General features: G+C 36.7%; 2 protein-coding genes and 1 non-coding gene across 3 annotated transcripts; all 3 read right to left on the bottom strand.

The window, feature by feature from the left end:
* Positions 1 to 2,872: 2,872 nt before the first annotated feature.
* DSG4 (desmoglein 4) lies at positions 2,873 to 31,643 on the bottom strand. The gene is given in 15 exon segments (XM_039254451.1): positions 2,873 to 3,640; positions 6,388 to 6,596; positions 7,892 to 7,955; positions 8,109 to 8,248; positions 10,859 to 11,164; positions 13,890 to 14,108; positions 15,947 to 16,086; positions 17,327 to 17,598; positions 23,393 to 23,578; positions 24,612 to 24,746; positions 25,012 to 25,178; positions 27,552 to 27,696; positions 28,013 to 28,168; positions 29,829 to 29,960; positions 31,587 to 31,643. Coding segments are annotated over 15 exon segments (3,096 nt in total).
* A 22,320-nt stretch (positions 31,644 to 53,963) lies between these two features.
* On the bottom strand, positions 53,964 to 54,070 carry LOC120246842. The gene has a single exon (XR_005532163.1). It is a non-coding gene; the product is annotated as a U6 spliceosomal RNA (small nuclear RNA).
* An 11,060-nt stretch (positions 54,071 to 65,130) lies between these two features.
* On the bottom strand, positions 65,131 to 100,683 carry DSG1 (desmoglein 1). The gene is made up of 16 exons (XM_039254450.1): positions 100,636 to 100,683; positions 91,987 to 92,022; positions 91,602 to 91,733; positions 89,809 to 89,964; positions 87,401 to 87,545; positions 85,385 to 85,551; positions 83,296 to 83,430; positions 82,799 to 82,984; positions 79,683 to 79,942; positions 78,033 to 78,172; positions 74,958 to 75,077; positions 74,724 to 74,924; positions 72,460 to 72,593; positions 71,517 to 71,589; positions 68,213 to 68,421; positions 65,131 to 66,174 (listed from the first exon to the last, which is right to left on the bottom strand). The coding sequence occupies exons 1-16, from the start codon at positions 100,681 to 100,683 to the stop codon at positions 65,131 to 65,133; spliced, it is 3,186 nt and encodes a 1,061-aa protein (XP_039110381.1).
* Positions 100,684 to 137,469: the final 36,786 nt, after the last annotated feature.

Here is a 137,469-nt window from a genome sequence, read left to right as displayed (position 1 = left end):
AATTTAACATTTATTTTTGAGAGACAGAGAGAGACAGAGCACTAGCATGGGAGGGGCAGAGAGAGGGGAGACCCAGAATCTGAAGCAGGCTCCAGGCTCTGAGCTGTCAGCACAGAGCTAACATGGGGCTCGAATTCATAGAATGCAAAATCATGACCTGAGATGAAGTCTGAGGCTTAACTGACTGAGCCACCCAGGCACCTGAAAAGGAAATTAAAAAAAAAATTTTTTTTTGGAAATAAGTTTTTAAATACTCTGTCTTCTTAATGTCTTCCTTTCCCTTCACCTAATAAAACTTTTCTAAGTGAACCATTTATGCATTTGATAATGCTTTCCCTACAGGTAATTATGTAGGGTAAGAGATATGACTGAAACCATATATTATTATATTTATTAATTAAATCTCATTTCTTGGGCTTTTGGGTTCATTTTCAAACCTTAAAATAAGTGCTATATCATCCTTATATCCTAGATAAATCAGTATCCTAACTCTTCAGCAGTGAAGAGGAAATCTTGCTTTCCTTGTTTGTTTGGAATGATATTTTAAAAATACGCAATTTCAGAGGCTTAAGTCATATGTGAGTGATACTGACTGTCTTGGAATGATGGAGGAGTTCCTCTTCACTAATAATGTTAAAAGAGAAAATGAAATGGCTCTGGTCTTGTTTCCATGAATAGTATAAGGGAAAACATCCACCAGATGCAGATTTTCTCTTTTAGAAGCACCCTTAAATCTTTGTGTATTGATAGAAGAAAAGCATGGAGAAATTTTCTCATCCTTCTCACAAGTGATTCCAGTGAAACGCTTATGCATAGTGCTGTTTTCTTAATTTCTCAATATTAAAGTATTTTCAGTTTTAATACCATTAGCACCTTACATTTAATTATTCACTAGTTTTTTCATAATTTTAAACATTATTGGCCCAATACAATGCAAACTTCAAAAGAGAAATATGCACATCAGGATATGCCATATAGGACTGAATGCATGTGACATTTTACAGGGCTGGTTGCTGACTGTTAAAGTGGCCATGATGCTCCTTGACTATGCTATGGATTCGTCAAATTATAGAGTTATGAAATATAGAAGAATCTTGGTTGTGAATAACTACAGTATGGAATGACTATAACAACCAGTAATACATATGATTTGGAAAAGATGAGAAAACATATAAATAACCTTCTGGCATTATACTGTTTTAGCCATTCGGCATTTAGACTTCACAAAACCTCGTTTTTTTGATAGACAGTTTTTCTCTCAATTAGGAAATAGCAAAGACCCTGCAACAGACCAAACTAGATCCTCTCCTTGACTGATGAAGTTATAATATTAAAACAATGGCCAGATTGCCCAAGCAACGCCCTCAAGGTTTTGTACCACAACTATCAGGTTGTGGTCATTTTACTTCTCTAGTTCTAGATTCCTTTTCTGTAAAATAAGAGAATTGGGCAAGAGGTGATGTGGGGTGCTCTAAATTCTACAGTAGTTTTATTTATAAAGGAACAAATAGAGGAAGAAGCACTGTGGTTACTTGCTTCCAAAAGGAATAAGCCCTGACAATAAGTTTATTTCATTTGCATTGTCTTACTAGTCACATTTTAGCTACCACTATATAGTTTACATATTTTACAGAATTAAATAAAACTGTCTTGCTAGAACTTCTTTTTCACAAGCCCACTTTATACCTACAAGGAGTGCTTCTCTGTGCAAGTGTTTCCATTGTATTCATTCAGCAGAAGCAGCAATATTAAAGAGAGACACAACTTGGTAGTGGATTTAAATATTTTGTTAATTATTCTTGATAGGAACCCAAAGCTGTCTCCGCAGGGTTTTAAGTCTAGAAATGAGTTAGAAGTTCTATGAAGAGAGAAATCACGTTTGTCTTCTTCCCCTATATATTCACACACACAAGACCAACACTCCACACAGAGTAGATTCTAAGTAAATATTGTTGAATATGTGCATAACTACAGGGGTGCTTTGGAGACTATCTGATTGCAAAATGAAAGCTCAACGACCCAGGTCAATGAGACCAAATAACCGTATTTCATACAGTTTTCTGACATAATTAGCAAGAATAGAGAAGACAGTCCCATAAGAAGGAAATACTCTATTACTTTCCCTAAGAATTGTACTCCACTGTTGTCATAATTCTTTTTACTATCCTAAATTGTTTTACAGTTACTGCTATAAATCAATAAAGTGCGATACAAATTCATCCATATTGATTTATGTATCTATGCGTATATAATTCTTCCCAGTGAACCATTTTCAGTGGTACATTCAGCTGGCAAACGCTTTCCCTGTATTATATTAATCATGCCCTAGATATTGCATATCTTGAGAAACTGTTTGAAGAGACAAATGACTTCAGATCTCTAAAGATAGTTGCTCTATTTTCCTTTCAAATCTTTCAGAAATGTGTACTTCATTCACTTTTTCAATTAACAGATTTTAATAGAAATATTTCTCTAAAGATAAATACGACTGGTAAATGCAAGGAAGATTTCTTTTGCAACCTCCAAGAACAAGGACTTCTTGGTTTATGTGACCAGTCCTATGGGCCTAAGACCTCTAAGATTCACCTTATGAGTTATGTGCTATTTATTAGACAGTATCGAAGGATATAAAACATTTTCTTTACATTTCATGGCACGTTACTTAAAACCAGAAAGAATTACAAAAGGCTTATCTAAAGTGCTTAGCCATATTCACCCCCTGAAAGATATATTCAAAGAGTGGCATTGATCTTAGAATGTTTGAATATTTGTTGTGCTAAAATGTTAAACATAGTACATTATACATCTTTGATGGGTATGTTGGTGATCACTAGGTGCAAGCTGTCCATATAGGATACTGACCAAAAAGCACTTACTGTTGGGAGTAATGTATGTTACTATATCGCGTTACTCTGTGTCGAGATGTCATTGGGGATGTAGAGCCAGATGTTTGGCTTATGTGAATGTTGGGACTCATCATTTGTGTTACTTGAATTTCTGGCCCTACCAAAATACTGCCACTCATTACAGGCCCCATACAGCCTTCAGTCATGCTACCATTGCTCGTGTCAGGCATAGCAGGACTAGACAGCACTCTCTCTGCATAGATTACATTGTGCGTGTTGGCTAACTCAGCAGGTATGCAGATATTCCCTTGAACATCATACACAGGTGCCATCACTGTTTCGGTCACTACAACATTGGGTGTAAGCTGAGGATCGAAAACAATTGTTGTGGGTTGCACACATGGGTCAGCAGTTGTGTAAGTCTCCGTCACTACGATATCCCCGTGGATCATGGGTTCTGGCATCGCCATTTCTGCCTGGAATTCAGCCTCAGAGTGGGTCATTCCTGAAGATTCATTAACAAAATAATTAGGCCCCAGCAAAGGCAGGTCAGTACTGATAGGTATACAGGCCTGCTGTGAAGGAAATGGTTCAATTTCTGTGTCTAAGCAGATTTCAGCCAGAGTCCTAAATTTTGGGTCTAAAGTTTCCATGCAGCTTTCATCTAAATCATCCACAATCCAACTGCAGCAACCAATGGAGCCAACAGGGGACCCTACTCCCTCGTGGTCATAAATGAGCAAGCAGTCGTTGGCTGGTCGACCTTCATCTTCATCTGCATAAGCATATGCTTTCTAAAATTAGAGGCAAAACAGGAAGTTAGAAATGACTTTAAAAAAAATAACCAAAGAATAACAACAATGCTTTAGAGACATCTGATCTGAGAAGATTTTAATGGAATGAACTAAAAAAAACTCTGATGATTTTTTGCTGTATTTCTAAATAATTGGAAATTTTAAAGGAGATCAGTGGGTATTAGTGGTGCATAGACTTCGAATAAATGTGAACTGCTCTTATTTGAAAGCTAACAAATAATAATTTATTCAGATTTTGACAATCTGAATTTGTCAGAGACAGTGTTTTAACTTTTTGGATTTATAGTCTCTTGTTTCTGAGGGGGTCTAGAAATAACAAAATATATTTAGTGATGTTCAATATATTATTTATTTAAGAAGAGATATTTGATCAAGTTGGAAGAAAAACATGTATAAAATAAAGATGTAAGTATCTTTAAGCTTCAGAGACTTATGTCCAAATGTTCAGTGCTTTTATGTGACGGAAGCAAAAAGAGCCAAGATGTCTTTGGAGTTAGGTTAACAGGAAGAAGGCACTAAGAGGTTATCTACTGTGATTTTCAAATTACTTTTGATGACAAACCCTTTGAATGGAATCCTAGGTAGGAGCCCTGTATGTAGAACAAATGAAAGGGAACTTGTCTGTGGGAAGAGGGTGGGGGGAGGGGACTGCTTTCCCCCAGCCGCTATGGCTCTTTTGAGTCCATGAAATCCTATGGGGCCTGATATAATCTTCCCCCTCTCTGTTTCATAAATAAGGTAACCAGAAGCCCAGAGAGAGTGAATGGCATGCCCCAGACTCAAATAATCATAGAATGCTACCTCAAATCCAACTATCCTTTTTTACCCTGCATCATGCTGCTTACCCACTGGTCTGTACGAGACCCTAAATTCTACCAATAAAAATATATGGTTTTAAGTCTTGAAAGTAATTATTCATGAGTTTGGTATTACCATAAACTTTGCTGTTTAATATTTTCAAATGACACCTCAGTGAGAGGATAATCCCCTCTTGCCTGGGGCACAAGTTGCTTGTGGGGGTGGAGGCTAGTGGTGTAAAACGTGGCAGAAAAGAAACACTGTACTGTTCTGCAGAGGTTTTACCTGGTAGAGGGAGAGGCTGCATCTCACCACCTCTGAAATCTAGTGCCATTTTTTTTAAGGTCTTTTTTTTTTTTTTTGAGAGAGAGAGAGTGGGGGAGGGTCAGAGAGAGGGAAAGAATCCTAAGCAGGCTTCTGCATTGTTAGTACAGAGCCCAATGTGGGGCTTGAACTCACAAACCCTGAGATCATGACCTGAGCCGAAACCAAGAGTCAGATGCTTAACCAACTGAGCCACCCAGGCACCCCTGAAATAAAGTGCCATTTTTTTAAGTGTAGAGCTACAATGTTATTTTTAATTTTTTAAAATGTTTTTTATTTATTTCTGAGAGAGAGAGAGACAGTGCGAGCAGGGAGGGTCAGAGAGAAAGGGAGGCACAGAATCCGAAACAGTCTCCAGGCTCTGAGCTAGCTGTCAGCACAGAGCCCAATGTGGGGCTCGAATCCATGAACCGTGAGATCATGGCCTGAGCTGAAGTCAGACGCTTACCCGACTGAGCCACCCAGGTGACCCTAAAATGTTTTGGGAAGGATGACCTCAAGTGCTCATAGGGAAAGGAGAACAGATTTTGATTTTATTTAACATATCAGGCACCAGTTGTAACCAACGGATAAAGTGTCCAGTGGAATTTTGACATTAATGGTAAAGCTCTTTTAATGTTGGTGTGAATTTTATGAATGATTCATTAAATATAATTTCTATGACATTTCTATGACATATAATTTGCGCCTACTTATTGAATGTACTTAGTGATATCTATCACTCATGTAAATAATTGATATTATTCATGTGATGGTATTTGTAATCACCAATTTTAAGGTATAGCTGACAGTTACAACAACATCCTTAGCATTTCTGTTGTTGTTGTTAGTAGCAGGTATTACCTGCTATACCTCATGTATTACCACACAGGGAATAAAACAGACTAGTTGAAATATGGGATGAAATGGATTGCTCTTAAATGAAATAAACATACTATATAGAGATTCACAGGGGATTTATTTACCCTTTGTGCTACCCTGGTAGGCCAACCCAATGCCTACGGAGCTTTCTTCTTTGGGATGCTCAGACCTATGATCCCTTCTCTTAGTGAGGGACACATATCCCTTGGGGACGGGGCACTGGAGAGAGAATAGGAGACTGGGATTCTAGGCCCTGATCTATCACCAAGTCATGCTGATGCTCTGTTTCTGAGTTACCATTCTCTTCCTTTCCCAGTCCTGGTTTTTAATTTATTTTTTTTCCTCCTTTCATTGGAGGTACCTGCAGGGTAGGAAGGACACCATAAATAGAGGACATGGATACACATTTTTTTTCTTGATCAGGGTCTTCCTGTTTTGCTGCTGTTATGGGAAACCAAGTGGTAAAACCAGGAGACAGAAGACAGAAAAATGGGAAAAAATGAAGTAAGGAATAATGAGAGATGCTAGCCTTTTCCACAATAGTAAGATGGTTGTATGTCAATTGAATACTTAATGCTTTGTGGCAAATTGGCTTTCTGTATTCTAAGGAGAAATGATGTACTTTTTATTCAGGATTGAGGTAGAGTTGAGAATAATTGAATGTATTTCAGAAGAACCTATTGCCGTCATTGTTATCATTCCGTCTCAAGACTATTTTGTGTAGCCGTGTGCAGGGGGATTACCTCAGAGAAATAGCTGTCCAGGAAAGCCATGTTCAGGCCCGTGTCTGCGTATTCCCACTGGGTTCCTGTTGTGGAACTCCTCCTCCGTCGAGCTCCTGCGGATCCTCCAGCCGCCAGGCCGGCGGCTGTCCCGAGGCCTGTGTTCAGTTCCACTCCTGACACACCGCCTTCCAACGTTCCTCCGCCCGCGTAGGTGTTAGTGTAGATTTCTGAAAGAAGAGAGTGTTCATGGAACCGTGCTTGAGTGGCCTGCACTGTCCATCCATGTCAAACACTGCCAGCCACTGTCTGCCATGTTACACCACCACACGACGTGAGTGGGTCCTGGAAAGCAAGGCCAGGAGCCGTTCGAACTCTACTCACTCTTAGCTCATAAAATGAAAGTCAGTAAATGGTACAGAGGGAGCCAGCTTTTGGACGTGGCCTCACATTTGCCCTAGAGTGCCAGGTATGGAACCAGCCAAGGGGAGCAGGGCCTCTGCCTCTCTGCACCAGTCCTTCTGTCACCGCCTCTGGCAAGCTCCCTGGCCGGTCTGAGGGGGCTTGCACCCCCCTCAGGAGCACCTCACAGCAAGGCCAGTAGAAACTGAAACAGACCTCATTCACTCCAGTGCTGGAGGGAGAGCTGGCTTTCATAGGAGGGTTCAGTCGCTCTTTACATCAGAGTCTGGTTTGGAATACTGAGGAACCACCGTGGAGGAATCTCATGTCTGTCCTAGAATTGGGCAACCTCTCTACTTCGTTCAGTCATTGCCCACTAGCTGAGTATTTTACAGTATTCCTAGGCATACCATGGAACTGGTAACGTAGGAGAATATGTCTGGTGAGGCAAATACATGTGTGGATTTAAGACAAGTTCTTCAGTGTGTTATTAGAAGAAGATATTGGCTGCTTTTTTCTTTTCTCTTATTATTTTTATTTTTGAACAGCTTGTATTACAGATAATGGCTCCAGTAGCTCTCTGTGCAAGGTACTGTTCTAAAGTTTTTTTTGTAATATATATATACATATTCTGTATGTACATGTATATGTGTATATTTTGTGATGTATATTATGTAAGTTATTTATAGATAACTTATTTATAATTTACAGATAACATATAATATACAATACATACATTATATATCTATCATACATAACATGTATATATGTGTGTGTATCACTCTTCACAGTGACACCTTGAAGCAGGTGCTATCATAAACTCAGTTTCAGAGATAAGGAAAATGAGGCCCAGAGAGGTTAAATCCTGGCCCAAGCGCATAGTTAGGGATCAAATTCAAACATTCTGGTTCTAGAGTTTGCCTTTTAAATTGCTACCCCATACTCCACTGCCTGTAGTTTAAGAAAAGTAAAGCAATGACTTCAAACATGTCACTTGCCCTCTCATTATGCTATCATCCAAAAAGATTGGCAAATATACTGTTTTTTTTTTATATATGAGATTTATCAGGTTAAATAATTTTGCAAATTTTAACAAGAAACGCAGATTTTGGTGTCTACTGACCGGAAGAATCTATACGATCCTGGGTATTAGAGGCTGTCATTGGTACACATATATTTGACACATCCTGAAAAGAAAGAAAAACATTTTTTAAAATAAATGCTTTATGTGAAACACACAAAAAATGACATATTTTTCTTTTCATGTGTCGTACAATTGTCAAGATGTGCTCGCTTGCACTGAAACCCCAACCCACTCTGGAACATGGCCATCAACTCACCCTGTCCTCGGGGCGGGCCCCTTCTATCCCCCAGGTCTGCATCACTCCATCTCCCCCCTCGGGCACCGGAGCGAATCTCGTCCCCAGGCCTTCGGGCTGTCTTCGTTTGCAGCAACACATGAGGAGCAGGAGTGGCGCCACTGCCCAAGAAAGCAGATAGACCCTTCACATGCTGTTGCTCAATTTAGCAACTCACTGAATGTATCATTTTTTAAACACGTGGAATTATATTTAGAAGCAAAGGGATGAATATAAATATAAGAAAGCATCAGTTTTCCCTGAAGAGTTGAATATACATGTCTATGTTTATAAATACAAAACCACCAAATCTCATAGACTTTTAGAGCTGGACCGAAGATCAGGGCTTCAGGTAATTGGGGTTCTTTACTGATAGATTAGGAAAGTCAGGCCCTTTCTTCCCTCTATTCCAAGACTCCCAACTGGCTGCTGGCAGATCCAGGGCTCAAATCTAGCTTTCTGATTCCTAGTCCCCCATGTGCATGCATGTGCATTTATATGTGTGTATGTCCGCACATGTAATCATTTGCATATGTATATGTATTTGCAACCCTATGTACACACATGAATAAATATGTATTTATCTCCAAGAGCATGTGTATAAGTGCAGGTGCCTGAATATATATATATACATATCCAGAGAGTATATGGATATTGCATATCCATATAAAAACTGATATATAAAAATCCATGTAACCAAACATCATATATACACTATAAATACATAATCAATATATGTAATCAAAAAGATTGAATGCAGGTTTCAGTTATAGGACCTAAAAATAGGACTCTTCTTCAACCCTTATATTTATACTTAAAACCAATCAAATTATCACTCACTAAATTTAATTGAGCTTTACATTCATTTTAAGATCTTGTCTACAAAATATAATGAAAACTTTACCTCAGTTCTACACTTTAATCCAGAAATATAGACCTTTCTTAAGTTTTCTAAGATCCTAGAATGTACTCAATTTAGTTCTTTGGGTTAGTTGTTTTTTTATACTTTTCAAATTCCCTAATATAACATACATTCCACTGAGTTCATTAAAGGTATGGAAGAAAATATCAAAGCTGCAGAGTCAGGGCTTTTACTGATTTTTCTGAAACAGTTGATCTCACTCAGAGCAAATATCCAAAGTGTGGAATGATGGCCCTTTGAGAATATAAGTTTGGGGCAAGGACCTCTCCTCTCACTATCAACACTGCACCTCCCCCTCCAAAACACAGCCCGGGCTTCCCCTCTGAGAGCAAATGACTGTCCAGAAGGGTCTTCCACTTCTATTCTACAATCAACGTAACAACTCTTGTGCTTTCTTGACCTGATTAAGGAACAGTTATGAAAGTTTGAATGCTAGTCCTCTGGGAATGCATCTAATTCTGGATTTTTAATCCCCGAACTACACATTAGCTTCACTAGAGGGCTTACCCATGCCATAACTTGGGTCTCATTTTGAGTACTCCTGCTTGAATATGATTAATTTTAAAGACCTCCAATGATTCTAATGTACAGCAAGGATTGAGAACCACTGGCTTAAATTTTTTTTTAATGTTTATTTTTGAAAGAGAGAGAGAGAGAGAGAGCATGAACGGGGAGAGGCAGAGAGACATAGAATCCGAAGCAGGGTCCACGGTCGGAGCTGCACCACAGAGCCCAATGTGGGGCTCAAACTCACAAACTGCAACATCATGATCTGAGCCAAAGCCAGATGCTTAAGTGACCCAGCAACCCAGGTGCCCCAAGAACCACTGGTCTAAAGGCAAGGTGACACCTTGACTCATCTGCTTTTGTCATGTTTTGGGAAAATATCTCCAATATCATTATGATAATCACTCATAATCCTGGTAGAATCTTGCAAATTCATATTATTTTAAGAGAAGAAAGTCTGCCCAAAAGTCATTTGTCATTTTTTCATTCCTCAAAATGATAATATTTTAGTTTATACTTACCCGTTGGAACGTGCTAATGCTATAGTTTGAAGGATTTAGTCATTAATTTTAGAATCCAATTTGTGATTTCCACAAAATCTAAAGTATTGGGGGGAGGACCTAAAATGAACTCCTATCAAGAGTCCAGAGGCTAATTCTTTCTTCTAAGCTCTTCTGTCTGCTTCTTGTTATACCAGAGTGAACACAGGTCACCTGATCTCACACAGTCTCACTGATTTCTCATTGCCTGTGGACTGAAGCCCAGAATATTTCGCTTATCATGAACATTCCTGCAGATGGATCCCAGCCTATCTTTTAGACCTGTCAACTTTCCGAGTGTTCTATGTCCTTCCATCCCTCTCCCTGTTTATGATTGTGTTATTCCTTTCAGATGTCTCCAGATATCATCCTCCTTCTAAGAAAATCTTTAGCTTTTAGGGCCTGGCTTGAAGCCATAAAGACTTCTCCGTAAAGACTCCCAGCCTTCCCACTTGGACTTAATTGCTTCTATCTCTCTTAAAGCACTTTGCTGAATTTTTCATTATAGGATTTACTCTCTGTTTTGCTATATTATACTTACAAATTTGTTGTGTTTTTCATCTTTATGACCCTCACTAACTCTAATCATCATTATTGAACAGGTACATGCCCTTATTAGTCTCATTGTTTATTTTGAAATTTCCCACAAGAATTGCTATAGATACCAAAAAGAAATGGCCAAATGAACCTAGCCATCCCAGTGGGCCTGGTTACATTCTTATTTTGAAGAACTGCTGAAAACGGAGATTCAATCCAGTACTTACAAAGCAGTAGTAAGAGTCCCAGAGCGATCATGCCAATCCCTGTTGGTCCAAGACCAACATTTGAACCCTCAATGTGGTCATCAGTGATGGTCCCATATATATCACTGGTCACTGAGCTGCCGTCTCCTGTGTTGATGCCCGTGGTACTAGAGTAGAAACATATGTGGTTGTCGTCACAATCGCAGGCCTCTAATTCCACGATCTGTGGCAATTCACATGCTCTGTTAAAGCTGTCCTTCACTATGATTGGGATTTGGTAAACTGTGGGGTATAAAAGCTGCTCAGCCATCAGGATTGCAGAGGTAGCTGAAAAGAAAGAGAGGACAGAGAAAATAAATGGAAATTCCTTAGAATAACGCTTCATAATACCCAAGACTAACCTAAGGCCTGATGTTTTCATACTCTCTTTGTCATATGGCATCCTTTACTTAATTTATAAACATTTATAATGAATTGTTCAATACTTTTTGCTGCTTAATTGTTATTTTTTTTTTATTAAAGTTTATTTATTTTGAGAGAGAGTGAGAGAGAGAATCCCAAGCAGGTTCCATGCTGTTGGCACAGAACCAGGCATGGAGGCTCAGTCCTATGACCATGAGATCATGACCAGAGCCAAAGTCAAGAGTTGAACACTTAACCGACTGAGCCACCCAGGCACCTCTGAATTGTTATTTCTATGAAGCAGTCTGGGGTCCTGTTGTTTATTTCCAAAGCAATATTATTTGGCATATTATGTGCATTCAGTAAATATTTGTCCAATGAATGAAGAATATTGAGCTGAAAGGAAATACTGGAAGTTTTCTCTTTAGGATTACAGTTTGCAAATACCCTCCTGAAGACTATTATTTATCTCTTATTCAAAATTGCAATCCTATCTTTTAAATTTAAATTATTTCAATAACTATTATTTTCCAAATTTTTTTTGTGTTACCGTTGCCTATCAATTTGTATAGAAACTATTGCTTAAAACATAGGTTGAGATTTACTTATCAACCCAAAGAGGGCTTAGAGATGATTAAATGTACACCTAAGCCATGAATATTAATTGATAAATCCATAATATGCAATAATTATAAGTATTATGGTTTGTTAATTTTACTTAGTTATATGATAAGCCATATATGTCTACCAAAATATAGCTTATGCACAAAGTAAGAGTTGAATGAAGCAATGTTATAGCAGACTAAGTGAAAGTTTATTCTGTTCTTTAACACCAACATTGAAACAGGACTTTTGGAATATTCTCTCCAATGTGATTATACTTTTTAATGGAAAATCTATGATATAATTTGAATACCTTTCCAAACCTCCACATAGAGCCTTTTTTCTTTTATTTTTACTCATAATATCTAGGATCTTAATGAGGAAAAAGTGGCTAGAAATTGTTATTTATCAGTGAGATATTGGACTTTATAGGAGAGGTGAATTCAAAGTTGTTTTGATTTAAAAAAAATTTTTAAATGTTTTTTACTTATTCCTGAGATAGAGAGAGAGACACAGTGTGAGCAGGGGAGGGTCAGAGAGAGAGGAGACACAGAATCCAAAACAGTCTCCAAGCTCTGAGCTGGCTGTCAGCACAGAGCCCGGTGCAGGGCTCAAAACCACAAACTATCAGATCATGACCTGAGCCAAAGTCAGATGCTTAACCGACTGAGCCACCAGGAGCCCCAAAGTTGTTTTGATTTTTAATGGGGCTACTTCCATGTGCTTAGCTTTTTAAAATATTGAAATGATTTTGTGGAAAAGAACCAGATTTTCTTATGAAAACAAGTTGCCTAATTTTCTTTTTATTTAATATTTTTAAAAATTTATTTCTAAGAGGGTGTGGGGGGCAACATGAGCAGGGGAGAGCCAGAGAGAGAGACACACAGAATCCAAAGCAGGCTCCAGGCTGTGAGCTAGCTCTCAGCACAGAGCCCAATGTGGGGCTCAAACCCACAAACCATGAAATTGTGACCTGAGCTGAAGTCAGTGGCTTAACTGACTGAGCCACCCAGGCACTCGCTAATTTTCTCTTTTGCCTAAGTCCTTAATGGTGGCATTTTTTTCTGGCGTCATCTTAGGGTTTCTCCATTCTATGAATGGAAAAGCTTAGTGGCCTCGGGAGGTGGGAAGTGTTTCCTCTCACCTTGGGCTCTGGCGTCTGACCCCTCTAAAAATCTTTACTGTTGCCTCAAATGAATATGAGATTAGAGAGCTATTGCAGCTCAAATGAGTTCTCCTTGATAGCTTTTCATTTCTATGTACATTTAACATCTCAGGGAAATAGAACATAAGGTATATAAAATGTTATGTTGTCTAAAATTTACTCTTATTTTTTAAATCAATTTTAGGCATTTATTTTTATATAGTAATAGCACAAACATACATATTATTTGGGTATCTTTACTCTTTAAGTACTTTGGATTATGTATTTCCTGGTATCTAAATTCTCACATAATTCTGATTTTAATACTGTATGTACTATACCTTAATAATATATATGTACTACTGTTTGCCTAACCATTCTTCTCATATTGAGCAATTTGGATTTAAACTTTTACCTTTACAAAGAGTCTGAGCTCATCACTATTTCTAAAAAGAATTTTATTGATCTTACGTGCCTTGATCTTATGATCATATTAGAAAATATGTAATTGTATCTGTGGAATACTTGAGTTGCAGAAACTTTTAAGTGATTTGCCTGAAATAACTCAGAGTAGGGAATTGTGACATATGGTGAATTAGTCAAGCACTCTGTTTATTTCAAACTGATCAAATATTGGTTTAGCACACCATATAAAATGACAGATAAACTGATATTTACATACTAATATTTGTAGTTGCAGTATTGATAAAACATGTTTACTTTTATTTCAGTTTAAAATTTTTTCAAATATCCTAAGTGTGAATATGAAAGATTTTCTCATTTAATATGAATATGACAAGAATCATAGAAACAGAGATAGAAAGTGTTATGACATGACTTGCCTAATTATTTGGTAATTATTTTTGCTTTTGGTCTTTATGAGCAACTTTGGATTCCACTTACCATTTATTGATCTGATATCCCACAAGTCAGCTGTCCCCGGTGGCTGATCAGCCACACAGAAGGTAAAGGGAGCCCCGTAAGAATGATCATAAACAGAGATAAGGATCGATGGAGAGGCAATGCAGATGTATTTACTTTCAGCAAAAATGACTGGACAGTAATCATGAATATCAGGAACTTCGATACATATGGTTCCTGTTGCCGTTTTCCCAGAGCCATCTGAAACCGCAAAGCATCATGAGTGTTGGGGTAAATGGTGTCAGGGAGAAAGAAGATTCTTTCTTATATTCTATGATGATGCCACAGCTCAGAGGAATAGCATGAATGACTTCTGAGGTGGTGCATGATGAGTTCCTGCTTACTTCAATGACCTGAGGCCACTCTTGTCCTTGCTCACTACCTTCTAACCACAATGGTTTCTTTTTAATTCTTGGAACAAATTTCTTCCTAGCCCAGGACTCTTGTGGACTCATCCTTCCCCAAATATTTTTCATCTCCATTCAGCCAACTCCTACACATCCCAAGATGCAAAATTAACTGTCTTTCAAAACAGGTTTAACACCTTTCTAGTCTTATGCTGTCCCCATAAATGAGACTCCCAGTCTAGCCTAGAGCCTTCCATTCAAGATGCTTATTGATTTCTGTGTTTGTAGGAAAATATTAAAATTAAATAATTGTATATATTTTCTTTCTGTTTTACTGTTTAATTCCATTCATTAGATGCTATTTCTCTCTGAAATGGCACTTCTGAAAACAAATATAAATCTATTACATTTTTTTCCTAACCCATTCGAAACAAATTTTGGGTTAATATAGTTTATTAGAAAGGACGAAAGAGCAAGAAATGGGAATTTGGATTTTTAGCTCACTTTTCCATCTGGCTGACTTGTGCCTGTGCAGAAACTCTGCTTAGGCAAGTAAACAATAGCCCTTGTTTTTAGTTTTCTGTTGATACATTTTGATAGTTTTTTTTCCTCCCTCTTAATTTACTTTTTGACGATATGCACATATGACCAATATGCAAACATAGGCTGTGATCAACATGGTTAGAGTCCAGTTAAGGAAGTGCCTTTCTAGTATTCTGATAACAAATAAGACTATATTTCCACAACTGACCCAAGTGTTAGAAGTGACACAGAATGAATACCACAATGTAAAGACTATAATTACTTGGGGATCATCACGGTTTCTCTTTTAAATCTTTTACTGTCCATTTATCTTTTTCTTTGGCTACTGTAAAGCTAAGACATAAACAATGCAAACCTACAGTATCTATCTTCTATTAGGTATATATCTGGAACATCTATTTTCTCTCTGCTTTCCTGGTTACTGACCTTTTTCTGTTTTGCTCTGTAGCAGCTGGTTTCCTAGGCACTGTTCAGAGAATGATTAACTATTGGAAATGAATAAACTCCTGTTGCTATCACCAAAAAGGAATGCTTAATAGATTTTCCCGTGAGAAGCAGCTCAGTTACAAGTTAGTTCAGTGCATCTGCTCTTACAACTTTTAATTTGGCTGTTATATTTTGAATAATCTTGTGCTTTAACTTCTTACTTTGGACAACATGTTTACTCAAGCAGCAGTTACACAGGCCTCTCATTATAGCTCAGTTTTAGTGGTTCTAAAATAACTATACTCTTTGGGACACTGATTTTCTCATAAGTCATTCCAAATGAACTTTGTGTACACCTTGTAGCTCTTCCTTTACGTAAACATTCCTAACATATTCTGAAAGTTGGATGAAGCATCTCAAGAAATGAGGCCATAAGCAGAAACTGAATTTTACTTATAGACTTAAACTTTTATGCCTTCTGCTGTAAACCACATACAGTTCTTTTTTGGAAGTAGGTAAAATAAATTATGACTTAAATGTAAATTATGGTATGGGTGGACTGAGTTCAGTTCTTGATCTAAGGTATTTAGAACTCTCAGTAAGTCTTGTAGACATACTAAATATTTTATTTGAGTCAATCTAATATCGATATTATAATTACGTTTATACTTAATGGAATAATAATAATAATTTTATTGAAATATTGAAAATGAATTTTCTTACCATCTACAGCCAGGATCTCTGCTGTGTATATCCCATTGGTAATATATTTTGACTTCTTATCAAATTCTCTAGACAATTGTATCTCACCAGTTCTTGAATCTACTTTTAACCAGCTGCCTGCATCATGTCCTATGATATACCTGTTTTTGAATAAATAAGTTCATCATTGGCTTTTATGAAAGTTAATGATTTTAAGTCACATACAATGTGTTAAACTTAAATATAGTGTTTGTATGCTTTACAGTGATAATTGCTTTGGTTTATAAAATGTATATATATCAATAAAATGTTAGTGTTTGACATATTAATACACAAGTTCACAACAGAATTTTAAATTTTCATAATTATTACTCTTCTAGCTCTTAATAAAATTGTTATTAAAATGTATGAGTCTCTTTCAGGTTTGTTTAGTATAGCAATATCTACTGAGGGAATATATTTTATTCATTTTCATGTGGTACCCTTCATTTTTCCTAAGTTTTAAGGTGTATTAGTTTTAGGGTACCTCACTTTTGGCCTGTTAGGGGTTTTCATATTATATACATAGTGTAATGTAATATAATATAAAATAATATAATAATATAATGGATTCAAAATGCTTGACCTTATTGAAAGAAGATCTGGCCTCTGTACCAGGTACAATTTCAAGTGTCCAAGGCACTTATTTGACACATCCTTTTTCTCTATCCCATACTGATAGACTTCATAGTTTTTGTGTCTATCTACTTGTTAGCCTATTAAGTAATCAAAGTGCTAATATCAAAGTAATTTACAAGTCAATAGACTGTTCACTCCAAAAATATTAGAAGGAGGAAAAGCAGAGAGATAAGGAAAGGATATAGAAAATATACTTATTTCACTAGTCATTTTCCAAAATATCTTGTATAGATGTAATTCATGTATACTCTGTGAACCTAGTGCCTCTAATGCCTACCTTTGTACTTCTCCAATTCTGACTCTCTATACTCATCAAATTTCTGAAACACCTGTGTTTTAGCTTCTATTATCTTTTTTCTTCCTCTTAAGCCAGGGGTTGAAATTAGCCCCAGAGTCATTAGATAACACAGGTTTTAAGGAAACAAGCAGTGACTCATCTTTTATGAGGTCTTATAGTTTACAATATGGCTTACTCAGCCTGGGGCCAGGGTGGTAACCACTGGCCACAAAAAGATCAGAGAAACTCATGGAGTCAGAGTCTCCTAGGTAACTCTTTGACCTTATAGTTGTTCCCTGGACATGATTACCTTTCTAACCTGTTGGAGGCCAGATTGCAAAACTCAAAATGTATTTCAACCCACATATACTAGAACATTCTATATGAGCTAACACTGGACAAAACCCCATTTTATCACTTTGACATGAGTACAGTATTTGTGGTACCTGACATTTGTTGCAGGATTTCCTGTGTCCATATCTATAGCTGTGTATGTGCCAAGCACATAATTCAATAAGGAATTTCCTTTTGTTCCTTCTCGAATACTGAAGGTCATAGAATTTGGATGAAATGTGGGTCCTTCTCTCACATTAACAACCTGAATTCTCACAGGGGTTGAGTGCATTCGGAATTGAGAGGCAACTGAGTGGTGAAATTCAGCTTGGTTTTTAACTCCAATACTAAGATGAATATTAGGCATTTGTTCATAATCCAGCATCTGAAATGATAGAACGTAAAAAAAAAACAAAAACAAACAAACAAAAAAAAACCTCTGAAAAAGCAAACGAACTCTCTTTTGATAGAATAAATAAGCAGAAATGATAAGAAAGCAACACGCTAGAGTGAAGTCCAGGAGCTATGTTATTCAGATTCTGAATTGATAAAACTTTATTATTTACTGCCTCAGACATTTCAGACATGTTATTCCCTTTATCTATTGGCCTAATCAGGTATATAAGTCATTTGGGCCTGTGACTTAGGTTGGACTCAAACTTCTTATGTAAAAACCCTGAAGTCAAAAATGACTTCTTTCCATATGAGAAAAATAAAAAACAGACTTAAAATGAAATAAAAAAGCCTTCACAACTGGTGAATGAATAAATAGGACCCAAGTTTTCTTTGTAGAATTCACATCTAAGAATGTCTTGAATAAGGGAGCTTTATTGATATAATTGAATATGTAATTTAAAAAATGAGGCAAATAGCTTGTAAAGGAGAATTCATGATTATTATATGCAGCCCTAAACTATAATTTAAATGTGTTGGGTCTGGTGGACAAGAAGATTTCTTCACAGGGCACATTCAAATAAGCAAATTCCTTTCCCAGAGAAAAGTCACCTTTGAAATGGGTTGTTTGGATAAAAGGTGAATGGAATCTTTGGATCCCGAATGATTGATGTGGTGACATGAAAAGTCACCGTCAACAATTCAGCACTAAGCTGACTGTGAATTGTGTACTAAAAAATGGATTTTCAGTTGGAAAAGTTCCCTCTTATACAACAATGAGAAAGCAGTTGTGAAAAAGGGAGGCCTGGACAAAGTCTGTTTAGAAGTATTCTGGATGCTAATGTAAGCATCCCTTATATCACATTTGCCAACAACAGTAGTCAACATAGCAGTGCCATCAGCAAGACCCTGAGGTTAAATCTCTGCTGCTCATAAATATATCCTCAGTAAATTTTGGTTAATTTCTTCACAAGAGCTAATAAGATAGAAATAGTCACAGGAATTCAGTTAGGTCCTATTTGGGACCAGCTCAATATGATTTACCTACATTTCAGCTCAAACCCTTCAGGTTTGGGATTTTGAGTCTTCTGTACATCTGTCCCCTCCCTGGTCCACGCAGTGCCACACAGAGCTGACTATGAATGGGGCACTCAAAAATAGATTTTCAACCAGAAGAGACCTGTCTTCTACAACTCAGTTTTTATTTTCTAGAATTCCACACTGCCCTTAAACAAATGAAAAATCTGAGATCCTCTTTTCAGGTAGAGAAATATCTCTTGGAGCTTTTCAGTGCACACACACATATGTGTTCTTTGTCAGAATAGTTCTCTCCCTTTTGAATAGAGGGTGGGGAAAATATTAATACGTGTATAGCATTGTATCAGTTATAGACATTCATAGAATATGGTTCCAGGAAATTGGTTGGAGAGCTAATCTTCCCTCCAATAAGGAAGATAAAAAGCAGAGGAATGATGGAAACCCTCTCTAATATTCTTTGCAAGTGGGATCTTTTATCATAAATTTTGCGATTGTACACAGAGGTCAGTGTTGTGCAAAAAGCAATAAAAACAACTATGAGTCTGTTTGGAGTTAGAATAGAGAGGCTGGAACAAATCAAGTTTCTGCGGTTTAAGACCTGACCGGATATGCAGGTATGCGTTAGAAAGGGTGGAGCTGATCTTAGAGAGTCTACAGGAGGCTCAGGAAGGGCTCGGAATGAAGGTGACCCATCCAGAGATAGATTTGGCTTCTGGCAGAGTTTTTTTGTTTTTTGCTTTTTTTTTTTCTCTTTTAAATTTTAACATAGAAGCTAAGCTTTTAGAGTCTCACATGCAATTTTGTTTGTTTGGTTTTGGTTTTGGTCTATGTCAACATGACCCTGGCTGGGGGCATCTTGGTTCATTTTAGAATTAAGTATGGAGAAAGGTAGGAGATTAGCAGTGTGTGTACAAAATAGTTTTTCTATGGCAGGGGACCGTGGGAATGGTTAAATATCTGCCAGGGTGTGTATGTTCTGTTTTCCAGGAATTCACAGTTTCTGGTGGAAACGTGTCTGGATGACACCAACAGGGCACACACAGTTGGGAAGGGGCACAGAGGTGACAGAGGGAGATGTCTCAAGGCACTAGTTCTTGCTTCAAGCTCGTTTGATTGGCCCTAGATTACAGGGTGAGGCACGGAGGGGGCACTTAAGTATGACTTTGGAATCAGGGAGCTCTGGTTGGATCTTGTCTTTGTCATTTGCCACCTGGGTGAACTTAAGACAAGTTAGTTTTCCTCTTTGATTTTGTTTCACTTTCTATAAAAAAGGAATCAAAGTATTTTCCTCCCAGAGTTGTAATGATTATAAAACCTTTAAATGCACAGTACAACTGACTAGCTGGTGTTTAGTGACTGCTGAATAAACATTAATTAAAATTATCATAACAACAGAGAAGCACTATTTCTTTGTTAGAATTCCAACTGGGTAACATTTTGGTTGTTTTCTCAATGTTGAAGTGAATGTGTATACACACACACAGACACACACATCTCTATTGTTTGTTAGTATTTCCATACACATGTATCGATAAATAGTGAAAGGAAGTTATTATTAACAGAGAGGTTTTGTTTTTTTTTTACCTTCTTAAAGATTTTCTCTTGTTAAACTACAACTTCCTTGAGAATAAGGGCCATGTCTCATTCACCGTCATATCTCTAGCACGTAGCAGTTCTCAATCAATTTGAGTTGAATTGAATCATTTATGATAGACTAAGAAAGGGTTATAGAAAGCTTAGTTAAAAGCCCATGACTAAGAGGCCAGTTTCCACGAGGTTAAATAGCAGCTCGAGTGAAAATGGAGAGGGTGAGGACATTAGTGACCTTGTTCCAAATGCCAAATTCTGGGAAGTGACACATATGTTCTCTAAATACATAGTTCTGGCTAAGCCCTGACATATACACTGAGGTTTTAAATTTCATTTTAATGAACCTTTCCATATTATTTTGATGTTTTTAAACATATTTTTCTGCTTTTTCAAAAAAATTATTTTTTTTAACATTTAGTTATTTTTGAGAGAGAGAGAGAGACAGAGTGGGAGCGCGGAGGGGCAGAGAGAGAGAGACTCAGAATCCGAAGCAGGCTCCAGGCTCTGAGTTGTCAGGATAGAGCCCTACGTGGGGCTTAAATTCACGAACTGTGATATCATGACCTGAGCTGAAGTCAGACACTTAACAGACTGAGCAACCCAGGCGCCTTTCTGTTTTCTTAAATGGACTTGAGAAGTTACCATCCAGGAAAGAAAGATAGACACTGCATAACATCTAACAATATCTTGACCAATTTTTCATGAAATTGAATTTCCCATAGTTTGTGTGTGTGTGTGTGTGTTGTGTGTGTGTGTGTGTGATGAACTACGTATATTAAAAAAACCCCAAAACCTTTTAGCTCTCACAAAAGACACGTTATATAAGTAATAGTGCATTGCCTGCATTCTGAACATGTTTTGTTTTTCATTTTTATATTTTTTTATAAAGTATGAATTATATAATCAAGCTCTGTGTGAGAGCCTCACCATCCTCAATTTTTTTTGACTTTCTATTATCTTCTGAACATTGGGCCGAGAGTTAGGACTGTAAAGATATTTAGATCAAGCTGTTTATCTGCAAAGCACTTACTATGTCTTCCAGTAGTTTCAGAGGTAGACCAAAAGCAAAGAACAGTTACACGCTATTAGATAAGAAGCTGTCAGTGATTAAGGTGGTAAGAAGATGGGTAAGAATTATCTGACATGTCTAGATCTTGATTTTTTAACTGAGATGTATGGTTGAACAAATTTGATCCTTGAAAACAAACTTAACTAAATATTCTGCATTTGATAAGATGGGAGGCGACCTTTTGTCTCTCTCTCTTCCTTATCTATGTTAATTTGACAATGAGTATTTGTCTTGTTCCCTCATTTCCATTTTTACTGCTATTGCCTTAAATCAGGCTCTTAGCACCTTAAGACTTGATTAATATAATAGTTATTTTCTTAATTTTAATCTTTCCAGAGTTGAATTCATAATGTGACTGCTATTTTTAGAGAACAAACAAAACAAAGCATTTCTTGGTCTATAAGTAGGGATTAGTAAAGTCTTGTTTTTTGTTTTTGTTGTTGTGTGTTTGTGTGTGTGTGTGTGTTTTGGTTAAGAGCAGATAGTAAATAGATTAAGCTTTGGAGGTCATATGCAGTTTTCATCTTAAACATTTAACTCAGCCATTGGAGTATGGAAACAGCCATAGAAAGCAGTGAATGAATGAGTGTGGCTGTGTTTTAATAACATTTTATGTACAAAAGGTGTCAGGTCATATTTAGCCTGTGGGCTATCGTCTGCTGATCTATGGCCTCAAGCAATGTTTCTCAAACAAGAAAGCTCTGGTATACTCTTCAAGTCCTTGTGTTCTCTTAAGGAATTTTGAAATTTTGTGGGTTCATTTGAATGACAGTCTTACAAAGTATACATAGATATTTTCCATAATTTTGGTAACCACCTCATAAATGAATACACTCTATGATTTCAGGGCTAGTGGTGTGTTTTGTGACAAAGTAGTAATACTTTGATTGCTCTTGAAAATTGCAAAAAAAAAAAAAAACAGACTCTAGAGAGAAATGATATGTTTGCATTAGAGGAAGGCTAAGTGGCTTCCTGATAAACTGTAATTGGAATAAAGAAAAGCGGTAACAGAATGAAATAATTACAATTCACACTGCATACCAAATTAAATGTGTGCATGTGTCTATCAGTGTATATTTTCATAACTATGAGTTCTGTTAATGTTGTTTTTGTTTGAGGAAAAAATTAATTTCTATGATCACCTTAATGTTAATTTAAATCTTATTGGTTTGTAGTTTTAGTTGTTTCTCATGTAGTTTTAGATTTTATTGTTGTCCATAAGGTAAAAAGTAGTTTAAGAAAAGTTGATTTATAGGAAAACGTTAAGCCCTGTATTCCAGTATTCAAGGTTCTCAGCAGACCCGACTCTAACTCATCATCTTCGTTCTTGCAGCTCATTGTTTCCCTGGATGAACACTCTGATACAGCCCTCCCCACCCCCTAAATTGCTGGTGGTGTCCTGAGCATGCTTTCCATTTCCTCACCTTAATGTGTTTGCTCATTTCAACTCTCACATTAGCAATCTCAGTTGTAAGGTCTTGCTTACACCATGTTCTCTGCATGAAACCTTTTCAGACAAATCCAATTCAGAAAGACCTCATCTCTTAGAAATTATTTCACGTTTCACCCTTTTGCCATTAATTATGTTTAACATTATAACATCTGTACACACACTTCTCCATTTTTAACTCATATTATCTAATCCAGGAGTACATGCCTTGTCTTCTCAACTAGATACTGGGTACTGTGAGAATAAAACAGCATCCTTATTTCTCTTGATAATAAAGACTGTTGCTGAGTGTAAAGGCTCAAAATGACACAGTGAGCTAACTTAGGGCACTCGTTCACATAAGTAGTATTCAAGGTTATGGAGTGGTTTTGGTAGCAAGATTCTGTCTGTAAGAATATTTTAAAACTTTAGAACAAAATATTGCAGAGGCGCCTCTGTGGTTCGTTTGGTTAACATCTGACTCTTGATTTTGGCTCAGGTCATGATCTCATGATTGGTGGGATCCAACCCCTTGTGGAGTTCATGCTGGCAGTGCAAAGCCTGCTTGGGGTTCTCTGTCTCCTCTGTCTCTCTTCTCCACCCCACCTCAAAACAACTAAACTTGAAAATGAAGAAAGTATTGCAGGTTCCAAACTGTACCTTGACGACTTTCAAAATGCCCTCGTTGGTTCGTGGGTCTGTTTGAATATCGAACCAATTCCCATCATTTCCAGAGAGAATTACATATTTTGCCAGCCAATTATCGGTGCCTTCTTCATCAAGATCAATTGCTTGTAATCGTATCAGTTCTGAATTTAGACAATTCTCTTCAATCCTTGCGGAGTACTGAAATGACATGGATCAATTTTGTAATCAATAAAGTTTCAAAAGAGGAAAGACATTTACTAATACACAATTATCACTTAAGATACTAACAACAAACAGGTCAATAATTTTTACACCATTATTAAATACCACGCATTCCAGTTAGAAATATAAGGATAAGAATGTAAGATAATAAAACTGATTTTCTTGTGCTGTGTGTGAAATCAAGGTCAAACTGGCACTTTGTTTCATTTTTTTCTTGATTATTTTTAATTTTCCTTAAGTTATTCCCTCCTTTCCCTATGAGGGGTCAGATGACAATATCTTAGATTTGTGGGCCACAAAGTTCAGTTACAACTAGGCATCTGATCTGCTGCTGTAGGACCAAAGCAGCCACAGACAGCATATAAAGGAAAGAGTCAAGTTGTGGTTCAATAAAACATTTTTTTTTTTTTTTACCAAAATAGGTTGTGAGCCAGATTTGGCTTTGCTATTTTCAATTTTATGCTTCTTTGTGCCTACAGTGAAGATGAAAGTGGAAAATGTTTGGGACTCCTGTAGAATTAACTCAGCAAAACATCAGGCCTGTAAAGATACATCAATATTGTTACATGATTCCCAGAGTTAGATTAACAAAATCCCACACTTCTTTAAGTACAGAGTGTGGAGGAGTTGGTCTGATGCTTTCATATATGCTAGTTGCACAGAATAGTGACTCAAAATCAAACATGCACTATTAAAGTGTACTAATATTTTTTAATGAAATACAATTGAGATACAATATCATTTTAGTTTCCTATATGACCTAGTAATTCGATGTTTATATATAATGTGAAATGATCACCAGAATAAGTCTAGTTATCATTGGTTACCATACAAAGTTAGCACAATATTATTGACTATATGAGTTATTATTATGCTTAAGAAGTTCTAAGGTTTACAGAGCAAAGCTGAGTCTATCCACACATATAACAGAACCAGGCTCACAAACTAGCAGGGAAGCAAATCAATTAGTGACTCTTAGGGGAAAAAGATTAGGAAAGTAACAACTTACGGAAGTTTTCTCTAAGGTGGGGAAGTTATCGTTGACATCTAAAACCTTGATTCTACAGTCGCACTCAGAAGACAGTCCGTCTGCAGCTCCGTCTCGATCTGAGCCCCTTACCACGAGGTTATACATACTGTGTTGCTTAAGATGAAAAAGAATTGTAAGACTTAAACCTTGTTTTGAGTGAAATACAACCCATTCTAATATTGTTCTTCCAATTTCTTTTTATAATTTTATGCAATATTTTAATATAATTTTTTCTACTGATAATTTTCACTTAGTCATGGTTGGATTATTTTCCCTTCCTTCTTTTACATGGGAGGAAAGGCATACATGGATCATTTCATCTTTGTCTTTTGAAAATTGTGTTCTTTATCTCTTATTATTCATTCATAGAAGGCTTTACCTCTCTGTCAAGGAAACTGGACATCGTGCGGACTTCTCCAGTGTACCTGCTCAGGATGAACATTGGTGCACCCGCTGGTTCTTGAGAAATGATCTTATAGGCTATTTTAGAATTCAGATGATTGTCTTCATCTGCATCCGTGGCACTTAACTTTACAACCAGTGAGTCTAGAAATGAAGATGGAGGTGGAGAATGCGTGGGACTGTGTTAGAATCAGTTTAGCAAATCATCAGGCATAGGAAGAAAGAGTGGTTGATCTTCCCTGAATTTTCTGTTTTATAGTTTTCCACAAGAATGTGTTATCATAACTTTGAGCTACACAACTGATTGCAAAAATAATGGTGTTTTGCTCTATAAAATCCTTTAGTTTATAAAGTGCTTACACTCTGGGGCACCTGGGTGACGCAGTTGGTTAAGCATCTGACTTCAGTTTAGGTCATGATCTCACAGTTCATGAGTTTGAGCCTTGTGTCAGGCTTTGTGCTGAGAGCTCAGAACCTGGAGCCTACTTCAGATTCTGTGTCTCCCTTTCTCTCTCTGCCCCTCCCCTGCTCACATTCTGTCTCTCTCTTCTCTCAAAAATAAATAAAGTACTTACACTCCTTAAGTGATCAAATGATAAATTAGGAGCACTGTAGTCATTAATGTATGAAAAAGAAGTTCCATAGCTTTTATCATAAATCTGAAAAACTGATTTTATCAATTTGTGTTTGTTATGGTCTTGTGACATTAATTTAAAATGCTTAAATAAAAAAGATTATAGCTTGGGGTGCTTGAGTAGCTCAGTCAATTAGGCGTTTGACTCTTGGTTTTGGCTCAGGTTATGATATTATGGTTCATGAGTTTGAGCCCCTCATCGGTTTCTGTGCTGACAATGTGGATCCTCTTTGGGATTTTTCCTCTCCCTTTCTCTCTGCCTCTCTCCTTGCTGACTCTCTGTCTCTCAAAATAAATAAATAAACTTAAAAATATAAAAAGATTATAGACTAATTAAATTCATTGTTAAGATTATTAATTGAGCACCTATGTTCTTTATTTTCATCCATCCATAAAATGGAGAATTATTATTGGTTGCCTTGGATGATAATAGCACTTTGCTGAATAGTCAAAAACATATAAGTATTGAAAAGAAGATTTGTCCTCAGGAATAGAAAAAGTTCTTAATTATTCATAGGAACAAAGAAGCAGCATCCTAGGTAATCCCCAACAGCATTAGCCCCCAGAACAGATTTTCCAGAGTTGGCTGGTCCCTGATGTTTTTCTGCTTCCCAGCCAGTTTTCAAAGTGAAAAACCATAGTACAGAGAATCGGGAACCCCTTGAATAAAAAAGCTAGGTTTCATGGAGTTCATGGTTAACAAAAATATGCCCTTGCCCTGTGGTTCACTCTCCTCACTTGAGGGAACATTAATAAAACTGGTAATAAGCAACCAAGTGAATGTGAATGTAGACATGGACTTGGGTGTGGATTTGGAGTGGGCTTCACCTATTCTCCCTTCACCCAGTTATACTGAAGTGTGTTAGTGGCAAAATAATGACGGGCTTTGGAGACCCTCTTAGGCAAAATCTTCACTTTACTTCTGTGTGTCCTCCCCTCTTATGTTATAAAACATTTTGTGTTTCTTATTTTCAACATCATTCTTTTTAGGGACTCTGAACAAGAGTTCTCCAGGCACTTCCTCTTGCATCCTGCCTTTTTACCTCCTCTTTCTCTTCTTCAGTACTTCTTGCTTCTTTCCTCTTTTCCTCCAAACTTCTCCATCCTTCTTTCTTTGACTCTCTATTAGTTCCTCTAGTTTGCTATCTGCCTTTTTTTTCTGAAATTCCTTTTTTTCTATTCCCTTTTTCAGATTTACTTTAGAGGTACACATGCAGACATAGATATGAAAGGAAAAAGAATATTAGAGACTGGGGACAGAAAAAGTTAGAAGGCAAGGGAGGGTAGAACAGAAGAAAATACCAACATAGGAAAAGCATAGAAAGGAAAGACGTTCAGGAGAAGGGATAGAGAGAAGGAGAAGAGAGTATTGGAGCTGGAGATGGAATTAAACAGGATGGAAAAAGTGAAAAAAAAGAGAGAATGTACTGTAGGTTGCCATGTAGACTGTGAAGAACCAGAGATTACCCTCTGTGACCGACCCGATAGGTACCATTTGAGATGCACTGTCCATCACTCTCTGGTGTGCTCCAGCCCACAGTTTGAGGACTAGGTCAGCACAGAATCCTTTTCGACAGTCATGGTTTCTTCCTCAGTTTACTCATTTGGAGTATGTTAATCATGAAGCAGAAACAATCTTTGAGGAAGGCGCCAAGCTCCTGCTAAATCACATGTATAAGGATCCTCCGCAAACAAGAGGATATTTAACATTATTAATATGATTTTTTCTAGGTCAGTTTTAAGTTAGGACTTGTGGGATTTATTCAAAATACAAGTTGGACTTTTCCTGATCTTTAAATTACCTCTGTATGTCAATCTCCTACAGCTTCTGAACAAGAGAAATCGATGTGATATAATGCAGAGAAGTAGTGTCATGTACTTACTTGCATCACTGTTTTCTTCAATGCTGGCTGTGTACACATTTTGGGTAAAAACTGGAGGGTTATCATTTATGTCCATAACTTTGACTCTAAGCTCAAGAGGTCTTTCTAAGTCTTCACCTCGTGAATTCAGAGCCCGGCAATAGATCTGTGGAGAGTTGGGGGAAAAAACTGTCTCTTTCCATCAAAGGAAATTAAGTAACATGATCAAAAGTATTTCAGGAAATATGCAAAGAAACAGTTTGCTTAGTGAATTCAGACATATTACAGTTTATTAATTTAAACATTATCAAGACATTTGATGGCATACCTATGCAACACCCCAGATACTCTTGAACTATAAATTTACATTTCATATTTTTTTCATCTCTTGGATCCCTTTATTTTTTGGTTTCAACTTTACTGTGTTTTAAATAGGGAAGAAAAATAATATGTATTAATTAAAACACAGTGCTGTGACTTACCAAGAAAAGTGGGGTTATCTCTCTGTCCACCACTGAAGTTATGTTAATTTCTCCAGTCCGAGGATTAATGGTGAACACTCCATAAGGTGGTCGATCAATTCCTACCCCAGAGATGCGGTATGTAATCTTCTGGTTTGCTTCGCAGTCTGATCGAATCTATGAGGAAAATGGTTAGGATTGTGATCTTGTTTAAAGCAGATAATGAACTGCAGAGTGTAATAGAATGAGAAGGAAATAGCTTTGTAGCCAGGTGGCCTTTGGATTGAAACAAGGCACCATCATTTAGGCCTGTGGAAAAGTCACTTAATTTTGCCAAACACCAGCTTATAATGGGATAATAACACTTACATCCTAAGTTTGTTGTAGAGGATTGTATGAGGTAACATATATTCACCACACCCCAATGCCTGGCATAAGGTGTAAACATGCTTGATGGGAGATTTGCTATTATTAATAGCACATTGTTCAATTCTCTGATTTTCTTTGCATATGAAGAGTTTGACAGAAGAAATCACCATCTTTAGTATTTGTTGAAAGATTATGTCACATTGATATGTACCCTAACTAAACTTTTGAGATTTAATCAAAATTATAGATAAGAAAACCAGAAGAGAAGTACAGTGTTTCGGGATATTGGGAATAATTTTATGAATTGAAACCTACCACATCACTCATCTGACAAATAGATTTTATGGCAAATATTCTGCTATATGAGTTTCATTTTAATAGTTTTATATTTATTGTTTATAAATTTAAACAAAGTTAGTTTAAAATTTTGAATCTCACCTGTATACTAAAGATGAGAACATTCTGTAAAATACTACAATTTGTTACCCAAATACTCAATTAAATAAAGACAACTGGAAATACAACTTGGAGCAGCTCTACTCTAATTCAGAAATCTTTTTTATCTGGATGAAAATTCAGGAAATCCCCAAATGCAAATAAAATGAAAAGAATATGCCCTATAGTGAGGTAACATAAGGCTATAACTGTGAGTTGAAAGGACATAATAACAATTTAAAGTTTTCCAAAAATTTCCAAAAATCAGAACACGCCTCTGACAGGGGATAATGTCTTCTTGAGCAGAGGTTGTATTTATAATATCACTCACTGCAGACGCTTACTATATATATATATGTAAAGCTTTATATAAACTTGTAAACATTGTATAAATGTAAAGGTGTAAGGAGGGAATTCTGGTTGATTGCTCTGCTGTTGATTTCACTAGTGGGGCATGGCCAAGATGCCCCTTCATAAGAGTTAGTGAAACTGTTAATGTTTGACATCCTTCATGGATCAATTTAGTACACTTTCTTCCTTTCACTCTCCTTCCTTATTAATTACCACTATTTGGAATATTTTTTAAGACTCTCCTAATTTCTGGATATAGGTATCAAGTGGGAACTTTTGACACTTCGTTTCTTTCCTTCCTTGGAGAGAATTAATCAATATTATAAACCTTTGATGTGGGGGGGGGATGGTCAGAAGATTATTACTACATGCATAAATTTCCTATAACATGTACATATGACAGATAAGCAGAACACAAATGAACAGATAAAGCCCAGTTGTGCTGGAGATCCAGGTCTCTCTTCTAGGATCACTCGAAGACTCTCTGTTCTGTGTCAGTTCCCACAGGGTGATACGGAAAAAAATGCCTCGGCAACATGAGCAGATGACTACCTGTCACCCTTCTTCTTAATTTGCTGTGGGGTAGTGGAGGCTGCAAATCCCCAAAAGGTCTAGGGGCTTTCCTGCCCTGCAAAAGCATGTGTTATCAGCACCGCATACTCATGTTTATTTCATCACTTACTCTGGCAATCGGATTCCTCTTGGAGTTATCCTCTCCTTCTCGACAGGCAGCAGCAAACTTGATCCACTCCCGCTTTTGTCTTCTAACTGTCTGCCATTTTGTAGAGCCATTTTCAATGTCTAATTCTTTCACCTTATGCAAAAATAGTTCACATTTTGTACAGTTGTTATGACAGTTTTACTTGGTAAGGACATTTATTCAACATTGTAAAGTGCACCCAGAAGAAGCAATAGTATTGAATCTGAGGAACAAAGAAAGTGTTCACTAATTCACAACTCCAGGTAGGCGTAGCCTGGTCACCTGTCTACCTATTTCTTTTGGAATCATCTCACTTCTAACTGTATGATTCTAGTGAAACAAATTTCATTAGTTATGTGTCATGCTCACAATGTGTCATATTGGATATGTTGTGGTTTTTCTTTTTTTTCCAATCTGTCCTCACCCCTCTTTGGGCTCTGACCAAGCTTTCTGGTCTCCAGAGTTTAAAAGATTGGTGATGTTCCACTGAGCACATCCTATGCAAAAGCAAAATTCTGCTAGTGAGTATGGTCACCTAAAAGAGAGAAGGGATTTTTCTTTTCTGTTGGTAAGGACATCACTCTGGCTAAGCATCCAAATATGTTATTGTAGTGTTAGTACAGCATTTTAGCTGAATTGATAGTACTTTCAATAATCCCATGGACAACCATATGGCTTCTCAATGTTGTCCATATTTATCCCTGATTGCTATGTTTTTCTCTTTGTGGTTTTGTGTTGCTATTGTTGGAGGAGGTCTAAGAATTTTAAACTATTTAAGAGTTTAAAAAGGTTACTACAAGTATAAACATATTTGTATACATGCATAAATGTATGCATATATACATATATATAAATACATTTTTAAGTGATTCCTAACATGCTTATTGAGGCACAAATGATTATAATGTTTGTTTAAGCTAAGGCTTCATTTAATTACCACTTTGGGGGAAGGAAATGTTCCCTGTGAATGGAGCTTATCCTTTCAAGAACCGAAGTGTGTACACTTTCTCCCCATTTTGATACAACTTCCTGAAATATACCACATACTTCCTATTTCATCAACAGAGATTAGAAAAGTAATTTTATTTTCTTCAATGATTTGAGATCAATCATGATGAAAATTTAACTACTGTAATAAAATAAAGCCTTACCAGAGATGGAGGACTTTATTTCCTGAGTCCCACTTTAAATGGCACCAGATTCTCCGTTGTTCTATTGAGTTGTGATTACATATATATATATATATACATACACATGTATATATACAATTATATATATAATTTATTCATTTATTTATTTATATAAAATAAATACGTGATTACATATATATTATTTACTTGTTTATTTATTCATTCATTTATTTTTATATCTTTCCCTTGTTGATTGACCATTGGTTGTCTTTTTAATGGTGTAACCGTCTAAAATTCTTCTCATTCTAATGTATTACTGTGCTTCTCTTGCTTTGCTTTAAGTTGGGAAATGTATGAATAAGCTACTAATATAGTTGAAAAGTAGGAGTTACTATGACATCGAGTTGTTACAAGCCATGCCTGAACACATGGATGTTTAGAAGTGTGGGTTTACCGTTGCTATTTTAATGTCCTATTTTAGAGGTTCTTTCTCTTACCTTTTATCTAGGTGATTATGATTTCAAATATTCTGAGTTTTGAGATATGATGCATTACAAAATTCCATTTTTCTTTCAATTTAAATTGAGAAAATAGTTTTATTATACCTTACCTCAACAATAAATTCACTGTTTACTTCTAGCACCACCTGTTACAGAAGGTACAACATTAGTAAAAATTTGCATAATTTAAAGGAAACAGTGTCATGAAACCATTGACAATGTTCTCTTGTTAATTCATTTCTTAAATGTCCATTTTGTTAATAATGTAGAATAAACATGGGTAATACATAATGAACAATACAGGCTTTTCACCCTCCAAAGGCTTTTAAACTTTTAGGGAAGCAAAACATGTAATGACAGCAAGGTGGGTTAAGATACATGCTTCAACAGAGCCCATGGGCTCAGTGGAAGGGTATAGCAGACAACTCATGTTACCAAGGTGAATTTTGGTAAGGACTCATAGGAGATTGGGGATTGAAAGGGCTCTGAAGGATGAAGCTGCTTTGATAAGAGGAATTGACGAAAAGGAAAATTTCAGTCAGAGTAAACATGAAACCAAGACACTTCAGGATGTTCCAGAAATGATAAATAATATTGTTAGCTGGAAGCTAGTAGTAAGGAGACATAGGAAACAAGGTTGGGAATGTCAGTTTGGAGACATATCATGAAGTGCTTTATATAGCAGAGTAAGAAGTTTGGACTTTATTGGAAAGGAGAGTAGGAGTGACAAAAGCAATGTGTGTAACACACAGCTTCGACACAAAGGGTGGATTATAAAGGAAAAACACTTGAAGTCAAGACATGTAAGAATTAGCAATTCCTTAGGTAAGGCATAGTTAGAACATCAACATCAGTAGTGAAGTGGTACTGGAAAGGAGACAAGATAAAGACATTCCCAAAGAGCTGATAGGACTTATGGACTGTGGAATGCTAGGGGAGGAAAGATCCGATGGTTCTGCTGGTGTAAGTTTGGCCTTCAGAGACAACTGGAGTGCTAATCATAGAAACAGAAAATTCAGCAGGAGAATGTCACTGCAATGAGAGAATGTCTGATGTATGTTTTATTGTTTTTTTAGTTTTAATGTGATTCTAAAATTTGAGATAGATGTAAAAGCTAAAGAAGTAGAATTTATCCAAACATAAGTGCTATTCTAAGTTAAAGGAAATGAGGATATTACATGAAATGGTGTAAGGTAAATGAACTAGGCAAAGAGAAGAATCTTATGGGAAATGCTTATATCTGTGCAGAGTACAGAAGGAAGAAGTCTAAGAGCAGAGGGATCCAGGGGCCCAAGGGAATAGAGAATCAAGGGACCATGGCTGTGGGTGCAGAGCATATTCTGTCAGTGTCAGAATGCTAAGAAGTGGCTGTGACTGTGGTGGTTGCAGTGGGTTGATGAGGAAGCTGAGTTGAGAAAGGAGAGATTTGGTAAGCAGATGGATAAGTAGCAAGAAAGGAAACAGAATGACTGGAGTGGAATGATAAATGGTTAGACAAGAGGGAATATTTGATGGTTAATGTGAATAGCAAGGTCAAGGAGAATGGGGACAGAGAAGGTCATGGGGTCTTAAAGCAAGCCATCATTGCTAACTTTTGCTGGTGGCATATGCCAAATCATAAGAGTCAAGGAATGAGTTGTTGAGAAAGTGGACATAGCAATTGTAGATTACATTTTCAATTTAGAAGATAAAATAAATGTGGGAGTTAAGATGTAGTTTGAGGGGTTAATTAGATCAAGATGTATATTTGTTGTAGAAATGAATGGACATTCACTAAAATTGACAAAGATATTAACCCTTGTAAAAATCAAGGGTGGCATTATTAGAAATTATAGAAGATGTAAAGGGAAAAATATATGCAGATACACAAATGTATGAAATAATCCACACAGTTCTTTGAGAGAAATTGTTTTATGGTGGCTTTTATATCTTTTTTTTGGTTCATGATATGCATGTGATAACTCACTATCCCTGCTCTTGGTTAAGCACTAAACTTGGAGCAGCCTTGAATGAGTGGGCTGCCTTCCGTGTCCACTCAGACACACTTCTGGGACTTACAGGGTTTGTTCCTTATCTTATGGAGAATTTTCTTTCGCTAATTCCAAGCAGGCTCTACACCATCAGCACAGAGCCCGATGCAGGGCTCGAACTCATGAACCATGAGATCATGACCTCAGCTGAGATCCAGAGTTGGTCAGTTAACCAACTGAGCCACCCAGGCGCCCCAATCCAAATTATGTTTTTAAAAGATTGTCTTGGCTCTCACGTCATATTTTATTTGGCCCTTGCAAAAGATCCATGATATAGCCCCTAAGATATTTTACCTTATATACATAATATCAGATTTAAATAAGGTTTATGTTTGGTAACTTTTTCAAACTGTAGTACCAATCTTAAGAGAATTGTAGGTACCTAGTTAGGAAAGAGCCTTAATGAGAAGAGATTTGGTACTCCTAAGGAACATATATAAAAGCTATACATTATACTCCACAATAAACATACTTGTGTAATACTTTTCAGTGGAGATGTGCTTAATTAGTTAACAATAAATAAACTTCTGTGCAAGTAAGAAAGCTTTTCCAACTTTTCTCTAAAAGTTAACACAAGTGCAATGTCATGATTGCCTATGTAGAAGATTGAAAAGAATTGACAAGATAATTCCTGGAACTAATAAGCAATTACAAGAAGGTTGTAGGATACAAGGTAAATATACAAAAGCCAAATGCTTTTTAATATACCAGCAATGAACAAGTGGAATTTGAAATTGAAAAAACAATACCATTTAAATTAATGCCCCCCAACTTAAATTTTTAGGCATCAATATAACAAAATATATACCAAGTATACATGAGAAAATCTAGAAAAATTAAATAGGGAGATAGTCCATGTTGGAGAAAGGGAGAAGAGAAGTGGAGGAAAGGGAGAAAATGGAGACAGGTGGGAAGCTGAAGATGAAGAGTAAGAACCTCTTAACATGAGATGAGGGCTCATGTCTGAGCTCACCAACCTTCTGGTATGCACAAATTTAACTAATTGCCATTACTTAAATGGTAATTTTGTGAGATTTCTTTTCAACTTTTTACCTGATCTGTAAAACATTAATTTAAATTAGTATGATAAACTCCCATGAGGAAAGAACTATTTGATTAGCAGCAACTGAGAGAATGTCTAAAATCATTTATCAGGCATTTATACCATAGTACTTTTTAAAAATATTTATTTATTTATTTTTGAGAGAGGGGCAGAGAGTGAATGATACAGATAATCTGAAGCAGGCTCTGCACTATTATTATCGCAGAACAGAACCTGACACAGGGCTTGAACTCATGAGTCATGAGATCATGACATGAGCTGAAACTGGACGCTTAGCCCACTGAACCACCAAGGCACCTCTGCATCATAGGACTTTTAGTGTCAATGTGACAAAATTATGGTTTTGTACAAATGGATGGATGATCGATTGGAAAACCAGCTGGGGAGCAGTGAATTCAACTCCACTCCTTTCAAATACATTGGCATTACAATAAAATAGCTAGAGGGGACTGCCTGCTACAGACAGGGCCATGTGATGGATCTGTGGTATGATTAAGGTCTTACTACACTTGATCTTTGCCACAAATCTATTTAAGAAAAATGAAATATATAAACTTTGTTTGAAACCTAGAAATTGGTTTTGTTTATAATCTGTATTTACTTTGTAAATCATTGAGTGATTTAAAAAAAGGAAGACAAAATAATATTTGTAATTTAATACTGTCTCTTATTTAAGTGTTTGGTGTTCATAAAGTTATTTCTACCACATAAACAGACTTTAGATGAAAAATGTAAGACTGGTGATCACGGAGACTTTTGTGCTTCAAATTGTGCAGTTATGGAAGGTTACATGTGTTGTAAGTGAAAGTCTTGTTCTGATCTAAAAGGAGGACAAAATAGATATTTTACTTTTTCTGAGTGATGATTTGGAATTTATTGCTAATCATGAATCTGCCAGACGCATTTAGTGTTTAAAAATAGTTAAAAATATTTGAAGAAGTAGAATATATGTGAAAAATTTGAGAACAAACTTTTACTTTTATCTTCTTTCTTTATATTTCCAAAATAGACCTTTGGATTTATTGTGTTCTTATAAGTGATCCTACAATAGCAGACAATTTTCAGCATTAACATTGCCATGGAGAGAAATGTTTTTTATGGTAGTTTGCATTTTTGAGAATGTTTAATAATGTTTCATCTATCATTAGAAATGATTTATAATGACCTCTACACTGGCAACCCTGTTGGGTCCTCTTTTAATGTTGTTGAAAATAAATAATTGAAAATCACATGACTTGTAGAGGATACTACAAGTTTTAGAGTCGGTTCTTCCTGTGTGCTGATATGGATATTTTGAATTATTGCTTGGTTCAGTGTCCCAGATACTTTTATAATCCATTGTGGTGAAACATAGCAATATTTGCCATGTTTGAGAGATGCGACTTCTTTTAAAGGGAGATCTGGGAGAGGAGAAGTTGATACTTTAGGTTCAGGTACATGTTCATCAGATTGACATAAGGAAAGAATATATACGTGGAAGTTCAGTATGTAGTAAATGATTCACTTAAAACTATCTGTGCACTTATATCCTCTGTATAAGTAAGATCATGTATGTGAGGGATGTCTGTACCCCAAATGAAGATTATTGTTTTAGCAGCAATCTGATATCAAGTTTCTGAAATCTGTGTATATTTCTTTTTTATTCATTCATTCATTCATTCATTCAAGAGAGAGAGAGAGGGAGAGAGAGAGAGAAGCAGAGAGAGAATCCCAAGCAGGCTCTATGCTGTCAGTGCAGAGCCCAACACAGGGCTCGAACTCATGGCCGTGAAATCATGACCTGACCCAAAATCAAGAGTCAGACACTCTTGACTGAGCCACCCCGGCACTCAAAACTCTGTGTATGTTTCTAAGTCAAATAGTTTCTATCTCAAAATGGATATGTAGCACTAAATTATAGTTTAGCTTTATAAAAAGCAATGTGGTTTAGACACAGTAGAGGCAGAAGAGCTATGTATGTGTCTTGACTTTGTTTACCAGCTGTGTGACCTTGGATAAATCTCCTAGCCTCTCTGTTTCAGGTTCTGATATAAAAAGAATAAAAAATGTGAAAGTGATAGGCACAGGAAATGCTCAGTATGTTGATAACGAGGAAGAAAAGTGAAGGAGTTTTCTTCTGTGTTTTAGAGGGTATGTTCACAGCGCACTCTTTCATATAAAAGTACTAGTCATTCATTTTTAAACACTTGAAATTAGCCACATCAACCTGATTAGTCCTCAGTTTAAAGGGATAAAGGGAGTGTTTGGAATTTATTTTATTTGCTCTTGTCCTCTTTACAGAACCCAACTCAACTGAAGGATAGCAATGATCCATGGTTGCCCTGCGAATCTGTGAGTAGAATCTCCTTTTAATCCTCTTGCTGTCCCCGACATTTTTTTTTTTTAATTTGGGCAAGTTGCAATGTTAGATCCCAGGGGTCTTATCTAGGAGAACTTATGTTGTGCCTGATGGATGTGGTACATATACCATACTCTTCTGGTATTTCTGCTTCCTGCTCAGCTGGCTCTACTGATCAGGGTCCCAATAGCCATGCTCTCCAAATCCTGTCCCTTTAAGCACAGGTGTTCCTGAACCAAGTCTGCAGGTTTTATTCTCAGGCCCTAAGAAATCATGAGCCCTGTCAGGAGGCCCCTCACTTTCCAGGAAATACCTATGAGTGGGTGTTTTGGAAGAAACATGAAATGACATTATCTTCCTAAATTGCACATAGTAGCCTAACTACATAAATCTCAGTTAAGCTGTGCACAATAGTTATGGGATCCTGGATAACTGCAAAAATTCTTGCCTATAAAAGTCACCATTTTGGAGCCTATGTAGGTCATGCATTATTCTAAGGTGTGGTTTGACCTGAGAGCCTGGCTAAAAGGCATCATACAAAATGGAGACTGTTGAACCAGTTACCATCGTGGTGGAGCACATGAAAAAGGGAGTCAGCGGCACTTGCAGTTGAGGGAGAAGAAATAACGCTGAGGTATGTTTGGTACCCTGGATGTGCTATGCTCTCTATAGCCTACTTGATGAGAAGGTTTCCCATCTTCCTTTTTTTTGGACATCCTTACAATAAATTTAATTAACTTAAGTATCCTGAATAGGACTTTTTCCTGCAATATAAAAGTATCTCAGAAGCTAAAACATATGCACTCATGCTACTTAATCTCCAAGAATGAAGACTAAGACAGAGTATCTGCCCAGAAGGGCCTCCCATGTTCAAAGAAAGAGAAAAGCAGATGTAAAAAGATACTGGAATGTTATAGACCCTGTGAAAAAAAGCACGAAAAGCTTACAGCATTGGTCCAGTTGAAAGAAGGAGTCAAATAGGGAAGCGTGGATAAACTTTTGGATGTGTAGTATTTGGTTCAAATTACAACTATACCACTTATGGTTCGTTTGTGAATCATTTACATTCTGCAAGTTTATTTGTAAAATGAGGTTACTTCTATTTATCCTTTAGGACTTTTGTTATGTGTGTGAGATGACTTTGTTAACTGTAAAATGTTTTGCTAGTGTAAGGTGGTGAAATGAGCATGCAGTGACAGACCAAATCTCCGAGATCCAACTCCTTGGTTGTCTCCATTTTAAACCATCAAACTCGCTTTGCAGCTTACTAACCACTTTAAAGTTGCCTATTAGTTGATAGGTGGGAAATACAGGGAAGTGACTTGGTTAGTAAGATACTTTAGAAACAAAATCCATTCATTCATTTAAAAATTTCATTGATAACATATTATGTGACAAGTACTATTTTTTCTGTGGGAGACACATTCCAACCTGTAATGATGTACCCATTCTAGAGAGAATAATAGGTTATATATACAATATTCTGAGCCATCTCACTTTTGGCAAATTACTGAAGTTTTTCTGAGCCTATTTTTCTTTGTAGTACTTTCTCCTAGAGAAAATATGGTGATTTTATATAAGATATTGGAATCTAAGTCATTGTGTGTACTTTCTGCAATATTAGACTACGTATTATTCTTTTACATACTGCGTATATTTAAAGTAGTAGCTACTAAATGAGGCTGTTTTTCTTTTTTGTGACTTAACCTTTTTGAAGTCAGTTTTTGAAGTCATTTGTACACCTCAGACTAACTTATTAATAAGCAGTTCTCTCCTGAATAATACTTATAAAAATAATTGAGTAAAGCAATTGGTATCCTCATAGGGATATGTCAGAGATGCCAAGTTCAAGCCTAATTATACCACTTTTGTTTATAATTGAAGGTATATCAAGTAGTGGCATTTTGGTTTGCAAGCTGTGTAATTTTCCAGGTAGAAAGGACAGGCAAATATTTCCCATGCAGGTCATATCTGAGGGTTTCACTCGGGTCACTCCTTCCAGAAACCCTCTCATCAGAGGTGCCCTCTGTGCGTAAAATATTCCAACATTCCAGTTGCGCTCCCACTTGGGAAAGGGAAGGAAGTATCCCTGTAGCTCAAACAACAGTTTCGTTACTTTGTAAGGAACTCCTGCCTGGATGCTTAGGGACTAAAAAGGAGGCAGGTACTGCTCAGGATTGAGAAATTCTCTAAAAAAGAAAAATATCTTTGAAGAAGAGAAAACATCATAGAGTCTTAAGAACCATGAAATATTTTCAGGGAAGGATTTTAATCCTACAACTCTACAGGTAGCCAGTATTGAGAAGACTCTATTAAAATCATAGGTCATGTTATGGTAATAATACTAGATATCTCTTGGGATATAACACTTTTTTGTAGTCCAATGTGAAGTCTGTGGGAATCTGAAAGCAAAAATAAAAATTTGCCTACTTGGATTAAAATATATATTATGGTTCCCTAGTCAGTTACATTGAAAACAACAAAAATAATAGAGGTGAGATTTGCTTCCATGGAACCTTTAGTGTTACATGTTGAAAGAGGGAGCAAAGCAAGGTAAGTGAGAAAAGATACTGGAATGTAATAGACAATGCGAAAGAAGCATGGATAAGATATAGCATTGGCCAAATTGGGACAGCAAGGTTTCTGTAATAAGCAGTATTAAAACAAGTCATTTAATGCTATCTCGGATATTCCATTTAGCACAAATAAAAACCAAAATCAGATAATGTGGGGTTTTTTTTGTTGTTCGTGGTGGTGTTCCCTTAAGTCTATACACCTAGAGATTTGTCTGACAATAAAATAAAAAAACAGATTACTGTTCTATATGGCATAATCACATTGTTTTATGTGGGAGCTGAACTAAATTGACAAGTGGCTAGGTTAGTTCTAAATGTGTTTTTAAATTTTGATGTCTGTTTTCAACTTACAGTGAGATAATATTTATATGCTTAGCCACCTACCTTCTTTATTTTCCAAGAGCAAGGGTACTTAGTTGAAATGTTTACATCTTATCGGTAGCATATGATCACCATATGTGCACAAAAATTCTTATCTGATAGAAACTACCTAGCTATTTTGTATGACATTATCGACTTGATAAAACATAGGTCTCTTACAGCTGATAACTATTCTGTCTCAAGTGATTGTTTCCTAGTAAAACCTATACAATCCATAGCATGACCTAAATCTTTAGATTCTTCTACTAAAGTTACGAAAATAGTATTTGTGAGCCAGATTTGAACTTCTGCTACATGACTCTTCAGGAGAGGTAATTACAGAATCTGAGTTTCTGCATTGATAGGAGCTTAGTGACATCATGTCTAACAGTGTTTCCTGACATGGGGCATGATGAGGCCCTGCAAGTTTGGGTGCTTTGGCCAAAGGTGCACAGCCCCTTTGAGGGGCAGCTGTGACTCAGCCATGAAGCTTCTGAGTCTCAGTTCAGTGTTGACTGTACCTGACCACCTCAATCCATTTTACAGCAGAACACGATGAACATCCTTAGGAAGAAGATGCCAAAGGGCTTACATGATAAAATGAGACGCCCTATTGTAGCTTCTAGTTTTGGGTACCATTTGTAGATCATGCCAGTCAAAATCTTGTTTAAAGTACCTTGTAGATGAGATATAGATGATGTAAAGTACCCATCTCTGAGAAGCTGCCACGCCCTCATTAGTGTGAGCTGCAATGATGCCCAGATAGCCTTTGATTTAGTTAATGAAAAAAGGGCAGAGTTCAAGTTCAAGAAACAAAAGACAACTAGGTGTGCCTATTTTCCACAACATCCATAATTATTATATTGGTTTTCCTTAACTTGTTCCAATCTTGAAACATGCTAGAAGTTTCTACTTCCTAACTGCAAAAATTAACTGATATGTCAAAAGATCTATTAGAAATCTATCAGAAAAGACCTTTAGTCTATCATAATTACCAAGAAATGTAAAACACAAATACTTTAGTATCAGTGGGGAGTAGGGAGAAATTAAGTGTCAAAAACATGAAAGTTAGTAAGAATAATAAATCCATACTACCAAAAAGAGATGCTGAGAATCTGAAATATAATACTCTTTTAAGATCAAGGAGAAGAAAAATTAACTCAATAAAATAAAATGGTCATAAAACATGCCTGTGCAGAGAATAGGAGGCAAATTTTAGTGCTCAGAAGTAGCCTTTAAAATCTTGATACATGCAGTGAGTTTTCCTTAAAAAACAAAAGGTTTGTCTGAGTTGAAAGTCATGGAGATAACTCATAGAAATATAACAGAGGTCTATACTGATGATTTAAAAATTTTTTTTAATGTTTTACTTATTTCTGAGAGAGGGAGACAGCGTGAGCAGGAGGAGGGTCAGAGAGAGAGGGAGACACAGAATCTGAAGCAGGCTCCAGGCTCTGAGATAGCTGTCAGCCCGACGCGGGGCTCAAAGCCCCAAACCGTGAGATCATGACCTGAGCCGAAGTCGGACACTTAACCGAATGAGCCATCCAGGTGCCCTTATACTGATGATTCTTAATTTCTATTAAAAATTGAATCAGATTTGTTCCTATTCCTTCCATACCACAAATAAATAATGATCATTATAACAGAGCATCACACTTCTATTTGGAATTTTTCAGCTGACAAGTATTTTTCAAAAATGTCTTATTTAATAATCTGTCACCCAAGCACAGAGACTGGAATGTTCTACTGATGTTCCCTTTTAAGTTTGGGCTGTGTGCCCTTTGGCAGTGCTAGGCTGCTGCACCGCATTGAAAGTTCATGGAAACTGTAAAGTCCAGAAGAATGGCACCTGCCAGGGCAACTGGACTGCAGTGTGTTCTCTTATCTCCCAAGCAATGGCTGCCCTCTGCCTTTTAGAACTGATGTTCAAGATGAGTCCTATACAGTGCCACTTGCCTGAGAATATGGTGGAAGTCATTTTCCAAGCTAATGTTATAGCATCACTGTGGGCTTTCCTGGAAGACTGAGGGGCAGCCAAAAATAAGATATTTGTCTTTATTTGCTTTGAAAAAAATGTACAGTTTTCTTAATAATTCCCTCCTCTTATCACTCCCTCTATTTTTTTCTTAACTTGTTTGACCGAATTGTTCTGTCATTTGACATTCAATAGACTTATGTATAATTATCTAGTTTTTTAAAAAAATGCTTATTTATTTTGGGAGAGAGAGAGAATGCAGAAGAAGGGGCAGAGAGAGAGAGAGAGAGAGAGAGAGAGGGAGAAAGAGAATCTCAAGTAGGGCTCAATTCCATGAACCATGAGATCATGACCTGAACCGAAATCAAAAGTTGGATTCTTAACTGACTGAGCCATCCAGGTACCCTTAATTGATTTTTAAAAATAGATTTTTTCTAATTCAATTGGCCAACCTGATCTCTGTCCCTCTAGAGATCTGAAATTAGGAGCTCCCTTACTTTTTTCAAGAGTAGGACTCTTGATATACATGACACCTATCTGGGAAGCACTTTATGCTTTGAACACCCAAAAAAGGAAAGTGATATAATAACCAAAATTCCATGTTTATTTAAAATATATCATCTAAATAGCTCCTTCCTGGACTGTATGAATACTTTAATAATCTCAGAAAAGATTTATCTTGATGGCTTGGTTTTCTTCACTTTCTTTAGCCATTTCTGATAGGAAAAAAATTTTTATATGACTTAAATATTTCATAGTTGGTTGCAGTGTAATTTTGAGATAGCTAACTTTACTTCGTCTTGAAACAAACTCACAGGGAAATAACTGTTTAAAGAAATGGGCTTGACCAACTTTACTTCTCTACACAGGTAGAATCCATTTTTACTGGGAATTTTGACAGCAATCTGTTTAAGTATAAATAAAAGAAAATGGAAAAATAATTTTGTTTCTGATTATAAATCTAGATTGTTCTGGCATTTAATCTGAATTAGATTATGTCTGTGATGCCACTGAAGTCTAATTCATCCAGATTCTCACTCTGCTTTTCTATGGCATTTGATCCCTCAACATGGAGAGTCCTTTGAAGTCACCATGGGCTGAACTCAGAACTCTTTTTATAGGAACGGGTTTAAAAATGGAATAAATCCCATGTAGAAACTGACAACTCACAGAAGAGATAAGGCCTTAAGGCTGAATTTCCTTCCCAGGCCTTTAAATTCTACTTACCATTAAAATGATCAAAAGGCAGATGTTCTTGAAAAGAAGCCAATCCATTCCTTCAGGTCTTTCTTGCACACCAACCCTGATGAAATTTAATTTTAGTCCGAGTCCTCTGGGTTCTGCATTCGGTTCTGCAGCAAGAGGTACTTCAAGATGTCCTTTTAGGAGGGCATGGGTGATAACTCTGGTGCTTTCTGGGCAGAGGAATGAAGATGTTCTATAATGACTCTGTTTCCCCACCCCAAACTCTTGGGCTGGTCTGGAAGGCTGGCATTGTTTGAGCTCTGGGTAAGAACATAGACACACCTTGATTCTTATTGCAATGAAACCCTTTGTTGGACACCAAAGAAAAATCTTACAGAGTGAGGACAAGATTTACAGGGAAGATACCCAATGAATAATAAATTACTCACAACATGAAAAATAATTAAAATGTTAGAGCCTATCATCATGCTGAATAAAATTAGTAGGCTTCTCCTTCTGCCAACATCGTAAAAGCAAAATTATATATACTAACAACACACACACACATGTCCACTACAGAACCAACTTCAAGGACTGATACTAGGAGTGGAGGACATTGTGAAGCGGCATCAGTCCCAAAGGGTGCTGTAGGGAGAAAGAATAATGAAACTCTCATCTCTTAATTCAGGTGACTCCTGCTTCCCTCCTTAAGAAGTCCTATGGTCAAACTTCATTCCACAAGTTTAAAGACGTTCTGAAAACTAGGTTAGGACAAAGAGACTCTGATCTCACTAGTATGTTTGCTTGCACATTTTAGCATATTTCCTCATATACAGTTGAGCCTGTTACATATAGTATGACATTAACTAAACTGTCTTCATGTGACTGCAATACAGATTTTGCTCATTCTTCATGGCATTTCCACTGATAAAAAAAGTAGGGGTACCTGGGTGGCTCAGTCGGTTAAACGTCTGGCTTTGGTTCAGGTCATGATCTCATGGTTCGTGGGTCCAAGCCCCGTGTTGGGCTCTGTGCTGACAGCCAGCTCAGAGCTTGGAGCCTGTTTCAGATTCTGTATCTCCCTCTCTCTCTGACCCTCCTCTGCTCTCTCTCTCTCTCTCTCTCTCTCAGAAATAAATAAAAAACATTTAAAAAATTACAAAAAATATATAACATGGGTGAGTAACACATTTGAAACCCTTATAAATATTTACTGAGAAGAAGCTGAAATGGGGAAACTGAGAATTTAAGGGCAAAAGGCCAGAGCAGTATCTGGATGTTTCTGAATATCATTTCCCTTTTTTTCATTTCTCTCTTATCCTTTGTTAGTGTGGGTTTAGAATAGGTATAGTTTCCCCATGAAAAAATTTCAGATTAGCAAGCATCATCAACAAATATAAAAAGAGAATGAGTTGAATGTTCTCTAACTGCTAATATACGTTGGTTGGAGAATTTGAAAGAGGGATTGTGTCATTGCTGCATCTCAGAAACAAGATGGGCTCTATGGCTAGTAATGGAATGTATTCTAAATAGCACTTAGTCTTTGAGGATCTTAGTTTGGCATTTTGGGGAGCACAGGAGAGAGTCTAAGCAATTAGAACACTGGCATAATATCCTAAAATGAAGATAAATGAATTATATGTTGAAAATATTTATAAGAAAGAGAGCAGGAAACTATATGGAAGCAATGGAAAAAGTGAATTGTAACAAAAAGGCAGTATTTGGATATATCTGCCCAAGTCAAATCTTATATTTGGGGATATCTATATTTATAATTCAAAAATATATAAGCTGATCTAATAAAACATGCGTATGGTATCAAGTTTTAAAATACATCAAGTGGTCCTCTAGATATTTACTATTTCATTGTATGTTATATACGTCTTTAAGCCAAAAGTTATGGAAAGCTATGCTTGAGTAAGTTTTAAAAATCTAGGGGTGCCTGGGTGACTCAACTGGTTGAGTGCCTGACTTTGGCTCAGGTCATGACCTCATGATCTGTGGGTTCAAGCCCTGTGTTGGGCTCCGTGCTGACATCTCAGAGCCTGGAGCTGCTTTGAAGTCTGTCTCTTCCTCTCTCTCTGCCTCTCCCCTGATCACGTTCTGTCTCTCTCTCTCAAAAATAAATATTAAAAAAAATTTTTTTAAATAAATAAAAATTGTTTGTGGGATACCTGGGTGGTTCAGTTAGTTAAGCATCTGACTCTAGATATCAGCTCAGGTCTTGATCTCAGGGTTATGAGTTCAAGCCCCACAACGGGCTCTATGCTGGGTGTGGAGCCTACTTTAAAAAAATTTGTTTTGCAACTGTTCTACATGCAGTTGAGCTTTGCTCCTTCTTTGTTTTCATGAATTGTTGTTCAGAGGTTTGAAATGTGACAATTGCATCCACCATGGAAAACTTTCCTTTTATAGCTAGGCTAGAATGGCATTAAATTAAATATGTTTACTCTTGAAATATATTCTCTGTCAATAGTGCCAGTGAACTTTGGGCTTTGGGGATGCAGTGGAATTTTCCCAGTGTTTCTCTACATGTGTGATGTATAAAGGATGTTATTGCTTGAAATGATTTCCAAGAGACAGGATGGTGTGAAGTGGTCCTCTCCCAACCAGTCTACCAACGACCTTTTCATTGATTATAACTGTGTTGTGGATTTGTTTTTATTTTTGTACAAAGAATTTGAATTATTCTGGAATAAAGAAGGAAGAACAATGAGAAAATGTGCTTTATCAATGAGTAGAGACAGTCCTTGGCTGTGTGCATTTCTATCCCTAGAAGCACACTGTAAACAGCTATCAAGATGGTTTGTGTCTTGTGGAAATTTAATGTGCCATGCTGCCTCAGATTCAAATTATAGAAACCTAACAGGAGAATATAAAATATCTCAAATAAATGGAATTTTAGACTTTAAAAAATACACGGCTGACACCCTCTTTCTAGGTGCCTCCCAGTTACCATGGCCCCTATATATAAAATTGGTTTTGGTGTCCATATCCAAAGAAGAGTATGAGGAAAGAGAAAAGAATGTATAGTTTCAGTGCTTTCAGTATGATGCTCTGGGCCGTCAAGCAGAAATAAATCTGAGAGACTTTTCATTGCCGTGGGAGTCATAGAACAGTAGAGAATGGGAGAAGCCAGTAAGGATTTGTTAGCAGATTTATGATTATAAACAATAGGTCAGTCAGAGCCTAAGAAAGTACTAAGGGATCAGGGAGAAGTCAGTGGTTGTCATGATGGTTTTATTTCCATCACTACTTCCAAGCAGGCTCTGAGTCAACATGTAATAGTGCATTACATTAATATGCAAGGTAGGGCAAGTTGATTATTGTTTAGAAATAAAACAGCTATAGAAATTCGTTTCTGTTTTATTTCAGCTAATATTGAATTAGAATAATTTAATTTGCCTTAGAGAATTAATGAAACAGATCTAGAGTCTTCTTGTTTTTCACAAGAGGAAAATTACACTCTTCCCAGGCTATGTCTGATGGAGATACTTGCAAGGCTTTCTACCTTTCGTTTACATCATGATAGACTGATTTCTTCTGAAATATAACATTTTCTACTTACCTAACTTGCTATTCATATGGTGAGTTTCAGGAAAAGAAAGAGAAAAGAAAAGAAAAGAAAAGAAAAGAAGAGAAAAGAAAAGAGCAAACAATAGAAACAGGTACTAGATCTTTTATGTGATTGCTCCAGATTTCCCCATTTGTAACTCCTAAACTCGGTGATTCAGAATTTGAACCTGGTGATTATGATTATATACAGATTTAAAAGACTTTGCAATGACTGAGAAGTGGACCCTTGATGCTCCATCACCTCATTTGTACTTACTTCTGGGGAGAGTTGTGGAAGTGATCTCAAAGTAGAATCCTGAAAGGATTTCAGTTAGTGAAATCCTTTTCTTGGAAAACTTAGGTCATGATTTTGAGCTTAGGTAGATAAAGAGCGTCTACTTTTGTTTCTCTTGTTGGGGTACCAGCTGTCGTTAAAACAGAGCATGAAATCATTGATGCTTAAAAATACCCTAGAGATGGGGCACCGGGGTAGCTCAGTTGTTGGAGCATCCGACTCTTGGTTTTGACTCAGGTCATCATCCCAGAGTTGTGGGATCCAACCCTCAGTCGGGCTCCATGCTCAGCTTAAGATTCTTTCTCTCCCTCTGCCCCTCTTGCACTCTCTCTAAAATAAAAAAAAAAAAAAAACAACCCTAGATATGATTTAATGCAATCTCTCTCCAATCCATGTTATAGGTATAACCCTAAGAGTCTACAGTTTATTAGTGCCAAAGTAGGGCAAGAGTTCTACCTCCTGATTATAGTCAATTTATATAAATACCAAGCCACTATCCAGTGTTGGTTGGATATGTGAAAGCAAAATAAAAGAGAATTGATGGCTGAATGCTATTATCTTTTACAAAACCTCTTGAAATAGTTTAGAGTTCACCAAATATTAGGTTTAATAGCTGTCTTTGCTAGCAGAGTTCTAAAAGTAACTTTGTCCTATTATTTGTGTTTGATATAAAGCCAGTAGCATTTCATTTGCTACTATGAAAGTGTACATGGAATTTCAGGGATATTCTTGGTATTTAATTATTGTTCTGTGCTTCTATAATATTGCCCCTTACTGCTTTTAAAGTAGTGGGACATTTTCATTCCATACATCATGTCCATCTGGAAGAGCAAATATTTTAACACATATATTTTAAAAGTAATGCCATTGGGGTATCTGGGTGGCTGAGTCAGTTGGGCGTCCGACTTCCGCTCAAGTCGTGATCTCACAGTTTATGGGTTCCGGACCCATGTCGGGCTCTGTACTGACTGGTCAGAGCCTGGAACCTGCTTTAGATTCTGTGTCTCCCTCTCTCTCTGCCCCTCCCCCGCTCGTGTTCTGTGTCTCTCAAAAATAAATAAAAATATTTTTTAAAAAAGTAATGCCATAAAAGACAGATAACTTAATGAATGTCAATACAAATTCTTTTTGAAAAAAAAAGTAATCTATTCAGGCCAAATATTGTGAACATTATGTTAAGGCAGCATTTTTCCATCAAGTTAGCAGTTAAGGGTTACTGGTGAATATTATCTAATTATCCAAGGACAGCTTTATTTCTTGATAGCAGGTGTTAGAGGAAAGGAAATTTTAAAAATATTTATGGTCCTAAATCATGTTTGTCAAATGCAGTAGGCAAGTAGGTTTTAGAGTTGACTCAAGCAAAAGGGTTTTCATTACCACGGGCCTGGGGGGATGACCAAAATGTAAACAAAGCTTGTCTTGGTTTTGACCTAGAGCAGGGCTAGGAATACACCTCTGACTGTCCACCTTAAGTTAATGGCACTGAAGATAAACAACTTGTCTCCTTGTTAAAGCCAATTTATGTATGGAAACCATGGTGCCTGCAAACCAGGTTATTTAATGGGTGTTGGAAATCACAGAGATTAAATGTCAGTTTCCTAAAGAGTTATGTTAATACCATAGGATGATGTTAGTTTGCACCCTAAAATCATACTTACACCCTGACAGAGGGGCCTTGTTGATTCTCTCTGTGATGTCATGTTCTTGGTGTGGGATGTCTTTCTTCTAAGTAACTGCGGAAAGAATAGTGTGGCTTCTCGCCCTATATTAATTAAAGTGTGTACTTACATGTTTATTACATATTTGCTGCATACTTATCCCCCCAAAATGTCATCTTAGTCTGTCCCCTGACTCCTGATCATGATGACAGTGGCATCATCCGTGCTATGATAATTACTTCAGTGTCATGCTGGCTCCTGCAATGCCCCTCTTTGGCAAAGTTGTGTCATGTATATAGTTTACCTTTTGTGCTATTAGTTATGCATCTAGCAGATTCTGAAATGGGATGTGGGCTTAGGTTATTTGGAAGAGATTCAGGAATAAGATAAGATAAGCAGTGCTTTTTGAAATGTATTTCCTGGGCCACTTGTGCCCAAATCATATGGTCCAGTACATAGGAAATACAGATTTCTTGGCTTCGGACTTACTGAATCTGAATGTCTGGACATGAGATCTGGAATTATTTTATTCTTAATTAACATGCTCTTCACATAATTCTGGGCTTGCACGCTGAAGTTTTAAGAAGTTAAGAGTTTATTGAGTCAGGATAATTAACCTAGACCTATGGTTGGTGCAGGGAGAAATGGCAGCAGGTAAACATATTTTTTCTAATATAATAAAAATAACATCTCTTCATGGGCAGTTGGTATTGACTATTTGAGTTTTCTTTTAGGTGAAAACTTTGTTTCCTTTTTTCCCACTCCACTGTGTTACTGATGCCTTCATTATGGATTTGTAAATACTCTTCATCTTTAAGGGAAGTGAACTGTCAAATGTGTTGGAACTATTTTTTACTTCATTTTTTTTTCATTTTGAGTTTGCTTTGGATTTTTCTTTCTTTTTTGCATTTGAGAATGATTATGTTTTTACTTGGAATAAGTTATTATAAACAATCTTGCTATCTATTAGATCCCTGTACTGTGGTAATAAATTATCACAAACTTAGTGACTAAAAACAACACAAATTCATTATCTTATTAGCACAAATGATATATTTTCTTTAGTTACAACTTCTAACATTTATTTTCTTACATATAGGAATATAACTGATTTTGGCCTTTTGATTTTTATATCCATCAGTTTTGCTAAACCCAAATTATTGGTTGATGGACTGATTGAAGTATAGTTGACATACAATGTTATGTTACTTTCAAATACAATATAGTTATTCAACAACTCTATATGTTATGCTGTGCTCACAAGTGTAGCTACTAGCTGTCACCATACAACACTAATCTGATATCATTGATTATATTCCCTGTACTCTTTCATCCCCGTGACTTACTCATTGCATCTGGAAGCTGTACCTCCCACTACACTAAACAGAATTTTCCATCTATGTTCGTATATAAAATTAATATGGAAATTTTCCTTTCGTATGCTGATCTTATTGAACTTGTCAAAAAGTTATGCTAACCTTATAAAATGAGCTAAGAATGGTAAGTTTTATTGTCTTATTTAGAAGAGTTGTTTAAGATTGAAATTATTTCTTTCTTGAGTTTTTGGCTCTTGAAAGTTTGGGTACATTGTACTTTTTACTATAAATTTGTCTGTTTCCTCTAAATCTTTTAATTGATCGGCAACAAATTATTTGTAATTTCATCTTATTTCATTAATGTCTGTGAAATCTATAATCATATCCTATTTTAAAGAACTCTTGATATTTTTTATTTGTGCATTTTCTTTTTGTTTTGATCAGTCTTACTAGATATGTAAATTTTATTAGATTTTTATTTGTTTGATAGTAAATGCCTGATGATTTTAATATGTGAAGTCTTTTTAAGTATTTCTCTGCTTTCCCATGTTTCTATTGGGTTTTACTCATGAAATCTAGTTGGGATTGGGCCCTGAGTTGCCTTGAATGGACTGCTGTGTTCTTTCTCTTTGTGTTTCTACATCCTGCTCATACTCAAAGATCTCAATGGGAGAGGAAGCTTAGTTACAGAAAATAAAGGGGACATCTTTAAGAAGTCTGCTTTTCACCTTCAATTCCCCTATTGGCCAATGATGCCAAACTGGTTCCTGTAAGAATGTTCTCTGATAATTCAATAGCTTGCCTATATCACTAGGTCTTGAAAGAATGTGTCATTATATCCGATTTGTTAGCTTTTATTATGTAGAATTTAATTTTATTATATAGTTTATTTATGTAGCTTATCCCTAATTATAGCTTCTAGTTTGTCATGCTCATAGACTTACCTATTTATATTTAAAGTAGATGTGTAATGCCAATGTATATATTGAAATCGATAAAGATGTAGATCTGGCTCAAATTCTAGAAATTCCACTCATTTAGTTTGTTTCTATGAATGAGTTACTTTATCTCTGTAAATTGCAATTACCTCATCTGTTTCCTTCCCCGGTAGATTCTGAGAGTTAAATTAGATACATTTATATAGAGAAACTAACACATAGTACACTCTCATAGAGTAGTATTCTTTCTTCATAATTTCTAGAGTGTGTATGTCCATAACAGATTTGCCATTTATTACAGTTTATGGCATTAAGTATAGGTATGTTTTTTTTCTATATACTAGTATTCAATTTTTAGTGACAGTCAATAAATGTGGTTTTGTTTATTGCCTTCTGCTCTAGCTTATAACACCTTGATTTCTGACAATTTATAACTGTTTGAGATAGTATTCAATTTATTGTGTTTCTATAAAAATGTTTAAAAGTTTATTTATTTATTTATTTTTTTGAGAGAGACAGAGAGCATAGCAGGGGTGGGACAGAGAGAGAGAGGGGAGACACAAAATCTGAAGCAGGCTCGGAGCTGTCAGCACAGAGCCCGACACGGGACTCAAACCCATGAATTGTGAGATCATGACCTGGGCTGAAGTTGGATGCTTAATCCACTGAGCCACCCATGAACCTTATTTAATTCATTTTTAATCCTCATTTTGGTTTTAGTGATTTTTAAAATACCTTGTACATCTTTTAAATTTTTTTAAGGTTTATTTATTTTTGAGAGAGAGACAGAGAGACAGAGTGAAAGCAGGGGAAGGGCAGAGAGAGAGGGAGACACAGAATCTGAAACAGGCTCCAGCTCTGAGCTGTCAGCCCAGAGCCTGACATGGGGCTCAAACTTAGGAACCATGAGATCATGACCTGAGCTGAAGTAGGCCACTTAACTGACTGGGCTTTGTCAGTTAAGGCAGACAAGACACCCAGACACCCTTGTACATCTTTTGAAAAATCTGGCTCATTATTCTTACTTCATAACAGCAATGTTTTAGAAGGAGTGCTTTTAGGTCATCAGTAATAAGAATGAAGAGAAATCCAGCCAGATAGGCACCCAATTTGGACCCATTAATTGCCTAACTTGGCTTGAGTTCCCCATTGCAAGCTTTACATCCAAGTATTCTAGCCTCACATTCTTTTCACCTTTATATTTAAAGTAGATCACAGGCCCCTGGACGGCTCCATCAGTTAAGTGTCCAACTTAGGCTCAGGTCATGATCTCACGGTTCATGGGTTCAAGCCCTTCATTAAGCTCTGTGATGACAGCTCAGAGTCTGGAGCCTGCTTCTGTGTGTGTGTCTCTCTCTCTGCCCCTCCTCCACTCACGTTCTGTCTCTCTGTCTCTCAAAAACTAATAAAAGTTAAAAAATTTTTAAAAAGTATGTCAGTTTTCCTGGCGATTGATGCTCAGTCATCATCTTTGTAGAAAGTGATTTTACGAAGCAAAATATTTATTAATTTTCAATGGGGAGGTTTTTCCATGGTGGGATAACTATAAAGTTCATATCCTGTCTCTAAATGCCCTCCACTTACTCTAGCAATCAAGGTACTAGCTCAAAAATGTTTATTGGGCAAGAATGGAAAGCGAAAGGTGGATAGATATTTTGACATGCCTTTCATCTAACCTGCAGGAGTATCTAGTAAAATATTCTTTCTCCAGGAGAAGAAGTACCTTTATCTATTCTTCCAGAGAATAGCATGTGGAAAGGCCTGAACTTTTACATATATTTGATTTAATCTATCAAGTGATGTATTTTAGAAAAATTGAACAGTGAATGGATTGCTTTTATTTATGTCTCCCACAGATGATTATTGAGTTCCCATTTGTTGATTGGCCAACCTCACAGAGTTCTGGGAGTGCTTCTCTACTGCTACATGACCTTTGTCATATGAAGAAAGTTCCAGTTTCATCCCAATTGTTTTTGGACTCTGTTTTCCAAATATTTTTCATTTGAAAAATATTTGGTTATATTTGAAAATAAGCTACTTTTCTTTTCTTTAAAATATTTTTTTACAAATAGTTTATTGTCAAATTGGTTTCCATATAACACCCAGTGCTCATCCCCACAAGAGCCCTCCTCCATGCCTATCTCCCCCCTCCCTCCCACATCCATCAGTCCTCAGTTTGTTTCTCAGCATTCAAGAGTCTCTCATGGTTTGCCTCTCTCCCTTTCCCCCACCATTTCCCCCCTTCTTCTCCCCCATGGTCCTCCGTTAAGTTCCTCCTAATCCTCCTATATGTGCAAACATATGATATTTGTCCTTCTCTGCCTGACTTATTTCGCTCAGCATAACACCCTCAAGGTCCATCCATGTTGCTACACATGGCCAGATTTCATTGTTTCTCATTGCCATGTAGTATTCCATGGTATAGATAAACCACATCTTCTTGATCCATTCGTTCATTGATGGACACTTAAGCTCTTTCCATGTTTTAGCTATTGTTGAGAGTGCTGCCAAGAACATTGGGGTACATGTGCCCCTATGCCTCAGCATTTCTGTATCCCTTGGGTAAATTCCTAGCAGTGCTATTGCTGGGTCATAGGGGAGTTCTGTTGTTAGTTTCCTGAGGAACCTCCACACTGTTTTCCAGAGGGGCTGTACCAGTTTACATTCCCACCAACAGTGTAGGAGGGTGCCTGTTTCTCCACATCCTCACCAGCATATAGGGTTCTCTGATTTGCTCATTTTAGCCACTCTGACTGGCGTGAGGTGGTATCTCAGTGTGGTTTTGATTTGTGTTTCCCTGATGAGGAGGGATGCTGAGCATCGTTTCATGTGTCTGTTGGTCATCTGGATGTCCCCTTTGGAGAAGTGTCTGTTCATATCTTCTGCCCATTTCTTCACTCGATTATTTGGTTTTTGTTGTTGAGTTTGGTAAGTTCTTTATAGTCTTTGGATACTTATCTGATATGTCATTTGCAACTATCTTTTCCCATTCCGTTGGTTGCCTATTAGTTTTGTGGGTTGTTTCCTTTGCTGTGCAGAATCTTTTAATCCTGATGAGGCCCCAATCGTTTATTTTTGCTCTTGATTCCCTTGCTTTTGGGGATGTGTCAAGTAAGAAGTTGCTGTGGTGGAAGTCAAAGAGGTTGTTTCCTGCTTTCTCCTCTAGGGTGTTGATAGTTTCCTGTCTCACGTTCAAAAAATATGGAACGCTTCATGAATTTGCGTGTCATCCTTGCGCAGGGGCCATGCTAATCTTCTCTGTATCGTTCCAATTTTAGTATATGTGCTGCCGAAGCGAGCACTCTTTAAAATATTTTTAATGTGTATTTATTTTTGAGATAGAGGGAGAGAGAGCATGAGTGGGGGAGGGGCAGAGAGAGAGGGAGACACAGGATCTGAAGCAAGCTCCAGGCTCTGAGCTGTCAGCACAGAGCCCAATGTGGCTTCAACCCATAAACTGCAAGATCCTTACCTGAACCGAAGTGGGATGCTCAACTGACTGAGCCACCCAGTTGCCCCTAAACTACTTTTCTTTAGTTTACACTTTCTCACTACATCCTAATAGGATCTAAATTTTTATATATCTAATCTTTTCCCAGGATAATCATATCTTATTTTTAAAGATAATTAATCAAAATATCTTTTGCAATCTAACAAAATTAAATTATATTGTCCCTCATTTTTTTTTTTAAATGTTTTATTTATTTCTAGGAGAGAGAGAGAGAGACAGCATGAGCAGGGGAGGGTCAGAGAGAGAGGGAGTCACAGACTGAAACAGGCTCCAGGCTCCGAGCCGGCAGTCAGCACAGAGCCCGACGCGGGGCCCGAACCCACGAACCGCGAGATCATGACCTAAGCGAAAGTCGGACGCCCAACCGGCTAAGCCACCCAGGCGCCCCATATTGTCCCTCATTTTAAAGATGAGTCATCATGCCAAAGAATAACTTCCAAGGAGAAGTTCTATTGGGAATGGTGGTATTTGACAAGCAATATAATAGAATCAGGGGCAAGGGTCAGTTCTCATACAGACCATCAGTTCACTGATGGATTTTAGAAAAGTTGAGTAGTGAATGCATTGCATCTATGTATGTATGAAAACAAATAATTATTGAGTTTCTGCTTGTTGCTGTGCTAACCTCTGTGTATCACACATGAATTCCAAATTTGTTATTTCATTACTTCCATATCCAAATAATGACCATAGAGTTTTTGGTGTACTTTCTAAAATAAGCTAGGTGCAAGCACATGTCTTAGGAATTGAGTGAATTAACATGATGTTGTTGTAAATAAGCTATTAAAATGGTGGGCTGTGTATACAAAAAAATGATGACTTTAATTGACTCATGACCTTTCTTTCTAGTAGTAAGTAGACATCAAAACCAATTATCTATCAAGGTCACTCCTAAATTTGTAACAGTAAAACTAAGTCATCTCTTATAGGAGAATGATTATATGTCTAAACACTTTACAGGGACAGGCATCTAATTAACATGAATCATATAATATCATAAGGGTATAAATTAATGACAAGGGGGACTTGAAGACTTTCTTATTTTATACCACTGGGTTTTGTTATCCAGTTTATCAATATATTAACTTATGATCCATTTTTATTTACAGTGTAATGTTTAGGGAAGGCCTGTGAAATCAATAAAATTTGAGGATTCTTGTAGCATATCTCACCAGAGTGCTACTGGCTTGCAACAGATGCTGTTGGTGCCCTCTCTATATATATATTTTGCCCTTATATTTCAGCACCCACACACCCAATTTCTAACTGCCAGCTATTGTGTTTCTTCACTTCACCGATGTTATAGCCACTTTGCCCACTCATGTAGCAGGCACAGGTAGTCTCTAACTGTGAACCGATGGTAGCTGTTGTCTGAATATACGATCTCCCTCATGTCTGGGATGGTTTAACTGTGCAGTGCATGCCCTACACTGACTTCCAACATTTTCTCCAGGAGAGCTGACTTGCAGTTGCCCATGAGGGTAACTGGCCTTTGTTGGCTGTTTTCCCTTCTCTAATTCATTTCCCAATTATTAACCAGTAGTTCCAATATAATTATATTGAACCACTTCCTCCCTAGATTGCCCACAAGTTATGATTCTATGTAATTCTAGGTCTAATTCTAGGTAAATCCAATCTCAGATATAAACAAAACAAATTGAGAGGTGCAGATCAATAATTTATTGAGTAGAAACTGGCATACAGTTTGAAAAATATATCTATTAATTTGAACATAGCAAGTATTTTTCACTGAAAATACTGGACAAAATACTGGACAAACTACATTCTGGATCCAACTAGATATGACCTGTGACAAGAATTAGAACCTGGCATTTTGAGCATTTGTAAGAAAACTCTTGAGGTAAGGGCTCTTCCCCCTAGGTTTTTTAAAATTTTATTTTTATTTTGTTTTAATTCCAGTATAATTAACATAGGTGTTATATTAGTTTGAGGCATGCAATACAGTGATTCAACAATTCTGCACATTACTCGGTGCTCATCATGATGTGTACTCTTACCCCTTCTATTTCACCCATCCCCCTTTGCCTCCCTTCTGGCAACACCAGTTTGTCTTCTATATTTAAGAATCTGTTTTGGATGTTTGTCTCTTTTTTCTTTGTCGTTTTTGTTTCTTAAACTCCACATATGAGTGAAATCGTATGGTATTTGTCTTTCTCTGACTGACATTTCACTTAGCAGTAAACCCTCTAGATCTATCTGTATTGTTACAATTATGGCTGGATAATATTCTATTATACATTATACAATACAGCAATTACATATATATCTGTATTACATACATACACACATGCACACACATATATAAATGTATATACACACACACAAAGATATATATATATATATCTTTTTGAACTAGTGTTTTTGTGTTTTTTGGGTAAATACCCAGTAGTAGAATTGCTGGATCATATGGTAATTCTATTTTTAATTTTTTGAGGAGCCTCCATACTGTTTCCCAGAGTGGTTTTACCAGTTTGCAGTCCCACCAACAGTCCATGGGGGTTGCTTTTTCTCCACATCCTTCCAATACTTGTTGTTTCCTGTGTTTTTGATTTTTGCTATTCTGACAGATGTGAGGTGATATCTCATTGTGGTTTTGATTTTCGTTTTCCTGATGATGAGTGATGTTGAGCTTCTTTTCATGTGTCTGTTGGCAACCTACATGTCTTCTTTGGAAAAATGCCTGTTCATGTCTTCTGTCCATTTTAAAACCGTGTTATTTGTGGGTTTTTTGGCGTTGAGTTGCATAAATTCTTTCTATATTTTGCATACTAATTCTTTATCAGATAGGTCATTTGCAAATATCTTCTCCCATTTAGTAAGTTATCTTTAAGTTTTGTTGATTGTTTCTTTTGCTGTGCAGAGGCTTTTTCTTTTGATGTAGTCCCAATAGTTTATTTTGCTCTTTATGTTTTCTTGCCTCAGAAGACATATCCAGACATATGTTTCTACAGCCAATGTTAGAGAAATTACTGACTGTGCTCTCTTATAGATATTTGTGGTTTCAAATCTCACATTTAGGTCTTTAATCCATTTTGAGTTTTTGTGTGTGTATGGCATAAGAGGTCTAGTCTCATTCTTTAGCATGTAGCTGTCCAGCTTTTCTAACACTTGTGTTAAAAGACTGTCTTTTTCCCATGGCATATTCTTGCCTCCTTTGTTGAAGTTTAATTGTCCACATAATTGTGAGTTTATTTCTGGGCTCTCTGTTTCATTGATTTATGTGTCTGATTTTGTGCCAGTACCAGACTGTTTGATTGGTCCAGCTTGGTCGTATATCTTGAAATCTGGGGTTGTAATACCTCTGGTTTTGTTTTTCTTTTTCAAGATTGCTTTGGCTATTCAGGATCTTTTGTGGTTCTGTACAAATTTGAGGATAATTTGTTCTAGTTCTGTGAAAAATACTGTTGGTATTTTGATGGGGATTGCAATTAAACTGTAGATTTCTTGGGTAGTATGCTCTTCTCCCTAGGTTTTGTATAAGGACTAGCACATTAGGCACAGAGCATACAGATATATACCAAGTTTCTCATAATTAAGTTTTGTTTGTAAAATTAGGAAAAGTAAGGGTCAGCTAGAGTTTGTCTTATATGAACTCAGTCACCAAGTACATGCCTGGCTCATTTTCAAACGTTTTGATCAATTTTATATCCTCCAATTGTGTTTATTATGCTTGAGTTTTTTCAAGACACTTTATAATGAGATTTGAATTTATCTCTTAAGGTCTTTTTTCTCAATTCTTTTTGAATGTTGCTTTATTCAGCTGCCTAGGGTTTTTCTTTAATTTTTGTCACTCGTTTTGCTATCAAACTGAAGGGTCCAACCAGGTAGTAGGAGTTCTTCATTAAGAGAGCTAGCCATAGAGGATCTTTAAAAATCTAAATATTTTTGAGAAGTGTTCTGCCCAGGCTTTCCAATGGCTATTTCACTTATGATTAAGTCAGAGTTCTTGCAATGGCCTGAAAGGTCAAAGTCAGTCTCATCCTTTGTTACCTCTCAGATTTCATTTCTTCATGCTTTCCTTCTTTCATTCTCTGCAATCATGTGGGTCTCTTGTTCTTCCTTCAGTAACTCAAGCCTATATCTACCTCAGAATTTTTGTAGTTTATAGTTTCTTTGGCCTGAAATGTCCTGGACCCAGATAGCCACATGATTTGTTCCCTCAGGTTCTCCAGGTGTCTGGTCAATAGTCATCTATTAGTGCCATGTAGCATACTATATATTTTCTTGTTTATTGTTAGACCTCCTTCACCCCACTACCTATCCTGAATGTAAGTTCAGGAAAAGGAACTTATCTGTTTTGTTCCCTGTCATAACAACACTGCATGGCGCAAGTGTTAGGCATTCAGTAATTATCTGTGGAATGGATGAATGAATGGTTTGGTCAAGGAGAATTTCTGAGGAAATTATACTTAAATTGCTACCTAAAAGATCAAAGGATATAACCATATGAAAATAAGGAGGAAAATGTGCCATACAGAGTGAACACCAGTTGCAAAGGCCAAAGCATTTCCCCAATCCATTTCTTTTTTACCTTCTCCATTACAACAATCCTAATCCAAACCACCATTATCTTTCCATCATCATCTTTCATACCAGATAAGGTGGGTCCCTGTAGGCTATTCTAAGACATGCAATGGAAAGCCATTAAAATTCTTAAAATAAAGGATTGGCTTAATCTAATTTGCATTTTACAAGGCCGCATAGACTCATCAGTAGAAAATTGTTTGAGGAAGGCCAGTATGGAAGTAGAGAGACTACTGAAGAGACAGTTCTAGTAGGGTAGGGCAGATGGGGATGGAAGCTATTAGGTGGTCTGAGATATATTTTGGTTATAGAATCAGTCAAAACCATTAGCACTTACTAATGGCTGAAATGGGGGAGGAGGATATGAAGAAAGGTATGAAATCAAGGAGGAGTACTTGATTTGGTAATGGATCAGTGGGGTCATATTTATTGGAATGGAGGATATTCAGAGGGTAAAAATACATTTAATTTTGAACATTTAAAAAGGGGCCTCGGGGCCCCTGGGTGGCTCAGTTGGTTAAGCGTCCAACTTCTGCTCAGGTCATGATCTCATGGTTCATGGGTTTGAGCCCAACATTGGGCTTTGTGCTGAGAGCTCAGAGCCTGGAGCCTGCTTTGGATTCTGTGTTTCCCCCTCTCTCTGCCCCTTCCCCACTCACACTCTGTTTCTCTATTTCTCTCAAAAATAAATAAACATTAAAAAATTTTTAAAAATCTTTAAAAGGGGCTTCAGTGTGGTCTCATAATGACATTGTAGAGTGTTAAGAGAAGAGAGCATGGGACCAAACTTTGGGGAGAACATCATCATTTAATAATTGGGTAGATGGGGAAGAAACAAAAGAAAATATGAGAGAGAGGCCAATGGAATGTAAGCCATATCCTGAAAGTATTGTATAAAAGCCAAGAAAGAAAAGTGTTTCAAGGAAGAGAGAATAGTTTTTTTCAGATTCTTCCCAGAGGTTAAAAAAAACAAGGACAGAAAAGTGGGCCATGTATTTGGTATCTATAGGTCCTGGACAAACTTGACAAGAGTCATTCTGATGGATTAATGGGATGGGGTTGAAGTTGATAGGGCATGGGAAAGAAAAGAAGGCGTGTGTACATGAGTCTTAAGAAGTTTAGTGAAATAAAAAATGAGGCAGGGAAGGGTGCTAATGAGAGAGAGAGAGAAAGATGGACATGGTTTCAGAAATGGACTATTAGGGAAGGAGCAAAGTCCTTGAGCACACGTGGGAGATTGTCTTTTTATATAAATAGAACACTAACTCCATTGTAATAAGGCAGTGGGGAGAGAGTCCAAGTACAGGTGGATGTGTAGGCCTGGTGAACAATAGGATTAGGTAATCAAGAATGAGGACAAAAGAAGAGGTGTGGGAGTTTTGAGGACAGAGAAGGTATGGAGTAGTAGTCTAGTATAATGAGATGAGAAGTCTATCAGAGAAGCAGGTAGGATTGTAGGGAAGCATCTGATATTAGTCTGAGATTTGAGACTGAGTATTCAAAATGAAAGTCAGTTCATTTGAATCACTTGTTTAGCTATTTATGTGAGGACAGAGATGGAGGGTGAAAGATTTGGGATATGAAAGAGGAGAGCAGGGCAAGGAGTTTGAAGGCATTCCTCAAGAGGTAGTGTGGTGAAACTCATGAAGCTTGAATAGACAATGAGGAACATGGAGTGGCAGATAGTGGAAAGTGGGAGAAGTCACATGACAGCTTTGATGAAGTGGAGGAATTGGGCAATCAGAATACTTCAGCAAATAATCTGGAAGGATCAGGAGGAAGTGCTCAGAGGCTGTGAAGACTGGAACAGGCAACCCGAGAAGTGCCGGCTTAGTTATGACAAGGCTGCCTGTGGCTAAGATGGAATGGGGAAAATGGAGGTCTAAGAACAGAATTTCAAGTGTTGAGTGTCATCCAAGAGGTCGCCTGAGTTACTGTGAATGTTCTCAGGATTTGGAAAGTTCACAGCAGACTGTAGGCCAGAATATGAGTCATTAGTAAAAACGAGGCCATTGTTGGGTGGTCCGTGAATGACACAAGCAGAAGAGAGGGAGAGGAATATGAGAAGATCATACGAATCTGAAAAGGGTAAGGTTTTGTGTAAGAGGAAGGTGATAGTGTTCTGAAAGTGGCATTAGGTGGGGGTCAAAAAAGGAGATGCACTCCAAATAAAGATGGAAGGGCATGATTTTAAAGGCAAAGAAAAAGAAAATGCATTTGAAAAGAAATGTAATTCTAGTGTAAACAAAAATAAAAATTAGACTATGAAAGAGAAAGATAAAAGTATAAAGTTGCTAAAAGTATCCGAAGGAAGTGTAAAAGGCCAGCTATTCATCACTTATGTATTGGTGTGAGGTTGCTCAAGCCTGTGGTCTGATCTACTGAGAAGTGCTCTGGAGGAGCCTCCTCAGTAAACATAGGAAAAAAAAAAAAAAAGAGCTAGAAAATGGAAAATTAAAATAAGTTTTAACAGTGTGAAAATCAAATAAGTGTCTTTTCCCTCATATGGGCTGAAAATAGTCATTAGATTTGATAACCTCTAATTATTCCCTACAGTTTCAACCTCCCCACCTATACAATTCAGAAAAGATCATGGAGGCATACTAATCATTTTATTGCTATACACATATGTCTTTGGAAATTACAAACCGATGTATAATAGCCAATGGAGGACCAAGCAAGAAACTAGCACCAAAGTAAGCCAAGAACTTTTATATTGAAACCTGAAAGCACCTTATTTTAAACATCACCAAGATGAATATTAGAGTTTAAAAATACTTGTAAAATAGCAAAAGAAAAACAAGTTAGACTAGGTACAGCTTGATGATAAAGTGTTTAGTAATTCAAATATGATCAAATGGAAGGAATACAGACAAACAGTAGATTATTCTTTGTTTTAAAATTCTTTGATGAATAATAGGTTGATACATTCATCCGTTTGTCCTAACATAAACTAAACAATCTAGTACTGGAAGGCAGATTCTATTTCATGGAGACTAGTAATCTCTGTGGACTGGTGTGTTGCTGTGCAAGGAAAAATACCAGAAGTCCTACAAAAGGCTGGAATTTATTGAATAGGCATGAGAAAAATGTGGCAAATACTTTTAAAAGTTTGTTTTGGGTTTCAAATGCCTTTCCTATATAGCCATGACTATGTTAGGCAATGATTATAAAACCTTTACCCAAGTCAAAGGGCATCATATGTGTTATACCCTGATTGACATTCACGTTGGTATAAATTCAGAAATGAATTGTGTATATAACTAAAAACATCCAGTTGGAGCGAATATGTACTTTTTGAAGCTATATAGTTAAAATTCTGTCAGGGAACTACACTGAGTGGAGATTATAAGGTTAAAAACTATATGCAAATGTAGAATAGAGGTCCAAATGAAGGCCTAAAAATCTCCCCAAATAGATAATTTTTCTGTAAATTTTCAGTGTGCATACAGTTACATCAGGCAATATACATAGAGGCTAAAATATATAGCAGATATAACTGGGATTCAGCATCAAAATTAGCTAAAGATGGTGTTTTGGTTGATCTTAAATTATAAAGTATTTATGATACACTAATATTTGACCCTAAGTACCACCTCTTTAGAAAGTCAGATGTTTTAGAAACATTAAACACTTTGTTTTCAAATTATATACACATAATATTTAAATTACTATTTCTTCCTTCTCTTTTGTTAAGAGCATGTTGATCTGAGATTCAGCTTGCAATATAGATTTGAATTATGATGATTCACTTATAAAATAATTTCCATATCTTAGGTCTGTAAAATGACCTGTGGTCTGTGAGTGAGAGTAAGTCATCTACAGAGTAGAATTGATTTCTATTCAAAGTTTCTTTACTGAAAAAATGATGTGCCTTTAAATCAATGTTAGAATGGTATCTTAAAAAAGATAACTTTAAAACTTAAGAATAAAGAGTTAGGACATCAGTGTGTAATCCTGAAAAAATTTTATTTGAAAGTATCTTCCTAGAAAGATTGACAACTAATACTGTCATTTTTTATATCTCCCATGGTTTTACGTAACTAATGGATCTTAATAACAACTATTATTAAAAATGGTCACTCTAACATTTGTTAGACAATCTAAAAAACTTTCCTGGAAGATATCAGCAATCTCTAAAAACACTTCTGATGATATGTCAAATCAAAGTGACACATAAGCTACTTGTGGTCAGATACCATTCTTTTTAATTAATTAACTAATAATTAACTAGTAGTTATTTTCCTTCAAACTCCTGGACCCAGCATACTTAAGCATATTTCAATAAATACCTTTTGACTTTATTTTTGGAAAGATTCTATCATTAATAGAAGTCCCCCTCTCCCAAATGGGAGAAAAAAATAAAAGAATGAGTCCCTGCAAATGACTTTATTTACACCTCTGCATTTGGGCATGCTACAGATTATCAACATTTCACATAGTCTACAGATGGAAAACAGGATGTATCTTTTAGCTTTGAAAATATCGACACCATCTGCTTATAACACTGAGCAAAATAGCTCTAATAAAATAGTTCACTCCCTCACCCCCTTTGACAAGTGCTGGAAGTTGAGTGACTGTTCTTTGATCTTGTAATACCCTGGGAAATTTGAGTCATTGGTGGGGAATGATCCATAAAAGATTTTGTCATGTCCAGTTTCACTTCAGTGAGCTCACATTAACACTGAATTTAGAAAACGGGAAAAAATTCCTCTAACTTGCTATAGTAAATTTACCCCTGTCTAAGAATGCTTTGATTCTATTCAGAGATTTCTAAATCAGGTAATACTATATAGCAAACACATAGAAATGAAATATCATAAATAACACACTATTAACTTTTGAAGCTAGAAAAATATATCATACTACATAATTTGGGAACTACCTATAAATTGGAGCATATATCAGCCAAGAGCTTATTGACAAATCAAGTCAGGGATGTAACATTTACTTTAGTGAGAACATTTAGTTAGGGAGTGAGATAGACTAAGGAAATGGGGTTGTCCAGAACAATTTCATTTATGTTAACACAATATCATCAACTCTGTTAAAAGTTCTTAGTTGACCCCTTCAAAATAGCCACAGAGGGTTGTTTAAAAAAGTACTAAATTTAATTAAAACTAATAGTGGTGTTACTTTTATGGAACAATTCTAACTTTTCCCATTAAACATTTTCTATGTTTTAAAAATTTCTTTTCGATCCCCTTAAAAAAATTTTCCCCCAAAGCTTAACCATACTACAGGCTTTTTTTTCACCCCCCCCCCCCCAGCTCAGCTTAAGTAAATTATCTTAACTTAGGAGATGTATAATAAAGAGCTGATATAGATGAGTAACACTTACTAAACACACATCTGAAAATGCAATGTGGTTTCCATCTGCTTCCTTGGGAGGTCATTTACCACTAAGGATGACAACCATGTCAGGTCAGAGCCACAGTGATAAGGAAAAGAATAAGTGTGATATCTTGCAACCTCACCAGTATGCAATATTCGTAAATCTTGCACCAAACACAAAGCACAAACTACAGTCAGAACACTCCTTGACTCCATGGGAATTTTAGCTGAAGCCCCACCTCAGGATTCAGGTTTAAACATTGCCAGTTTTCCCCAAACGAATCTTGCCCTGTTGCCACTCTCTTATAGAAATTGCCTCCCAGGAAACATTTCCTAACCTGAGGTTTATTTTATCTAGTGCAATTATTAAGGTAGGATGCTTGGTGGCTTGTGAACTTGGTTGTGTAGTCAGATTTTTTCTTTAATGGTTAATCATGGTCTGAATATATGGTTGAATTTTTATTTTCATTATCTGTGAAATTGACAGGGTGCTTGGCACGTATTTCAAATTCTTCCTACATACATGAGCCCATATTGCATGTTTAGTCCTTTTTGAATATTGCCTGAGCTACATGGCAAATCAAAACAGAGCAAGGAGAATTGTACCAATTGCCGTCTTAAGGCCAGTACTTTGTGTGACCCAGTTTAACTTATTCCATGTGCTGAAAGTACATGATGGCCACACAGAAGCAAAGAAGACCCTACTGGCCATACAGGCACAAAGAAGATCCTGTCTCAAGTTTTAGCTCACTGTGATCCTATAAGTATTAATGTAAGAAAAAAGTTTACAAATGCTAAGAAGAGCTCTTGCCCAACAGCACTTTTCCATGTATTTTTCCCATTGTGGTTTCTCACTTTGCTCCATGGTTTCTTAGCACCTCGTTGAGCATCATAAATCACATTGTTAGTTTTTTGGTGGTGGGAACTGGACCTAAATCACCACTACTGAGCACAAGTGTGCTGGGATCCTGGCTACTTCGTATATTGTACTGTACTGTACTTTGTGATTCGACTTCGGGCTGTACTAGGGGAGGCAGATCCAAGGGTCTGGCTAAAGTGATGGTCTGAGGAGCTCCTCATGTGGCCAATGGTGGCTGTCCCCCCCATGCTGCTACTCAGGCCCCCACCTCCTCCCAGGCTGCTCAGCCCAATGCCACCACCACTTATTCCAGCTGCACTGCCAACCAGGCCACTGCCTCCACTTATCCCAGCGGAGCCACTAATTCCACTTATGGCAGAGCCGGAAACAACCCTCTCTGTCACAATCACATTTTGGGCATTTGATAACTCAGGGTGTATACTTAGATTGCCCATCATGCCAGAAGCTGGTCGGATGACTCTTTCTGTCACTACCACATTTGATGACTCTCTAGGATCAGGCATGGTCAAAGAGGTGGGTAGACTTGAACTTGGTGCTATTACCCTTTCTGTCACTATAACGTTTGACCCATCTCTCAAGTCAGGCACCTCTAACATTCCATGCAGATCAGTGCCAGAGATTGGGCCAACCACCCTCTCGGTCACCACTACGTTTGCTGCATGCCGGTTATCATGGACATGGACAGAGGGCTTCAGAGTGCCAGAGGTGGTGTAAGATTCGGTCACAGTGACATTACCATAGCCCAGAGGATCAGGAATAGGCATAGGATGCTGTACACCAGGTCCTGAAGGATAGGTACTCTCAGAGATGACTGTGGTAGTGCCAAAGTGTGGGGAGATGGGAGGGTGTCCACCAATGGGTTCTGTTCCCTGCTGAGGACAGATTGGTTCGGTGCTCTCAGGTGGCCAAGAGGGATCGGGGTCTGGATATGTTTCAGTTTCTTTTCCCAGGCTGATATCTGCCAGCTTCTTAAATTTAGGCCCCAGTGTGTCCAAAAAGCTATCATCCACGTCTTCTCCAATGAAGCTGCAACAACCCACGGAGCCAGCAGGGGAACCTACACCCTCAATATCATATATGAGCAAACAGTCATTGGATGGGCGTCCTTCATCTTCATCCGCATAAGCATATGCTTTCTGGATTTGCAGAGGAAAGAGAAAATGATATTATGGATACATATTTAGCAGTAATAGAAGTCTTTACCACTTTTTCATCCAGGGCACTACCCAAAGAAGAATATTTAAAACAAAATTCTAAGATGTCTTAAAAATCATTATATAATTGTTTGAAAGAATTTGGTTAGAAATTATTATAACCATAATTCTGATAACACATTTCAATTTTAAAAATCATCATGAGTGCTCTTTGGATACAGAAGCACATGTAAAACATCACATGGATTATTTCATAACCAAGTTAGAAGAAGGTACTTAAAAGTACTGAACTTGAGGTATACCAAATTGTGTGTGGGGGTTTCTTTTCTTTTTTCTTTGGTTTATAGAAAAAAAAGTAGTTCATAGTTGTTTCGGGTTCATCCAGGACTGTGCTTTCCTTCCTTCAATGGAGTGAATTTGGTGGTTCTGTGAAGATTTACTTCAATGTGGCTTTTTCAGCAAAACAAAAGGACCATTGACTCTGGCTTGATGCCATTTAGGGATTCAAAACTGAAGGTTTTTAAAGACAGGATCTCCTTCAATTCAAAGTGAAAGCCCACAGACATGTGCACTTTTATTTCATTTTTGTCATTCATAATATTGGATTGCAAACTTTCAGGTTAAAGTTTACTTTAAAAGTATCAGAAATACCTTTCTTAGCAAACCAAATCATTGTGCCATTCCATTCAAAAATATTTTTTAGTCCTTACCATTTGCCAGACCCTCTATTGGGAACTTGGCGATATAGCAGAGAACAAAATCAAATGAAGTGTCTCTCTTTGTCATTAGACTAGCCTTTTACTAGGATGAGGTAGACAACACATAAGCTACTTAAGCTATTTATCAGGAGGTGGTAAGGGCAGGGCCAATGGATAGAGTGATAGAGTGGCTAAGGGCAGCATCTCAGACAACGATATTTGATCAGAGGGTAGAATAAAGTAGTGGAGTAAAATAAAGCACACAGAGTGTCCTGGGCAGGAGGAATTGGAAGATGCAAATCTTTTGAGGCAGAAATATACTTTTCATGAAAATAACATTCATTTGTAGGGACATGGATTAGAAGTATTCCTGTGGGTTTCGACAACAGTTCTCTTATTATTATCTACTGCCATTTGAAAGGCTTTATCAGTGTTTTCTTTCAAGATATCAGCCACCCTCTAAGCCAATAGGAGAGTTAAAGGAAATATTTTAGGACAGGGTACAAATTTATCAGAGACAGTTTCAGAGATAGGCAATCCCTGAAAGTTTAAGTATCATATGGTGCATAGCCACAAACAATTCTGTCTCTACCTGCATATGGCAAAATTAATTCTTGCTTGCTCTTAAAATGTTTTGGAAGTGTACTGTGGCTCCTGAACCCACACTTACTGAATATTTACTATGTGTCTGGAACTAAGCTAAGTACTGGTGACATGATGTAGAGAGCATATGGACAGGGCACTAAAAACCATGGTAGACATATAAACATATTTTGGCAGTGGTATATCCTATAAGATGTATACATAAAGCACTACAGAAATATAGAAAAGAAACATCAATTTTGTTTTAAACATGAGGGTTAACAGTAAAAGCTTCAGAGAGGCAGTGATATTTGAATTGAGTCTTAAAAGATGAGTATGAGATGGTAGATAAAACATCCCAGGAGGGGCAGAGCATAGACGAAGGCAGGGAGAGGAATAGGCCAGTGTGAATGAGGCAAAGATACGTAGTATGTGGGGTTGGTGGTAAGGAGTAATTGGAAATGAGGGAAGGGGTCAATCTGTGAATAATCCTAATGGTCATGTTAAGGAGTTTGGAATCCATGCCTTGGACAGATAGTGCTGGGAACTATTGGCTGTTTTTAAGGAGAGCAGTAAAGTGATCAGTTCAGAATTACAGATATTTTATCCAGCAGCAGTATGATTGTCAGGCATAGACTAGAGGCTGGGAATTCTCCAAAGCCCTATTGGGAAATAGTGGCAACCTGGAGTAGAGCTAGGGGCACAAGATGGAGAGAAAGGCATGGGGCTAGAGACATTACCTGACAGAAGTAACTTTCCATGAAGTTCATATTCAGACCTCCTTCTCTACATTCTCTCGTAGAATTTCTTCTTAGTGTTCCAGAATATTCTTGACATATCTCAGGTACTGCTGGTGTTTTAACTCCTTCTGTTAGTTCAAATCCTGTTGTTCTTTCTCCTCCTCCTAGATCTTGCATTTCTCTCCCACCATACTCATTTGTGTAAACCCCTAAAAGTTGTTGATATAATTAAGTTTACTTTCTCTAGTGTATTGTAGACTCAAAATTAATAACTTCCTATAATGTATGGTTTCTTCATTGAAATAAAATAAAGATAAAACATAAAGGACTGGAAATATGATATTGAGTTTAAAATAATATTATTAATCAGTTTGTTAATTTGTTAACTCTTTGATGTTAACTATTTGTTGGTAATTGTGTCATGCTGGAAGAGGGGGGCTTGCATGGAGGTTATAAAAGCATATGCTTTAGAGAGTTTGATTTCAAATTGAGGGAGTTGGGGAGGATTCCAAAATTCTAAAAGTTAAACAGTATTAGAATACCCCAACATATTAGAAGCACAGTGTGTCCAGAAGAACACCCGAGAACCACTGGCTTCGGAGGAGAGGCCATGGCTGTGGTGAGGAAAGGTTTACATGGAGAATCTTGGGTTTTCACTTGGATGTGATGGGTGAATAGAAGCTTGTTACAATATTCAAATTAAGTTAGATAAAATGATGGCTCACACTGTAGTAGAGCCATGGATCAGGAAAGTGTTGACCGTGGGATAAATGCCCCATGGCTTTAATATTTTAAAGATCTTGATTTTAGAGACAGTGTGTTTTTTTTTATACTTTTATGATTCTGGTGCCTCTCATTGTGCTTTGTTCTAGATTTGTGTAAATGCTTGTAGATGTAATAAGGGGATAAATGCCTATGTAAATCCTGATGGACTGATGATTTGACAAGTCTTGAGAATGGAATGGGAGTCAAGAATAGAGAGATAGAGGGGTGCCTAGGTGACTCAGTCGGTTGAGCTTCTGACTCTTGATTTCAGCTCTGGTCATGATCTCGTTGTTCATGAGTTTGAGTCCCCTGTCAAGCTCTGCACTGGCAGTGGGGAGCCTGCTTGGGATCTTCTCTCTTCCTTTCTCTCTGTGCCTCCCTGGCCTGCATGTGTGCCCTGCCCCTCAAATAAATAAATAAATAAACTTAAAAAAAAAAAAGAACAGAGAGATAGAAGAGTCAACCAGCTCTGCTTTTGAGGTGAGTGGATGTTGGTGTCATTAATAAAAATGGACACATTGGGAGGAGAGATAGATTTTAAGGTTAGTGTGTCTAGTACTTTGAGTAAAGTACATTTCTACAAACTGTGAGCATTCTTGTGCCTCTTCTATTTTAAAGAGTTCAAAGTAGTGGGGGGCACCTGGGTGGCTCAGTCAGTTAAGCATCCGACTTCCGCTCAAGTCATGATCTCATAGTTCATGGATTTGAGCCCCATGTCCAGTTCTGTCCTGATAGCTCAGAGCCTGGAGCCTGCTTCAGATTCTGTGTCTCCCTTTTCTCTTTGCCCCTTCCCAGTTCACACACACACACACACACACTTTTTCTTTCTCTCTTTCTCTCTTTCTCAAAAATAAATACACATTTGAAAAAAAAAAGATAGAGTGCAAAGTAGAAAAGTAATAATAACAAATTTGAAAAGACTGAGAGAAAAGTAAGAGAATCACTAACTTTGTTAACTGAGAAAAAGCAAGATGGTACAAGTGTTTTCAAAGATATGAAAAATTAAAAAAAACTTTTTTTACTAGCATGCAAGCTATCCCTTTGCTGTAGAATTCCAATTTTTCCCCCATTTCTGCCTGTGAACTGGTCTATACCCCCGTTTTAAGGCGTATCATGTTATAACTTTGGTTAACAGTATGCAAGGAAGAACTCCATCACCTGTACACAGCCTCAGCTGAGAATGTGGAAAGATTCTGATGGTGTTTCTACTACTTTCAATTTATGAAACCAGACAAGACTTTTTTTTTTTTTTAATGTTTTATTTATTTTTAGGAGAGAGAGAGAGAGACAGCGTGAGCAGGGGAGGGTCAGAGAGAGAGGGAGTCACAGACTGAAACAGGCTCCAGGCTCCGAACTGGCAGTCAGCACAGAGCCCGACGCGGGGCTTGAACCCACGAACCGCGAGATCATGACCCAAGCGAAAGTCGGACGCTCAACCGACTAAGCCACCCAGGCGCCCCAGACAAGACTTTTTAGGTCAATCTTTACTCTCATGCTGAGAATGGATGCAGTTTTTTTTCTTTGTCATGATAGCGGCTAAAGTCAGTAGTTTTGAATCATTCATGAATTATGAAAGTAGATTCTAGTCTCAAGACATGAGCACAGATCTATTTTAATTGGGTCATACATTGGAGCATCTGGGTGGCTCAGTCGGTTAGGTGCCTGACTCTTGATTTCAGCTCTTGATTGAGGTCATGATTTCATGTTCATGGGATCAAGCCCCACATTGAGTCCAGCATTGTGCTCTGCACTGAGAGTGTGGAGCCTGCTTGGGATTCTCTCTCTCCTTCTCTCTTTCTGGCCCTCCCCCACTGGTGCTCTCTTTCTCTTTCTCGAAATAAATAAACTTTAAAAAATTGGGTTGTATGTTAATTCTAATTAGTATAGTTGACCCTTCCTGTGTTTGAATGCAGATTTTTTTTGTGTGAATAAGTTCAGTAATGTAAATATGTTATTTCTTTCTTACGATTTTCTTAAAAACAATTTCTCTAGCTCACTTTATTGTAAGAATACAGTATATATATATATATATATATAAACACATACAAACTATGTGTTAACTGATGGTTTATGTTAGCAGTAAGGCTTCTGGTCAGCAGCAGACTGTTAGTAGTTACGTTTTGGGGGGGTCAAAAGTTAATACTCATATTTTTGACTGCACAGAGGTCGACATCTCGAACACCGTGCTATTCAGGGATCAACTGTATTTTCTTGGACCTGGATGAAACTTGACTTGTGGCTAAATTTCAGTTCTTCTCTCCTATTTATAGAGGTCCTAAGAGAGTCGTCTCCTAAGTGCTCTCTAATCATTGAGGAAGATTTTAAAAATTCAACATATAAGAATAATAATTACTACAGGCTTTTCCTTACCATTGAATTTGCAAATTAGTCATTTGAAAGTGAATAATAAAAATAATTTTAAAGATGAGTAAGATAATTGAGTATTGACAAGGCATGCAAAAACAGAACAGAATCCCTTAGTCATGAGCTGTTAAAATTAAAAAAACACAAAACAAACAAACAAAAAAAACCTTTTTACCTGAAGTGTCAATGCATTCAATTATAGCTCCATTCCCGGTTCCTATTGGTGGTACACAGCCAGTGGTCACATCCTAAGAGACAAGAAACATTTCACCATTTGTAATGGCTCTTTTGTTTTATCATTCTTTGGGTTTGTTCTCAAATTAACTCAGATTCTAAAAGAACACTATTTACAAAACTTCTGAAATCCATTTAAAACCTAAACTTCATTTCGAAAGCCTTTTCTGGCCTGAAATCCATTTAAAACTTGAACCTCATTTCCAAAGCCTTTACTTCCACCTGATTTTGATGTACCTTTGATTTCTCTTCATTTTCCACATTGGCCATCCCAGAACAAAGAATAAAATAGCATAGACCACGAGTGATTGCCAATGTATTGGCTTCTGTGCACGAGGCTGAGTTTCGGTGACCGCCAAAGGCCATTTCTTTTCTTTTCTTTTCTTTTTTACAAATAGTTTATTGTCAAATTGGTTTCCATATAACACCCAGTGCTCATCCCCACAAGAGCCCTCCTCCATGCCCACACCCCCTCACCCCCCACATCCATCAGTCCTCAGTTTTTGTCAGCATTCAAGAGTCTCTCATGGTTTGCCTCTCTCCCTTTCCCCCACCATTTCCCCCCTTCTTCTCCCCCTTGTTCCTTAGTTAAGTTCCTCCTAATCCTCCTATACGTGCAAACATATGATATTTGTCCTCTGCCTGACTTATTTCATTCAGCATAACACCCTCAAGGTCCATCCATGTTGCTACACATGGCCAGATTTCATTGTTTCTCATTGCCATGTAGTATCCATGGTATAGATAAACCACATCTTCTTGATCCATTTGTCCGTTGATGGACACTTAGGCTCTTTCCATGTTTTGGCTATTGTTGAGAGTGCTGCTATGAACATTGGGGTACATGTGCTCCAAAAGGCCATTTCTTACAAGTCAGCACTTACTATGGGAGCTGGCTGTGGTCCTTCTACTGCCCATGTGTGAATTGCTCCATCTGAACATTCAGGGACAGGCTCAAAGCCAGCACCCCCATGAGGGGCACCTCCGCAGTCACAACAGATCAACAAAAATGGGACCACTGATGGTGAAAGCATAGGAATATTGGAATTAGCTGCAGAACCACATTAAAATAAAACAACTTACTTTTTTTTTTTTTAAATGTTTTATTTATTTCTAGGAGACAGAGAGAGAGACAGCGTGAGCAGGGGAGGATCAGAGAGAGAGGGAGTCACAGACTGAAACAGGCTCCAGGCTCTGAGCTGGCAGTCAGCACAGAGCCCGACGCGGGGCTTGAACCCACGAACCGCGAGATCATGACCTAAGCGAAAGTCAGACGCTCAACCAACTAAGCCACCCAGGCACCCCAACAACTTACTTTTTATGATTAAATTTGAATCCCTAATATAATTGCCCTTGATTTAAAAATTATTATGAAAGCTTCAGACAACAAACTGATTGATACCAAAATCAAATGTGAGCTTCAGTATACAGGACTGTGATCAACTTTAATTTGTTATATAATATTCAAATTACACATATTGTTACACCTTTAAAACAGATGCGTCTTTTTGCTGTCATTACTCAGGAAAATATTAAAGGAGACAAAAAGGAGAGCTGCAGAGGACAATGTGTTTGAGTCTTTGTGTTCCCTCCTCCATGCGTTTATTTTTTTCCTTTCACACATGCCTGCTTTTTTTTTTATTTCAGCAGTGAAATCTTACCCATGCTTGAAGTAATTATTCCCTAAAGACTTCCTCCACATGGAATTTTTTCTTGAATTTACTCACACACAAATGGAGAGTATTATGCTGCCTAACAATGTCTTTCTGTTTGTTAATCAGTTAGGTTTTCTTATTCATCTAAATAAGTTTCTAGCAGAGTCTTTTATATAATATAACCTTGATTAATGATTTGGAATAAATGGATGGATGAAGAAAAGGATATGTAAGTCAGAAATATGACAAAGGACGGAAAGAAACAAGAAGGAAGCAATGAAGAGAGGAAGGAGCATAGTAAGGATAGTAATAAGGGAGGGATAGTAAGAGAGGAGAAAAAGAAAGGAAAGAGGGAAAGAATCGAATGTATTTCCCTTTCTTGAGAATTTGCTGGGCTTAGAAATAGCTTTGAATCTAGAGATATTTGACCCCAAATCCCATGCATAATTTTTAAATCTTTTACTAACTACGCTGCCCAAAGGTAAACAATATAAGAAACAAGCTCAAAATGAAAGTCGTCTATTCCTTGCAGTAGAGATAAACAATGCCTGAGTAATCAAGTTACTTTTATAAAGTACCTAATTTTAGGGGTGCCTGTGTGGTTCAGTCAGTTAACTATCCAACTTTGGCTCAAGTCGTGATCTCACAATTCATTAGTTTGAGCCCTGCGATGGGCTCTGTGCTGACAGCTGGGAGCCTGGACCCTGCTTTGGACTCTGTGTCTCCCTCTCTCTCTGCCCCTCACCTGCTCACGCTCTGTCTCTCTCTCTCTTTCTCTCTCTTTCTGTCTCTCTCTCTCTCAATAAATAAATAAACATTATAAAGTACTTAATTTTAAAGTTTTAAAATGTTGGTTAATAATAATATGGCTAGGGGCGCCTGGGCAGCTCGGTCGGTTAAGCGTCTGACTTCAGTTCAGATCATGCATGATCTCACAGCCTGTGAGTTCGAGCTCCATGTCGAGCTCCGTGCTGACAGCTCAGAGCCTGGGGCTTGCTTCAGATTCTGTGTCTCCCTCTCTCTCTCTACCCCTCCCCCGCTCACTCTCTGTCTCTCTTTCTCAAAAAATAAATGTTAAAAAAATGTTAAAAGATAATAAATATGACTAAAAAAGTGAAATTAGAGAATTAACTTCTCATAAATTTTATGTTACATTCTGCAAGTTTGCTTTTTCTGTGTAGCTTTTACTGATTGTTTGGATCTTTTCTGACTGTCTTCTTCACTCAGATAGCAATCTGAACCTGCCAGTTATGACACTTTCCCATTGCACTGAGATTAGAGGCAAGGACCTTTTGGGCCTCTACTGCAATATAAGGGGGTCAAGCAGTTTGACTTTCTTATCTCATTAACCCAACACCAAACAGGAATTTCTTGGTAAGTGCACAAAATAAGAATTTGTAAAGTACATTTTATCAAAAGATCAGAAAGTTTATCTCCTCCCCATAATTTCAGGGGAGGCGACACACATGAATAGGATTGTGAAAAGTACTTACATCCTAGGACCAAGAATCCCATGATGAGCAGTCCAATCCCAGCAGGACCAAAATGGACATTATCTGAGAGAAACTGATAAGTACTGCCTTCTCCTTCAGAGTTGGTGTTGGTGTTTATATTGGTACCACCACCGTAATCAGTGGAAGTTTTGTCATCTGTGTTAGTACTGGTGTCATATCCACCGGTACCTCCACTGCCATCTCCACCGCTACTTCCACCGTCACCTCCGCCACCTCCGCCACTACTTCCGCTACCTCCAGTAGTGGTTTCCGTATTACTTTTATCATCCGTTTTCCAGCCAGAACCATCAAGGTTAATATTAATTGTTCCGGTACAAGTTCTTTGAAGATTATCTGTAACAAGATTAAAATGAAAGAAATATTTAACACATTGACTGTAATAATTGTTGGACAATACAAAGCCATTTTTTCAATCGATAACTTATTTCAATGTCTTTATTCTCATTAATTCAGTAACTTCCCAAATTGGCCCTTGTATGTGACTAAGTTTTTAAATCAGACGAAGGTGAATATTTAAAAAATATTTTTAAATGTTTACTTACTTTAATTTTTCTTTTATCTAGTAATTTGTTTATTTATTATAATTTATATCCCAAGTTAGCATATAGAGAGGGTAAATGTTTATTTATTTTTGAGAGCGAGAGAGAGAGACAGAGAGAGACAGAGACAGAGAGACAGAGCATGAATGGGGGAGGGGCAGAGAGAAAGCTGGGGAGACACAGAATCTGAAGCAGGCTCCAGGCTCTGAGCAGTCAGCACAGAACCCCACATGGGTCTGGAATTCATCAGTTGTGAGACCATGATATTTATTTTGGCTCGTAGTTTGGCTCATAGTTTGCCTACACATATTACCTGTTAATTATTATAGATAATGCTATAAAATCTCTGCTTTCAGACTTTTAGAGTTAGGACTTCTCCCAAAATTATTAAAATGGGTAAACACATAAGAATGATTTTGTTTGAAGTCATTGTTTTTATCTCTATGACAGAAATATGAGCTTTGTGTCAGACTTTGGTCATTGATGTAACCCTAGAACCTCGCACACTGGCTGGCATTTGGTCAGGATTCAATATATAGTTTCTGAATAAATGAAGAAAGAGATCCCTGGAAGCACATAACAGAGACAAGTTAAAATTCAGTCTATCTAACATTAAAGCCCATGCCCTTTCAGCTCAGCTATGCTGATTCTACTATTACTATTGTTTTTGTTGTTATTTTTATCATTATCATTGCATACACTATTATAAGTTTTCATTTTTTGAAGACAAAAGGAATGCTCTTTATTTGAATTAAGCCTAACTATTTCGTAAGCAGTCCCCTTTCATGTATCTAATTAAGCTTGATGTTGGTTGTCATCAAAGGAGCAAAGTAGCAATTGCTTAAGATAATTTCAGCACTGAATCAAAACAAGTTTTATCTATAGATGAAATCAACATTTCTATTTGTAATGTACATTTTTAAAACCATATTTATTTTGGGGGTGCCTTAGTAGCTCTGCTAGTTAAGAATCCAACTCTTGGGGGTGCCTGAGTGGTTCAGTTGGTTAAGCGGTTCACTTCGGGTTAGGTCATAATCTCACAGATTGTGAGTTCAAGCCCCACATCAGACTGTGTGCTGACAGCTCAGAGCCTGGATGGAGACTGCTTTGAATTCTGTATCTCCCTCTCTCTCTGCCCCTCCCCTGCTTGTGCTCTCTCTCTCTTAAAAATAAATAAACATAAGAAATTTAAAAAAACTCTAACTCTTGGTTTTGGTTCAGGTCATGGTATCAAGGTTTGTGGGTTCTAGACCCTTATAGAGCTCTGAACTCAAAGCACAGAGCCTGCTTGGAATTCTTTCTCTCTCTTTTTCTGTCTGTTCCTGCTATCTCTCTCTTTCTCAAAATAAATAAATAAATATATATATTAAATATATTTTTAAAGACTACATTTATTTTAACTAATTATGATTAAAAAACCAGTATAATGCGGTGAATTTCTGAATTGTTGAATGGCTTTAAACTTATGGTTTCTTCTTAACAGAAGACCATAGAGAGGGGAAGGGGAAAAATAGTTGGGGAGAGGGAGGGAGGTAGACCATAAGAGACTCTTAAATACTGAGAACAAACTGAGCATTGAGGGGGCTGGGGGAGAGGGGAAAATGGGTGATGGGCATGAAGGAGGGCATTTGTTGGGATGAGCACTGGGTGTTATATGGAAACCAACTTGACAATAAACTATATTAAAACAAACAAACAAATAAATAAACTTAAGGTTTCTTTTCAAAGTTTATTTATTTATTTTAAGAGAGAGAGAGAGAGAGAGAGAGAGCACGTGCACGTGTGCACAAGCAAGGGCAAGGCAGAGAAAGGGGGAGAGAGAAAACCCCAAGCTGGCTCCAGGCTGTCATCACTCAATGTCACAAACCATGAGATCGTGACCTGAGCTGAGATCAAGAGGCAGGCTGATGCTTAACTGACTGAGCCACCCAGGCGCCCCTGGTTGAATGACTTTAAAGAAATGTTATTTCATTTCTTTTTAGTCTGCAAAGCAAGTGGAAATTGTCAACTCCTGTTTAGGACAATCAAAAGAGACACACAGAGAGACAGAGAGAGACAGAGGGGGAGAGACAGAGAGAGAGAGAGAGAGAGAAAAGGGGAGAAATAGAAAGGAGAGAAGAGGAACTGAATTAGCAAAGGTCGTTTAGTGGAATTAGTCTCAGGGACTTTTCACCTCTTGTGGCCAACCTAATTTAAATTTTGTTGGTTTGGCAAATTAACATAAGCATGCTACTTCCAAATTGTTCACAGGAAGTTGTACATCACCTTTACAAAAAAAAAATTATGTAACATTATTTCAACTGTTCTTTTGGACTAATTATTTGAAAGTAATTTAATAATACAATTTAAAAATTTCATTTATTGATATGAATAAGAACTAGTATTTATTGAATGTCAGTACATTTCAAAGTGCTTTACATATTAATAACTCTTTTAATATCTCTAGATCCATAGTGTTAGTGTTCCATTTTACAAAAGAAAAGACTGAGGAATAAATGGATTAAGTAACGTCTTTAAAATCCCATTGCCACTAAGTGATGGTGAAAGATACCAATCCATTTTCACTCCAGAGCTCATGGCCTTAGCCACTGAGTTACACTGTCTCTCATATCATTAAAAATTTGTATCTATAATAGCTGATATGATTTTTCTGTTGGGAAAGGATCACTTCAAAATATAACAAAGTTTTAATTTCTGAGTACATATCTAATTTCCTCTAGAAGGGAAAAAAGTTAAGTTGATTTCTTACCATCTATAGATAGAATTGTTCCTTGGTATTTCCCCTCAAGCATTTGATACTGTTCCATGGTAACTGCATTTCTCAAAGTAATTATGCCTGTTTTGGAGTCAACATCGAGTAGGTTACCAGGATTATTTCCCATTACATATCTGTAGTTGAAGAAAACAATACAAATTAATGTTAGCTATCTAAAAGAGAGACAGAGAGACACAGATTTTGATTATAAAACACATGTTTCAAGTCAGTGATTATAAGCTCTGGGTATAATTTTCAATTATTAGAGACTTTATTTTTTACCAGGGCAGTGCCACCACATTCAGAAATAGAAAAGGTATGGGGGGTGCCTGGGTGGCTTAGCTAGTTGAACAAACAACTCTTGATTTTGGCTCAGGTCATGAATCCAGGATGGTGGGATCAAGCCCTGAGTCAGGGCTCCTTGCTGAGCTTTGAGCCTGCTTAAGATTCTCCCTCTCTCTCTCTCTGTCTCTCTCTCTCTGCCCCACTGCTCCTCTCTTCCAGTCTCTCTCTCTCTAAAAAAATTTTAAAAATAGATAGAAGAGGTTTAATTTGGGGCGCCTGGGTGGCTCAGTCAGTTAAACGTCTGACTTTGGCTCAGGTCATGATCTCACAGATGGTGGGTCCAAGCCCCGCCTCAGGCTCTGTGCTGACAGCTAGTTCAGGGCCTGGAGTCTTGTCTTCGGATTCTGTATCTCTCTCTCTCTGACCCTTCCCTGCTTGCGCTGTCTCTCTCTGACTCTCAAAAATAAAAATAAAATTAAAATATTAAAATTTTTCTTTAAAAAAGGAAAAGGTTTAAATTTAAGAAAAATAAATTGCTGGTAGCCAATTCTAATGGAATATCTCTTATGCCCCCTTGGATGTCAGAATAATCTTTGATGCTGGCAGTCCCATTTTCATTTTGTTTTGGTAACATCAGAACTATCCTGGAAGACCCAGCTCCTGGAACTCTCTGGGCTGCTTCTAATTCTAAATGGTTCTCTTCCCTGAGAAGTTAAATTGCTTCTTCAACAGTTTGGGGCTGCATTCTCTCCCAATTTTTATTCCCCCTTCCCATGTTCACAATGACTTTATAGGGCTTCTTTTGAATTTCCTTCACATCTACATATTTCTTAAATGTTGCTTAGATAACTGTCTCAGGCACTTATATTCAAAGACTAGATGGGAGGGGATGGGGGGATGGTCTTCCCTCAGTCAACTCACGTCTGTGGAGCACAAAGAGAGTTTATCAATATTAAATGCTGATTAAAGTGAAGCGAGTAACTGAAATGAGCTAACTAAATCTAACTGACTTCAATCTGGGCCGATTTGCAAGGTGAAAATCAATCCATCAAATCTTCTGGGAGAATAAAGATGATATGTGGTATCAGCTAATGGGTCAATAAAATGCACAAACACGGAAATGTCAAACTTTTAGTATTTTCCACGTTTACTTTTTTTACATCTTACATTTGCACAAATTTTTATATTTTAAGTTAAAAGCTGTAAATTAAATAAGAATTCAGGAGCTTGTACTTTTTATGATTGAATGATGGTTTCAAAAATAAAGTATTTTAATTTGGATACTTAAAATTTCTAAAGAGAACACATGTACTTAAGTTCAATATATGGTAAAAATTATTTGGAGAATATCAGTCTTACCTAACAGTTGTTGAAGCTCCACCTGTGTCCAGGTCAGTAGCTACAAAGTCTCCCACTTTATAATTTTGTCCCATGTTGCTAGTCACCACATATGTCTTTGAACCTGGACGGAACACTGAGCCTTCAATTACATTTAACACAGTCACAGAGATGGCGGTTGCTGTGAGCTTATATTGAGACATAATTGAGTGATGAAATTCAGCTTTATTTCTGACACCCATACTAAGTTGCAGATTCTTCATTTCTTCATAATCTAGGGGCTAGAAAAGGCAGAGTGAAATAGTTTTACTATAAGAAAAAAACAATCTGGAAGAAAGGCAAATCCTTTGATAATAGGCCAGAAAACTCTTGCATTTCTTTCTTTAATTAAATATAAATGCATATAAATACACACTCTATTCTTTCTTTAATTCAATACACACACATGAAAATACAGTAAGTAAAAAATCCAACTGTCCTAGATCCTTTGTCAAAAAAATTGATATGACATGATTTAATTATCCATCAAACAAATTAAAACTTTAAAATATGTAGATGGCGTTTTGTCTTTTTTTTTTCTTTTTGTAGCAAAAAGACAGTTTATGTTAGCTTCTATCATTTCATTTTTCTCAAAAAGTAGATCTAGGGGCACCTGGGTGACTGAGTTGGTTAAGTGTTCAACTCTTTGATTTCAGCTCAGGTCATGATCTCCCGGTTTGCGGAATTGAGCCCTGCAAACTCTCCACATGGGGCTCTGCTGTGACTGCACAGAGCCTGCTTGGGATTCTGTCTCTCCCTCTCTCTTTGCCCCTCTCCTTCTCACGCACTCATACTGTCTCTCAAAAATAAGTAAACATTTTTTTTACTTTCCTTTTCTTTAATGTTTTATTTATGTCTGAGAGAGAGAGAGAGAGAGAGACAGCGTGAGCAAGGGAGGGTCAGAGAGACAGGGAGATACAGAATCTGAAGCAGGCTCCAGGCTCTGAGCTAGCTGTCAGCACAGAGCCCGATGCCGGACTGGAACCTATGAACCGTGAGATCATGACCTGAGCCTAAGTTGGAGGCTTAACTGACTGAGCCACCCAGGTGCCCCAAACATTTTTTTTTTTTTAAGTAGCCCTATTTATTACAAAGTATGGAGTAAGTATATAGTACATTCAACCATTTGACTTTTTTCCATATACTAGTATTTAGAAGAAATTTTACATCCGTAAATGTGACTTCTTTTAATAAATCTAGTAACAAACATAGTATAAAAGTAATAAAAATCCTTATTTTCTTCAATATATTCTGGAAAATTTTATTTCATATTATAAAATAATCAAGTAGCCATTTTCATTATGAAAGTTGGTGTCAATATTCACCACTTATGAAATTCACAAGCAACTATGCATTATGCCCATAAGTTCCTAGTATATTTTTCTAAATTTTCATGTGAGAGTAATTTAGATGACCATTGATTAATACATCAAACTCTCCACTTAGTACAATTTTTTAAATTTTTGTATTTATTTTTGAGAGAGAGAGAGAGAGACAGAGTATGAGTGGGAGAGAGGCAGAGAGAGAGGGAGACACAGAATCTGAAACAGACTCCAGGCTCTAAGCTTTCAGTACAGAGCCCGACATGGGGCTTGAACTCGGGAACAGAGAGATCATGACCTATGCTAGAGTCAGAACTTAACCAACTGAGCCATCCAGGCACCCCTCTACTTAGTACAATTTTTAATCCTAGCTCCAATATTGGCTTTATTTTAATTCCAAGAGAGGCTATGAATGTATACATATATATTATACCACATATTACATATATAATCATAACAAAGGAATTAATATAGGATGTCATGCCAGGAAGAAAAATCAACATTATTCCTGTTTTACAGACAGAGATATTGAGGATAAATAGACTAATTTTTAAAAATAATATAACAGTTTGGGGGTGAAATAGATTAGGAGTCAGTTTCCCCAATATGGAATCCTTGATAGAATAGAGGAGACAATGTGAACTTAATAGCTAGAGAAACTTACATTTGAATGTCAGCTGTGCCACTTACTAGCTATCACAACTTGAACAAGTTACATAGCTAGTAAACATATAAGTAGACAACAGTCTCTGAACCTCAGTGTATTTATCTGCAATATAGGCATGTGGCCTAGTTTGCAGGGATGCTGTGAGGAATAAACTAAAGCATGTACAGTCTGCCTCAGGAAATAGAAGCTAGAGGCATGGTCTCTATGAAGACATGAGATAAATGATCACACATTCTTATGGGGACAGAATTCCTTAGAAGTCTATTTCCCAGACTGTTCTGAAGGAAGGAAATAGTTTTAAAAAGGACTGTGTTTTACCACAAAGAATACATATTGCATGTATCACATACATTGCATGCATGGCTATTGCAGATTTTATAAGTTGAGATTCAATGTCTTCCAGCACAGGCTGAATCCTTCACTATTGGCTCCCTAGGAGTCACATATTGTTTTCCCCACATCTTAGAGGCAATTCTACCTTGGTGTACATGTGGTGGATCATCAATGTAGGGGGGGACATAGGAGAATTCTGTTGACTTGGACCAAATCTTTGTGGCTTGGGCCAAATCTCTAGTGTATTTATGTTCATAATAAGCCTTGGTCAGCCACCACAGGGAGATGGGAATGTGATAATTTTATAATGACAGTAATTTAATTTTAATTTTATAAAGACACACTGGAGAACTAAACAACTTTTAATTACATGATAAATATTCTTAGTGCATATTAATTAATGTACATTATTGACACAGACACATTTTTATAAGGCCATGTTCAATCTGATTAAAAATATTCTTCGAACGTCTGATACTAAACCTTAAGGATTACTCATACTTTGCTGTGAGCATAAAATAAGATTCATTTTTTTAGAAATTCTCTTAATTTATATGATCTGTGAAGGAAAAGAGTCTCAAGTTCAACTTTAGTGCCTGGTTTCATAAAGTGATATAATCCGAAAAAACTGTAAAAAAGCTCTATGTCATATATCATACTAAAATACTGTATTTTTATTCTTTTGCCCTCTCAGTTTTGTAAGATGTTAACATTTTAAGATTAACATTTTGAAAAAGACTAAAAAAATCAAAATATTTAGGGTAATTATACCATACCTTAACAACTTTTAAAATTCCCACATTTGTTCTTTCATTCATTTCTATGTCAAACCAACCTCCCTCATTTCCAGAGATAAAGAAAATTACTGCCATCCAGTTAGCCGAGTACTCTTCATCCAAATCAATTACTCTAATCTCAGCCAAATTTGAATGTAGAGCATTTTCTTCAATAGAAACGGAATACTGAAACAAGAAGGAAAAAAAAATCTTAACACCAACTGTTTGAGTGAGAGAAGAACTCTACTAGATTTCCAGAGAATGTTCATGGTCATTCATTATTTAGAAAAGATCTGTGTTTATAGTGTCATGCTTTGCTGTCCAAATACATATAACTTGTCTTGTGTATGTATTGTGTAAACAACAAATATAAGACAAAGTACGTGTTTGCTTACATTTGAGGTTTATGTGACTAAAAATATCCTGTGCCCCTATAAATCGAATTATTTGAAAACATTTTAAAATTAAAGTTATTCACTTTAAGGACAAACACTTACTGAAGGCCGTTCCATGTATGGGATGTTATCATTAACGTCAAGGATTTTAATGCTGCACTCACACTCTGCTGACATGCCATCTGCCCCGCCATCTCGGTCTGAGCCTCTCACAGCAAGGGAATACTGGCTATATTGCTAAAAGCACACACATCAAAACACATTACAAAACATCTCACAGTTGATCTAGACAGTCCTGATTCTGCTTCACTCAAAGTTCTGTTAGAATGTTCGACATTTGCATAAATCTACGATTAAGAAAGGGTGAACAGAGAATATTGAAAATCTGCAGATCTCAATGAATCGATATAGCAGTTGCTACTTCTATTTCCAGTAATGTTTAGTGAGGACCATTTAAAAGAAACAGCACTTTAAAAGGCCTAATTCCTTATTATATGTTCAGGGGTTGAAAAAGTTTATAAAGGGTAAAGTGACCCAAATGGTCAGGAGGAGAGAGATTAAGGTTTATCAAGAATTTATGGCGTGGAAATTCCATACCATAAATAATCAGCCCTGGAATGTACAAGAAGAATAAAGAGATAACAAATGGTTTGCATTTCTGGGAGGTGGGGGTGGTGGACTGGAGCAATTGAGTTATTGATGATCTATCTTCTTGATTCTACTCAATGGTGCTTAGCTTTTTAGAAGCTGGAAAAAACAATGAAGCCTTTTCCAGACACATGCATACACACATCCTCATTCAAAACTGTGGATATAATGTTACAGGATTCATATTTAGAGACATCTTGAGGTCTCTCCATGGTCTCTATGTTAAAAATATCTACTCTGGTGGCTTGCCAGTGACTGCAGAGTTTCTTTAATTTTTAAATGAGCTCCTCACCACTAAAATGTCTTTTGACATTAAAGGAATACCATTGGGTTCTTTAAGAAAGTTTGAGAGAGAAAATGTTAATGGTCAAAGTCTTCTGATGGATATTTTCAAACAAATAAAAAAAGGAGATATAGATAGCTTACGAACTGATAGCTTTTGGATCATTAAAGAGTGTGAAAATAATCTGATTTATCCTAAACCTAGGGATCATTAATAGGGGAATCATCATTTCAAAATAACTATAATAATTAAACTAAAATTTAATTAACTACCAATTAAAAAATAAAACTTCTTCATTTATATCCCTCAAATACATACAGATCAGGTAAATCCTATCAATATTTTTTAAATGATGAAAACGTTGATACTTTTATATTAAATAATGGTACCATATGGCATTAATAGAAACCATGTAATGCTCATTCTAATTTGCTAACAATTATTTTCTTATTTGTGATTGAGAAGGTTGGTCTGGATATTACTCAATTCCTTTCCATTATTCTGATTATGTGATTCATTTCCCAAAATAATCAGTGGGCTGTCAGTAGATGAGATATAGGAAGGAAAAAGAAGAGTTCTGTTGTCAGATGAGTTAAGATATTCTGGGTTAAAAGAAAGATAATCAAGTTTCTTAGCTTATAAGCATTCTTAGACCTTCTACCATTTTCATGCATTGTGATTTGCCAAGATGGGGAACATAATAGCAATTGTTTCTTAAATCTATTTCATTATAGAGCACATTAAAAAATAGAACTTTTGGGGCACCTGGGTGGCTTGTCAGTTAAGCGCCTGACTTTGGCTCAGGTCATGATCTCACAGTTTTTGAATTTGAGCTCCACGTCACGCTCCATGCTGACAGCTCAGAGCCTAGAGCGTGTTTTGGATTCTGCATATCCCTCTCTCTCTGCCCCTCCTCTTTCACGCCCTGTCTCTCAAAAATAGATAAACGTCAAAAAAATTAAAAAAATAGAGCTTTGCCTCTGCCTTATGTATGTTCTCATGTACTTTCAGAGTATAGTTATCTTAAATTGAGGTAAATCTTAGTTAGGATTGAATGAAAAGTGACAGTTCAAAATGTATTTGAGGAAATGTCATTTTTTTCATTTTGCAGATACTTGTTATGCCATTACTATGATGAGAAAAGGTTATATTTGTATTTAAAATTTAAACATTCTTTTTTCTTTTTCTTTCTTAGATACTCTTGCTTTTAGAATCACTTCCTTGGAAACTAACATACCATTCAAAGACAAAGAAAATTACCTCTCTGTCTAGAAAATTATTCATTGTTCGAATTTCTCCAGTGTTTCTATTTATAATAAACATTGGTGAATCAGAAGGTTCCTGTCTTATGATCTTGAAGGCTATTTTTGAATTCAAATTATTTGGTTCATCTGCATCAGTAGCATTGAGTCTCATCACCAGAGTGTCTAGAAATCAAAAAAAGATTGGTTGGAAATGGACAGTTGGCATTTTTATTATAATACAGTATATTGCTTTTAAAACAAGGTGTTAAAGTTGGTTGGTCCATATAATGTACGCTCTACTATTTTCCCAGTCTCCTTCAACAGCTTACCTCCTTTCTATACTTTTGCCTATATAAAAAGATCACATTTTACCAGGAACTTACACATTGCTGATAGTTAGAAAACAAAGATATGTTTTATTCTGTGTTTCCTTTTCATGTTCTAGTACAATCCTTTTTTTTTTTTTAAGCCTACTGTGGTGAAACATAATGATATCAAGGCCAGACCAACACTTTCCCAACTATTGCACTTTCTAGCTATATGAGCCTGGCTTCATGAAGTGCCCACTTCTATAAATAGTACTGTGTTCATTGAGTTCATGAGAGGATGAAACAGTTGAATGAAGAAAAAATTATACAAAGTTCCTGTTGACTGATGTACACTCAATAAATTTATGTTATTGTTCTGTTTTTCATGGTCCCTAGTGAAGTGGTAGGTAACAAGCAGGCTTAAAGAGATGCTTAACCACACATACTTTGTCTTATCCCTTATCTCTTCCATGAATCTTATAAACAGTTTTGATGAAGGACACTGGAGAAGGAAAAGCTGCCAGTGTTTATAAGCTAGAATTCTTTTTTAGCACAAGTGTCTTGTCTGTAAGCACAAATGCAACAGAGTATTTCCCTTCTTCCCAATGTGTACATGCACATGCACTTGCCTCTGAAGAATGGTACTAAGGAAAACACAGAGTGGATTTCTATTCCATTTTTCTTTTACGTACTTTGTGGATTTTTATAACAAACATTTTTAGAATGCTATTTTAGAAGGGATACCTATTTAAGTATAAGTATAGTGTTTAATGAAGAAAAGTAAACTGTAAGAATTTTTGGAATTTATAGGAAATTATACCACTCAAAGGTTAAAGGTAGCTATGGTGAGTTGAAGTTTTGAATTTAAATGGGAAATCATCACTGTTGTTTTAAATATATTTAGGACAACCTTCACTGGTGTGCTGACAGTTAATTTTCCCAAGAGACTCAATAGTTGGCAGTTAAAATGTTGCCATTTACAGTAATCCATGTACTTTTAGATAGTCAAAACTCTTACAGATAAACACTTTACCAAGTTTATAGGTTTTCTGGTGTCCCTTAACTAACCACTTGGGACCATTAGCTTTCACTCTGCATGGGGGACCAAACAAGGTTAAGTTTATAGTACCTCCCAAATACATAAAATCAGTAATTTGAAGAAAAAGCAAGGAAAACCTATATTTATTACATCATATATAAAAAGGGAAAACAAATTTTGCTTTGTATTTATTCACTGTCAACAGAAGCTCTTGAAGAATGGTCACAAAATAGATGACCTGAAAGTGATTTCTACTAATGACTTGAAGGTAGGTTTAAAAAAAATGGGGGAGGGGGCAGTATGAACAGAAGTAGATAAGATTTGCCCTTCAGAGCAGCCCAGCTTGGAGGTTAAATTCTCCCAGCACCCCTGCCACCACTGTACAAAGTACTTTTGGGATTTTTCCTTAGGAATCTACAAGTGAGCTGGTGTGTGAGTTACATAAGACCCTTTTTTCTTCAGAGTTGCTCCTTGTGTGTACCAGTTTGGAACTACTTCCACAGTTGAAGGGAACCCATTAAAGAGACTTCTCATGCTTTTCTGTTCTGGTTGCTTTTCTATACTTAATCGCTTACATTCATGATGAAGTAGTACCTTCACATAGTTTGGCCTCTCATTGCCTGGCTGTGAAGAGTGATCCGGAAGTCAATATATTCTTGTTTACTTAATAAAATAGATTACTTACTTGCATTAGAATTTTCTTCTATTTGTCCTAGAAAAGTAGACATAGAAAATACTGGAGGGTTGTCATTTATATCCAAAACCCTGACTCTGAGCTCAAGAGGCCTCTCTAAATCTTGACCCAGGGAATTCAGAGCCCGGCAATAGATCTAGGGGAGAAGACAAGAATAATTATTTGGTACAACAGATATTTATTAAATTCTTACTTTGTTTGGACACTATGCTAGGCACTGTGGGTAACCAAAAAATGTACGACCTATTATTTCCTACTAGAAGGTAGATACAAACAGTACTTAGAATCAATAAGGAGAGGCAAACACAAACTCAAAATACCACTTGGGAAAAGTTAATGTGATAAGTTATTTAGAAGAAGAATTAAAATACTACAACCTCATAGGGAGATGTAATGATTGAGAGAGATCATGAAGAAGAATTTCAGTAAGTAGAGCTGGGAATTGGCAAGATTTTCCAAACACAGGGTTTTATGTGAGGAAAGACACAGAGTAATGAAAATGCATTATTTGAAATTAGGAGTCAGGGCTATTGGCTTTGAGGATGGGGTAAGGGAGAGTCACATGGAGGCTTCAAAGAAAGGTAGTATTCATTAAGCTAGATGGTGACTATGTGGGTGTTTGTATTATTATTGTTGTCATTATTGTTATTATTTATATATGAAGTAGACACAAGCATAATAGATGTTATTTTACCTGTGTGGTATATCACTTAAAATTACATTGTGATTCAAGAAAAGATAATAGGTAGGCATGCTGACCTAGAGAGTTTGAGAGGAAACATTGTCAGAGATAAGGCAGGAATATAGATTTGGAAAAGAAGGCTAAGGAACTGAAGTAGTCTAAGGACTACAAACAAGCAGTATGACTGAAAGCACAAACATCCATTACTATTTGAAAGTGTTTGGGCATATGGGGATTTTTTTAATGTTTATTTATTTTGAGAGAAAGAGAGTGCAAGGGAGCATGAGTCAGGGAGGGGCAGAAGCTCAAGCAGGCTCGGCACTGACAGCACAGAGCCTGATGTGGGTCTCCATCTCACAAGCCGTGAGATCATGACCTGAGCCGAAATCAAGGGTTGGACCCCTGACTGACTGAGCCACCCAGGCACTCCTGGATAGAAGGGGCTTTAACTGAGCGAGCTTACAAGATCAAGGAAGGTTTTCTTTATTTCCGTTTTATTTTAAGTATTAACAAGTGTTGCCCAGGATGATAAATGGAAAGGGAAGCAGCCAATGGAGCAAGCAGAAGAGAGGTGAAAAAAAGTGGATAGAATAAGGTTCTTGAAGAAACAGGTAATTATGGAACAATGGATATCTCTTGGGGCTAAATTGTGGGGGAAAAGCAGACAATTAATCTTATTTAGAACACTTGTGAACTGGGGGAGAGAGAATTAATTGTGGGAGTGTGTGACGGAAGGCCTCAGACTTTTTAGCAAAGTTGGTCATCAGGTCATTTGCTTAAAGTGGAAATTAGGTTGAGAGTTTGGACTTTTGTCCCAGCCACTGTCAAGAATGGAAGTGTGATGGGCGCCTGGATGGCTCAGTTGGTTAAGGTTCCGACTTCAACTCAGGTCATGATCTCACAGTCCGTGGGATTGGGCCCCACATGGGGCTCTGTGCTGACGGCTAGCTCAGAGCCTGGAGCTTGCTTCAGATTCTGTATCTCCCTCTCTCTCTGACCCTCTCCTGCTCACGCTGCCTCTCTCTCTCAGAAATAAATAAAAATATTTTTAAAAAAAGAATGGAAGTGTGATTTAGTTAAGGATGGATTAGAGTATTTCCAAAGCACATTCGGAGCTCAGGTAAGCCTGAGTAATGTTTTTTTTTTTTTTTTATAATAAAGTATGTTTAATCAGAAAAGGCTCCCTTAGTAACTTGGCATTGGAGTTAAAGGGAAAGAAGTTTCTCAGCTGAATTAAAGAAAAAGAAGTAAAGGGGCACCTGGGTGGCTCAGTCAATTAAGTGTCTGACTTTGGCTCAGGTCATAAGCTCACGGTTTCTGAGTTTCAGCCCAGAGCCTGGAGCCTGCTTTGGATTCTGTGTCTCCCTCTGTCTCTGACCCTCCTCTGCTGGCTTTCAGTCTTGTCTCTCTCAAAAATAGATAAAAATATTACAAAATTAAAAAAAAAGAAGTAACAGTTAGGTACTTGCCCTTCCAAACAAATAGTCTAGCTTGCCACTAAAGACAGAGCAGAGGCTAACATTTTTGCTAAGGCATTTCATAAAGGCATTTCTCCTCATCTTACTTGGGTTCTGCTGGGTCATGAGATGCTCATGAATTGAGACAATCAAAAATGTCTCATATTGGAATTCCTGAAATCAAATCAAATGATCTGAGCTTAAGGTATGCCAAATATAGTTTAAGGCTGAACATATGTATTGACATGGAGCCCACTTACAATGAAAAAAGGGGTGACCTCTCGATCAACTATGGATGTTATATTAATTTCACCAGTTTTTTGATTAATAATGAAGATTCCATAAGGTGGCTGATCAATTCCTACTCCAGAGATGCGGTATGTAACTTGCTGGTTTGCAGCACAATCTGAGTGAATCTGCAGAGAGAGCACAGGTGAAAATATTACAGCAAGCAAATAGAAAGTATTATGTTTGATAAAGAGCGGCCACCTTTCTCAAGAATTATTGAATATGAGTACCTGTTTTCTTTTGGGAAATGCTGGAAATCGGTATTTTTCTAGCTATAGCTCTAGTGTTTTCCATAATAACTGGCAGTGTAATAAAAGAAATTCAATTCTATTTCTACCAAATAAGAAAATAATAAAATATCACCTTAATAAATCCAGGAGTATGCAGTCACCATTCATTCATTCATTCATTCATTCATTCATTCAACACTTATAATTGGCTGTGTTATTCTCAGGCTCTGTGCTAGCACTGGCACTAGAGTAGGGAACTCCTTGCCCTCTTAAGAAGATTAGCAATGTTGTCATTATAAAACTTCGGTCTCCTGATTCAAAATCATTTTTTATATAAAGTTTCAGAAGAAAATTTGAAGTAGATTTATGTAGGTAGCAAGAGTTATCTGACACTGTGTAGAAGTTCTTAATTCTGAAAATGGGGAGGATGTGATATCAGAAAAGTAAAGAGATCATCCCAAGTAAGTGGTTTATAGAAACTGGGATTCTTTCTTTGAAATAAAATATTATAGGACTCATGCAAATCTAAATGGGGAGTCTGTCTTTCTATCTGAATGTGTGTGTATATTTGTATATGTGTCTATGTCTGTGAGTCTGTGTGTGGGGATGCATTTGTGAGTGTGTGTGTGTGTGTATTTGTACAAAGGAAGATTTACAAGAGAGTATGAGAGAGAATCCATTGTGAATTCTTATTTTAAAAAGTCAAAAGTAGGAATTCAATTCTAATAGATTAAGTCAGAAAAAATACACATTACAATAGTCCCTCTGAATATGCTGAGTGTTAAAATCATTATTTAAATCACTACATTTTTCAGGGCTCCAGGGTGGCTCAGTCAGTTAAGTGGCTGACTTTGGCTCAGGTCATTATCTCATGGTTCATGGGTTTGATCCTTGTGTGGGGCTCTGTGCTGACAGCTCAGAGCCTGGAACCTGCTTCAGATTCTGTGTCTCCCTTTCTGTCTGCCCCACCCCTGCTTGTGCTCTGTCTCTCTCTGCCTCTCAAAAATTAATTTAAAAATGTTAAAAACTTTTTAAATCACTTCGGGTGCCTGGGGCTCTCAGTTGGTTAAGCATCAGACTTTGGCTCAGGTCATGATCTTGCAGTTCGTGGGTTCAAGCCCTGTATCAGGCTCTGTGCTGACAGCTCAGAGCCTGAAGCCTGCTTCAGATTCTCTCTCTCTTTCTCTCTCTCTGCCCCTCCCCCTGCTCACATTCTGTTCTCTCTCAAAAAAAAAAACATTAAAAATATATATAATTTTTTAAATCACCATATTTTTCTACCTAGAATTTGGGATGCCGTATGGGCATGTGTATTTATTTTACCAATGAGTCAATATTTGTTTACCCAAGTGCCTAAATTTTTAATTTATCCTTTTAATGGTTCAGCTTTCATAATCTGAGTGACTATAGTTCTGTTTCTTATTATAACTTCTCAGTGAATTATACTCATAAAATATTTAAAAGGCAGTTCCTTTTGAACTTTAACCATCCCATCCAGTCTGATTTTCAATTTGGAGCTTGGGGTGGATACTTACTTTGGCAATTGGGTTCCTCTTTGAATTGTCTTCGCCTTCACGACAGGCTGCAGCGAACTTGATCCATTCACGTTTTTGCCTTCTGATCGAATGCCACTTGATGGTGCCATTTTTGGCATTGTAGTCTCTTACCTTGAAAGGGTAGGATAAAATAGTAGTATTTTTAACTTTTATTCATAATTCACATTCCACTGCAGATGTTGGAGGAGCTGGTATTGTAATGTCAGAGAGGATGTTGAATTGGGAAAATTTTTTGATAACCTATTAACTTTAGCATACCAATCATCTTACTTACAAGGATGAATTTTCTTTGGAAAATATGTTGTAACTCCCAAAGCATTTTCCTAATTTTTATTTTGGAAAAAATAGATTTGCTGTATATTACCTGGATTCGAAATTCACTGTTAACTTCCACCACCACCTATAAAAAAAACAATATAATCACAACAGTTAATTTTTAATTAAGTGCTTTATAATTCATGTTATCCAATCATTTTTAAGAAATCAATCATGTCTCGTGAGTCATTAGAATTATTTTATCAGTCCAGATAGCAGATGGATCTGGCTTATCTCTCAGGTCTAGTGATAATGCTGTGGATTCCTTTTCTTTTTGTTCTTACTTTTCAGTTATGCTTTTTTCTTTTTAACTTCTTTTATTTTTTAACCTCTTTTTCATTCTTCGCTGATACAGATACACATTATCATATGAGCTAGGACATTGAACCCAGGAGGAGTAAGTTGGAAATTTAGGCTTTCTTCATAAATCTTGTTCCTGAAGAGCTAGAGATACTCTGATGCTATTCAGTGATATTCAACAGTAAGTTATGATACTTAAACTTTGACTATAGTTTCAGGATCTGACTACTCATAGATGGAAATAGAAAAAAATGTTTTAGAGTGAAGAAAGGATATGAAACAGGAGGTATCTGAAAAGTTTCAGAATATTTTCTCCTTCACATTCTAATCCTAAATGGGAGATTTTCTAGTGTTTTTAAAAGTCTTATGATGGTAGATTTGCTTTGAGATATAAGAATAAATAGTCCTACGATAAAAGCAAAAAATTTCCTCTGTAAAATGAGTTCCGGTTTGATGTTTCATGCTAACACTAAAATTAAAAAAAAAAGATGATATAAATTCATCCTTCCATAGCAAGAAGAAATTGTAGGCATATAGGGACAAATTAATGGGTAAGAAATTTCCATTAGTCTCTTCTTCAGCATTAAGCAATTTACCTGTCCAACAAGCAAGCTACTCAGGCAGAGCTCTGCCTCATTTCGGCTCTGGCCTCAATCGTTACATGTGATTTGTAGTGAAAGATCAAGATAATTTTAATTACTTTTCTCTAAAACCCAAAGGCATTTCTACAAAGACAGACATATATTAAGTGTAATATATCAGTATATTTAAGACAGTAAAATGTCTATCCAAAAACTTAGTGTATTTGAAGGCTAGTTTTCATTTATTAACTTTTTACTTGCACTTGGAGTCATTAAAGTTGATGTAAATCCTTCTGTTTATTTCTCTCTAAATAAAGAAATTTTCAACTTCTATTTCAATTTCTTTAGAATTGCAAAATATGAAAATTATTATCATAATTAGATTTCATCAGTATCACTGATAAAAGAAATTATAGCTGCATTAAAAAATACTAATAATAGTAATTTTAAAATATAGTAAGTTACTTTTTATAGTTTTTAAAACAAAATTTTGCTTTCTAAGTACATTGTTAATAAATTACTTTAAATGATAATTCAGGAAATATATATTTTTGGGTTAATAAGAGCAGTGAAAGATAACTTTTATGGGACTGATAGATTTATGGTATATATTTAATGTTGATTATTATCATCACTGTTACAATTCACTGAATGGTGACTAATTACTAGACAATGTGTTTAGAGAAATCCATGCATTCAATCTTCACAAATACATGTGGTCAGCACCACAATTTAATTATCTCTATTTTACAGATGAGGATATTGAGTTTTGGATATTAACTTATGGCTAAATAAGATCCACAACAATTCAGACTAAATTTGTGCTTGAGGTGTGGGTCTTACAATACAATGTAAGGTAGCCCATTCCAACTAAATTACAAAATAAACTACACTACAAAGACTTGATACTACAACTTTGAGAAGTCAAAACATTCTGATTTTAATCTAAAATCATATTAACCTTATGAGTAGGAATATTTGTGTATAATAATAACAATAATAATAGTGATACTAGGCAGAAAAATGTAGATGGGCCACATGGTTTAGAAAAATAACTGAAAAGTTATTATAGAGTCCCTCTCGGGTTCAGAATTAAGCTGATGTTACTTTTTGCTACCTGTGAACTCATGAGCACTCTTTCTTCTCTTCTCTCTCATTTGTGGGTGTGGAATGGGGGTGTGGAGATACCTTATTTGTCTATTTGGAAGCCGTTTCTTCATAGCTACAGAGGTGTGTAGGCATGTGTTATCTGTCTTGCAGTTCCCTGACCACACTGAAGTGTCAGAGCCTACTGTTTGTTTTGGAGAACTATGCCAGATGACTAACAAACCTTCCAACTTTATGAAGCTGGGTCATTCTTTTTCCCATGAGAGGCAATTTAGGCAGAAGACCAACTAAGTTTCACCATAGTGTCAGGCTCTCAATTGAATCAGTAATTTAAAAACTGCCAAGTCTGCTTAAAAATATGTTGTGTTGACACAGCCTTATTGTCTTTTGCTCAGAGTCTGGAATAAATGCTGAAACAAAGTCACTCTTGGATGTTCAAAGGCAAAATAATGAGATAAAAAGAGTACTTGGTAAGAGTCAGAAAGCTTTCAGTGTACTACCTAAATTCTCCAAGCCTTAGTTTTCTTACTTGTAAAATGACAGGGGTAGACTAAATTATATACGGTTACGTTTCCAGTTCTAACACCAAATCCCTGTGTGCAGTTGGAAAAAAGCAAAGTTTTTTGATCATGGAAAAGCCATGATAAAATTGTGGGTTTAAAAGATTACTCTGACCACAGGTGGTGGCAAGAGGCAGGATTATAGCCCACAAGCAGTGGAGTGTTCCGCATCAAATCAGGCCAGAGATGAGGAAGAGCTGAACAAGAGTGGTGGCAGTGGTAATAGACCAGAAAGATCAAGAGAGATATTCCACACGGTTGAATTTCACAAGGCCTGAGAGTCAAGAAAAGGAAGAAGCTCAAATGGTGGCTGTTTCAAACCAAGAGATGAGGAACAAGGCTGTTGCAGAATTTAGCAGGTTAGAATACATTGATTTTGAGATGCTAGAGAAATGGACCGGTGAAGGTGCTCAGCAATTTGAAGTATGTATCAGCACCATGAACAGTATTCCTCATGTGCAGATTTGAGGAACATCTGTTTGGGTAGGGCAGTTTAAATCATGGGAGAATTTGAGGACCCTAAAGTAGGTAATACAGCAAAGAAACAGGCTGTGGTTGAGCGTGAAACTAGGGAAATTCCTACTTTGATAGAATAGGGAACAGTGACAGAAACAAACAGAAAAAGAGAAGAGAAATGGCCAAAGAAATGGGAAGAAAATATAATGCAGTGTCATGGAGGTCAAAGGAAGAGAGAACTGAAGGAAGAGACAACTGAAGTGTCAGATGGCATAAAAGACTTGAGCAGAGTGAATCCTGAGGTTGCCTATAACCTTCAGGAGAATCCTTCCAGCTGGACGGAACCGGTTCCTCCTGACTGAAAGGATTAGGGAATAAGACAGAAGGGAAGAGGACATAAAGATGACCACTTTCCTGGGCGATTTGTTTATAAAAGGAAACAAAAAATGAGATCATGGAATTAGATGTGGTGTCCAAGGAAATATTCTGGGAGAGGGAGAAATGGATTTTTGAAGGTGAAGAAAATAGTAGATTTTGATTTGAGAGAGAGGTTCAGAAAGAAAGTAGTTGGTGGAAGTGTAATGGAGAAAGGAGGCAGAAATAGGCAGAAAGAAAGGGCTTTGAAGACAGACAGTAAGGAAGAGAAGAAGGACGGAGATTAAAATAGACTATGGGAGGATGTTCAAGGAGATCGTCTGATTGATCTAGACCTTGTCCATAAAGTTGTTTTTGTCAGAGTAGTTTGGATTCCTAAATAAATTGGAAATATGTGCTGTGATGGAGGCTTGTGATGGAGATTCACTTAGAAATGAACACATTTTTAGTCTTCTTCTTTTGATAGTGTGGTTTATATTTCTTTGCAAATAATAAAATGATCTTAAAAGTATTAAGTTATTTCTACAAGGAAAACTTTTTGTATATAATAATTGGGAAGTAATCACTAAACATGAAATGCTAATGTATTGGATAACTGTATATTACATCCCAAGGATGAATTTGAGACAAAACTGAAATATAATAATTTGCTTCTTTTGAAAAACTTCCTTTCGTGTCTTTGTATTACTATCAGTTTGGGATTGACAGCACCTTGATAGGTTGATTTCTCAATTTGCTCACTGGTTTATTTATTTATTTGACAAATTTGTATCAAATGTGTATTACGTGGATCCAAGGCTGGAGTTAGACTTTTAAAGGGTATAAGCTCTAAAAATACGATGGTAAACTTTAGGTGGAATGTAAAGTAAATGTAATAAAACACCATAAAAATAAGTGTTGGGGAAATTCAACCTGATTATTTCCATGTTTAATTTCTTGATGATTTTTTTGGAATGTGTAGGGGAAGAGAAATGTCAACTATCCCACAAATGCCTTTGGATTCCCTTGCTTTGTGTAATTGAACGACTAATGAGCAATCTTGCATTATGGTGCAAGGGCACTATGAAGGATACAAAAGTAAATCAGACACAGAATCTGCCCTCAAATAACTTACAGTCAAGTAGTTTTATGAGCAACAGGCAGCCATTAATTTGTAGAGATGTGGTTTTTCATTAGGCAAGTATAAAAGGCTGTACCCTATTCTCGTACACCAATTGAGAATATAAATCAGCAGCCAATGGCACTTAAACTCATTTGACTTGCCCAAGTCCATTAAAGGAATTTGCATAGCAAGCATAACCAACAAGAGCGGCCTGTCCCAGCACTCTGCAAGGGCGTTCCCTCACTGACAGAAGCATAATAGATAACTACAGTGATGAGCATACTTTCTGCTTTTTTGTTAGGCAATGCTTGTTCGGACATGGGAATACTCAGCACCAATGTCCTTGAAGAATGTAGAGTGGACAAAGAGTTATCAGAAGCTAAGTGCTCCGAGTATAAACAAGAGTGATTTTTTCTATATTCATAAACCTTATTCAATAGGTGAATCTTGTCCTTGTTTGGGGCCAAACCTTCAAATTTATTGACATGGCATTTCTCAGTGCTTTAGATATTTCTGTTACCTAAGTCAGGCATGGCAAAAAATTTATTCTCTTTGGCAACTCAGACCAATTAAATGATGATAAATCTGTAATCCCTGTTTTCACAAAGGTGCAAGAAAATAATCCTAAATCCGCGGTCAAGAACACTCTGTAAATGGAAATGGGTTTCCTTAAATACAATTTGTAAATCTTACTGAACAGTTGAATAGAAATATTTCCATTTTCTATAAAATATTTTACTGATGTACAATCATCTAAAATATATATCACTGTAAATCACTACGTGCACAAGAAAGCATAAAGAATCCTCTTTTCGGCTTGTCTTCTGTTTGGTCTGTACTAGTTTGTTAATCTTTCTCTTGCTTTAGGCATCAGTGAACACAATTATGGGAACTGAAGATGTCCAGTTCAAATAAGTTGATGAGCTATGTAATAAAGTATGCATTGCTTTCTGTCTGTTTTGGCCTGAGTGCTGAGAAATATTCTGAGAAACTCCTGCTTATATCCTAAATGATTTCAGCTAAATTCAAATTGGGAGCCGGGTTTTCAGGTAGTCAGAGGTTTTCTTGTGAAAGGAAATAGTAACCATGGAAAGAGCAGCAGCCAGTCTGGTATGATAAGCTATGCAAATTGGATTATCCTTGGTAATGGATAAAGATAGGCTTACTTGTTTGAGTGTGAATTGCAGAAGCTTTGCCAATATAGTAAAAGACACCTTGAAATTTGATTTGTGTTGACTAATTGAATCTGGCAAAGTTGCAAGTAATTTTCAGAAATCATTAGAACTATAGAAAGTCTTCTGGTTGTATTTTGCTTTCCTACAGTGGCCCTGCCATACATCATCTGATTGTGACAACCATTCACAGAGGTCTCTTGTATTTGGTGCATAGGTAACATTGTTCTCTAGCCTAGAATATATTCCACATACCTCCCCTACCCCCTACCCCTGCAATACACTAACTTCCTGGAAACAGAAAAGAAAGAACAATAAGTGAGGGGTCTAAAACATTTCTCTGGCTTGCAGCATGGTAACAGGTATAAGCTATTGCCTGGTGGAGGCTTGTCTAAATAATGGAATGGTGGTATGGCAGTCTTGCTTGTAACAGCAGATTCTTCAGCTTTCTTCTAACCCACTAATCTGAACAAGATATAAAACTTTCAGGTATATTAAGCAGACTGTGCAACATACAATAAATAGATAGCTGCTCAGCTCCCAAATTGATTTGCGTTAAATATATTGCCTGTTCAAATGTCTTAAAGGGTTCATAGTGCCTGAGTGGCTCAGGTGGCTCAGCATCTGACTTTGGCTCAGGTCATGATCTCGAAGTTTGTGGGTTCGAGTCCTGTGTCGGGCTCTGTGCTGACAGCTCGGAGCCTGAAACTTGCTTCAGATTCTGTGTCTCCCTGTCTCTCTGCCCCTCCCCCAGGCATGCTCTGTCTCTCTCAAAAATACATAAACATTAAAAAAAAATTAAAAACTAAATGTCTTAAAGGTTTTAAAATTGTCTAAATATGTTCTCTAATGTAGATTTTCATTTATTCTAGACTTTGAGCAGAGAAGAATAAAGACTTCACAGATTTTTTTCCTTTTTTTTCTGGTGAAAGCATACATTCATAGTGAGGCTAGCTGAAAGCTAAGTCAAAGAGTTTGTTATCACAGTAGTTAGTTTTCAGAGAAAAAAAAAGTATTTTGAAGCAGAAATAGCTTTTATAACTGCAAAGGGTATTTATCCAGATCATCTGGTAAAATCAGCGGTAAAAATAATGATTTTTCAAACCTTAGAAAGTAAAATGCTTTACCAGAAAAATTACAATAACATGAAAAAAATATTTTAATGCATTATAGAGTGAGTTCTTTGAGAGATATGTCTCATAAGACAAATGAGAAACTTGTGATTGGTTCCAAAGTAAAATATAGCAACAAACAAACAATCCACAAACAAAAACCCAAAACTAACCAAATTCAGAAAATAAAGTACAAATGTCCAGAACCCTCCCTACAAAGAAAGGTCAATAAGGATACATGATTTTGATAAAATGATACATTTTACTTAAGAATTATTAGACAATGACTGCTTAAAGGAATTTCATAGGATGTAATTAATTAGAAATAATTGTAAAAATAAAGAAATAAGGTATATTATGCATTAAATGAAAGTACATAAGCATCTGAATAAACTAATCAACTGAAGCTATAATAGGCCTTAATGGACCAGATTTATGAAATTAAAAATATTAGAAGGGCGCCTAAGTGGCTCAGTCGTTTAAGTGTCCCACTTCAACTCAGGTCATGATCTCACGATTCGTGAGTTCGAGCCCTGAGTCAGGCTTTGTGCTGACAGCTCAGGGCCTGGATCCTGTTTCAAATTCTGTGTCTCCCTCTCTCTGCCCCTCCCCCACTCACACTCTGTCTTTCAAAAATGAATAAATATTTTAAAATTAAAAACAAATAAATAAAAATATTTGATTACTTTGCAATACACAGATGTTCCTATACAAGTGCTCATTAATCCCTACCGCATCCCAAATTATGATATTAATGGATCCTAAAGATCCATTAAAAAGTCCATAGAACATGGCTAGTCTTCGAAAGGCATCTTGGAACCAAATCTACTAGCTTATTGATGCTTATTTGTAACAAATCCACTGCTATGACCTCTCTCAATAAACTGAATTCAGACTAACCAGCATGTTTTGAATCAAAGGTCTGACTTGTTTTAATAGAAGCCCAACAATCCAGTTCAAAACTTAAGCAAGTAGAAACAAATATGAACCACAGAACCATATCCTGCCAAATTGGAGGGCAATTTTCCTGGCACTTGCCTCTTTGGATTACATTAACCTCACTGTGAGAAAGACTATGGTTTTAAAATTCCCAACATAAGCGAAATTTGATGCAGCAGCTCAGTGTTATCTTTGCTATCTCTAAAAAGAGAAAATTAATAACGTGTAAGGGAGACAGTGATAAAGCATCTCATTACATTTGTCTGACCATCAAACACACAGCTTTTATATCACAGCCATTGCCGACTTTCCAGTAGTAAAAACCAGTATCATAATAATTATACTTATCCCTTAATTATAGCTATTCCTTCACTTATTATATCATTTATAAATCTCCCATACTCTCATGATTTTTGACATTAAAAAAATGTTGTTTTAAATAAATCACAATTTGGCAGTGTGGGGCTTTTGATGTCAGTGATATGAATCCTAACCACATATGGAACCAATGAGACCCTTTGGAGTGTGAAGCCAGTCACAAATTGCTATGTTTTGTAATCTATATGTATTCTATTTTTATAGTGAATCTGCCAGCAAAGTTACCCAAAGAATGGAAAAATGTTTAGAGTAAAAATCAGGACACACCTGTGATATTAGCTTAGGAGCCCACCTGTAAAGAGGAATTTGAACAACAAAATGCTATTGAGTAATGATAAGGCTTCCCCAAATTCAGTATTTTCCCGGCATGACTTAGTGCTGACTTCAGTATCAGAGATGTGATAGGATGAGTCGACACTGATGCATTAATATGCTCAAGTCTTCAATTAAGGAGAGAAACCCTATTTAAAAATCTAGTTCATAAAAATCACCTTGTCATTAACATAAACTTTTAACGGGTTTAGGTTACAAATAACACTAAAGAACACTTTCTAAAAAAGTTCTCACTTGCTTACAATGAGCATGATTATGAGGGTTTTTAACAGAAGCCACTTACCAGAAAAATGAACAGCACTGCAGCCGTTCTAAAAAAGTGCCAGTCCATTGCAGCTGGGTTCTCTTACATCCAAGACCAAGGGAGTTTTGTTTGTTCTTCTATGTTCTTTTTCTTTCCCCCACTCAGCTGGTGTCTGATTAAAATAATTTCTCAGTAGATGTTCTTACATGCAGGCTTTGAGGTGTTTCTGCCTTCTCTGGGAGAAGGACTGAAGCTACGTATAACCAGTCTAGATCCCCACCCTAAAAACTTGGGCTGGTCTCACTGAAATGCTTGACAAGATCATCATTGCTCCCAGGTAAAAGCTTAGGGACACACCCTTCTTCCAGCTGAAAGGCAGCTCTCTGTGGGGCTGGAAGATTCACTCCTGTGATGAAGGTTTTCAGTGTCAGGCATTTAAAATGATCAGAGTATGGAGAGTTATACACTTAATAGGGGCTTTCCCTGTGCTTTATTTATAAGCTGTTTAAGCTTCTCTCTTAAACAAGGAAGTGTAGTCTGCATGCTGATATTATTCAAAAAGGATTATCTGGTTCAGACTAATAGACCTGCAGGTCACAGTCAAAAATCATAAACTTTCCATTTCAGTGGATGTCAGAAAATATTCAGTCACTTTTTAAGTTGTTGTAAAAGAAATAGAAATACTGCTGATGTTAAGAGTGAGGATTTTTTTTAAAGTATTAATTCAAACAAGCAAAACTATGATACTTACTATTATAAGGTCCTCGGCATAAGTCACAGGTCCCTTTAAGTGGACAGCCAGAGTCTGAGAAAGCCTCTCTTTTCTCTCTAACTGAGTATCTTCTCTCCTCAAGTATTTTTCTCTTAAGGTTCTGCCCTTATCAAATGTAGCAAAACAAAATTTAAGATATCTCTAAGCCAGATTAAATGTAAAAATCAAAATCACCAATTAAAATCTTGTTGATCATTTTACAAATGAAGATCACGGCCTGAAATACTAATGGAAACACAGAGAGCTGCTCTGCAGGTGAGGTGGGTGAAAAGTCAGTGACGAGTCCCAGGCACAGAGCCAAGAATCTGGATGGTGAGCCAATTAGAACATGGAGAATACACTGAAGAAATGGCTGCCCACACATGCATATGGGAGAGAAGGCAGCCCTGGCATTTATGAAAATAGTGACTGTCACAGGGCAACGTTGAAAGTGTTCTTGGGTTATGCTCTCTTCACCTGGCAGTATATAGTATAAATATTGTGAGTGGCAGGGAGCCCTGAGATGGCAGTGTGGAACAAGAGACCCAGCTGATAAGATGTGGGGTTACGGTCAAAAAGATGGAAAGCAGATCTCAGAAAGAGAGGATGTCTTTGAAGGTCAGAGGCTCTACAAAATGCGATCATTTCACCACAGATGTGTGACAAAGAAGGTTTGCAATTGCATGCCGCTCCTCACGGAGCTCAGAGAGAAGGAAATGCAATGCATATATGGAGTTTCAGTGAATAAGAATGCTTATGATAAGAATTGACGAGATGAATAAATGAAAGAAGAGGAATGGTCTCAAGCCAAATTTCTCTTAGAGGAGCAAGATAGAATGTGAGTATCGACCTATGACTTAGTCTGAGCAATATATTAGTAGTAGGACTGTATGGCTGTGAATGACTGAAAACTCACTGAGCACCTGAGATGAATCTTGTCTTTCAGCTTTCCAGTGGCAAGTGAATGTTTTATCCACCTTGAATTTGGGGCATGGTTTAGGTTATGCAATGCACAGGCCCTCTTCATCCATTGAATGGCCTTTCTCCATGCCCGGCCCTGGCTCCACCCCTGACTCAAAGCCTTACTCCCAGAGTCCTAGGCACCTAAAGCCTTTGTCAGGCAGCGATCCCTCCAGCAGCTCTCTGGAGAGGTGTTGTGACAGAACCTTCCTGTTGCAGAGCAGCGGCATCCTGACTGTCACATGAGAACTAGTGACAGTAAGCACAAGTGGGAAGGGGAGTTTATGAATCATCATTCCTCCTCCCTCACTTCTTTCTCTGTCTTTTCCTCTTTCCCGCTATTTTCATCTCCTTAAAACGGCGTTGTCCAATAGGACTTTCTGAAATGTGGAAGAAGGGTTCTCTCTCTGTGCTGTCCAGCGCAGTAGTCACTAACCATCTGTGGCTACTGAGCATTTGAAATGTGGCTAAGATGACTAAGAAGCTGAATTTTTAACTTCATTTAGTAGTTAATTTAAGTGTAAATAACTACATGTGGGCTGCGGTTAACATATTCACAGCGCAGAGAGGTGAGAACATCATCACTTTTATTAATCTTCTATCTCGTCCTAAGCTTTAACTCTTGTTCTTTAGAAATTTAACTCCCTTTAATTAAATGTTCTATATTCCTTCTCTCAAATGGGAGAATTCTAGCTTTCAGAGTTTCCAGTCAATGCCTTTTGCTTCCCTTTCCTTTTGTTATGTGAGTTTGCCCCGTCCGTTTTCTCCTCACTGATCCTATTTCTTGATGACAATAAGTTCAGATACTCGAAACACAGTCAACACAAACTCCTCTCATTTCTGTATTGATATTTTCTCAATTATTCCCTCCAGCCACCTTATCTGTGATTTCATATCACCCTGTCACATAACATTGCTACACAAGTTGACTTATGGTCTTACCAGATCCTGTTCCTCTCTGAACATTGGTTAGAGTGCGTGCCACCGCATATGTACCAATGGTTCTTATTTCTAGAAATTTTATGAAATTTGGGGTAGTTTCTCTATTTTGAATTCCCCTGATAAGCTGCCAAATTTTTCTGACAGGGATCAAAGTTCTCCTGGGAAGGGATTTTCCTCTCTCTTATAAGGCACTGCAAACTCTAAGATGTCATCCCAAGTGCCTACTTTCTATATGTGTTCACAGTTTGAGGTACTGTAATATCTTCTCAAAAGACAAAATAATCAGCATCTTTCACTAAAGGTGATGGACTGTATGGATCTAGAATGTCTTAAGCCTAATTAAAGTAACTGACCATTCTATCCCTCTTCATATACATAGTACCCATAGCATGGATTCATATATTTCAGAAAAACCCTATGAAATATGCTTTGGTGTCATATGTGAAACTCTACTTTCATGTATGTGTCAGATTACCCTAATCAGCTCCACAAACTGTTTTTAAAAATAAGTGAAATAAGGGGCGCCTGGGCGGCTCAGTTGGTTAAGTGACCAACTTCGGCACAGGTCATGATCTCACACTTCGTGGGTTCAAGCCCCACATTGGGATCTGTGCTGACAGCTAGCTCAGAGCCTGGAGCCTGTCTTTGGATTCTGTGTCTCCTTCTCTCTCTGACCCTCCCCTGCTCACACTGTCTCTCTCTTTCTCTCTCTCAGAAATTAATTTAAAAAATTAAAAAAAAATTTTTTTAAATAAATGAAATAAAATAAATGTTAAAAATAGAGAAATTGAGGTAAATACATTAATGATAATATAAACAAAAATGTTCACATTTGTCTCTATATTAATGTTCCTTTGAGATGTATTGATTCCAGATCTTGTTCACATTGTTTAAAATCAGTAAGTCACCAGAAAGTCTGAAGGATGGAGCCTGCTTTTTTTTTTTTTTTTTTTTAAAGCTATTTATTTCTAAGAGAAAGAGCATGCGTCAGAGAGAGAGGAAGACAGAGAATCACAAGCAGGCTCGGCACTGTCAGCACATAGCCCGACGTGGGGCTTGAACCCTCAACCCATGAGATCATGACCTGAGTTGAAACCAAAAGTCGGATGCTTAACTGACTGAGCCACACAGGTGCCCCTCGAGGCTGCTGTTTTAGATTACAAGATACTTTTCTTTTAATATGTAACAACCAAATATAATGTTTGGTCCTTAATTAGATCCCTGATTTGAACAAAACAGCTATAGAAATAATTTTGGAGATATTTGGCAAAATTTAAATATGGACAGGGAATTGTAAATTTTATTAGGTTATGTAGTAATATGTCTTTCTTTTTAAAGATACTGCTAAATTATGCATGGGCAAAACTGGTGACAGAAATTTTCCTCATGGTAGGGGCACCTACATGGCTCAGTCAGTTAAGTGTCTAACTCTAGATTTCACCTGAGGTCATGATCTCATGGTTTGTGAGTTCCAGCCCTGAGTCAGGCTCCGCACTGTCAGTGCTGAGTCCACTTGGGATTTTCTCGTCCTCTCTCTCTCTGCTCCTCCCCAGATTGTGTGTGCTTGCTCTTGTTCTCTCTCTCTCTCTCTCTCTCTCTCTCTCTCTCTCTGTCTCTCTCTCTCTGTCACACACATACACACACACACACACACCGAATAAATAAACTTAAAAAGAAAGTTTCCTTATGGTGATTTATCAATAACATAAAGTAAATATGGCAAAATGTTCATTGTCAAATCTAAATGATAGTATATGGTTTTCTCTTTGATTTTCTGTATATTTGAAAAATGTCATAGTAACATTTAAAATAATGGTCTAAAGTAGGTGTTGACAATTGTAGCCATGGGCCAAATTGGTCCCACTGCCTTTTTTCTCATTTGGGAAAAAAACAACCCATGCTCATTTGCTTCTGTATTGTCTATGGCTACTTTTCCTCTATTGCAGCCCAGCTGAGTAGTTAGGATAGAGTGGCCTGCAAACCCTAAAATAACTACTCATCTTTTTCTTTATGGGAGTTGGCTGACCCCTGCACTGAGTGAACAGATTATCATTTGCAATACAAAATATGGCTTGTTAGTAAATTAGCTGTCTTAGGAGAATCCACAAAGTTGATTCAAAGTGTATGAGCAGAAATCATGATGACTGGAAGTAACCACTAACGTTAATACAATTAATCACTGAGGAAAAGATATGTCTTTATAATTGAAATATATTTTTAATTTTATATTTTCAGAAAGACTGTTTAATTGACTAGAATAATCTATGGCCCAACTCTTCTGCCTTTCTTTTAAACCAGATTTAAGGGAAATCTTAATTTTATTTTTTTCTAGTTAAGTCTAGAATAAGAATTTGAAAGCATCACATCTTAATGTATTTTTCTCTATATAGAAAGAATATTCATGAGCCGGGAACAATCTCAGATGATTATGAAGCTCCTGGGCTCTACTTTAATGCTTAAGTATTTTATGATAAAATAAGAGTGGTTAGAGACCAAGCTATTATTAAAATTTTTAAAAAACAATTCTAATTGAGCATTGACTTCATTTTCATTACTGTGCGAGGCATTGTGGAACATTTGAAATCATTTTGAACTTTGCCTTTACAGAGGTTACTCTGTAGCTGCAAATATACTGAAATAGAAGTACTACTACTCTCTTCTGGAAGGCTTTCTCACTCACACGTGTATATGTCTTAGCTACCACCCCTGTGGACTGTTTGGATTTCATGTGCAAGTTCAGTCCTTTGTTTTACTTATAGTAAATTATCATCAGTGTAATTCTACAACATATATATATTTATTTTTGGCCTACTACATGCCAAAAGGGACTGGGGCTGCAAAGATGAATATCACATGATCTTTGCCCCCACGTGGCTCCAGGTTAGCTGAAATGGGAAAGACAACAGATTTTCCCCCAACTTGCTAAATAGAAAGAAACATGGGATACTTTGGGAACCCGTAACCCTGTTTTGTTGGAGCTGATGTTGGAGAAATCTTAGACTATGCCTGTATGACATAATAAAATTGCTTTTTAAAATGCTTGATTTCTTCTTTTCTTTGTAGTTTAAATCAATTCATGTTATGTTTCCAAATTTATATCTCCTTTTGATTCAGTGTTGCCTTTCTGTCTTCACTTCCCCTGCTGTAGACCCTTTCATGCCCTCTTCATCTGGCATTGCTGTGGTACACTTCTAAAGGTATGTCTGCACTTGACCTTTTAATACATATTGCATTCATTTTCCAGAATAGTGTTTCTGAAACATTGTTCTCCTTATGTCACACCTTTTTTCAAAAACCCTCATAAATTTGTATTTCCTTCCATACCAAAATTTCTTCACATTGGAACCCTTCAGCAGCAAATTTATGTCACCAAGTTATTTACTATTTTTGGTGTAAATGAAATGCAGTCACCCTCCACATTCTTAAGATTTTCCATCATCGCCTTTCATTTTTGAAGACCCTGCTTTTTGATTAGTAATGATACTAATATGTTTCAGGATAATATACTGATTGAAATTTGTCTAGAGTATTTTCCATTTAGGGGTATGTATATGGTCTATGAACAGGTTAAAAGTTTCCTTGGTCATTTTCAGAAACTGTTGGTGACTGTAATTTTAAAAATTCATTCCACCAATATTTGTTTTTTTAAAATAATAGTTTGTCAAGTTTTTTCCATATAACACCCAGTGCTCATCCCAACAAGTGCTCTCCTCCATGCTGATCACCCCCCTTCCCCTCCCCCCCACCCCCATCAGCCCTCAGTTTGTTCTCAGCATTCAAAGGTCTCTCATGGTTTGCCTCCCTCCCTCTCCCCAACTATTTTTCCCCTTCTTCTCCACCAATATTTCTTGAGGCCTACTTGTTACTATGCTGGCTGTCAGGAGAGATAAAACCAGGTAATATAATTTTCTTTCTTTAAGAAGGCGATAACCTTGACTGAATCTCAAAAGGAGTGATGAGGCTTGTCTTGTGTCCATGACAAGACACATTGATGTATGTGCTATAGGAAAGGGCTGTAGCATTTTATGAGCCCTGAAAAAAGGAGATAATTTCTACATTAAGGGAATTGGAGAACTCTTCATGAAAGAGATAAAATTTGAAATTTTCGGTTGAATACGTTCTCAACAATTGGAGATACACCTGGGAAAGAGAGTAGAAGGGAACATGCATTTTTCAGGCCGAAATGGAATCAAATTGGACCTAAGTGGACCATTTGTGAGAGGTAGCAGGGCTGGTGTGTTAACAGAATGCTGAGGACTTTAAACGCCCTACTCAGGATATACTATGGAAGGAACTACTATAGGCTTTGAGCAAGGTATCCACCTCATTAGTGTTGTGCTTTGGGAATCTGTTCTGGAACTGCTGGAATGGATAGAGAAGAGACACCAGAGAAAGACGAATTTGTAGGCCACCATAATAGTTTAAAAGATGAACCTGAAATAGTTTGGTTTCAGTAGGAGGGAGAAAAGGAGATAGAAGTGTGACAAAAGTAAAATAAACAGTGTCAGCTGGCAGATTGGATGAGGGTGGAGCAAGAGGGTAATGGAGACTCGTGAGAAGCACCTCTTTCCTTCCTATATTAGGTGAAATAGAAGAAAAAGGAACCTGAGGTGTTGGTGTAAGAACTAAGCAGTTTTGAATATTTTATTAGTCTTGTTCTGTTCCTTTTCTGCTTTAAAAAATTCAACCTTCATCCAGATTTGCAATTTGCTAATGCTTTTTCACATTAGCTCTCTGTTCATGTACACATGCATTTTGGAAGGTATATTTTGTATAGTTTTTATGTTTATATGTTTTGAATAATTTGGAATTAAGTTATGTATATCATGACATGATATCATAACCATATATATCTACTAATGACAAAGTCCTCTGCTATATAATCATAGTTTGTGTCTTTGATGCCAAAGGCATCAAAAAGAATAATGGTACAAATGAGCTCTGAATAAAAAAGAATACATAAGCCCATAGTGTTCTTCAAAAGGGTGGGGTGAAGAGTAAGCTCTTCTTTAGAAAAGATTTCTCCCTAATAAATATAGGGAGGAAATAGTAGAATTATATTATTTTAATTTTTTAATGTTTTTTTAAATTTATTTCTGAGAGAGAGAGAGAAAGTGACAGCGTGAGCAGGGGAGGGTCAGAGAGAGAAGGAGATACAGAAACTGAAACAGGATCCAGGCTCTGAGCTAGCCATCAGCACAGAGCCCGATGCAGGGCTCGAACCCACGAACTGTGAGATCATCACCTGTGCCGAAGTCAGACACTTAACCGACTGTGCCACCCAGGTACCCCTTTTTAAATTTTTTCAATGTTTTTTTTTTATTTGAATTAGATTATTTTAATAGTGTACCTAGCAAAATAATAATTGATCCAGGTAAAGATCATCAATGAATGTTAGTACTGTTGGATGGAAATTTGTTGGGAAACCAGGCATTTACATGATCTCAAAATATCATATCATTTCACCAACTGATCAAATTAAGCATTGCCAGTAATGGGACAAACTGACAGTGTGTGCCTCCTTGCATGAGGCTATAAAATCCATACAATGTCACCTACATAGTATTCTTGCCCAAAATATTTAACCTGAATCATTAAATGAGAAAACAATCAGAAAAATATCAGTTTGGAAATATTCTATAATAAAATGGCCTGGAACCTTTAAAAATATCAGTTATAATATACAAAATATAATGCTGGCTTGTACCAGATTATAAGAAGATATAATCTAAACATAAGTTTTGATTCTTTGTTCTGAATCATAGAACATTCAATAACAATGAAAATTAGTAATAAAGTACTTTTTATGGGACAATTGAAAATTTTTTATTTGGGCATTTTAACCCTAGGAAAATTAATGTTTTTCATGTTTATTTTTAAAAATGTTTTATTTTATTTTAATTTTGAGAGAGAGAGAGAGACAGAGCATGAGTGGGGGAGGAGCAGAGAGAGAGGGAGACACAGGATCCAAAGCAGGCTCTAGGCTCTGAGCTGTCAGCACAGCTGTGGGGCTTGAACTCATGAACCATGAGATCATGGCCTGAGCCAAAGTTGGCACTCAACCGACTGAGCCACCCAAGCACCTTTAATGTCTATTTTTATAAATAGTTTTACCCCCAGTGTATACAAAACAAAAAGTAGAAATAGTGTTATAAACTGTTGACGAAATATAATTTAATTGAAACAATTAAGAACAATTAATGTCATGGAGAATATTTGTCATGAAAATTCAGTAATTGTCTTGAACCATTTTTCATCAAGTCAAAATAGCATAAGGGCGCTTGGGTGGCTTAGTTGGTTAAGCGCCCGACTTCAGCTCAGGTCATGATCTCACCGTTCATGGGTTCGAGCCCCACGTTGGGCTCTGTGCTGACAGCTAGCTCAGAGCCTGGAGACTGTCTTCAGATTCTGTGTCTCCCTCTCTCTCTGACCTTCCCCTGCTCACGCTGTCTCTCTCCCTCTCAGAAATAAAACATTAAAAAAAAATAGCATAGCATGCTCTTAGGAAAAAAGGCAGAGGAAGTAGAACTAAGAGATTTTCATTTATAACTTTAGTCCTTGACAGATTATAAAGATATAATTCTGAAAATAAATCAGACAATGACAACAAAAGCAATATGCAACAAAATGAAATGTCATCGGCCACTCTGCTCAGTGTCAAAATGGTAAACACGTTTTTATTAAATTCAGGGAAAAGATCCCACTATTATATTTCTTAATATTTTCTGGAATGGAAGGTCAAATAAAAATATTGGAGACAACTTAAAATTATGATTATTCACATATCGTGTATTTTTCTACATGACAATTTCAAGAAAATCAGTAAAAAAAATTGCAAACAACTTGAAAATTTATTAAGTTGGCTGAGCACCTAATTAATAAAATTCAGTAATCTAAGTAAATTGTTAGGGATTATAATGAAAGAAATATAAGTAAGTATTTTAAATAATTACCAGTTAGGGAATATAATAAAAGAAATCTAAGAGTTTTTAGTACTAACTATAAATGTAAACTACTTCATCATGAAGCAGAGCAGAAATGTATAGAACCTGCATGATAAAAATATTAAAGATTTCCTAAGGAACATGAAGAAGACATGAATCAATACAAAGACATACCTTGTGGGGCGCCTGAGTGGCTTAGTCGGTTAAGCGACCGACTTTAGCTTAGGTCATGATCTCGCGGTTCGTGGGCCCGAGCCCCGCGTCGGGCTCTGTGCTGACTGCCAGCTCAGAGCCTGGAGCCTGTTTCAGTCTGTGACTCCCTCTCTCTCTGACCCTCCCCTGCTCACGCTGTCTCTCTCTCTCTCTCTCCTAGAAATAAAAAAAAAAAAAAAGAATTTAAAAGAAAGACATACCTTGTTTTTTACAGAAAGACACTTTATGATGATGAGACCCCAAATTTCTTTTTTTTGTAGAATTTGACAAGATGATTTCACATTCATATGGGATAAAAATAATCAAGAATAGAAATTAAAATTCTGGTATATGAAAAGCATAGTAATGTGTGAAGTCTACCTGACTAAGTATTAAGCATAATGCTACAGTGATGAACACAATCTGGAATCAGAAAATGACTAAAAAGATCAGTGAAATAGATGAATGATTCCAGAAATAGATTTAATATATGGGTTAAGAAAAGATCTCTAGTCTGAAACAGATGGCTTTTCAAATTACTGAGAAAAACCACTGTAGGTAATTCAAAAGACAGTGTTGAGGAAGGTAGCTATCCACTGAGAACAAACTTAACCTATTTCTTATACCAGAAAAAAATTTAGATGGAAACAAGGTTTAAATGGAAAGGAATTCATTCATAGAAGAAAGGAACTAAGTAAAAATTTAAATATCTTGAAATGAGGAATGTCTATCTAAATCCAGAATCTATAGAGTGAAGGACTGAAAAATTGTAGTAACATAAAAATTAAAATATGTATATAGCACATAAATATAAGTAAAAAAAAAAAGTGGTAAGCTAGAAAAAATTTTAATGTATAACAAAGTCCAGGTCCCATGATATACAATGAGCTTTTGCAACCTGTAAGAAAAAGTTGACAACCTAAAAGGAAAATAGTCAATGAATATAAAAAAATTTCACTTAAAAGAACATAAAATAGTTAGGGGCATCTGAGTGGCTCAGTCAGTTAAGGATCCAGCTTCAGCTCAGGTCATGATCTCAGAGTTCATGGGTTCAAGCCCTGTGTTGGGCTCTGTGCTGATAGCTAGCTCAGAGCCTGGAGCCTGTCTTTGGATTCTGTGTCTCCCTCTCTTTCTGTCCCTCTCCTGTTCACGCTGTCTCTCTCTCTCTCAAAAATAAATAAAACATTAAGAAAATCTAAAAAGAACATAAAATAGTTAATAGAAAAAAAGATGCTCAACTTTAGTCAGAATTGAATATATAAGGTCTCCATGGAGGAGGGCTCTTGTTGAGATGAGTACTGGGTGTTATATGGAAACGAACTGACAATAAACTATTTAAGAAAAAATATATAAACAAACAAACAAAAAGGAATATATAGGGGTTCTTGAGTGGTTCAGGTGGTTAAGTCTCCAAGTCTTGGCCTCAGCTCAGGTATTGATCTCAGGGTGGTGAGTTCAAGTCCTGAGTTAGGCTCTGCACTGGGCATGAAACCTACTTAAAAAAAATTGGATATATGAATTACAATAACAACAACAGAAAAGAGAAAACTATTTCACCAATGAGATTAGCATTTGATAAAAAAACATTAGATAATACTCATTATGAGAGAGGAAGTAGAAAAATATGAAATCATCTTCTTGACTGAAAGTGGAAGTGCAAGTTGGTGGAATATTTTGAAGGTAATTTGACGATAACTAACAAAAATTCATACGTACACTTTGATGCAACAATTTCTATTCTCAGAATTTAATCCCAGATATACTGATAAAAAATACCCATACAAGGATGTTCACTGCATTTTTGAAATAGTGAAAAACTGGCAACAACCTAAATGTCTATCAGTGCAAAAGTTGTTAAATGAATTAGGGTACATTTAAACAGTGGAACTTCAAAAAATGAGGCCAATCTAAATATGCTGATATGAAAAGAGATCTAAGTTACAGAAATTTAAGAACCTAGATGCAGAACACTGTGCACACACTCTTGTGTAAAAATATATGTTGTGTATATACATTTTCATACATGCATAGAAATTTTCTAGAATTACAAAAATCTGTTTGTTAGAGAAGAAATTGTATGCCTAATTTTATATTCTGATCCATTTCTATATTTTATCATTAGCAGGCCTTTATTTTATAAAATAAAGCAAGCAGTCAGAGAGAGGGGGAGACACAAAATCTGAAGCAGGCTCCAGACTCTGAGGTGTCAGCACAGAGCCCAATGCAAGGCTCCAACTCACGAACCATGAGATCATGACCAGAGCCAAAGTCGGACGCTTAGCCAACTGAGCTAGCCAGACGCTCCTCTCCAACCATCCATTTGATGCATTGTTTCATGAAGTTTGGTCTTGTATCCCTCTTCCCATAGGTTGGTTTTATGCAATAAATCTACCCTTCGATTTATTCAGTCTAGGTCTTTATTATTAAACTCCAGACCTGTATATCCAAATGCCTACTTGACTTTTCCTTTTGGAAATTTCAGATACAGCTCAGAGTGTTGAAAACTCACGTTCTCCTTCTCAGAAAGAGTCCCTTCACTTTGTTTCTCTTTTGTTTTGTTTTAATTCCAGTATAGTTGATATATGGTGTTATATTAGTCTCAGGTGTACAATATAGTGATTCAACAATTCCATACATTACTCAGTGTTCATCAAGTGTGCTCTCAATACCTTTCACCTGTTTCACCCATCACCACCTACCCCCCACTCACCCCCTCTGGTAACCCTCTGTTTGTTTTCTGTGGTTAAGAGTCTTTATTTATTTATTTATTTATTTATTTATTTTGGTTTATCTCTTTTTTTGTCCCTTTGTTCATTTGGTTTATTGTTTAAATTCCACTTATGAGTGAAATCATATAGTATTTGTCTTTCTCCTACTGACTTATTTCTCTTAGCATTATACTCTCTAGATCCATCCATGTTATTGTAAATGGCAAGATTTCATTCTTTTATGGCTGAATAATATTCCATTGTGTGTATATGTGTGTGTCTATCTGTATATATATATATATATCTCACCTCTTTATCCATTCATCTATTGATGGACACTTGGACTGCTTCCATAATTTGGCTATTGTAAATAATGCTATAATAATTATGGGGTGCCTATGTCCTTTTGAATTAATATTTTCATATTTTGGGGATAAACACCCAGTAGTATGATTAGTGGATCATAGGGTAGTTCTATTTATAATTTTTGGGGGTGAATCTTCATAATGTTTCTCACAGTGGTTGCACCAGTTTGCAGGGTCTTTTCACTCTGACCAGGCAAGAAAACCACCATCCATCTGGTTGTACAAGACAGAGGCCTGAGAGGTACCAGCAACGTTTTCTTCTTACCCTTCCATTTCTAGTCTATCACCAAATTCTACTGATTTTACATCAAAAATATCTCTCAAATTCATTCCCTTCTCTCCATCTTGACTCTACCACTATCTTATCCAAGTAATTATGGTGCCTCACCTGGATTGCTGTTATAACTTCCTAAAGGATCTGCATCCCAATCTGACCTCTAATCTGTTCACTGCTGGGAAAAAAAAAAAAAAGAAGCTTTTTTAAGAGTAAACTTAAACCTAACAATCTTTTCTAAAAACTTTCGGTGGCTTTTAGAGTAAAGGGGAATGAAAGTCAGGACCTTATCTGTCTCCTTTGCAGTTATCATAGTTGCAAGGTTACATGTGCTGTGATTGGTATTCTCTGTCCTCACCACTAGACTGTTACGTTCATGGGAACAGGAACCATGCTGTTTTTTAAATCAAAATTGTATTTCTGGAATCTGGTACTTCATACTGCTCAAAATATTTTTTAACTACTAAATGAGTGAAAACAAAAAAGAGTTCTTCAAGAAGAAAAGCGTGTGTCTCAAACTTTGTCAACAAATCTAAAGGGATGATGGTAAATACTAAAAAGTCAACAAATTTGAAAATCAATCATTCTTAGTAAATTCATGAATAACATGAAGATAAATATTGTAAAGAGTATCCAAAGAAATAGACTATGGAGTATGTTCTGGGAAGGGAAGAAAGTGAAGAGTAGATCCCCTACATGATTAATTCTGAAGAAATGTCCAGTATAGGAATCTAGAGATTTACTAAGGTTGAAGGCATATGTATTAGGCATATGCAAAAGAGTGAGGCCATAGGAACTTGGGTGTGGCCATAAGAACTGGTATGGATTATAGTCTAGAGCTTCCTGCGACAAATCTCTTTAAAACTGGGGAGCATGAAATGTCCATCTACACATGAATGGTATATTTATACCATGGTGTATTACTCGGGAATCAAAAGGAATGAAATCTTGCCATTTGCAACTACATAGATGGAACTAGAGGGTATTATGCTAAGGAAAATTAGTCAGAGAAAGACAAATATCATGTGACTTCACTCAAATGAGGAATTTAAGATACAAAACAGATGAACATTAGGGAAGGGAAGCAAAAAGAATATAAAAACAGGGAGGGGAACAAAATATAAGAGACTCTTAAATATAGAGAACAAATTGAGGATTGTGGGAGGGGTTGTGGGTAGGAAGAAGAGCTAAATGGGTAAGGGGCATTAAGGAAGACACTTGTTGGGATGAACACTGAGTATTATACATAGGGGATGAATTACTGGAATCTACTCCTGAAATCATTATTGCACTATATGCTAACTAACTTGGATGTAAATTTTTAAAAAATTAAAGGAATAAACAAACAAACAAACACGGGGCATGTGGGTGGCTCAGTCGGTTAAGCGTCCGACTTCAGCTCAGGTCATGATCTCACGGTTCGTGGGTTTGAGCCCCACATTGGCTTTGTGCTGACAGCTCAGCTCAGAGCCTGGAGCCTGTCTTCGGATTGTGTCTCCCAGTATCTCTGACCCTCCCCTGCTCATGTTGTTTCTATCTCTCTCTCAAAAATAAAATATTTTAAAAAGTTTAAAAATAAATAAATAAGCAAAATAAAAATAAAGTAAAATAGGGGAGGATGTTTACCCCTCTGCTTTCCTAGTGTTGTCTGAGAACCCATATATGCTCAATAAATATTTTAAATTAAACTGAATTAAAGCCCCATTTTTCAGAAATTCTAACACCTTAATTCTTACAGCACTTTATAGACTTGATGTCTTCTAGTTATTTGCATATAAATTTTACTTCATTGCAGCTTCTTGAAAAAATAATCAGTATTTGTTTTATCTACTTCCTCATTATTTGATCTCAAGCAGTGTTTTTTTTTTAATTCTACTATTGAGGATTTTAAGAATAAATTTTCAGTTTGTAGTCAGTGGGCAGTGCATATTTTTTGGCAATTATGACAGAGTTACAACAAGAAAGCTGGGAACACATTTTTAAAACTTGTTTCTGATTCTTGGGAGGGTTTTTCAGCTCTAGCAACTGCAAACATCATCAAAATTCCATGATATAATCTACGAGGTATCATGAAGTGCTGATGACTAACCTCTGGAACTGCACATCCAAGCAGTCAGACTTGTATATCGTGAGTCACAAAATTGTGGATTTAGAGTCAGTTAGAAGAACACCCAGGAAAATCTGCATATGTTCAGAGATATTGATTGAGGAGTATAAAAGAAACGCCCCTTTCTATCAGCAGTCTTGTGTTGACATTATATCAGCAACTCATCTCAGACTAATATCAAGTAACTACAGAATCTTAATGTAAATTTTTACCATCAAACATATTTACTTCCATTCAGAGGTATTAAGTTTCATAGTAAAAAATGTCTTGCACACAATTATTTTCAAAAAGGTCTTAATGTTAATTCTTAAGTCTTATTTTACATTTACTAAATCACAATTTTAGAGTAAGATCTTGGCCAAAAGCTATATATTTACTTAGTGCCCAAAATGGATTGAATGTATCTTAAAATTAGAGAACCTTGGACATAGAAACTTAGTTACTAAGATTTTTTTCCTAAATTGTCTTGGTGTGTGTATCACAAGTGTTAACACAAATTACAGAAACACAGTGATCTAGGGAGTATTCTATTATTTAAACTGTTCTTGATATTACCAGCAATGGAGAACAACCTGAATACTTCTGTTAACCAGGAGAAATTCCTTGACTTAAAGGAGAGAAGATAAACACTGGAATCAGACAAATTGATTTCAAATCCTCATCTTCCACTGCGTGACCTCGGTGAATCAATCAATGCCCATGAGTATCAGTTTTCTCATTTGAGAAATGGAGATGATGGTATCTGTTTAATAGGCAAGGCTGTGTGGGGCAAATGAGGGGCATGAGAAGTCATGGTGAGTTGGTGGATCTTCAAGTAGTTCAACAGAAATGAAGCATGAGAAGGGAAGTATGAGGGGTAAAACCAGAAGATTCTGCAGGCTCCGAGTTACGGATGGTCTCATAACCATAGGAGTCATTTGAGCCTGATGATAATAGTTTTTCAAACCCTAGAATGTGGTCTCATGGTCTTTATTTTTATTAGAGATACCTAAGTAGTTCTTCTGCTCTCTCCCTGAGCAATCTCAGCTCCATTGAACCCAAGCTTCACTATCTAAGAATCCTGAAGACCGTAGATAGGAGTGTTGCTTCAACAGTCCTTGAGAACATGGAGAGGAAGGAGGTAACGCTAATCTCCTGGTCAGCAAGAAGGGTTACCGGTGACAACTTGGGCACTCTCAGTGGAGGCTGCCTGGGAGTCAGGGAGAGTCATACTCATTCGTAGTGAAGCATCAACAAGAATGACTGAACACACATTGGGCTAGGGTTTGAGAATATGCATATATATGAGGTATGTGTGTGTTAACTAACACACAGGGATTTTTTTTATATACAGGTAAAAAATAAATTAAAATATTACACAACTTGTGAAATAGAAGTTGGTGTAAAATTCTGTAGAGAAAACACCAATCTGCTTCAAAGAGAGAGGAGTGTTCCTAGAGATGGATCCTAATGGAATATGAAGGATGTCTGGAGATGAAGAAGGATGTGAGCAAGGGAAGTGCATTGTCCTGAAGGGGAAATGTACCAAAGTCACAATAAGCCCAAACCTGTAGAGTTGAAAAAGAAAGGGTCCGGTAGGATTGTTCTTGGTGTTAGCTCTACTGTAACTGGCCATGCTTTATTTTAAAGAGACGCACGTGAACTTCCTTTTCCTGATGCTGAATAGGTTGCAAAGAGCCTTACAGGGATGTCATGCCATTCTCTCTTTCCTCCACCGTTTCCACCTCACGACACACCCAGCAGGTGTCTTTGCAACCATCACTTGCTTGCTTACATCAGCTCACATGAGAATTACTTTTCTGAAGACCAAGTACTACTTTTCTGGTGTTTGTTCAACAGTTGGCTTATGTTACTCATCTGCAAAGCATCTTAGGATGCCCCATGATAAGCTGCTTCTCCTCAGCACATGTGGACAATGAGACTCCTGATGGGAAAGTTTCGTATTCATTTTATGTATATGATGGAATCCAAAACAACTCTCTTAAATGCTAGGTATTCCTCTCCAAACATTTGTCTAGCAATTTATTGCTGTTGCTTATCTGTATCTTCTTTCCCAGGGATGACCTCAGTCCCTCTGTGTGTGTGTGTGTGTGTGTGTGTGTGTGTGTGTGTGTCTTTTCTGTAAACCTCTCATCATATACTGAAGATTATCATTGCATTGCCATTTGTTTATCATCAAGACTTTTGGAATTGGGGCTAGATATCCCATTGTAAAATCTCTATATGCCTTTATCCCTAATTCTAGAAATAGGGGCTTTTTGGCATTGAATAAGACATTATATGTAAAGCTTTGCTTGGGCCAGGATTCCTCCATGGGCCAGCATTCTTTGTGTAAAGCAGTTTCACCTTCAGCAGTTAATCACTTTAAAGAGAACATTTACCAGGAGTCTTCTTTATTTTGAGGCTGGGAGTGCAAATAGAATGACACTCCTGGCATAGTATGGTCCACCCTGCATCAGTGATTCCACTCACTCCTCAAAATGCCCACCCTCCACCCAACTCAGACCCCAACAAACACTCATTTGGTTTAAGACTACCTATCAATTATTGGGGCTCCTGATTAGCTCAGTCAGTTGAGCATTGGATTCTTGATTTTGGCTCAGGTCATGATCTTGTGGTTTCGTGAGTTTGAGCCCCACGTTGGGCTCTGTGCACTGACAGTGCAGGGCCAGCTTGGGATTCTCTCTCTCTCCCTTTCTCTCTGCCTCTCCCCCAGTCGTGCTCCCTCCATCTGTCTCTCTCAAAAAAACAAACAAACAAACAAACAAAAACCAAACTTTAAGTATACCCACCGATTATTAAAACAAAACAAAAAAAATCCTGTCAAGGGTATACTTTGAAAAAGTGGTAGATGATAAATTTATAGAAACCTGCCAATTAATGAAATTCAATAGCTTATTTGTTCATGCAATAAATGTCAGTTGAGTTCTTATTGTGTGTCAGATGCTATGTTAGGTGTCAGAGATCCAAGATATCCACAAGGAAGTCATATTTCAGAGAGCATGATGGCCTTGTTGAGAAAATGACAGTACTGTGTTGTATTTATGTTCATATTATTTATTTTCCTCAGGTCAGTGTGGCCCAACCTATAAGCCAGGAACTTGACAGCTTGAAGTTATTGCAAGGAACCTCTGATATCTTACATTTACCCATCATTGTGTGTAGTCTAAATAATTGATAGATCCAAATTTATATATTCTCTATTTACTAGTTAAATAATAATATTTCCTAATATTTATTAAAATTTTAAAATATGTATAAAATTATTCTATTTGCAAATAAAATAAAAGTAATAGAATATAAATTAAATTTATTTATTGTTACTTTAGTCACTGTTTTTTGATAGATATTAATTATTAGGAGTATAAGCTAGGAGTATAATTTAGTAAAAAGTTTTTATGTAAATACAAAGTACCTAAATATTTAAAAGGAGAATCTAATATTTTAAAAATAAAAATCACCTGAGAACCACTGACCATTTAAACTATTAACATGACTGAGCCTAAGATATATTTATCTTGAAACAAATAACGAGTAATTCATTGATGTTTTTTTCCACCCATAAGGAGTTTTCCAAGAGTTTTTGAGATTGAAAATTATTCTTTCATTTATTCCACTAGTATTTATTGAGTGCCTACAGCTAGATGCTGTACCTACTACAGAATTTTCGCATTAAAATCTTGTACATATTTGTGAGATTAACCATTTAATGAAATATATGGGTAAATTTTTTCTCTTCAGTGAATCTACTTTTCTCATTAAATTTTTCATAAAATTGTTAATGCTTCAAATAAAATGTTATTGACTCCAGTAAAAATATTGTCTTCAAGTATGAATGCAGGAAAAAAAATGAATGCAGCAAAAATGTTTTTTACTACAAAAACTGGAAAGATTAGATTTATTCTAATTGGCTCTCTAATTTGATACTTGAATTACCCTCTTATATCACGTTTGATGTGAAATTGTTAAATAGTTTTAAACCTTCCAAAATTGAAAAATTACTAAATGCATAAGATAATTCCTAATAGTATTGTTCAGTATTCACAATTGGTAACAGCATAAATACTGTAAAAGAAAAGCAAATATAAACTCAGACATTCTGGTAGTGTGGTTATCTGCCCTATGCATTTCACTGCAACAGTGGTAGAAGATCAAAGAGTGTCAGAGTTAATGTAAGTACTTGAATACTTCCTTCACTCCTAAATTTAAAGTGTATTTTAAATGAAACATTCATTTCTTTTGCAGACATTACGAAATGCATCACTCACCATCTTTTGAAACACCTTTATATTTAAGAATCTTATATATAGTTTATTGTCCTTGAATTTCAAGAAGTTGTGGCACTTAAAACTGAAGATTATCAAAACTTACTGAAAGATAAGTGGATGCTTCAGTGGTCTGGGTTATGTCTAGAACTGGCCAATATTTGACAGCAATGAATAGATGGATAGATAGATGGTGACACTTTATCCATCTTCTCACCCTAACTGCACATATGCTTAATTAAGAGACTGTTGCTTACTAGGGGCTATTAACCCATCAAGATGGAATTTGCAGAGTCTAGCCAGGTAGTGACCTTCCTGGACTTTGGCGGGTGATAAATTGTGAGGTTGATACACGCTAGAGTTTCCTGGGTCCCCCCAGAAAGCAGGGTCAGGACAAGTGGTGATGTATGGTTGCTACATTCTTTAAGTTGAGGTGAATATTTTATTTAAATGATAAACCCTTAATTTTAAAATGATTTTGAAATTAGAGGCACTGCTAGAAGCTGAATGGACTTTTACTGCCTAATGACATGGCGGCTCCTTTAGAGATACCTCCCAGATAGAACCACAAGCAGAAATGTTACCTCACACTCAGCATGTGGTGCACACATGGTTGTGTTGGAATCAAACTTGTCAAATACGGGAGAGATTTGGTCATTGTCCCATGTCCACTGCTATCTCATTATCTTACCACCTACTACAGTTGCTTTATAACAATATTACTATTATTTTGCTAAATTAATAGGTCTAGTAAATGTATGTTCTCAGCAAGAACTTGTTAAACTTGTTCTTTTTTTTCCCTTTGGTCTGAGTAGGCATGACCCATTAGTGTAACTTCACAGTCGCCCTTGTTATTTCTCTGTACCAACTCACATAGAACTTATTCTGAAGACAAAGCATTTTAAATACTCCAAAGACATGGAAACAGTAAGATCGGCTGATTTTTTCAAAGCGCCGTTTTAAAATTTGTGACGTTAAAAATGAGTTTTTCTTGGCAATATACAAGGAAAGTTGTGGTTAATGCTTTTAAAGCCTTCCCTGCCATACATTTTTAAGTAAATTATACCTGAGCTAAGTGGACATATCTCTGGGTCTCAGAGCTTTTTTCCACAAAATGGAAACGTTCTGGTAGGTGAAATAAAGTTCCCTACTTCTATAGTTTGTGATTCTGGGAAATAAGTATTTTCTAATAAATACATTATGTTATAAACTTAAGAGAAAGAAAACTTTGGATTTGCATTAAATAAAACTGCACAATTAATTCTTATGATAATGTATAGTTAACTCTTTGGTGATTTTTGTGTGGTAAACTTTTCTATTGAATCTGATTGCTGACTATTACTTTTAATACCATACAGTATGTACTCAGATATATTTTGGAATAATCAAATCAGGCAAAAAGGACTTGTCTAAGGTCAGCTCAGACCTTCTGTTTCCTGTAGAGCTTTCTTCCACATTTGCTTAGCTTTCAATGTGAGATTTCATAAATTTAGCCATTTTTTACAGAAAAGTAGCATTCAGGTATAAGATTGAAATTCCTCTAACCTAACATGACAATCAGGATGATAGATAAACATACTACCCAGGCACTCCCAGGAACAAAGGAACCAAAAAAAGTGTTATTTTATCTAAAACGGAATAGAAAGAATGGAAACTTAAGCCAATAATCAAAAAATAGAATCAATAATTGAAATATAAGTCCCAAATTTTGGTATTTATTTTTATTTTAAGTAAACAAAATTGTATTCTGTTCAGTTTTCCAATGTTCGTGATTTTAAGATTGATCACTAGCACATAGTTATAATTTTGTAGGAGTGGGTTTTTATTCAGATTATAGTGATAGTATTCATGTACATGTTTCCCCCTTTTTGTTTAAAAGAATAATGAAATAATGGAAAAACTGAAAGGCTTTTGTACTTTGTTCATAATATCAATCTGTCCTGAGATCTAGACATGTAATTTATTAAAAGTGTTTTATATTTAACAAGAAATACTATGTTAATTCTTATCATTAACTTGCTGCATTAAGATAGCCATCTTCAAAATTTGGGGTTAAAATGCGTCTGTCAAATATATTTACTGTTAATTTCATCTTGCAGGAAGTAAGATTATAAAGTAAGTGAATGAAACCAGAATCACATTAATGATAACCTTTGAAAACCCTTAGGTTACCCATAAATAGCAATAAACTTTGTTTTGTGAAACCTATGAAGTGATTTAAGTTACACATCTAATGTGACTGGGGAGAGTACTTGTGCCGGAGTGTGGCAGCCTGGATTCAAATTCTGGTTCAGTCATTTCCTATCCATGTGACCTTGGAAAAGGTAGTTCACCTCTCCATGCCCCAGTTTCCCTATTAGTAAAATAGGTTGATAGAGGGCCTCCCTATAATGTTGGGGGAAACGAATGATTTAATATATGTGCCAATCACAGAGCAAGTGTTGCATCCGTGTTACCTATTATCATTGTAACATAGGACTATACATAATAAAGAGGTCATGCATACCATAGAAGTTTACAGTTTTTTAAAAATGTGTGGTTGTTCACGTGTGTTAATTCTGTGCGTGACGTAGTTGGTACATCCTGTTCTTTCTAGTGTGTCATATTAATTTATCCTTTCTTAAGTTTATATGTGTATGCTTTGGGTCAGAGTATAAAATGGATTTCTCATGATGGGTTATGGTTAATAAAAGGGTGGATTGAAAGTCACCATTCTGGAGCATCTGAATTTCTCTGCAGCTGCCTCCTGAAAGCTATGGGAGTGCTGCCTCCATTCTGTTTTGTTCTGTTCTTCCACCTGCAGGTGAACAACTAGCCGTAAAACTGGCTCTAGGGATGGGGAGTGAAGATAAAAGTCTAAGTAGCTTGGGAGAGCAGGCGATTGCCTCCAGGTGTAGACTGGGCAGGGACGGAGGAGGTGGGTGGAGAGGTAGAACAGGGTGGAGGTGGAGAAGCCCCAGAGCATGCAGCAACCTGTGCCCAGACTCTGGGCTGGGCTGTGTGGGGTGGAGAGCTCTGCTGAGATGAGGCATGTTGGTCCTTGAAAGGACAGGGTGCAGGTTGGGATAAGGGAGAGAAGAGGTCTAAGTATGCTCACAGCTGCGTGGCATGATACGAACTTCTGACGAGAACAGCACTGTTGAAAACTTGGCAGGGAGAAGATAGAGGGCTAGATGGGGCAGGGGGTAAGGCAGTAAAAGAAATTGGGGGGAAGAGATAATGAAAGGATGGAGTCCATTGAGTGAGAATCTCGTCGCGTGGGACTCCTTATGACTCAAGGTGACGGCTTAGGGCTCTTAGGCCAATTAAGAGCTGAATCGCATAATGGAACTCGAAGTTTGTACTGGATGCAGTGCGTGAGAATAAAAAGTTGTTACTGCATCAGTGAAATCGAAAATGTGGTTTCTGTAGCTGATGAGGAGTTTTGTCTAATTGCCAAATTCATAATGAATTAAAGAAGCACAAAGGGTAATGGTGTGGTTTTTCACTGCGATCTACATAAGATTTTTCTAAGGAGGTAGGGAACCACTGAAGGAATGAGCCAGAGGTTATAGGTGTACACTAACATGGGTAAGCCAGCTGTAGACAGGCATAAGAACAGTCTGTGGGGGAAGGGGGTGGATAAATAGTTGTGAGGTTTTCTTTTTTTTAATGGTAATTGATCTACTGGGTAACTCATGCACCTAGATCACAAAAAAAAAAAAAAGACCACCCTCCCAACTCCCAAGCATTTCTGAGATTTCTTGGAGGATTTCATCAAAGTGTTCGTAAGCAGATCTGGTGACCTCATGTGTACTGCTGCCCTTGCCCAGACGGTGCCCACTCTCCCAGTGGGAAGAGCTGGATCCCACAACACAGCCATCCAGGGAGAAGAAAATACAAGGTCATCTCTTTCATTTCTGAGCGGTATCAAACTAATGATGCTCTAGATCTTTCAAAGATGAAGATTTTTGTATCACTGTCTTCCTAAATCTCAGGCATGGGCAGGCCGGGAAGAATTCTGAGTGACACATACCTTCTGTTCTCAGTTGTGTTTCACTTTCCCAGAATGAAGGCTTTGCTTCTGAGCCAAACTGTGTTTGTCTCTTTCATGTACAGGAAGTCTCTGCCTCCCTCCTCACTCCCTATTGAGAGTTATCAGTGTAAGCTTTTGTAAATAAGTTCCTTGATTATTTTTTTAAAGCTTCATAGGGGCTCAGTTGGTTAAATGTCCAGCTTCGGCTCAGGTCATGATCTCACAGTTCATGGGTTCGAGCCCTGCATCGGGCTCTGTGCTGACAGCTAGGTCGGAACCTGGAGACTGTTTCAGATTTTGCATCTCCCTCTCTCTCTGACCCTCCCCTGCTCATGCTGTCTCTCTCTCTCAGAAATAAATAAAAAGCATTAAATTTTTTTAAAGTTTCATAGGATAATAATAACAATAACAAATAATTGTTTTTCTCATTTTATAGCCTCTAAAGAATTTTTTTCCCATATGGCACTTTAAGCATTTGGTCACTGCAGTGAATATGTAGCTACATAAAATATGTCTTCTGTTTCTGTGGCTCTTCCCACAAGGTGAGGCAGCCAACACACAGAAAGCATGAATTGAGTGGCAGGAAAGACCTCCTTTTTCTTGCTCACCTGTGTGCCCCTGGGTTCAGTATGTATAAGTTAGGCCCCCCTGAAACTGAGGTATAATGAAAGATTGGCAAGCAGCCTAGGAGAGAATGTCACCTGAGAGGAGAGTCTGGTCCAGGAAAAAAATATTGGTTGTCAGAGGGGAAGAATGCACAGTCATGAATACTTCATGTTGCCCATTATACTGATTTGTCTCTTGACTTCAATGCACACCTGATTCCATTGGAAAAGGAGATACTCATGTAAAACTGAAATGATATTTTTCACTAAAGCCTATGAGCACTGATTACCAGCAGCACTGATACATGGTCCTTGATTGGAAGTAAAAGGTGTAACAGCCCTTCTTTGTGGAACCCACTGTAGTGTTTTGAGGATTCCAGGAGGAGATGGTAGTATGTGGTAGAAGATGATGATAACCCTATCAAAACAGCTTGTTTCTGAGCAGTGCAGCCCATTGGAGCAAATATCACCAGAATTGAGGAGAGGAAGCAAATAGCAGATGTCATGGAAGGTTCGAGTGACATGTTCATGAGCATGCAAGAGACATCCTGCAGTTTCTGCTTGGGCTAGACCTAGATGGGATACAGGATAGATTCTATAGGTATAAGAGATCCTTTCATAACAGCTGGTAAACAAGAACTAACAAAGCAAGTATCCCAAACACTAGTGCACAAGAATGCTCAGGCCATTTACTCTATTAGATTAGTTGAGCAGGGTTTAAATGTATTCTGTGCATCAATTAAAACCACACATCCATCTATAAGAAAGAATACACAGTACGGCTGAGATAGATGGCTCTCTATGAAGACAGACATAGGGACCCTGTGTAACAGAGCTAGTGATGGCATCTGCACCAAAACCCCTTCTAGGTTGTCCTGCTCTTCTACACTGAGAAAAAGAGTCTAGAGTGACAACTAGGGATCTTAATCATCAGTAGGGTGCCCAGTGTGGTGCCTATATGCATGCTTTAGTGAAGCTGCATTTCTCTAAACTAGTGAGGAGGAGGAAATTGCCAGCTAGAAGAATGTTATTCTTCATTTACTGTCTAAAGTCTTCAGAGCTGCAAGAAACAGGCTCTTAATGATAAAGATCAGGCTGGTGGTTACCAGGGTGCAAGTGACTGGAGGGAGGGTGAAATAGATGATGGGGATTAAGGAGTGCGCTTGTCGTGATGAGCACTGGGTGATATGTGGAGATGGTGAATCATTATGTTGTCTACCTGAAACTAATGTAACACTGTATGTTAAACTATACTGGAATTAAAATAAAACCTTAAAATAAAGTCTTCAGATCTGACTGAAACCTTCCATTCAGTTGTAGTCACTTTTAGCTTCCAGTGTATGCCACCGAAGTATTATCCTTTCTCCAAATGCTAAGCCCTTTCACTCATGTTATTTTGCTCACATGGCTTTATCTTCTTGGGACATCTTCCCTTAGCCCCCGTCTCCTTTCTCAGCCTGAAATATTATTTCTTATTCTTTAAAATGCATCTCAAATGGCTTCTCTTTGCAGCTTTTCCTTAGTTTCCAGAAAGAGCTAGTGTTCCAATACCCATTTCTCTGTGTAACACATTCTATTATGTAATTAACTGTAATCTGTTTGTTTCCATGTTAACTCATAAAAGCAAGGTCTATATTCTATTCAAATAGAATAGTGCCTAGCAGAGAGACAGGCTAATAAAGCTCATGAATATTCAATGACTTAATGACCAATTGAAATAAGAAATATGATAATTTGAAGGTCTGTATTCTTTAAATCCTGCCTGGTTTTGTTGCTGTTGTTTGTCTGTTTTTATAACATTTCATTTTGGGATTGAGATGATTTGACAGGAAAATCTGACTAAGCCTTTTTATTTCAAATGGAGATTTTTTTAAAAGAAGATTTCTTTTCTGCTTTGTAATTCTAAACCTTTGAAGAACAGCCTATTGAAAATAGATTCTTCACTAAATGTGTAAATATAAATTATATAATTTTTTCTGAAATGATATATTTATCTCTTTAGGAGTAGGGCATGACTTGTTTCACTTAACACTTTGCTTTGTCTTATCAAATGAATCTAAAAAAGTATTGTGAGTAAATGGTTTAGGGAATTAGAATAATGAAGTTTTATTTTTTCTTCCAGACATCTCCTGGAAGATCTTCTAGTTCTATATTTGTTGTACATATTGTTCAGATGGGGTGCCCTTCTTCCTGCTTCAGTGTGGGGCTACATGGGAAGTGCTTGCTTGAAAATGACGCTAACAGCAGGGCAGCACAGAAAAAAGGTGGGGAGAGATAAGAAAGGGAAGGAAGGGAAGGGAGGGAAAGGAGAAGAGAAGAAAGAGGTTAACAGAGTACTGGTGGTGTCACTGGAGTCCCTGGATCCTAGACAAATCAACTCATATTGTTTTTAGTATTTTATGAGCCAATAAATTAGGCTTAAGTAATTTGAGTTGTATTTGTGGTCATCTGAGTTGTATCATAACTCAAGTTTTCCTACCTATTTAGGTTGAGGAGGTTCAAGATGGAGATTAGAGTCAGGAATCTTACAGTCTGTAGATTGACAATCATTATACAAGGAGATAAAGATCTTCCGTGGGATCACAGAGCCAGAAAAAAGAATAATAATAGTTTGCTCTTACTATTTGTGTCTTTCTCACACAAATTTCCCTTAATATGTTTCAACTGAGCCTATACTGGCCGCCACACACATCTACGTAAGCTGACATGTATGTTCACAAATAACATGGAATGGAAGAAATTATGACAAGAGGAAACCGAAGTAAAGAATCCTGTAAATTTTTGTTCATTTATTTAAAAGCAATCTAAAAAAATAAAATTATAAAATATATGAATGAACATAGCATTCCAAATGAGGGATATTCTTTGCAGCTTTAAAAACATGCTGTGGGGGTATCTGGGTGGCTCAGTTGGCTAAGGGCCCGACTTCAGCTCAAGTCATGATCTCACAGTTCGTGGGTTCGAGCCCCTCACTGGGCTCTGTGCTGACAGCTAGCTCAGAGCCTGGAGCCTGTCTTTGGATTCTGTATCTCCCTCTCTTTCTGACCCTCCCCTGCTCACACTGTCTCTAGCTCTCTCTCAAAAATAAAATAAAGCATTAAAAAAATAAAAATAAATAAATAAAAATGTATTATAGACAGTTAAAGGAAGTAGAACCATAAAATCTTGCAAATATAAAGGAACTTCGGTGTCATTAGATCAGATCCTACTCTTTCATCCACTCTATGAAGCAGACCCAGACAATCAAAGTGACTGGCCCATTTTCTCCCCCAAATTTGAGATCATGCCACATTTATCCATTATATAACAGAACACTTCAAAAGGAGATTACCTCCAAGAACTGAGGTGTGGCTAGACACTTATCTTGTTAAAAAGAATGCTTAAATAAATACATTAATAACAAATTAATAATGATGCTTTTTTCAGGTAATCCAGCTCTGTGTGTAAGCCCCTAATGTTTGAAGCTGCTGTCATAAGCCCCTAATGTTTGAAGCTGCTGTCATAAGCCCCTAATGTTTGAAGCTGCTGTCATAAGCCCCTAATGTTTGAAGCTGCTGTCATAAAGATCCATACTTTATCAACATAGCCTCTGATAACACTCTCAAAGAGTGAACACCAGATTGGAATTGCTTTGTATAATTGTTGTTGGGCATCACCATGTTAGTTAGTTAGGGTACGTAGAAACTGAAGTACTGTCTAAGCACTTGACATAAGTTGTTTCAGTTCTTTATATAACATAAATTAGTTAAACTCCCAATAACACTACTAGGCTGAACCAGAAAGGTTAAAATGGCAGGGTTTAAGCTCCATGAGAACAGGAAACTTGTGTTCTTTTCAAACTATTTATACCCAGCATCCAAATGAGAATTGTCATAAAATGGATACTCACTAGATATCTGCTGAATGAATGAAATGAGACAGATGGTATTCAAATAAAATTCCAAGTGACTACAAAGCCCATGTTAATTCCAGGATGACCTATTGACTCTCACTCAGGTTCTGGTGTGAACAGAGCTAACTGACCATGAAAGAAGTTGTGCTTTAGCTCCTATCTCTGAAAAGATCATTTGTAAAACCTTAACAGAAAGACTAATATGTACCTTAAACCAGGTAAACAGAAATTTATTGTCAAATTTCCACTGCCGAGGCATCAAACTTTCTAATACATCAAAATACCAAAACTAAACAAGAAACAAACCTTACTACCAACTCTACCCATCTGTCCATCCAATAAAAAACCAGGTTTTAAAAAACTTTAATAGACAATGATGTTAATATGGCTTCAAAGTAAAAGTCATGCTAGATTCAAGGATGCATTTTGTTAGCTCATGTTAGCTCTAAAGTTTGGTCACATTCAGTTCTTTAACACTGGATTATATTTACTTTCAAATAGCATATAAGACCCTTGTAAATCTTCCAGAGTAATCCAGCCATTGCTGTCTACAAGAAAAGACCAAAGGAAGAGTCACTTGTCCTCATTCAACCACAGATTCTACTAATGTGGAACGGTACATGAAGCCAGTAGATAATTACTTAAGGTTTTATAGTATATAAAAGCAGAGATTTCATAGTGTAGTGGAGAGAGTATATGGAAGTGAGGGGGATGGTGTACTAGTGAGCAAGTAATCTGCTATCCATATCATATGGATATCAGAGGTCAGGCATATTAGTCATTGAATAAAAGCTCAGGTTTATTGTGTCTTCTTCTAGGATAAATTTGTTCTTAATTTCTGGAATAGCATCAGAAATCAATTAGCAAGCTCATGATAAATATGGAAGAATATTGTGAGAATTTCAGTGTGAACATTCTTCTACTCTCAAATGATACAGACTATATTGCAGTGTTGAATTCCACTGGATACATAATATGGACAATTATTCTAAGAATATGGAGAAAATCCAAAATTGAATCATAAAAATTATTTATGTTGAAAAGTAGGCTTGATATAATAAAATGTTTGTGTTCAGTCTAGATAGCTAAAGCTTGGAAAGGATAGTCATTTTCATGTCTATCCAGTCAGCAAATATTTATCACTTAAAAATGGTTAAATTTTTTTCATCATCCTCAGTTTCTCATAGTTTTTACCATTCTCTTTTGAGTTTATATGCTTTTACCTTTTGCTCCCTCTGCCTGACTACTTATCTTCAAAGAATCACCTTGCGCTGAGCTCTGGAATAATTTCTGGCTTTCTAGACAGGCAGTAAATACTTTTTCTACAGGCTCCTGTAGTGCTCTGGACTTCTTTTTTAAAAATATTTTAAATTTCTGTTTAATTTATTTTTTATATATATAATTTATTGTCAAGGTAGCTAACATATAGAGTATACAGTGTGCTCTTGGCTTCAGGAGTAGATTCCTATGATTAATTGTTTATATACACCCAGTGCTCATCCCAAAAAGTGCTCTCTTCAATGTCCATCTCCCATTTTCCCCTTCCCCCATCCCACCTCTCCCCTATCAACGCTCTGTTTGTTCTCTGTATTTAAGAGTCTCTTATGGTTTGGCCCCCTCTCAGTTTGTAACTATATATATATATATATATATGCTTTTTCCTTCTCTTCCCCCTTGGTCTTCTGTTAAGTTTCTCAAATTCCACATATGACTGAGAACATATGATATCTGTCTTTCTCTGACTTATCTCACTTAGCATAATACCCTCCAGTTCCATCCATGTTGTTGCAAATGGGAAGATTTCATTCTTTTTCATTGCTGAGTATTCCAGGACTTCTGACAAAGCATTTATCTCTCTTAGGTTTTAGGCTTTAGTTTTCCCCAAAAAGCAAAACAAGACAAAACAACAACAAGAAAACCCTTTAAATTCCTTGAGTTCTCACACAGTGCTCGGATTGTACAGTATGCAATCATAAATGCTGTGTAAATGAGCACAGTGAAATAAATGATTTTTAGTCCTTTCAGAAAAAAAATGTGATCAAAGAATAAGGAAGCTAATATGGAGAAAATGATTCTGGGAATCCACAGAGGTTCATGGAAATCTCTTTCAGATCTACTCCAAAAGTAATCCTGGGAAATCCACTTGAAATTTTCTGCATTTATTATTGAATACTTTTAGCTTTGAGTTTTTTAATGTTTATTTATTTTGAGATGGGGAGGGGTAGATGGAGGGGGAGATAGAGGATCTGAAGTGGACTCTGTGCTGACAATAGAGAGCCCAATGCGTGGCTTGAACTCACAAACTATGAGATCATGACATGGGCCAAAGTTGGATGCTTATCCGACTGAGCCCCCCAAGCACCCAAGTTTTTTTTTTTTTTTATAAGGATGTAAGAGTACATGAAATTAAAGACTCAAACCACTTCCAAAACATTATCTTCTCAAAGTCTACACTAAATATGAAACTTTAAGCTACAAAAAGAAATAGCTTGGATGAGAGGTTACTTTCTGAGAAAAATGAATTCCAATTCAGTCAGGACTAATGGGTACATGGATTAATTTAACATTCTGTCTGGCCATCAAGGTCCTCTCTCAGAGACATTCAGTTCTCTAAAGATAAAAGCAAATGGGAATGTGTCAAGTTACTGAGGTGCAACTCAGCTCCCTAATTAAGGCACTGCCCATTCTCCAAACTTCCCTAGTGTTGCTGCTTTGTTAAAGAATGCCTCTGCCTCCTTCTCTGCCCATCACTTTAGCTCCTGGTTTCCACCTCCAGTCACAGAGCCTGCCTCCTTCCTTTGACCTTTTGGATATGTCTTAAACTCCGAAGAACACATCTAAAATACCTGTATGGCCGTTTTCATTCTGATCTGAATTGCAGTTGACTGTTTACACATTTCCCCTGTGTATTCATCCCTCTCTTTCTCTCTCTCTTTCTCTTAAATACGTGTCTTCTTCCCCTAGAAGAAAAAGGTTAGGGCTTACTTGTCTTTCACAGAGTCTTTCATACTGTAACTTTAATATATCTTCAAAGTAGGAAGAAATTCATATTGGAGTGTAAATGAATGAGAAGTGCTTAATGCTTGTGGATTTTTTTAAATAAAGGAAAACAGCATGTAAAAGAAAGCAAGCAAGAAAGCATGAAAGGAAGAAGCAAAGGAAAGAAGGAAGGCAGAGATATGTGGGCACAAAGTATACTATATACTAGAAAATGCAATTAAAAAGCACCATTTATATACCCTTGAATTGGGAGTAGTAGGATAAAATATTTATGTGCCTCTCTTTTTAGGAAAGACTATACTATAAAAGGACATTAAATAAGGGAAGAAAAAATGTGGTAAAGGAAAATGGAGAGATGTAATCTGCTGTTTTTAAAATGTTCCCTGAGATTCATTCATGTCAGAGTGTGGATTCTGCAACCTTGTACATGCAAGTCTGCACATTTTGTATCTATGAAAAATAAAACAGAAGCCAGTTTGATTCAGATCTTGGCATAGCCTAAAGAAAGTTAAGAGACCAAGGTTTCTTAGATGGCTAACATTATAAAATGGGGGAAATTCTCAGAAAATAAGAAGTTGGGCCAATTTTATATTTTTCCAAACCAGGGACTAGCTGGTAAATGCCACCACAACATTTATGTTGCAGGATTATGCATGTCCTCCAAGCTTTGAAAGAATACAAATGACATAGTTATCTGATGTTTATATGTTTATCTTAAATCTGAATTATCTTAACATGAAAGGAAATCATTCATTTTCCGGGTCAAAAGCAAAATTCTATGACATTGTGGAAGGCAGAACTGTTTTAAAATTTCTGTTTGGAGGCCCCTGGGTGGCTCAGTCGGCTAAGTGTTCGACTTCAGCTCAGATCATCTCATGGTTTGTGAGTCTGAGCCCTGTGTAGGGCTCTGTGCTGATAGCTCAGAGCCTAGAGGCTGCTTTGGATTCTGCTTCTTCCTCTCTCTCTGCCCCTCCCTCTGTTCATACTCTGTCTCTCTGTCTCATAAAAATAAGTAAATATTAAAAAAAAATTGTTCATATTCCTACATCCACACATTATTGATTTTCTTCAGGTCTTCTCACAGGGGCATTCATTAAACAATCCTGCATCTAAAATCCTACTCTCACAAACTATATTGCAAAAACCAACCCAGTCTGTCATCACCACCATTTTCGAGAAGTGTTTTATCAGTCCTCAAGTGGAGTGTTTTGGCAGCCACCACTCTGGCAGTCACTCCTGAGATGAGAGGGTTGTGATTCATCACCTTGGAAAGGTGCCACTTATGGAGGTGGGTTTTGAGAGGAACGGGAGACTTTCAAACCTCACCAACATGTCCTCATTATTCTGTGAAAACTTCCTCATCCTCTTGTAACATATCAACTCAGCTCATAGGGATCTTTCTCTTTTCTTCTTTGTGGGCACCCAATCTAGGTTGCTTTCCTGAAGCTAAGCGATCCCTGACATAAGCGGCTTGGACCAGGCCTCCCTGGCGGGTTTGATACATTTCCCAGGTCAAACCAGACAAGTACTGATTTTGGACTTCTATTATCAGAAGGGCAAGAAGTTATGTAAGAAGTTCTGTGTCATGATACAGTCAGGATTTTTTTTTTAACTGACTAATATTTACCTTCTGAAAAAAATGAACTCAAAAACATTTTCATTTAGAACAGCATCAAAGAGGCTGATATCAAAAGAAAATGTTATTTTGAAATGAAAGACACAAAACACGGGCCAAGTTAAGTATTCCAGTTTGCTTTGTAAGTAAACTGTTTTGTCCAGGGAAAACACATGTCCTTTGGGATTGAAAAAACTTAGTAATAAAGATTATAAATTTCAGAATTTGATTTCTAAAAAAAAAAACCCAACAACATATCTGGTATTCTTTTATGTGAAAACTACTTTGTTGACTTAATCTACACACAGATCTTCATTAAACACACACACACACACACACACACACACACACAACAACGCTAAAACTGCTTATTCAGTGACGCTGCTCACCAAAGGAATTATTCTTTGACTCTGTTTTTAGTTGGGCGTGGAAAGGTAATTTTCGCCCTTGGCAAGAAGCTTGGAGAGAAGCCAAAGTGAACACCCATGTGAACACAAAACAATTAGGAAAGACTCATTCTGAATCAGTTGGTTCCCATGACAAGCTGGGATTTATTAATCTGTCCTGATTAAAATTAATTAAAATATGTCTTGGGAGTGGGTAAACAAGTGAACAGGGAAAGAGACAGTCAGGGGCAACTAACTATTTAAACAGTCTGAAATCATAAGAATGAACATTCATAAGAAATATAATTAGTACCATTATTACTCTTCTTATTAGCCATTATTTTTAAAGAATAAGAAAAGTATTAGCATTAGAATTTCTGTATCACAAATTTAGCCTTATGGAAGCATAGATAGATATAATTCTTAAAAATGAGATATTCTCAATACTTAGAATTCATAATTCTCTTCAAATAAAATTATTTCAGTTTACTGATTGTTCTTTGCAAAGTCAAGTTATTAACCATGCGAGGTAGTTTTCATTGAGAAATTAAAAATAGCGATTATTTGAAAATAAAACTTCCTTTTCCATCTTTTACAGAGTTAAAGATTTTTTTATGGAAGCATTAGAGTATGTATCAACTTTCTTGGATACAATATTTGCTTAAGAGTGGAGGCCAACATAATTGTTATAAATAGTTGCCTAATATGTGCATGGGACATTTTCAAAGTTATGAGTAAGAGGTCAAGTTCGACCCATCAAGTTTGTTGGTACAAGTGCAAATGGTTTTGAAGGAAAAAAAGGCACCACCCAAACATCATTATTTAATTCACAAGTGCAATTAGTTGCAAACCTTTTCAGCCATAATTCTGTCAAGTCTTAGAATATTATTCCAGCTAATAACAGCAGAGGTCAATGCTGAAAAGTTGATCTGATTCTAGCTTAATTCTGAGAGTTGACTTGCTTTGACCATGAAAGTGTGTTGTGGGCATATGGATCAAAAATAAAACCCCATGGGATTTTGTCTTCTGAAGAAGTTTTATTGGCTCAAATTTATTTTCACAATTTTGTCCTCCTCCATTTTATACAAAGCAGAGTCATAGTTAGACTTCCAGAGTGGCTTTAGATCTCTCTAAAACAATCTCTACTGGAGAAAACAGTGCTTCATGTTCAAAGTTGGACAGATAAAGGAAAAGTTACATATAACAGTTTTGATTGGAGACTAGTGAGCCATTGGAAATTGTTATTGACTCAAGATAAAGAGGCCTCTGCTCCAGTATCCAGCAAATAACACGTCACTGAAGTAATCAGTTTTGTTTTTCTCTCCAGAAAAATATGGAGATAGCCACAACCAACACCCACTTATTTCACAGGAATATTTTGTTTATAATGATCTTAATCGAGAAGAATTTTGAACTTGGAAGGTACAGTGCAAAGATAATTTTAAGTTGTCTTAACATTCTGTAATTTAATGCCTGAAAGTTTTGCTTTAATATTTAGGTAGGATCTCCATAATTCTATAATCTGAATAATTTTTCTTTTCAATTTTTCAGAAACTATCAGTAGTTTACCTTTTATTGGAAAGACATTATAGCATCAAGTACTATTTTTAATTAAAGTGCTGTTTTAGTTGAGCTGATCATTTTTATCCATCATCTTATATTTCTATATATTCTTACACATTATAATCATATTGTATACATTGTTCACATCATATTATCAGTGAATATGATTTTGTATTTTTGAAGGTATTACCACAGTCTATCTTGTCTTATCAGAATTCTCTAATGTGTTTCATTAAGCCAATATATTTTGGGTTTTTGACCTTTTTTCCCCCCTTTAATTTTGTTCTTGTTATTACAAGTGTTCCATTACATCTCCATGAATTTCTCTTTGCTGTTTCAAATGCTTCCTTAGGATAATTCATTTTAGTTTTCTTTTTCCCTGACCTGTACTATACGTTGTAGAAGCCATTATTAAACCAAAAGGCAGTATTTTATTGTTTCCCCCCAAAGTCTGTCATCAATTAATATATTAGCTTCTTGTAGGAAGGGAATATCTTCCTGATATCCATGTTCTAGGCCCCTATCATGGGTATGCAATAAACATCTGTAGAATAAATAAATTAACAAATTTCCAGAAATGGATTAATTGTGATATGGATTTCTTTATGATTTTTGAAATACATTGTTTCCAAAACCATTGCATAATTTATAAAACTACTAACATTGTTTTCTTGGGCACTTTAACACAGTATAGTTGTCACTATAATGGAAAATACTATTGGCACTGCTATAAGTATACTGTCACCCAAGATTGTTATAAGTTATGATTCTCTGAGTATAAGCAAAGATAAATATTTTCCAAATACTTTTGGGGTGCTGATTTTAAATATCTTTACTGAACCATTATTTGTTTATTTATTCATCTTATTTAACACCCATTCAACATTCATTATTTGAAGTGTATGCTATATTTGTTTCTTTTCTTTAAAGCTAAAGTTTTATATATATATATATATAATCTTTAAAATGTTATATATAATGTTAAAAATATATAAAACTATATATATATATATATAATGTTTATTTTTGAGAGAGGGAGAGACAGAAGACAAAGCGTGAGCAGGGAGGGGCAGCGAGAGAGGGAGAAACAGAATCCGAAGCAGACTCCAGGTTCTGAGCTGTCAGCACAGAGGCCCTCACGAGGCTTGAACTCACGAACCATAAGATCATGACCTGAGCCGAAGTCGTATGCTTAACCTAATGAGCCAACCAGAAGTTCCCTAAAGTAATATTTTAGGTCAATGATTTCTTAATCATTTTAAAGAAAATAATTTTTAAAACTATTATCTGAAGATAACACTATTGAAAGGGATTTAAAATTTGGTCTCATTTATATGCAATTAAAATTAATGATCTTTTAACAAAGCCACTCCCAGAATTTTGAAAGAAGTTCCTTCAATGAAACAGTCCAACAGTATACTAGAAAATAAATTGTATGGAATGATGAATTTTAAATCTTATGCTGAGTTGCTATGCGCTGGTTATGTTGATCTGAAAGTACTGCTCTCCCGAATGTGCTCTTCATTCATTTATGTGTTTGTCACTTTGTCATCCATTGGCCACTTAAACAGGAGTTCAGAAAACGGCTCTCAACATACAGGATGTATTCAGTAACTGACATGCCCTAAATTTCTGCATGCATTCAACATTGATTAGTTTACAGACCCTTTCCTGGGCTTTTAGGTTACAGTAACAAAACATTACAGTAACAAAACAAAACATTCCCTGTCTTCCCGGAACTTAGAACCTGTCTTTTTCTTGCTACACAAAGTTCCATTTCTCCTCCGGTTTTTCCCTTAATCTTAAAAACCCAGCTCATTCACTGCCATTTTCCTAAAGTTCCCAACTTTCACAGTCAGAATTTATCCCTCCCGCTTGTATCTCTCAGGTAACTCTATCGTTAGCCCTATTTCTAAGCACATATCCTATTCTATCTATAGATACGGGGTGGGGTAATGGTTTGAGGAATACAAACTTCCTAGATTTGGTCCTATTTCCACATCACTGCTATCTCAAGAAGTTTGTTCACATCTCTATGTCTCAGTTTCTTCATCTAGAACAGTACTAGAACCTACTCCAATGTTTGTTGTAAGGATGAGATGAGATATGTGTGAAGTACATGCACTCAAAGAATATTAACTACTACTATCTAACTTTCTCTTCAGGTTGTGAATTGCTGAACAAAGGACTCTATTTTATTAGATTTTGCATCACTTAACATGCAGTGGATATCAGGTAATAATAATGAATAACATTTTAATCTAGAACAAGTTTTTTAATGGATCCTTT

The sequence above is a fragment of the Hyaena hyaena genome, unplaced genomic scaffold (assembly GCF_003009895.1).
Source record: "Hyaena hyaena isolate Hyena2069 unplaced genomic scaffold, ASM300989v1 scaffold_490, whole genome shotgun sequence".
Lineage (NCBI taxonomy): Eukaryota > Metazoa > Chordata > Mammalia > Carnivora > Hyaenidae > Hyaena > Hyaena hyaena.
The sequence above is the reverse complement of the archived record's forward strand: the minus strand, read 5'-3'. Positions and strand labels throughout refer to the sequence as shown.

Excerpts from the sequence above, each read along its gene's own strand:
- DSG1 (XM_039254450.1), bottom strand. The coding sequence starts at position 100,683 with ATGGACTGGCACTTTTTTAGAACGGCTGCAGTGCTGTTCATTTTTCTG. Across the intron at positions 79,943-82,798 it reads GAATTTTAAAAGTTGTTAAG|CCCCTAGATTATGAAGAAAT; the intron begins GTATGGTATAAT and ends TGCCTTTTCTAG. Across the intron at positions 72,594-74,723 it reads GGGATTCTTGGTCCTAGGAT|TGGTCCCATTTTTGTTGATC; the intron begins GTAAGTACTTTT and ends TTTCACCATCAG.